Source organism: Trachurus japonicus, chromosome 15 (assembly GCF_045865225.1).
Source record: "Trachurus japonicus isolate A0001 chromosome 15, Traja_1.0".
Lineage (NCBI taxonomy): Eukaryota > Metazoa > Chordata > Actinopteri > Carangiformes > Carangidae > Trachurus > Trachurus japonicus.
Genome location: NC_140921.1, coordinates 21,587,732 through 21,731,910, shown reverse-complemented (window position 1 = coordinate 21,731,910; position 144,179 = coordinate 21,587,732). Strand labels below are relative to the sequence as shown.

At 41.8% G+C, this 144,179-nt stretch overlaps 5 protein-coding genes across 11 annotated transcripts; 3 read left to right on the top strand and 2 right to left on the bottom strand.

The window, feature by feature from the left end:
- Positions 1–34,018: 34,018 nt before the first annotated feature.
- On the bottom strand, positions 34,019–51,378 carry fam204a (family with sequence similarity 204 member A). Of its 2 annotated transcripts, none has more exons than XM_085800473.1 (7): positions 51,010–51,378; positions 50,540–50,624; positions 50,207–50,237; positions 49,539–49,644; positions 47,844–47,933; positions 34,580–34,689; positions 34,019–34,419 (listed from the first exon to the last, which is right to left on the bottom strand). In XM_085800473.1, exons 1-7 carry the CDS (start codon positions 51,244–51,246, stop codon positions 34,368–34,370), a joined length of 711 nt encoding a protein of 236 aa, XP_085656599.1. In that variant the 5' UTR covers positions 51,247–51,378; the 3' UTR covers positions 34,019–34,367. The 2 variants fall into 2 exon arrangements, with proteins under 2 accessions (XP_085656599.1, XP_085656600.1); XM_085800474.1 differs by having other exon boundaries at positions 49,539–49,641.
- Positions 51,379–72,050: 20,672 nt separating this feature from the next.
- Positions 72,051–84,707, top strand: pik3ap1 (phosphoinositide-3-kinase adaptor protein 1). The gene is made up of 17 exons (XM_085800464.1): positions 72,051–72,180; positions 73,076–73,480; positions 74,028–74,257; positions 74,486–74,630; positions 74,734–74,876; positions 74,977–75,109; positions 75,279–75,475; positions 75,792–75,966; positions 76,058–76,120; positions 76,222–76,476; positions 76,585–76,641; positions 78,090–78,283; positions 78,382–78,454; positions 78,627–78,794; positions 80,811–80,881; positions 82,016–82,131; positions 83,939–84,707. Exons 1-17 carry the CDS (start codon positions 72,150–72,152, stop codon positions 84,054–84,056), a joined length of 2,574 nt encoding a protein of 857 aa, XP_085656590.1. The 5' UTR covers positions 72,051–72,149; the 3' UTR covers positions 84,057–84,707.
- Positions 84,708–85,719: 1,012 nt separating this feature from the next.
- On the top strand, positions 85,720–131,160 carry sorbs1 (sorbin and SH3 domain containing 1). 6 transcript variants are annotated; one of them, XM_085800468.1, is made up of 28 exons: positions 85,720–85,831; positions 96,575–96,617; positions 97,354–97,440; positions 97,869–97,985; positions 98,723–98,829; positions 98,971–99,112; positions 99,370–99,399; positions 102,324–102,466; positions 102,921–102,981; positions 103,128–103,202; positions 104,775–104,810; positions 104,905–105,007; positions 106,077–106,191; positions 108,799–108,882; positions 113,112–113,161; positions 115,137–115,318; positions 117,352–118,899; positions 120,141–120,205; positions 120,410–120,580; positions 121,163–121,209; positions 121,675–121,789; positions 122,263–122,388; positions 122,498–122,692; positions 122,903–123,424; positions 124,080–124,175; positions 126,425–126,477; positions 126,603–126,709; positions 127,628–131,160. In XM_085800468.1, exons 3-28 carry the CDS (start codon positions 97,407–97,409, stop codon positions 127,693–127,695), a joined length of 4,392 nt encoding a protein of 1,463 aa, XP_085656594.1. In that variant the 5' UTR covers positions 85,720–85,831; positions 96,575–96,617; positions 97,354–97,406; the 3' UTR covers positions 127,696–131,160. The 6 variants fall into 6 exon arrangements, with proteins under 6 accessions (XP_085656594.1, XP_085656592.1, XP_085656595.1 ...); XM_085800466.1 differs by having other exon boundaries at positions 126,290–126,477; XM_085800469.1 differs by lacking the exon at positions 122,903–123,424.
- A 1,605-nt stretch (positions 131,161–132,765) lies between these two features.
- pdlim1 (PDZ and LIM domain 1 (elfin)) lies at positions 132,766–140,436 on the top strand. The gene is made up of 7 exons (XM_085800465.1): positions 132,766–132,975; positions 134,237–134,388; positions 134,971–135,055; positions 136,150–136,334; positions 138,105–138,253; positions 138,462–138,579; positions 139,759–140,436. Exons 1-7 carry the CDS (start codon positions 132,883–132,885, stop codon positions 139,943–139,945), a joined length of 969 nt encoding a protein of 322 aa, XP_085656591.1. The 5' UTR covers positions 132,766–132,882; the 3' UTR covers positions 139,946–140,436.
- A 328-nt stretch (positions 140,437–140,764) lies between these two features.
- Positions 140,765–141,337, bottom strand: neurog3 (neurogenin 3). Its single transcript, XM_085799095.1, has one exon. It carries the CDS (start codon positions 141,335–141,337, stop codon positions 140,765–140,767), a length of 573 nt encoding a protein of 190 aa, XP_085655221.1.
- Between the last annotated feature and the right edge of the window lie 2,842 nt (positions 141,338–144,179).

Here is a 144,179-nt window from a genome sequence, read left to right as displayed (position 1 = left end):
TCTCCATGCAGCTTCATGCACTCCAGACCACATTTCTGTTCAAAATCAGGACTTGAGAGAAAACAGATGATGTGCATTTAAATAAGGTAAACATTTCATAAGAAAACACTTACCTTCAAGGAGATTTGCAAACACTGTCACTCTGCTCGCTCATTTTATTTTGAAAGACGTCCAGCAGCATTATCAGCCCACTCTAACACTACATACTCCTGTTTGTTTTCTTTGCAATTGTAATTTGTCCATAACACTATTCATATTTAAACTAAATACTTGAGTCAACCTATGGTATTACTTGTAATTGCGACTATTTCCAAGCTACAGTCCTCCTCCATTAAGTTTATATTTTAAGGGTCGCCTGTGTTAATAAAGACGCGGTCCAGGTTGCTTTTGCTGGTGCCGGATAATTAGAAGCAGTTATTGAAAATATCTTTAAATGTAAGTGAAACATATTCACATGGAAGGAAACTATTAAAGGGATTTGAGGGAGCGGGAAATTTAGCCTCAGAAGGAGGCAAAGGAAGAGGAGGATTTGGGAAAAAGGACAGAGGAAAATAGGTGGCAGTGGGGAGAGGGAGAGAGTAATTACTCCATGTAAAGGCCACAAACAGAGCTCCTGCTGTCGCTGAAAAATCAAATCTGTCAGCAATTAGAAGGAGGCCAAGCAGCACTTGTCTGCAGACAATGGGGCAAGAGGAGAGGGGGTTAGCAATTATTAGAGCTGATAGAGTACCTTTATTTATCTAAACAGCAGGTTAGTTGCCCAATCTCCTCCTTTGTCACTTGTTGCTGATGTGAAAGGGGCACCACTTAATCCGAACAGTGTTCCTTGTGGCAACCAATGGGTATTATACCCCGGGCCAATTGCTGGAGAGGGCTGCTTTTCAGTGTAGGGCAGAATAATCCAGGGGTTGATCTCATGCTCTTGCAATGCTTCCTTTGCTCAAAGCGCTGATCACCATCCCTAACGTTTGAAGCTATTTATTAGAAGTTTAGGGAGAGGAGTGGGAGGGGGGCACTCGTCTAAAACATGTAGTCGCTATCAAAGACTTCTGCTCCTTGAAGGGGCAAAAGCCTGCAGAGACTCAGGGAAGGGATTTGAGACGTGTGAGGCTTATTATCTTTTAGAGCCAACTGCAAATACAGGCCACAGTATAAACTCAGTGGTTCTCACAGAAATATACCAGCATCATGTAAACCAGGGACGTCTGTCCTTTTGTTTAGTTAATGAAAGACTTGGAGAAATGTTATTAAGTGGCGGCTCAGGAGGGATTATTTTGGAAGCAAAGGGCTCTTATTAGTGGTTGGTTCAAATGTAAACTTCTCAATTAGTGTGAGATCAGTGTTTAATACTTTATAGTGTGAGAGGGGAAAAAAAATCACAGGTTTTCACCTGAGGACCTGACACTGTTGGAAAATGTGTGAAAGCAGTTTAATAACGAAATATAATGATGCAGATATCAAAGATTGCTTTTCTTAGCTGCTTCATCTTTGACAGCACACATTATATTTCACTTTATGGCACGCATATGTTCATATTTATTTATTATTCATCAGTTATTGCTGTTAATTCTCTAATGCATCATCCTGAGGGGAAAAGTTCCTGTCACTTTGTGAAGTTTAATGATCGCACAGCAGTTTGATGAGTGTTAATGAAAGCGGTGTTGCAATTATGCCAAATTAAATTCATGATGTTTTCTCATTGCGTCTATTATAAGGTAAAAACTTTTTCATGCAGTTAATCTCTCAGGTGCTAAATGTAATGTAAAGCGTTACTGCAGTTCCACATCAAGCAGCAGGAATAATGTAATGTAATGTTTGACAAAGTCAGCAATAAAACAAGGAGGAGGGTGAAGTGGCTATAAATTATTTGATATATAGTTACATTTATGGTTCTTAAAAAAAAAGAACTTGTGTTTATAATTGAGACCAAACTGAGAATTAAACTATGTAATTTGCTGATGATGTGAATTCATCCCATTAATGACGTGTGTGTGTGTGTGTGTGCATTTGTAATATTTCCCACTTGAAGTTACGGGCTGAGAAGCATCAGCTCAAATGCGCAGTATCTTATAATGTGCTTGGGTGATAACTCTTGTGCTGACACAGGCTAATTCGCTCAAACATCCTCCAAACTGGAGAATAAAATTAACATCAGCGTCACTCTCAAGTGCTGTGTTGTTCAATTAAAATTCAAATTGAAAATTGTTTTAATATGTTTTAACTGACTTTAGGAATAACAGGAATTGGCAAAGTTTATTTGAAGAAGAGGTTATATCATCCGGATAAAAGTCTAAAGTGGCTTTCTAATATTGAATATAAATGTTTTTCATATAGAAATTGCCTGAAGAGCTGAGAGTCATTTCCAGTGTGTTTGGGCTGAATTACATTAAGTTCTTACAGCGTGTTGGTGATAGTTGCCTCCTCAGCAGCGGCCCGGCCTCAGCCATCAGCCCGCTCTCAACTTCCTCCTGAGTCGTAAAGAGGAGGAACTTTGTGGCGCTGCAGTGCGATTGTCAATAAAGTATGCAGAGCGTAGTAAAGTGGTGCTTTAAATATTTTTATATATATGAAATCCAGATGTGAAAAATATGAAATCCCATAAATCACCTGAGGCTGATGAGCTCTTTACATTTGGTCGGTGAAAAAATGCATAAGTACATCACTCACGGCTCAAAGCAGATTTCTGAAGATTACAGAGTTGCATATTTTCTAAACAGTGACAGGTCTGAATGTGGTTCACAGAGCGCTCAGGTGGGAGACCGAGCGAGGGAGATTCATAAAGCAGAGACACTGCCGGCTGATTCTTTAAGTCGACATTTAGGTATTTGCCTGTTTCTCGCACATATAAACATGTGCTGCTGCTGAGATACATCACTGACACGGGACGCAGCATGTGAAGAACTCATTTGTGTGAACTGTGTTTCCCGCACAGTCATATCTATTTATCAGTTTTTCAAGCTTGGAAAAAGAAAGAATCTATTCATGTGGACTCGGGTTCAGTTAGTTGATGGATTCGCTCTCTTTTCTTTTTAGTGGAAAAAATAAATCTAATCCTCTTTCCACCTTAATTTGAAGAAAAATTTGTCTGATTGGAAACTTTGCGAGGGAGAAAATTGGTGGTCATGAAGAACACATGAAGAACACTGTTGTCTTTTCTCCAAAATGCTTTCACAGCTTAAACAAATTTAATAAGACTTCTCTTGATTGACAGGAGAGCGCTCTCCCACAATGTCTTCTTTTTGCTCTCACATTCCTCGTCAGCAGCTGTGCGCCGTTTTTGAATGAGATGAAGGCTGAAAAATCTGCGCCGCACACACACACACACACACACACATACACACACACAGTATCAACTCTGAACAAGTGGGACTTTTATATAAGTCTCCTCAGCACTGAATGTGCTACTCATGACACATTTCAGAAGTGTTATTTCGTGTCATTGAGAATTCAGCCGCTGAGCAGCGCGCACTACAGCCACGTCAGTGTCAGCCGACGTGTGTTTGAGTCCGACGTGCTGCAAATATTTAAATCAATCAGTGACACATTCGTTTAAAATCCACCTGGGCTTTTTGAAGGAGAGCGTCGCACAGGAAGTGATGCGAGATACACGTTTCCTGCAGCTGCATCGTGTTCCCACATGCGTCAGACAACGGCGAGGACTTGTTAGCATTAGCGGCGACAGCTAAAGGAAAACAATACCACCTGTTGAACGTCACAAAAACGCAGCAAAATCTCACAAATAAAACCCAGATTACCAGATTGTGGTTTTTTTTATCGTCAGCGGGGGGAGATTTAGGCTATTTGCTGTAACTTCTCCGGGTCTGTCCGGCGTCTGCGTCTTGAGCGGTAGTTATGTTTGTCAGGTTTTCTCAGCGCTCAGTGAGTCAGAGTGCAACAGTGGAGGCCTGTGCAGGTGGCACGGCTGTAGAGCCCGGCGGGGGTTTTCTGCTCCCTCTCTCCTCCACCACCACACCCCCCCCCCCCCTTCTCCACAGGTGCTTATTAGCACATATGAGCTGCCACATGTTCCCAGCCCAGCCACCGCCCGAGGGGGCAAAATCAGTCTTCACCCATAATCTTCACAGCCTGACCAGGACCCTCGCTCCCACTAACAGGGGCACATGGCGTAGCGTTTATGAAGCACAGCGGAGCTATTACCCCAGCGTTCACTCTCTCTCTCTCTTTTCCTCACTCCTCCCTGAACTGCAGGATAACCTTTGTGAGCATCCCCCCCCCCCATCCCACCATCCCACCCCCCCTTTATTTCCATATTCCACTGTTTAAGGTCAAGATGAAAAGTGATATGGATGCACATAATATACACATACATGTAAGAGATATCTATTCTCAAAAGGGAAGAGTAATTCAGATGCAGACTTCTGGTTGCAAATGTTCTTTTTTTTTTTTTTAGCAGAAATCAAACAGCTTAGATTTGGGCAGCAGTTGAAATGTTTTGCACCTGGACGGCATGACAGAAACCCATTGTCATCTTAACAGCCCCCCACTCTGTTAGACATGTGAATGGTTCCGCTGTGTGTGTGTGTGTGTGTGTGTGTGTGTGTGAGAGAGAGAGAGAGAGAGGGCAAGAGGGGGAGCGCGGCTGGATGGGAGCTGTCCGTGTTTGAAGTGGGCATATGGTCGTCGCATTTGCATTTAATGTCCTTCAGATTACTTGTTTTAACTCGTGCTAAACACCTCACTCGGTTGGGGCTAATTTGATGAGGTCATGGTGTGACCCCGTGACCCCCTCTCTCCATGTTCTCTAAGTGAAACCAGCTGAGTCACAGAGCGGGAGAGAGGGATGGAGGTGGAGTGGGAAAGAGGGGTGGGGTGGGGTGGGGGGGGGTCTCTGTGTTTGGGCTGGAATCGACCTGACAATCGCCGAGCTTCACACGCCCATCAATCCGCTGCCCGGTGGACACGGCTGCTCGGTGTGAAGCCGTCAAAACCGCCCGGCGTCTCAGCAGCTCGGCGGCCCGGCGGCTCTGCAGCTCCCCTCCCAAACAAAGCATCTAGTCAAAACACATTCAATAGACCTGGAAAGAATAACAAATGCCCCGGCTTCTTATCGCTCTGCTCTCCACTTTGAAGATGTTTGCAAGAGAGGATTGCACCAATATACATTCAGCTGAAGATGTGTGTGTGTGTGTGTGACCTGCCAGACCCCTATTAAGACATTTATTTTCCTTTGCATGGCTCTACTTTCTTGTGTTTCAAAACTCTAAGCAAGAGGTCTTTTCCAACACAAGCAATCTTAAAATTCAAGTTTTGAAATTGTTCATAGTTTTCAAATTAGGGCATTTGCCATGTCATTTATTATAATTTTGAAATAATATTAGCATGTTAAGAACAACACGGCCATAAGCATCCATAGATATGCATATGTAAACACATGCAGGCACACAGGCACTGCTCTCAACATGAAAGGCCGTCCATAGGAATAGTAAAAGCCCTCTCGTGGAATGTTAGTGAGGCCCATTGAAGCACTGATCCACAGCGGCAACCCGGCTCTCCTCTGTTGCTGCAGACTCAAGTGTTGTCCAGACTCCAGAGAATAGTCCCGTATGGTCTGAGAGGCTACATTTTCCTAACCTCCAAGGCCACCGCCGCGAAGGCGCCTCAAGAGAGCCTCTTTCGTGTCAAAGGGGGAAAGCCATTCAACTCGAGAACGGCCTCTGGCTTTTGATCAGTTCACAAGTTACAGTTTTGCAGAGGCCTTTTTTAATGCAAATGGGAAATCTTCAAACACTGCGCGGAAATACATCTCTTTCGGATGTACCTTAATAGGTAGTGCTTTTAACATGGGAACTTTCACAGCCAAGGACTTGCTTGAAAGCCTCCTCAGAGAAGTGAAAAGCAACGCTCAGCGCCCAGGTGTAGATGGTCCCCTTTAAGGGCTTCTTTCTGTCCCGCATTCCCTCCAGCCGGCGGCTTTGTACGTTCGCTGGAGACCACATTGACTCCCAATTAAGGGATTAGGATAAAGATTATCAGAACCATTTTCAAAACACATAACATTTACTGGCTTTCCCACAGCACTTTGGATCAGCGCTCTTGTTTTGGCACACTTTAACTTTATTGTTACAGATGGAACAGCTGTTTCTGAGCACAAAGTGTTATTAAAATTGTTGCTCTAATGCTGGTAGCATCCAGGATAAACTGTTTTCATTCCATTTTGACAGAATTTAGTTTTTTATGAGCTTGTGTGCATGCATAAATTATATCTTCCTTTTTACTCTGCTCAAATCCACACATAATCCTAATTTGCGGAGCTATTTGCAGCGCGGGGTTGCGTAAGTATAGCGCGAACCCTGTTCCGAGAGGTCTTTCCCAAGTGGCTTCAATTTCAAAGGTGTTGGAATGTCAGGTTTTATTTGGGGGTGTCGCTGTGTTTCACGTGTTTCTCTTGGCACCCTGAAACTGCCCATTATGCTCCTATTAAAGTTCATGTTGCTGGAATATTGGGAAGAAGAAGGAGGGGGGGGGGGGTGAACCAAACTCTTGTCAAGGTCATGTTCCATTGGAAAGAGCCAACAATGCCAGTGCTAATCCCTCCCCCTCCACCGCGCTCTGACCCCATCCCATGGCTTGTAGGACTCTGTGGTGGGAGAGGACAAGAGGCCCGGCTTGTTCCTATACTCAGCCCGGCATTAGGCAGCCCAGAGCTCCTGGATTATCTGCCAATTAGCACCAATTGTGCCGGACGGCATTAATGTAATGTTCCATATTTTTTAATACCGTTTAATTTTTGCTCCTCTTCTCTCCCCTCCTTCTCTTTGACCTAATCAAGATTGTCAGCGCTCTCTTTTGCTTTTTCTCATTTAAAATAAAAGAGTTGGGGTTTAATTTGGCATTAAGGAGCGTAGAATATGCCTTGCCAGCAGAGCGTTTGTTGGAGGGAGACTGTTAGCAGGGAAAAAGGGGGGAGAGAGAGAAAGACGGGAGAAAATCATTTTATGGGAGATACTGTGAAGGACTTGTTTGAACAGGCCGGAAGCCTCAGTGTCCTGCTATATTAGCGGGGAAGTCGGCTTTGTGCCGGAATAACGTGTTGCCTCACTATTGTGCCCCCTACAGTGGAAGGGTTTGGTGGGTTTGGATTAGGAGACTCCATTACATTACCCTAATAACTGGATAAAGCCGCCTCATCCAGTGCAACTGATCCTCAAGTATTAGCTCTCATGGCTCGTTACAGCATTTCAGCAGCTGATCTGCAGACAGTTGATTTCTCATTATAGCAGACTGATAGAAACACACAGCTGCAGCAGACGGTGCCTGAGCATGCCACGATGTGCAACTTTCATCTCCCAGCAAATGTGTTATTTATAAGGGAATTCCAAAAGTCTATTACAGTCATTTCTCACTGATTTAGATTGGCGTGACAATAAACAGAGTCAACAAACCTCCCCCCCAATTTAAGAGGCTAAATGATAATCTTTAGTCTGCTATGAGGGAAATTCCACCGACGTGGGTATAAAAAAGTTTTATACTTTACACATAATTGAGTCTGTACGAGCTATAAAAGTAGTTCTTCATTATGAAGTATGGCAGTTTCTCACAGTTTAATTACATATCTGGTGCAGGTGTTAGGGCATGTCAGAGGCTGCGTTATGAGACTCGCAGCATATTTTTATTGTGATCTATTTTTCAAAATCGTCTCATTTACCCTGTATAAGCTGCGCGAGTTGTTTTCACCCACAGTGGGAGGGGAAAATAAAGAGCGGAAGAAACAGGGAGGAAAAAAGAGTGAAAAGTGAAGGACGGAGCACGTGAGACGACAGCGAGCCGGGCGCTGAGGAAAATTTTTATTAAAATGCTAAATTTTTGTCATTTTAGATCAAAGTGAATTGATGGAGAATGACCTTCATTACAATGTTTGAACATATAAAAACGCGCTGGCATGAGAATGTGGCAGAGGAGCGAGCAGATTACATATAAAGCCCAGCTTCTTTGATGTTAACTGTCCAGACCAATTAGGCCCGAGGACATGTGTGAATCCTGACGCTTTCATGGATGGATTCAGGTTGACTCTCTGTGTGCTTCATCCACACGCCAGCCTGTCCCCGAAATTTAGTTAGAAAATTAGAAATAAAATCATTTTTTACCTCGATTTTTAAAACATGAAATTATTCTTATTAGTAGAATTAGTAGCAGAAGTATTAAAACGAGTAATAGCACTTTCTAGATTGAAGTCCAGGGAGTTAGTGAATCATCAAAATAAACATATGTGAGGAAAATTCCTACACTTAAAGAGTTCTATCTCTAGTTTATAAATACAGGCCTGGTGCATTAAATCAACAGAGTTAAATCTGGCTGCATGCACTCACAGTCCGTCCAGAGGTTTGGCTGCTGTATGGGTGGAGCCCAGGTGAGGCCAGAGGCCACTGGTCATTAGCGATCCAGCTTCCCTTCATAGTGTTAATATGGGGTCAGGCTGTGGACTAGAAATCCACAACCACAGCTGGCACATTCGGCATCTCCACGGTTGCTGTTTTCACTAGTGGAGTGAAAACAATCCGCCTGCTGTTCCCCCCCGGTCTGCGGGGCTGACCTTGCCCTTGGGCCACACCACCGTACACCGCCCCAGCTGTTGTCACTCTGCAGCCGGGGGAGGAAAAAAAGCCCCGCCGCCTCGCCTGCCCCTCTTGCTGGGACCTTTTCCTTTGCTGTGGGCCCTTCCTGCAGGTGTGCTAAGGTCCTAGCTCCCCCTGTTTGATTGCAGGGCAGGCCAAACACCGAGGCTCCCCTCCGCCCGGTCCTGCGGGTTTGATTCAGGGCCTCCAAATGCCTTTTAGATCCCTAATCCTAAACACTTAAGCCCTTCCTGATGGGTTCAGCTCCAGGTCCCAGCGATTTAACCAATCCAAATAGTGAGAGCACTGAGGGGTCGAGTTCGACCGAGTTGCCTTTTGCCCTTTTTTTCTTTTAATTCAGCGTATTAACCCTTCCTCAATGATTGAAGATCTATAGATGCAGTTGTAAAAACACAGGTTTCATTTAACTTTAATTTATCTAATGCCTCGTGCTCCTTATAACTCTGCTAGTGGCCGTCGTACCCTCACAGTTACATCTTCATTTTCGAAGTGAATCCTCCAGATGAAACCTCGTCCTGTGGAAAGTTAGAAAAAAACATGAAGAGTTTCTGAGAGTGTGAAGTGATGATGTTGATGAATCCAGAAAAGAATCCGTATCAGCGTCAGGTTTGGCCTTACATGTACGTGACCAGAAAAAGCCTCAGGAAAAAAAAGTGTTGGCGTTACAGTTGGTCTCAGTGAGAATAGATGTTGGTTTAATCTTTCCCATTTTCCCTCTGCTGTTTCAGTAAACAGGGCCGTCCGGGCCTCCACCTGTTTCAGGGTGTTTGAGAAATGGACTTTTCCTGAAAAGTCTGTGACCTCTGACCCCGGTGAGCAGGAAGGGGCTGCCGGCAGGCAAATGCCCTCCTGTGTGGCCAACTGCCATTTAACCCCATAATTGTTACAAGGCAGCTCCTGCCCCGTCCGAAACTTGGTTTCCGGAAATCGCTCTTAAACAATCAAATAAACGCACATGCGGGGAATTTGCCATGCCCACGGCACCGAGATGGTGGAGCAGTGATAACAGATTCACTGCTTGGACTTGACACCTTTGAAAACATATGAAACACTGAGGAAATATATCTCAGAGTTAATTATGAAGGTTATAGAGATTTTTGTTAAAAAAGAAAAAAGAAAAAAAAAAAGTCTTTTTTTGAAGTTATTTCAACAACAACAAATATTCTGTCAAACAAATGTAATATTTTTTTGTGATTCTGAGTTGTACAAACCAGTGTAGTAATATAGTTTGTAATTGAAATAAGTGTGGGAATAATTCTCTTCTCTTAGCCAATATTTCAGCAGTTAAGATTGTTCCATTTTTGTGTGGTGTTGAATCACAGCTGGCCTCAGGCTGTGTTGTAGATACAGTATCCACTTTACCTTTATCATGCAGCGCTCTGGCCCATCAGGCTTTCTATGTGGTTGGCTGCACTTGGTTATTTTTTCCATCCCTGCACATTTGCTTTTTGCTCGGCGCTCACCTCCAGACTCGGGCTTAGAGTGTTCCCCCAGCAGCCTTTCTGATAGCAGTGCGCTTGGTGATTGCTTCCCAGGATCAGAGCGGCATGCAGCACGAGCAGGCGGCTCAGCATACCACACATGCTGCGAGATCAAAGGTCATTCTTGGAAGCCCGGGATTATGGGGGAGGTAAAATTATATTTTTTATCCTTCTGCTTTGTTTTTGATCACCTTATCTGACCCAACCTCAACCTGCACTCCCACGCCACCTCTCACTACATCCCCTCACACTCAGGTGTTAGTTTTCCAGAGGGGCTCTGGGGTGAAGGAGGGCTGAGGTTCGCTAATGTAGAAAAACAACAGACAGATTGGATGCAACCTTGAACAGCGGGTTTGGAAAGAGCTCTAAAGAGACTCCCAAGGTCAGTGGATGTGGGAACTGCTGCTGTCTCCTGGGTCTGACGGAAATAGTGACCAAATCAAAGACGGCTCATGAGTGATACGTTCACTGAGGTCACATCTATTTATTACGGCGAGGGGTGGTGGGGGGTGGGGGGTGGAGGGGGGGGGGGGGTCCCATACACAGCAGGTCTAGAATGGAAGAGACAGTAATGACGCTTGATGTATGTCATCAGCAGGTGTGAATGACTTGTCATCATGTGCGTTATTATCCAAGTGACTACATCTTAAACAACCGGCTTAAATCTGCGTGTATTAATTCTGCAGCACCTTCCCATCACTCTGTATGTGTGTGTGTGTGTGTGAGAGAGAGAGAGAGAGTCATACTTGTGTTATTTCAGTGTGAGTAAACAGGACAGCAGAAGACGCCTCCTCTAACTTTTTAACTACAGAGAGCTCGGGCTCATTTTAAAGCCGCAGAGTGTGAAATTAGCACAGAAAGCATTGCATTGTATTAATGTCAAAATTGTTCAAATTTGTAAACAAATAAAGCAAATACACAGTGAGAGAGTGTCATTGACTTAGTCTTGTAATTTCAAGGCTATTGTAATAAATGTCATGGTGTTTTCCACCATTGTAAGTTCACCCAACATCAAACACTTGCAAAAAAAAAAGAAAGAAAGAAAGAAGAAGTGTGCATTGTAATTATTAATTCACGAAAATATTACCCTATGTGTCACATTATGTCTCCGGGGCATATTTGTTTTGTAAATATTTTTTAAATGTGTCTGCCGTCCTGCGTGTTTTCATTCAACTGACAGAATTAATTATGATGTTTAGTAAATGCTGGATTTTAATGTTTACATTCAGAGAGTTGGAATTTATTTATTTATAGGTGCATTTATTCTGTTTAAACAACAAATAGAAAAGTACAGTGGAAAAACAAGAAGTGATAAAAGTACTTTTATTTAGTTTTCACCAGTGGGCTGCACATTTAGATGAATAAAATGAATTATAGAAAATGTGGAGAAGAAAAAGCCATACATGCTAAATGTGTTTTAAACACTGACACTAAAATGTTTTGTGACTTAATTATTGCAGATTCTAATTTATTGATAAAAATATACAACCATAAAAAGGGGTAAAAAAAAAGTAAAAAGTTCATTTAGGATTTTTTGTTACATGTAAATTACTTATGCAATAGTTTCATGTTAAAAACAGTTTGTTTTATTTTGTTTATATCTTACAATTCAATATTATGCTCTTGTGCGATAAAGGATAAAAGGTGAGGGGAGAGAAGATAAAAAGAGAGAAAGATGAAACTATTAGAGGAAATTACAACTGGCATTTAATTTTCACATTAGAAGAGAAAAGAAACATATTTCACCACCACCATAAGAAATACATAAACTCTCTGAACATCTTGTAAAATAAATGTAAACTCACAAAGTCATGGTGTTTTTATATATACATGAAAAAAAAACTATCCAGTCTCGTAGCTGTTGATCTAATATGCTGTGGATGAAAGAGGCGAGTCGGATGAATAGTGGATGACGAGACCCTGTGGAGGGCGGAGAGGAAGATGCTGCCCTCCATGTGAATCAGAGTGGGAGAGGACCATTAAGTGGTGTGTTATTTACACATCATAAGCCAGTCTATTATATTGACATCCAGACGACCCAGTCCACCGCTGCTCTGTGCGTGCTGCGGACTCGCTCTCTGTTTGCTCTCAACACCAGCATGCTGATTGGGTGATTTTCTGATATGACATTCCAATGCTCTGGACTATGTGCAAGATCTTTTCGTCTGAAATAGTCTGAAAGCATTCATTACCCACCGAGAAATGAGACAAAAGGTCAAGGAAGCGGTGTGACGGGGTGGAGCCATGTGAAGTGGAGGTGGGGTTTACAATCCAATTGGGGATTAAGTTATCTCTTATATCTCTTACTTACAATAAATCCACACGTCTCCATCAGAAATGTCTTGTTTAAACTGTGGAGGAGCATGAAGCAAATGTTTGACTTTATTTAAAATTCATTGTTCAGTATTACATTGCCAGCTGGGGCGAGCCCTGAGATTGCAAAAGGTGAGCAGACAGGCTGTATATTTTTTATTCTGATCCAGGAATTGCAGAATTGCCATCCAGTTGTTGTCCTCTGCACCATTCTGCCATTTACCAATGGCATCAAAATATTTGACATCCTATAATGGGATCGCATCCAGAGTAATTCCTGTAACTACTGTTGACATAGGTGCCCCAAGTAAAATAAATATATTTTGGCCATTGATGTGAATGAACTCTGTGTGAACCATTTAAAGCATTAATGCAGATAAAGGAGAATACCTTCCCTTTACCCCGATCATTAGAATATGAGCAGCAGAGTTATTACTGTGGGCTCCACTGCGAATACTCTTCAATTTCAATAACATCTCAATAAAACTGAGGGAACGTGAAACAATTATCTGCTCAGGAGGATCCATACGGTTCAGGGCTACGTCTCCAGGAAGACGTAAAAAGGTGATTTAAAGAGCCTCCTGCAGAATATGAGACATAGAACAAGAGTTTTGCGTCCAGCAGCTCAGTGACGGGACGAGACACACGACTCTTTCAATTTGTCTGGATGATTTACCGAGCTCAAGAAAATCAAGCAGATGTTTGTATTTTCATATTTTTCTAAAAATCTTTCTCTGTCTCACACACACACACATACACAGACACACACACACACACACACCAGTACAGTAACCTTTGAAAACAGTCTTCACAAACAGGAACTAAATGCAATTATAAGAGGTCATTTTTTTACCCCAAAATATTTGTTCAACCATTTCAAGGACTGCAGGCACAAGAACAGTACGTGTTGTGAATTCAGACTGATTTCAGCCAATCACACGCACTTCTACACAAAAGCTGAGGGAGAGAGAGAGAAAGAGAGAGAGAGACTGTCTTTATGAAAACATTCATGGTTTCAATTTATGATCACAAGTAATTCGGCTGTGTTTTCTAAATGAAATTAAGTCAGTTGACGAAATGAATACTTCTCAATCTGCAGCTTTTGTTTGATTTTTTTCTCTTTTTCTGTACCAATTTGTTATTGTTTTGTTTGTCGGCTTGGTGTTGGACGTACAGCCCCCGCTGAGAGTCCCTCAGCCCCGCTCTGGACACCGCTACAACAGTAGACACATTAGATCTCAGTAGAGCCCTGCTCAGCTTTAGTGGAGTCAAAGAGCAAATCAATAAGCAATACATCTCTTTTTACAACCAGTCGTTCACCTATTCTTTAAGAAGAGGAAGAAGGAGAAAAAAGTATATAAATAGATAAAATTTAGTCAACACTTACTTTGAATCTGTTGAAAGACATTACACATTAGACCTGAGACACTCGGAGGTGACGGTTCAAACAGTGAAGACCAGTTTCATGTTTATTTCCCTGCTCCACAGTTCAGTGTACACGAGTCAGGTCATGATCCGAGCACGGAGAGGAGTCACGGCAGCACACCGTCCTGCTGTAAGACGAGCGTCTGTGTGTTTGTACAGTAGTTCAACTCAATGTGGGAACTGACTGAAGCAAAGCAAATTTAAATTAAACTGTGGGTAGAACGGAGCCATAAATTCAAGTTAAATCAGACAACTTTATTAGTTTCCTTTTCTTCCACAAAAAACATCATGTTTCTGCCCTTTAAACTATTTAACAGTAGATCAACTATTAATACTAATGTTTATCTTCATCCGGTGAGGTAAAAGAAGCTGTTTCATGAGATCAAACCGTTTTGAGATGAGTCACTTTCCGTCCTAATTTAACTGGATTACACAGTTTACAATTGTTTAAGTTTCACTACTGAAATTACAGGTTTGTTTCCTTCTTCAAAAATATCTAAAAGAAAACTTTCAGACACTTGTTACATCAGTTGTTCTTCCAGGGAGTGAAGTATTCCATAAAAAATTGTAAAAATCTACAGCTCTAATTTGCAAACTATTAGATTCATTAAATTAATAAGCATTTTTATACTGATTCAAATCTGATAGCTGATACCATCCAAGAAAACTGCATCAGCAACAACAGCACCAGTGGAGTGTTTTTCCCCCTCCTGCTCCTGTCCATGTGTAATAAATACTTTATCACAGGAGTGTACCAGTAAATTAGTTGGAGAATTATTTGAACAATAAAGAGCAAATGAGAGGCTGATAGGGATCTGTGGTGAACTTGGCAGACAATTTCCTCTCCTCACCTCTCTCCCAGGAGCAGCAGCAGCACCCACCAGGCTGCAGGCGTCCCACGGGGAGAAAGCCTCTCTGTGGTTATCATACCCCATCTAGTGGCTGCAGTGGGTTAAAGGACAGAGGAGGAAGAGGGGGAGGAGGAGGAGGAGAAGGAGGAGGAGGACAGTGACAGCTGCACCTCACACAGCAACACACAGCTGCTATTCCAGTCACGATAGATAGATAGATAGATAGATAGATAGATAGATAGATAGATAGATAGATAGATAGATAGATAGATAGATAGATAGATAGATAGATAGATAGATAGATAGATAGATAGATAGATAGATAGATAGATAGATAGATAGATAGATAGACGTCCTGCTTTGCTTTGATAGAAATGTAATAGAGACTTTGATGTAAATGGCTGTAAAATTAAAAGAAAACAGAGACGTGATTTGATTGAATTTGATTAAATGTTTGAATATCTCATTAAGGTCTGACAGTGCAGTAGTCTAAGACGTAACAGTCCTGTAGGTGCAAATTTGATTTTGATTTAGGGGGGAAAGGCTTATGGAAGTGTTGAGACTGAAGTGTACACGGTTCGTGTTACAGAGACATGAAGCCATAAGAATGTGTGAAAGCAATGCCCTCTAGATCCCCTCTTTTCACAACCCTATTATCCAATTGAAAACTGATCTTCAGCAAACTCCCATTGTGTGCCTCTCTCAGAGAATAAATGCACCAAAATTGATCTCAAGTCTCTGAAGTGGGCCTGCAGAGCTGGAGTTTACAGATGGGACCATTTTATTCACTTCTGGTGGCAATTTACAAACATGCAAAACTGAGAGCTCTCCACCACAACCTGCGAGCCAAATGCAGGAGTTCCACCTGTCTCATAACCTCGCCGGAGCGCAATTTTCCTGCCTACAGAGGGGAAAAAAATGTAGCTGTGACAGTGTCAAACAATGTGTGTTAACAATTCGACTCTGTACAGTGGGAATGTCATGCAGAGAGAGCAGCCAGCTGGAGGATCTGCTAATGCATTGTGACTCCTGCTGTCAGCAGTTCAGCTCTACACTCTCTTCCTGTAATTTTCAGCCATCTCCACTGCACTGATACCGTTTCAAAAGCCTGCTCACTATCACTCAGGCTGAAGCTGTGGGGGCCATTAACTGTTTGCTCTGGTTTTAATGTTTTACATTGTACAAGAGCAGAAGAAAGGTGCTTTCACAACACCCGTGTGGCCCAGCTGAATTAAAGATGTTCCCGTTGAAAGGATGATCACACTGTTTTGTGACGCGTTTAAGGACTCCTTGTGAGATTTGGCTGCTGTCGCAAAATTTGAAGAGAAAACCAGGTAGTATTGAGAAATGCATTCAGTAACAGTTGCAGTCCGCAGATTTTATTTGAGGAACCAAGTGTCACTTTGCTGCTTTTTTTTATTATAGTGCAGTAATGTTGTATGTTTCTTATTGGGAAAATTTATTTTTCTTGGGTTATTTGTTCGGAAAATATAATAGGATATTTGGAATATAAAAAGCTCACAGCACAAATTAAAGGCAACAAATGTAAAGTAAACAAAGATCAATACTATTTCCAATAGTATACAAGATGTAGCCTAGTTGTAAGCAGTGATATATAAGCATATACAGATGAAGATCATATAAAATGCCTCTGCTGAAATCTATGTTCCTATTTATCTATCTGTTTATATATTTAGTATTTTACATTTATTTAGCATATACAAAAGTATAAAAATACTACAGACAGATTAGTACATCTTGTCAAGAAAGTTATGAAATTTACAATATATTAATAATATTTTTTTTTGTGCCAAATAAAAAATATTGTTTTCCATAGCTAATACAGAAGAGTATTCTTCTGACAACAGAACCAGTCCATAGAACAAGGTGTACCACAAGGATCTATTTTAGGACCCTTCACATACTTCATATCTGCAGATACATCAACGATTTTTCATCTTTCTATATTTGGTTTGCTGATGGTAACAACATGATTTTGTAAAATACAGATTCCCAACTGCTTATAAAAATACTAATGAGAAAATAATGCAGATTATGCTAAAGTAATGAATTAAGTAGAATTCTTCTAATTTTTAAATTGGTTTCATGGCCATTTTGGTTGAAACATATAACTTGATTTGACTTTGTAAATCTGGTTTGATTGACATGTTTTGTTTATGAGCTACATTATGTCAAGAATTAATAATAATATGATTTGTGATAATATTGTTTGGTCCCTTTCAAATTCAATCTTATATGTAAATGCATATAAATGTACAGTATGTATATATAAATATATATAAATTTGAACAAAGACACTAATTACAGACATATTACCTGGGGATCCTCAATAAACAATAAACTAGTGTTATTGATGATTCAGAAACAGTTTATGCAAGGTACCGATGCTTCATACTGTGCTAAAAAGTGTGCTAAAAAAAAAAGTAATTGTTGAAGACAATTGTGTTTCTTTCATTCTTGACAAATACATGAATAAACACTGGAATTAGTAGTTGTTATTACACCATCGCTTACAAATACATCCTAATAATAGACAATTAATTAAATATTAGGGGGCTGAATGAAAGTAATTGGGGGAGGAGTCTGAATATCTTGTTTTATAAACTATCACGCCCATTCCAGCATTACTGTTATGTTTTTTGGGTCTCTAAAAAAGTCTAAAAGAAAACTTTCAAAACTCATTCATAACAAATAAAGAGAAGAAATATATCTTGGCGCAAAGTGTAACATTTTAACCACTTCATTTATATCTGTAGTAATTTTCATACAGTCCCTAGACAGAGGGAGTTCTGGTAAAACTTTACCACAATTCTTCACCATTACAATACCATTACCACTATGTGGGGTTGTTTGTGTGCTCTCAGCTTGGCATTCCTACATCTGTGACAGCACTTGAAGTAACCATCAGTGCTAGTCAGAGGCTGGTTGAGAATAAACAGACAGGAGCCTGGTGAATGAGCTGTAAAGTTGCACTGATAGGTAGGAAGCTGTCACAAGCCCTATTATATGGTTTATAATTATAGAGCCCTCAGCTGTTTAAACCTATTTCCTGAGCATCCTTTTAATCAGGCCATAACCACCATTTCATTTGTTCATCCAATGGGTGATGCAATCCCTGAAGCCAAAGCTCTCTATTCATTAGATTGTTTTAATGTGCCTGAAAGCAGTTGTGCAAATAAACAAGCAGTTACAGTGAAAAGAGAGGAATCCCTGAGTCTGCGCATTAACCCAGGAGGGACTACAATTCCAACTTGTGCCTTTTATTTTATTAATCCCACGCAACGTCATTCTGCAGGTCCCCGAAAAGGACTTATAAATTGCGTCTAATAGGCTTCAAATCAAGCACTAATTAAAACTGCATTAACCTTAATGAATCAGAAAAATTGAGACCCCAATTTATTGGAGTTGTGTTTATACAAGGGCTGGTTTCAATAATACATGACGCAACCGGCTGTGTGGGATGAGCCCATCTTCCTAATGCGAACCTCCTGTGAGTGTGTATGCATACTACTATACTGTACGTGTGAGTGTGTGAGTGTGTGTGTGTGTGTGTGTGTGTGTGTGTGTGTGTGTGTGCTTGTGCGTGTGTGTGTGCATCAGCGTGGTGTGTTTTGGCCCTCGTCGTCATTACAGGCCTTGTTAGAGGTTAACTTTAGCAACAATTCAGGCGTCTTTAGCGCCGCGGAAAGAGATGGAGCCGCACGGTGCCAATCAGCGTCACAGGTGTTCATAATTGTCTGTCTAATTGCTTCATTACTGGTGAGGAGGCCTGAGCCCCGTCTGCGCTTCCACCACATCTGGATTTTGGGAAGCCCTCTCCAGCTCAAATGAGGAACCTCTCCTGAGTTTTAACATGTATCTGCTTGTTGCCGTGATTTCCCAGGAGCACATCATTTATTTGTACGCCGATTCTGACTCAAACCGCCTTTAATGGAAATTCCCATGGCTGGTGGGGGTGGAGCGCTCATGGCAATTTGTTGACGGGGAGAGCTCATTTGTTTTGCCGTGAATGAATGTGAAAAGACGTAAAAAGGACAAAAAAAAAGAAAACATGCAAATGATGTCAGTGTAGGCCTGTGCAGTGCAGGGAGGTTTTTTCCTTCCTGTCTCCAGTGTTTCTGTGTGTTATCCCAGTGACTTGTATGGTTGGAAGACCCTTGAGATTTCCCTCAAGAGACCCGCTGTCCTAATGAATCAAGCCTCTCCACTGTGTAAAGCACCTGAGGGGAAAAACTGTGATTCTTTATTACTGAGGCTTCAGCAAACCTGACAAACTCACAGACATCCCTCCTCACTCTTGCGTTATTTGACCGAAATGACAAAATGACGCATCAAAAACCAACATGAGAAGACCTTTAAATCTTCAGACTCACTTCATGTCTTTCTGATTAGTCACTGTCTAATGGCCGCAGTGCCTCTCCCTGTGAGGAAATGGCTGATATTAAGCTGAGGTCACCGGCATTAATGAGACGTTTAACATGCCATTTGCAGGAAGTGCCGCAAGATCTCCTCTCTCTCTCTCTCTCAGATAAGCTCCAGGACGCCTGTGTGAAACGGCACAAGAGGGGGGCCGAGGCTCGACCTCAAACCTCCAGCCACCTCTGCCCACCCACGCAGGCTGTTATGTATCCATGATCACGTCAAGCCCGGGCCTGTGCGCGCGCCAATTAACTCCTAGCCATATGGATTTTGACTGTGGCAGATGTTTGTTCAACCCATCCCTCAATTTGTCGCACGAGGGATTTGGTGTCACCTTTTGGGAGTTTAGGAGATTTCTGTCAGATTTTGATTATCACTTTTCATCAGGTGGATCTGTGTTTTTTCCCAAAGGTGAAATTATGGCCCGGTGCGGCTGTTATTAATACATGAAAGCGATCTCAGGCGCCTGCAGTGCCACGTCGTCACTCGTGGGAATCTCCACCAGTGTTCACCTGTAAAAAATCTCTGCTCAAACTGAATGAACATTGTGGATGATTTTCAAGTCCAATGATGAGAAGATTTTGGAGGTATGTTTCCTGTCTGCAGGCTGTCAGATGCAGAGGGGCATGTCTTGACTTGATTCTCCCTGACAACAGAGCTTCAGTCAGGCATGTTGAAGTCCTCTGAGGGCCGCACTGGTGTCCCATGTAATGTCAACACCTAAACACAACATGCTCGGCTTTGTTTGTATCACAGCTCAGATACTGAGCACACAGGAATCCATCTGTTAGGAAGTAATTACTATGACATAATTGCCAATAATGAGCATATTGATTGTCTATCAGCCTCCTGTGATGCTGTCCACCCTCTCTCTCACTACTAACTGGAGTCAACATTTCCCACCACTGTCGTCTCCAAATCCAGTTTATAGTGGTGACATCCAAATAGGTCTATGTATATATGAAGGTTTATGTTATTGGGAATATATTATATGCATACATCTTAATTCCTTAAAATGTATGAAAAAATATCTGTTGAATAAAAGTATGTTGTGTTATTAAATTACATGTACTATATTTTTTATTCTTAACATATACGGTTGCAACATCTTATACCATGTTGAAATATTCATAGCTGTTATGATGTGATTGGCCATGACATAATGGGCAACAATCATAAACCTTATGCATAACTATTGTCTATCCTCCCGTGATGCTTACAATTCTCCACTGAAACATGTCTCAGTTTGTGCTGCATGCCGTCTACCCTCTCGCTCACCACAAACTGGAGTCAACATTTCCCGCCATTGTCTGCCCCAAATTGACTTGATGGTGGGTATTTGAAATACAAGTGGTGAAATATTTCATGTTCTTTGCAGCTTATGTGCAATAGACTTGGCAGCAACACAATAGCTGTGGGAAGTGATTTGTTTTCTTAAAGTAATTAAATGCCTACTTGATCATTTTTTTCTGGGAAAATGTGAGAATGTGGCAAACAAATTAAAAGAGCACTCCATGACTAAACCTATCCCTAGGATTGGTGGAAACATCACAAGTGAAACAGAAGCCAAACCTTCTTAATCTACGTGGCTACATTTGGGAGTTTCTGGAGAAACAATTCGGAAACATGCGTGCTATTTCTGTTTGTGCCCGATTATTAATTTCAATTTATGTAACCCCACTTACTCCTACAGTTTAATTAATGATGCTTGTTATCAGCTGTGTTTAAGAGGTAATGGACAATGCTGAATTTTGAGTGTTTACAGCGCTGGAGAAAAATCCCGCTTTACCCCTTTGTAATGGACTGCCAGTAAACAAGAGATTAACAGTGTTTGTCACTCTTCCTGCAGCTGTGTTATAATGCAAAGCAAGGGGGGAGGGGTGGGGGGAGGAGGCATTAAGCACATAACTTTGAAACGGTGACTTGAAATAGCTACCATGGTCAGAAGAACTGGCATGGCCCTCCATCACCTAATCCATACCATAATTCCTGATCTAATTAGAGGGAGGCTCAGCGCTAGGCCTGCCATAAAAGAAGAACACACAGACAGTGTGTGCCCAGAGGAAGGAGGGAGGAGGGAGTCAGTGAAATAGAAAGAGAGAAAAGTCGGAGAAGAAAGGAGAGGAAGGAGGAGAAAGTGAACCGAACAGGTAAACAAAGCATCGTACACTCAGGATTAATCTGAAAATGTGAAACTTTGTAAGCTCGAGAATGAAACATATTTTGGAACAAATTATAATCAGCAATAAAATGACAGAAATGCAAAAGCAAACAAGATAACTGGATGGTAGAGCGAATGGCTTTAAGGAGCTTTTCATAAGCTTTGCTACAAAGCTAACATTAGCAGTGACTGATATTTTCTTACCAGTCTGGAAGTTCATCAAACTCAGTTTTTCTTCTACTGCTGTTAGCATGCTAACCAGCTAGCACCAGTGAGTAGTAGTGCTCAGATGTCATATCATAACCTCTGGTCTTGTAAACACAACAATGGCTAAAGCTCTTGTCAAGCAACAATCACCACAGCTCGCTCCCGGCAAGAAATAGCTCCCTTAAGATGCTAATCTCTATATGGCAGATATACATGCTGTTTAATAGCTAACAGCCCACACAACCAACACAAAATCACATTTTGAAACAATTTCAAAAATGGACTCCCAGGAGAAGAACAACACAAAAAAATAACACAATCTCTGAAGCTGGAGAAGCTCTTTAGAAAAAAAAAAAGACTGATGAAATGACAACAGGCCCGGAGTTTAGTGAGAATCACAGGCAACTTCTGGGGGAGCACAGGTGGTTTTAACATTTTGACTCAGGACAATTACCAGATAGAGTAACGTCAGCAACAACACAACAATGATCTGAAAACTATAGGGACCACCTCCATGAATACAAGGCCTTCTGCCTACAAAATAAAGACATAACTGCAATAGACATAGAAAAATGTAAATGCAGACACAGGACACCACCAGCAGTGTCTCTGAAATAAAGGAGTCAGATTTCCATGAGGAAATCAACAGCCCTAAAAACTACAAGTCCCTGAGCCTCAACAACCAAGTCCTCAGCCACAAAAACACTGTCCCTCACACAAATGACGAAATCTTTGAAGACAGAGAGGCTCTTAAGTAGAACGAATGAACAGAGGGATGCCATCGCCACAGAGGAAAAGATGAATGTTGGGGCCTGGAACAAAGAGAGAGACCTTTTGCCAGAAGATCAAGATCCTGACTAAACAGAATTTGGAAGACGAACCAGAAGCCACAGGACCAGGAGAGAGAGACTTACAGGGAGAGAGAGAGAGAGAGATTGGGACCCTGAAAAACAGAAATATGAGGTCGAAGAGGAAGAAAAAGAGGTGATGCAAGTCACCGTACAGCAGAGAAAAGTCCTGGAGCTGCAGAAGGAAAAACACCTGACTGACATTAATGAGACAAAGGTGCCGGTTCACACCGTGGAAAAGTCTGTCGCCTATGTGAGCGTTAGCAAATTCTGCATCACACTATTATTCCAAGTCAGTTCCTCCACAGGATCAATAAATTGATCAGTAGCTTGCAAGTTGTTTGCCTTCAGTCATGTACCGGTGCACAGTGAAGTTTATAACCAAGTTTTTAAAAGTGGGTCGTACAGTAGTTTCAACCTGCTCTACTGAGCAATGAAAGACAGTCCAGTGTAGTTGAGTTGATAATGACCTGGTAATATTACCATGAAGGCATAAACTCCATTTGTAACTCCACTGTCCTGCTGCTAACAGTTTCTAACTATACTGTTACAGTAACATGACAGTAATTAAGAGCACAAATTCCTAATTCATTCACAAAATAGTAATTCAAGAGTACACATTTCTAATTTCTGCACACAGGACATAATTATTCCTCTTCCTGACACCTGCTGACACCTGCAGGGCTCCGCAGACTATTACTCACACAGCAATAACTCACAATAAAAGACGGAACTGTTGCCGGGGAAGGGGGGAAATGTCACACACGTCCCCGGTCTTTGTTTGTGATGCGGGAACTGAACATTTTCCCTTTCATCTGAACAAGATGAAGTCATTTAAAGCGCCCGACCCTCCGCTCGGCTTCAAAGTGTCTGTTTGAGGTCTCGGACCGGACACTCGCTGCAGGTGCAGTGTTGGAAACACTGATGCAACACCAGAAATGGTCGACACCCTCTTCATATAGGGGGTGGGGGACTTGGAGGAGGAGGGGGGCTGAAGTCACCTCATGTGTCTACCTGGTCAGACATGCAGCCTAAATTCAAATTTCCAACATTTGAAGACCTTTCAGAACCAAACTGCATAAAAACCAAGTGGGGGAGATAAGCCACCTCCCCTGGGTGCCCAGGTGAAAGTAATAAAAGTCACACTGCTGCCTCTCCAGATACAGTAGAGCTACAATAAGTTAGCCGAGGATTACGCTGTTAAATAGCTCGAGGCTGTGCGTGTATCATCAGCCCTGGATAACCGCACTATTGCATACTATACAATCGCGCATTGCCAGTAATGTAGTCCGCACTCTGAATTACATTCATGGGGATGTCAGCAAACTCCCCTGTGATGTATCTTTGTGGTTTAAGAAATGAAATACACTGATCCACAAGTAAGATAGATAGTGCTTACCAAGGTCAGAGAGGCTCCCCAGCGTAATTACCGACTACCAAACACAAAGGGCATTGTTATTGGACAAGTATAATGCCACACATTACCAGAGCAACACAGCTGTTTCTATCAGCGAACACTAGCTTGGGAAGACATAGGGCGGGCATCAATTTAGCCTACTTATCTAAAGTCTCTAATTACTTGGTTTATTTGATAAACAGAACAAGGAGAATCCTTAAATGATTCTGCAAGATCCAAAGGGGATTAATTTCTCACTCCTTGAAAAAAAAACAAATCACTGGTAGAATCCCTTATTTCACTCTTTAATCACGCATTAATTAGGAGCAATCGGGGCACCAGTTACACTTGGCATTTGGTGAGATTGCAGAGGAGGAAGAAAAAAAAGGGGGCCTGCATTAGCCTCTCCAGAGGAGGAGGCGAGCACATCAGGCTAAGACAAAGACGACACAATCAGACAGAACAGCAGGAAGTGTGAGTCGGGAGAATGAGGATCTGAGCTGCTCAAGCCTCGTCCCCCACACAATGCACAGACTGGATGTTCATGCTCGCTCTGCCCTGGTCTGTCTGGACACTCAGGGTTCATTATTTTACAGCTGTTTTATATGAATGCAACTTTTTTTTAATAATGTGACTGATACACACATCCATCATCCCATTCACACTAACACATCACTTCTTTGTCCTCACAATCTCAAACAGCCCTGCTGGCAATAAGTGGATAAAATTAGTCATTCAGATGTTTCTTACTTAGGCTAAATGCTTTTCAGGGAGACAAATAAAGTTGACTTTGACTTTGACTTTAAGGTGTATAAAGATGTATAAGGGTCACACACACATACACATATCAGTAGAAAGGGACACACATGTGAACCACCAGTATTATGCAATTTAAACTGTTAAGTAAACCAGTAAAAACAAAACAACATGTGACAAAAACATGTGACACTGACACCAGAGGTGGGAAACCAACCTGTTTGTGTGCATATGTGTATGTGTATGTGTATGTGTATGTGTATGTGTGTGTGTGTGTGTGTGTGTGTGTGTGTAATGGCAGCAGAAGAGTCCAGTTCAGAGTGTGTGGAGGAAATGTGCCGTGGAAACAGGAGGAGGAGGCTTGAACTCTGGGAGATTTAGCAGTTAAAGAAAAACAGTGCAGGAGAAAATAGTGAATGAACGGAGCAGAGCCGGAGGGCTAAACACCCTGACTGTGTTTACATGCATGGACCGACTCCACTGACGTCCAATTAAGGGCTTGTTTGAGTTATGCTATTAACAAACAGCTGGCAAAAACACCAGCAAAGCCACTGTGTACCTGTTAAATGGAGAGAAGAAACAATGTGTTGTTTCCCAGTGTTTGCCTGTTAATAATTAATTAGTTAATTGATTATTGAAGTTAAAACAATAGCTAATTGTTCTCTGCGGTGAGGATTTCCTTCTGTTTGTCTCATAGCAGAGATTTGTAGGTGTCTCAAATGTTCGGCACTAAACTACTCACAGTTAATTCCATAGTAGTGATTCAACAGTGTTTTTGTAAACTGGTCCTTCAGATCCTCTAATGTGGTGCAATCAGGACAAATGAGCTACACTGAAGGAGTGTGAGCAGGGTGAGATCAGAGAGTTTCAACTTTTCATAATAATCTTCAGATGTTGGCTGGTTTGGCATAGAAAATACTGACCTCAGAAAAGTCTCAATGGAAGTGTAGTAAAGAACACACACATGCTCAAGACTGACTGATATGCGCCTAATGCTTGAACCACTAAATGTCTCTCAGAACCAGAGCCTATAAACCAGGAGTCAGATGAGAACCAGGCTGTTTGAACCCAGATGTGACGTCCACATGTGTCTCCCTCTGAGGTGACCTGAGCTCCTGGTTTAACAGCAGCAGCCACTCTGCACGTCCACCTGCTTTCTACCAAAGCAAATGAAATGTTTAACATTAAGGTGACAGCACCTGAACCAAACTGCTACTAAACACCTCGCACTTCTTTGCCTTTAACATTTTTTTTTTGGTTGTTGTTGTTTTTTGGTCACCTCCTTATCTAAGATGAAAACCGTATCCAACACAATGAACAAAATGGCCTGTAAAATGTGTTTTGAAACCATTATGCTCTCAGTCTGTTTTCTTATTTCGCGAGCTTGAATAAAGAGGTAGCTTCTCAAGCAATCTCGGCCTTGTTTGTTTAAGGTAATTACTACTTGTCCTCCCATCCTGCCGGCCCAGATGATGCATGAAAATTACCATTCCCCTACTTCAATCAAAGCAGGAAAAAGAAAAGGGAGAAAGGGGGGAGCAGAGGCGAGCAGATGGGAGGGGGAGGCGGTGAGAGAGGAACTCTGTGAGACACACAGAGCTCCCTCCCTGCATGACAAGAAAGGGCACTGTCTCTGATTAATTAGCTGGAGTTGGTAATCAGTTTAATAAGACTGAAGTTGATGGTGAGAGGTCCCCTTTGGCAGAGCCACGCTAAGCTTAGCACTCTGTTCAGGGCCCTCGCTTTCTTCCACCAAGTAAACACGCAGTGTCTATTTACATAAACAGTTGTTTCTTTTTTGTGGGGGGCTATTTTCTCTTCCAAACCGCCTGAAAGCCTAACACCACCGCTTAAGTCACTCCCAACAATGGCAGCGGGAATTGCAGACAAATTCATGAATTTTTCAACATATGAGAACTAATTAAATTGAGGCCTTTTTGAAATGAATATAGTGTGAGGTACTCAGCAGCCCTATGCACACAAAGAGGCTGTAATTCAGCGATTGAATTCTGGCTTGATAGCATTCAGCCTTTTACCATGGTGAGCTATACAGATGGCCGGGTCCTTTTCATTCTTTTCTTTCTTAATGGCAAATCTCATTATGGCAGTTATCAGTGTATGGAGAACAAGACGGGAACGATGGGCCACAAAGCTACACGCTGCAGGAATTTGGTACCTGTCTGCAGGGAAACATGATACTTACTGATGGGTCAGATCGTGAGGAGAATTTAGAGCTGGGTTTTGTTTAGATGATGAACATAAAGACGTCTCTGAGCGCGCTCCGTTTCAACAGCGGTAAACAACGCGAAAGATCAAATGCATTGTAACGTGTAAAGCAGCGGTTCTCTAAGTTGTTCACTTCAAGGACCCTGAGTGACATAAATGAGTCCACTGACGATCATCTGATGAGATATTTACTGAAAGATGTTTTATGACCAACATAGTCAGATATTCTGTCATTGTGTTTTATTTATAAATGGCACTAAATGAATGTCCTTTTTCTGGGGGCCTTCAGGAACAACCTCAAAGACCCCTGGGGGTCCCAACAAGAGGTCTGAAAAGTTTGACATTTTGGGTAAAACCAGCTCAGAATAAAAGCTGCAGCCAGAGACACAAACACCCTTAAAACTGTGATTTGTTATTTCTAAACTTTGGTTTATGGTCATTATTTAAATAATATAATGTGATGTAAAATGTTAGTTAATGAGCTTAAAGATTTTAAAACCATCAAACAGGGCCAGGTTAGTCATTCCCCCTTTCCAGTCCAGAAAAGACTCCCAGCTTCTTATTCATTGGCTGAAATCAGTGTTGTTGTTCTCATCTAACACGCAGGAAGAAGATAAATCAGATTCCCAAAAAGAAAATGAGTCAGAGCTGCGGAGAAATGTGAGTTCAATTATTCACCTTGTATCTCAGTTTAAATCACAACTGAGACCTGGGACAATATAGCACTGATCAACCTGAAAACTGTTTTCTTGGTTTGTGTGGATCATAAAACATCATCGTCAACCGTTTCTTGTCTTCACATGTTGTTTAGTATGACACACAATTCAAACATTTAAACATGTGATCAATCACAAACACACCTGCTGATAAATTTCCTGTCAATCAGCTGATCAACTTATCCACCAATTGTTTTCACATCCGCTTTGTCACCGACCTTCACATCACAAAACGCAGAGCAAGCCTTCACATATTAAAAATTCACTGATGTTCCCAGAGAAGAAAGCAAAAATCATTTTCACCCACACTCAACATAAACCATACAAACATAGCATATAGGTATGAAAAGGTGTGCAGGATACACCTGAAATCTTCATTGAGTGTTGCACCTTCTGTTTAATTTTTCCTATAAGCCTCTGTCACAAGTAACTATGTCGTCTCTAGAGCATGAACATGGATCTATATCTATGGATCTATATGTTCAAGTCTTATGAACACAGATTTCCATCCTTTGATAAAGTTTAGAGAGGAAACACATTGACTTCCTGCTACAGTTTATCAGCTCATCAACATTGTTAACTAAGCACCAACATCTAAACTATTATTTGATGTCCAGCTCCTCCATTAAAGGACAGTAAGATGTCACTGACCTGGGCCCTGTCAGATATATGCATTATATTCCTGTATCAATACTTTAAAACAGACATTATGTCCACATTGGCTCAGCCTGATGATCCCCTCCTCACTTTCTCTCTCACTCTCCTGACCACTGTAATAACAATAATATTAGAACAAATGTGACGCCTCTCACATGACAAAACCTCCATTAAACTTTACTTTCTTCATTGCTCACTTGCTTTTGTATCTAATAAGTCATGACTTAGACCGGCCTCGGAGCAAAAGAAACAAGTTGTTGCTGTCATGGCCGAGCAGTTTCCATCTTAGTAAACTCTGAGGACCCAGCCCAAGATAAGAGCGCACCACATCACCCCGTGGCGTTAATGATCGCCCGCTGTTACAACACAAAGCCAGTCAAGTAGCAGATAGAGCACAGAAATAATTTAAGCAGTGCTAAGTGGCCCATTGTCATTCAAATGATAAATTATGCTTGGCAGAGGTTTTAGAGTCACTTTTACAAAGCGTTGCTATTGTTTGTGTTGAGACAAGGTTTTAAGGAGTCGGAATAGAGGGAATTACTTGGGAGAGTTTGGAGTTCCTTGGGGTTTGGACACAAATTGGTTCCCTGCTCATTGGGCCTGCTCCGACTGTTAGACAAGCCCGCAACATGGCAGCTCTACTGCCGACAAAGGTCTGCGCTGTGTCGACAACAATGAAGAACTGGAGTCAACACAGCAGCCTGTATGAGTGGTGGAGATGGAGGGACGTGATTATTAGATCAAAATATCACAGTCATTATAAGGCACCAAAGACACAAATGTCTAAGGCTGTTTAGGCTCAGGTACATATTCTTTTTCAAAAATGACATACAATATGTTGATCTTATTTTACATTCCCCACTAGATCTGACCTGTTTTTCATTTTACAAAAAGTTAAGTGTTTGTATCACTGACCACTTTTTATCCATATCAGTGATTTGTCAGGCACAGTATTTATGAATGAATGAATGACTTTTATTATTGTGTCATGCATACTCTGTATGCCCTGGCCACATGGGCTTATAAGACACCAAGAAAACAAACCGGGACCAGAGCGCATCATCAACACATCAAAGAAATAAGAAAACAAACAGGGGTTCAAAACCATTATTTATGTTATCTTATATAACAAGAGGAGCTGACAGCCGGAACAAAAACAGTGAAGGAAGAAAAAAGCAGTAGCTCAACTCATAGCCTTGATGTAGAAAAAATATATAATTTATTAAAAAGGACCAACGTTTTGACCTCACGCAGGTCTTCCTCAGGGTGTCATCTTATATAACATGATCATTTTACATTTGATACATGTCAGAAATATCTGTATTTTTGCTGTCAGTGTCAAATTAATAATGGATACTATCACATACATGTTAGCCTTCTTTAGCTAGCTAAAATGACTGTACTGTAACGGTTGTAAATGCAGCTCTGTAGCTTAGAAGCTTTGCTCGGTTTTTCTTTTTCCACTTTTCTATTATTGAGTATCGGGTAAGTTTCTTATCTCCCCTGCTGTTGCTTTCTGTCCTTTACCCTGCAAACCAGTTTGTGTGCTTTCCTTCATACACCTGATGTTCCTCCCTAAACATCAACGCCCTCAGATCTTCCCTCATCCACTTTCTTTGGCCCTCAACAGTTACATACTGATGATGCGCCACAACATTGCCTTGATTTTGTATTTATTTGTGTGTGTCACAGCTGAAAATGGTTTCAAAGGTGCTGGACAAAGTTGGATATTCAAATAACTTTGTATGGTACTAGTGTGTATTTATTATAAAAAGGTGCAGGTTCACATTACACTGTTCAAATGACCTTTAAATGTAAGGGTTAATTCGACAGACACTGTGACCTGCTGCCGTCCTGCTGCCGTCCTGCTGCTCTCTAACTCCAGTATTACCAGTATTAATTGATCAATAACAAGTCTGGAGCGGCTTCTTCCCCCTGCTAATCAAGCCTGTGTTTGTAATTACCTGCTCTACAGTAGGTGAGTGTTCTTCATATAGGAACTGAGCAATAAATTACCACACAGGCCGGACTCACTGAGGTCTTTCCTGGGACAAATCAAGGTAATGTTAATTACACCATTAAATTCATTTGCTCAGTGTAAATCCCCCCCGGCTGCTCTGGATCATGCTGTGTCCATTCTTAAGATACAAAGGGAGTCGCGAGGTGAGGTCAGTGTGTGTGGAAACACAACTAAGACAGTGAAGTGAGTTATATACACTAAAGGTGTGTTTATACACTGTGCCGAGAGAGGAGGAGGTGGGGTGGGGGTCAACACATGCTGATTGTTAAATATAGACTCCAATAAAAGCTTTAACATCTCGATACATTTATATGCTGCACAACATAACCTGGCTGTGAATGATCCTCTGTCTTTAAGGTCCTTGCTGCTGCTCAAGATGTCATTACCTCTGTTGGGACTGTTAAATGCTTCCATAAAGAAAAATGAAATATTCATTAACTTGGTTAATAATTCATTCAGATAAAATGCAGTATGTGGTTTGCAGAGTGGAGATGACTGTGTAATGAGTGCATGCTCAGCATATTTGTGCACTGGAATGTTTTTATTTCATGATAGCAAAAGGAAGAAAATTAATTGAAAGTTCATGTTCGTTTTTTTGTTCTATAAGTTATGCTAAATGATAAAATAGATGCTTTCCAAGCAGTTTCCAACTAAGAAACAATTAAGAGGGTGTATATGTAACCCACATATGACAGTGTGGTTTTTAATTATGGAGGAAGTGCATTTAAACAGACTTTATCAAATTGTAAATGTTAGCTTGACCTAATTCCCACAGTTTGAGGAAACTATTTAAAGCACTTTGTACTTTGCTGCCTGAAAATTGGAACCATAACCTCCACTTATGATTTGACACAAGCCGGCAGAATGAAACATTATAGTCAAAATATCATATGAAGTTTTGTCATTACGGAAAATATCCAGTTGCTGCTCCAGATGTCACATCAAAAGTCTCCCGGCTCTGGCGTCCAGAAACAGCAGTGTGTGCAAGTTGCCTCAGTTAACAGTGGAGTGGTAAAGTGTTCCCACACCGCCACACTGCAGTGTAAACACCGCCATCCAAACACTGTCAAACTAATTTCCTCACACCACAGAGGTTCATTTTGGCTTTCAGACGAATCAATTCTTTCTCTAATTATCAATTGCGACACCCATAATCACTCTAAGACTGTAGCGCTGAATAAATGGCATGTCTTTTGTGTTATAATTCTGTGCATCTTGACAAACATGACCCATTAAACAACCCTGTGGCCTTTTTCAAGAGTGATGATTATACTAATTAAAACTACAAAACATCTGAGAGGGCTGCAGACGTGCCAGAATTAAGCAGGTCATTAAATCAGCCAAGGAATCCACACTGCCTGTCGCTCCTGCACTGTTACTGCGAGCTGGAGGCAGAAAATATACCTCATCTGTGCAGGAATGTGCTCCTAATTTACATGATATCCTATCACGCTATGGTGGCCCTGAGGTGCCAAAAACAACAACATGAAAAAGAAGAAAAAATAAAGAAGCAAATAAACAAAAAAATAAAACTTAACTTTACTGATTTGATGACACTGGTCATTGAGAAGAACATTACAGTAAGTAGCCTATTATTTATTATAGGATAATGTGATTGCTGAAATGTGGTTTTGTTTTCTAAAAGATTATGTCGTTTTTCAAAATTTTGCATTGTTTGAGTTGTTCCTGAAATGTAATCATTATATTTCTAAGATAATGTCATATTTGCTCAAAAAGTTGCTATTTTTTATATATTCTTTTGAATATTTTTAGATTTTCTATTTTGTTACTGTAATATGCTTTGTATTAAGTTGTTTTGTCCCTCAAGGCCACCATACTTTTAGTTTTCCAATATAAAACAACACGTCCCCTTTAAAATCTACAATCCCCCTATGATGCTAATGTCCTCATCAGTTAAATCAACCTTTACTCACACAGGGAGAGTTCAGAAACAGCTCTGGGTGTGTAACACGTTGTAGTTACATGAGGAACGACACTGCAGCTAAATGTTTTATCTCAGAACTCGAGGACAAACAAATGCACGTTTTGTGCGAGCTGCTCTCGGTGTGAGGTGTTTTGAACATCGCTGCAACTTTATCTGCTGCATCTCGGAGATCTCTGCTCCGAGTTAATCCTCTTCTTCTGGTGATAGCAGCATGTGATAGTGCTGATGTCTTGTTACCAGCGACACATGCTCCCTTTTCATACAATAGCAGCTCTCCAACCATTTAATGGGATTGTTGTTGTTTTTTTTGTTTTTTTCTCTCTTCCCCCCCTTGCTCCCCTACACAACAAACACTTTTCCTAGAAGTGGTTCGACATGTGCCCAAGGAATTTGTCTCCGCGTCGCACAACAAATCAGCCTAGGTCAGGGGCTAAGATTGGCCTGCAGTAAGAGACTACTGAAAACAGCTCCTCGACATGTCGAGAGGGGAAAGTGGATTTTCCAGTTTAAAAGCAGAATCATCTCTGCTCAAGGCATTATCCTGTGTTCAAAGAGATTAATTAAGTGAGATGCTATTGATACGGTGCCGCGCTGCTCTTGGATCAGCACTGGTCATGTTCCTTGACAACTCCTGGCTTTAAGGAAATGCCTACATGGCGTTTACATGTGGAAAACACACACACTCACTAGTTCTTTTTTGAGTTTTCAGTCTTACAAGCTGTTCCACTGAGATGATAAATGTAATCCAAGAACATAATTAAACTCTGGCACCTGCCTCCACCAAGTGTCTGTAAATAAAACAGACTGTTACATCATGACACTGTCCTTGAGGAGTTTTCCAAAACTTTCAAAGACCCCTAAAATCCTGCTTCTTTTTTGTCCCATTAATGAAGCATCTCTGATGTTTCCTCACTCCTCAGTCAAGATATATTTTTCATAGCATTCATCAAAGTGAAGAAATCCCATGTTGTACTTTGATGTGCTTAACACAGTTTTAACTCGCGTCTCATTACAGAGATAATTAATAGTTTAATTAGCACCAATTCTCACCAACTGACAGCTTCTCAGACACACAGTTGTGTGGTTGACTTTTATGTGAAATGATACGAGAAGCTTGATTTTTTTTTCCTAAACGTGTGTTTTTGGTGCTCATGTCATATCTGGGTTTCCTCCGCTCAGGTGTTTTGTATCATAATTGCCCACAAACTTTTATTGCTGATGTTTTGTTCATTTTCCTTTCCGCACTGATTCAGCCGACACAGCACAGCCAGAACACCGCTCCTCACCAGGGGGACAAAGTGCCCAAATATGTGCAATGCAAACAACTTAGGTGGATTAATTTTAATTCTCATTACCTGGAAGCAAAGCAATCATTTCCTATGATTGAAAAAAATATAAGCAAGCATTATGAATAAAAGTAATTATCATTTTTGTGCTTTTTCCCCCCCATTTTTTATTTTATTTTTGCATGCTGTTTGCAATTAACACTTGCTGGAATCTGGACGAGCATTGCAGAAGTGTTGAGCGGCGGCGGAGGCAAAAACGCTGCAGATCAAAGGAGATCAAAGTGACGGCGAGAGGAATTGACGGGTTTTTTTTAAGACGAGTTTACAGATGCTGAGGAGAAGCTCATCACACAATGAGCGGCGAGTGGAGGCTTCGGAGAAACAGCGCGTGCCTCTTGTTCGGGCAGAGAAACAATAGCATGTCTCCCAGCATGGGATAGAGCCAACATAAAGCCTCTGTTTCATGTCTCACAGCCCCCTCCCTCCCTCCCCTCAAACTGTTCACTCAACTTCCAGTTTACGACTGCTCACAACAGTTTACAGCAGCCAAATTTCATTTTCTACTCCCAAATCCTATCGCACATTATCCTGTACATTGCATTAGGGCCCTAATCTTCCCTTTCTCTTCCTCAGAAGAAGAAAGGAGCGCCTTCATGATTAACCCACTTTACAGCAATAAATAAACGCATCATCCAGTAATGTACACCAGATTTAATTTGAAGGGGGGAAAAAGGGCCAGAACGCTCAAATCACTGAAATGTAATGAAAAATAACACAATGCAGACACCAATGGGCGCCTTAGGAATTAATTTGAATGCTCCATAATTTTTTTTTCTCCTCTTGTGCTCTCTGGATTGGTTTTTCCTCAGCCAACTGTGTGACTTTTCCCCCCTCACACTCTGCTGGTGTGAAGTCTTCAAAATATACAAAGAGGATAAAAAAGAAACAGGATCAGTCCGCTTTAAAAAAAAAACATCACTTTTATCAAATTAACTTAAAAAAAGAAGAAAAAAAAGAAGGCTTGCAGTCTTTCCCTCCATGTTTGTCACATGAAGCCCATGTTGCTTTTGGTTTCCCATCGTCTCTTCGCTTCAAACCTGCAACACAGTCAAAGAAGAACTGAGTTAATACGTATGTGAGCCGGTGCCCAGAGAGCAGCTGATGCTGAGGCTTCAGCATCTCTCGCTGTGCTTGAACTCAGAGCGAGAGAGATATGATGGCAAAACATAAACACGAGGACAGAGAGAGGCGACGTACCCCCACACTATCTCCTTCTTCCTTTTCTGGGCTGCCCTCAAAGCTTCCTCTTCCTGTTTGCGTTGCACAAAGTCACGGCAATCAGAGGCTTGAGCGATTTTCACAGCCAGCTATTTAGAGGCAGACAGAGGAGAGAGGCCCATTAGAGAATGGAAATCAGTCTGTTGCAAGCACAAGCACGAGCACGAGCTCTCTGACTGATGTGTCAGGGTGGCTTCTCGTCAGGGTCTGTGCTGCCTCCTCCACTTCACAGCCAGACCGGCGTGGAGCTGAACAACACATGAGCACTGGGAACATTTTTCTTTTTTTTTTTTTACATGACTCTGAGGCTGGTGGTCAGGTGTAACATGCAGAATATGACAGAAATGAACATGATGCAACAGGATGGACAAAAATATGAAAATATAAACTAACATGGAGCATATGTTTGAAGAGCAGCATCAGAAGATTTTGCATAATAAATGACAAACATACAAAAATACCCATAATTCTTCAGACTGCCTGTGCTTTTATTACAGGTTCAGTGTAATTGTTATTAGAGAATGATTATACTGTTTAGTCAAAATCAAATTTTCTGTTTCAGAAACAGAGGTTAAAGCTGAAACAATGACTCAACTCATCACTTAATTCATTTTCAAAATTAGTCATGAAGCCTGAAAATTGCAAAAAGTCCATTTTCTTAAATGCGATACCCGCCGTTCCCTCAGGCTGCTTCACTATTTTCTGACCTTTGAATCAATCAAACAGTTACTCAGGAAAATAATTGGCAGATTAATGGCCGATGAAGACGATCTTTCCTTGCAGCTGTAGTTGCTCTGTTGATCTTTAAATATCCTACAACCGGCGTGTTGGAAACCTGTCAGCCAATGGAAAATAGAGGTAAAGAGACACAGTAGATGTTGGTGTGAGGGGCCCCATAGCTCTATAAATAACAGCAGCACGTCTCTATTAAAATCAATTCACGTGTATTTTGTCTTTGTTTTCTGATGTTTTTTACATTGCACATTGTCTCCTTTAATGTGCAAATGAAATAACCAAATAAATAAATGAGAGGAAAACAATGTTAAGCGTTTTTCCTCTCCGTCTCTGAGACATTGCGGCGGTGTGTGTGCATGTGTGTGTGTTTTTTTTTCGCTCATCATCACCAGTGTAAAAAAGTGTTTGGAGTTCTGCAGGCAGTCCCTGAAATCAGAAGTGAAGAGAATGACCGTGACTGCAAGAGGCAAACATTCAAATCCCAGGGAAGACATGTGTGTATTGTGAAGCAGAATAATCCCAATAACCCCAGTCACACAGAGGCACGGGAAACAAAGGGAAAAATCCTGCCTCCTCTGTCACTCCTGAGATAGGTTTATTATTCAAGCAAAGGCAAACTTTGATAAACAACTTGGAACAATTTCACCAAACCTTTGGGTAATTCTCTGTAATATTCAGAGTACAATCAGGGGGGGAAAGGAAGTCTTAAGGTAATGAAGAAATGTGCCACCACTGCGCCACTTGAAAAAAAAAAAAGGACCTGCTGGAAAAAAAAATGTTTCAATTATAATTAAGTGGGATAAACTTTATTAGAAAGACTGAAACTAAAATATCTCCTAATGCATGCTGGGATTAAGCAGGTCAGAGCGAGCAGGCAGGAAAAATTAAACTCTAAAGGCTTTTTATCACCATATTTCAGGAACCAAGGGTGTAAAATGTTCTAATTTGGGATACATTAAAAGCCATAAAGGTCTTTCAAAAAGATTAATGGTACTTTGCTTGGATTTAAGATAAGGGCTTCGGCTGGCTGCAAGTACTGGGCTCCGGCAGGGCCCTCAAGGCATTCATCTATACAGTCACTGGGAAGATTTGTGAAAGCGTCTGCATAACCTGGAGCGTGCATACTATGACAGTTCTCCAGTTTCTTTTGCCATTTTATAGGTTTTAAATTCCTCAAATCATGTTTTCTCCTCTTAAAGAGAGTTAGAGCAGGTGATTGCTCTCACACTGGCAGCAGATTTGCGAGGCAGATAAAATCACAGTGGGGGTGTTCCCTGCTCCTTGTTGGAGTGGTGTAGGTGCTAAATGCTTTTTGAGTGGCTGCGATGCACGCTGAGATTATAAACCAGACGTTTATTCAATTGTTGACAAATCCGAGAGCGGCTCCTGCTCTCTGTGTTTGCTGTGAAGTGGGGGGAGAGAGAGAAAAAAACACTTTGGCTCATTTTGGGAGCAAATCAAATGAAACTGCATGATGCTAAATGGTTTCATTTGGAGATTTACGGCCAGAGATTTTTCCTTTTTTTTTTTTCCTACACGAGGATTACCCACATTAACCTGCTCTCCTGTGGGGTTGCATTTGAAATGCAAAAGGTCTTGAAAACACGCCTTCCTAAACATTCCACGGGCAAAATTAAAACCCACTTCGATGCCCCTCATTTCCCCTTCTCTTTTAAATTCACAACATAGCCTTTACTATATTTAAAACATTAAAGGTCTTTAATTTTTTCTTCTTTTTTTTATCAGTTTAGTCTACAATCCCTGATGGTCTTTACTGGGGCTCAACATTAATGTCAACCAAGTTACCTAGGAGACAGAACAGATCAAAGAGACAAAAAAACCCCTCAAATGTCTGATTAATCAAGCCTGCAAACAGCTTATTTCTTTTAGCCTGCATGCAAGTATGAAAATGAGATTCCGAGAGCAGTACATTGTGCAGATTTGTTCATTCTTATCTGAACAAAGCCAGCGGCAGCTTATTTCATGGATCACTGGCACTGTCAGCGCTGTGGCGCCGAGCAGGTGACGGCTCCTCTTTCTGTGGCGAGAACAAAATTAGCAAAAAGTCGGCACAAATTAGCCTCTCATATTTTCAGTAATATGACATTATTTTTCATTTACTTTTTTGATCCACTTTTCAGGATTTCTCTCTCTCTCCCCCCACCACCTCCTCCTCCCCTCGCGTGCATCTTAGTGCCAAATCCTTTCACATCAGAGGCTGGTGAAAAATAAGAATGAAACTACAAAGCTGGAATAAAGGCAGGAGACAGGAAACCTCCTGCATTCTTTGTTTATGTGGCTCCTAAAAGGCAATTCTTCCCACTCCACCACATATTAACGTACAATTAAGTGTCCATCACAGGCGTGTTTCCGTGCCTCTCTCTTGTGTGGCCTGTGCACAGCCCTGTTAAAAACAAGGTTTATTCAGAGGATTAATACTCTGACCTTTGGAAGATTTGAAGGCAAAAAAAAATTCATGGTGCACAATGTTGGCACCGCAGCAGCAGCAGCTTAAGGCCACTAGGAGGGTTAAGTAAATAGTACCGTTTTCTGTTCATTCGTGTTTGGGTCGTCATGGAGATTCAAGTGGAGTCCCAAACATGGGGCCTCAATACAAAAAAAAAAAAAAAAAAAAAGAGAAAAGGAAAAATGAGCATTGCTGCTGCGTAAGAAGACAAACCTTCTAAGTCCATCTTAACAGTTTCACACACTGTTTTCATTTGTGTGTCTGTTCTCTTGCATCAGTTGTGAGGTGTTTGATAAATGAAAGAAGCATTAGGACGTCTGTCTGAGCAGCCCAGGGTTCACAGAAACACTGTGGCAATTATACAGCGAGTGGAAAAAGACAATAGCTGAATGAAAGATGAGAAAAATGCGTCTCCATGTGGATAAAGTGTTAAAGCTCCTATTAACAATATGAAATAAATGATGGCTTTAAGGAAAAAATGGCCTTAAACCCATTCATAAATTTCCTATCCAGGAAGCCTCTTCCAATTAAAACCTGTGAGAGGTGGATTAACAAGGGCTATATGGCTTTGCCTCGCTAAATCACCTCCCCAAGCTGCTCTGCTGCATTTGACGTGTAAACGATTAATGACCAGCCTAATTCCCTTATCACACCACCTTAATGCCTAAATAATGTGGCCTTAGTCAACTTTGGAAAAGCAGGGCTATATAAGAAAGGAATGAATATCAGATTAGGCAGCTCGTGTGTTATTTCAGCATAATTTCTCAGAACTGAGGCAGAGGGGGAAGAGAAATGTGTTTCAGCAACACAGGGAAGGTCAAGAGATCAAGAGGTCAATCAATACCACCCGGATCGCATTAACAAGGAAGAAGTACAACGTTTCATTGAGTTAGTCTGTTTCCAAATCTCTGAAGGGGAGTAATAGACTGGAGGAAACACAAAGGATGTAAATCAGAGCTTCAAGTCTTGACCTGGTCAGATCTACACCTCAGAATGTGTCTTGTGATTATTATTTTAAAATTGATTAATCTATCTTTTATTAACTTGATTTACCATTAAGTCCAACAAGTTCTCATGTGTCCAAGGAAAGGTCTGAAAATGTCATGTACCCAAACCAGCAGAGAAGAGAAGCAGGGACTGTAAATATTTTTCAATTTTTCGATTGATAAACCTCTTTGACAATCAGAATTACTGTTACTCTCTGCATGTAAGCCGTAAATTAAGCTTTTTTTTTAGTTCTTGTTTTGTCCAACTTGAAGCAATAAAACTAGACTGTAAAAATACTATATATATATATATATATATATATATATATATATATATATGTATAGAAAAGGAATGTTTGAAATGTATAACAGGGAGGAGGAGAAAAATGATGTAAACTGATGAGATGATTGTGGGGAGGAGGGGTTTCGGAGAGTGACCTTGTATTTTGATTGTCTTAATGTTGTATGTGTGTTGTCTGGGGTTGGAAACATATAAGCTTTGCTTCTTCCATCCCCATTTCAAACCGTGTCTGTTGTTGTTGTTTGTTCCTGTTCGATATATGGTTATATGGTGTCCTGTGGATTTTCTTGTTATGTTGTACGTGAGTTATAATTTTGTTTGGTTTGAAATAAATATGATCTAAATCTAAAATCTAAATGTATATATATATATATATGTGTGTATGTGTATATATATATATATATATATATAGAATATATTAACCATTTGCTAGTGCTGTCTGAATGCATAGTGGATTCATGGTATATCACAATGCATCATTTAAAGGTACAGTATGTAAGAAATCTAAAGCAACTGGCCGTAAAATCCTCCTAATATGTCACAGAGACTCAGGAATAATGTTCATATAACATGAGGAACTCACCAACAACAATAGTACAGCCAGAGTATTCGCATTAAAAATCATTTTTTGCAGACTGCAAATCATGTTTATGTTTTGAATTTACACGTTTACATGTTGCGCCACCTAGCCCTCTCTCCCAGTCACAGCGGCGTCAGTGGCATTTCAGCCTCCGGTCTGGTCCACTGAGCTGCCGCTACGACTGGGAGAAAAAATGAGATCGCTGTGAATTTGACTGCAGTAGCCGTTTTTGGCCACATTCTTACATATTGCACCTTTAAAGTAGTAGTGATTACATGCATTGCGCTGGTGCACATACATACACACACACACATCCACATGTGTATGTATAATTGAAGTATAAAGCGCCATGAAAGTGGAAGTAATGAAGTAAAATGGAAATACGTGAAACTTGTGTACAGTACTTTGATTCCAGGATTTGTCCCTGCAGCATTAAAAAGTTGATTAGGTCTTTGATGGTATCAACAATTCATCTCTCAGTTACTTCAACAACTGCCTCACCGCTAAATTCATCAACAGCAACAGCAACATTACTGTTATATAATTTGTCATGTGAAAGTATAAACAGTTACAATCTACCATTATAATCCCATTACGGGGCTCGGTACAGTGGTATATTCCCACACTGTTCTCACCAAAGTTTATCAGTCTTTCATGGGGCAGCCATAAGAGCATGTTGTAATCTTGCCTGCACTTTGACAAACAGAATTACATGGCGAGCTAAAAAGAAAGTCACTCCGGGGAAGGCGCAGCAGAGCAGCCATGTCTCCATTCTCTCTTCCAGTAATCTGATGCTAGATACACATGACATGTCATCTTTAGGGAGTAGACAAAAAAAAAAAAAAAAATCTCTGAAAGTTCGCCTGCTTTGTGCACATTCCATTATCTCGCCTCTTCTGAGTAGGGTAGGCTTATTAGCAAGCTTTGAACTCACACTTACAATAATATGCCATCAACAGTTTTATAAGCTAATTAGAAAAAACAGTTTAATTAATGAGTGACTGGCAATAAAATGGCAATCATGAAAAAAGAAACCGAGGGTGCTAAGCTTCCACTACCACCAATTAAGGCCTAATTACAAACAAATTATATATGTGTTTTGCTGTGGGCTTTAATTTAAAAAAAATGGCTTTAATTAAAAGAGAAAACATACTAATTAATTAAACAGCACACAAATCTACATTGAAAAGTATGCTTTGTCTATCAAGTAATTAATGAAATACAATAATCCAAATGAGATTCCCAGGCATTTGATAAAAGCTTAGTACCCATTTCAAAATCCATTTCAAAATTAATGGGCGAAAATTTAATGTGAGTCATCCAGAGATACAATAAAAGTTCATTCAGTGATAAATTGCTTACGCTGAAGGAAAAATGAACAAAGAGGAGAGTTTCCCTAAACTCTCTGCGAGGTGGCCCGGGGGGGTTCGCAGGGGAGAGGGAGTCAGCCTCCTCCTCTGATGCGGGGCGGGGAAAGTCAGGATCTGATAAAGCTCACTTTTCACAAAAGAGCCGCTCATGAATTTTTTGATTACAAACACGAGGCATGGCGGGGAGGAAGGTGGCGAGAAGAAAAAGGTGTTAAATAACATAAATATCATGAAACACTCTTAGTTCAGCTCTTTGTTTCAACTAAGCCACCATGTCTCCTCCGACAAAATGCCGCACCACCTTTGTTTCACAGCATTTAAGCGAGGCTTTCCAAAGGGTAGATTTCAAGGACAGTGGGGCTTTTCCTTTCAGCTGCTGCTTCTATTGAAATATGAGCTGGGACATAATGAGGGATATTATAGCCATCCGTATGTTCAAATGCTAAACCATAAATGGCTCCAGTTTAAGCATATTCATGTGGCTAATTATTGCATGTTAAGGGATCTCACTATTGGAAGGGACCACTTTTCAAACAATTTACAATCATGTGGTTAATCGCAAGAGGTCCGAGGTCCGCCACAGAAAGGCCATCCAGAGTTCAGGAAGCCACAGGTCAGACACGGGGCTGGATTAGGGCTCCAGGAAAACAGTTACCAATCTAACACAACACCAGCACTTGAAAGGCCGGTAATGGGGAGAACTTCTCTGTTTCCTTCAGTGGAAAACAGCAGAAACAACTGGGTAAGAGGGATAATATTTCAAGAGAATGAACAAAAATAATTCCTCGGCAGGTTTCCTTGAGTGTATGCTTACTACCTTTATGCAATAGATTAAAAATGATAATGATATAGGCCTGTGCAGTTGCTGCAAAGTGCTGTTTTTGCAGGATATTCATTCATGGACATGAGGTCCAGAAACTGTTGTACTCACTACTACACTGTCCTCAAGGTATATAGTTACTGTACATGAATCACTTAAAATGAGCTGGTTGTTCTTCATTGCATGTAAATACAACAACTGGTTAAGAAGAAGCTTCTAATCTTTCATAAGTTTGACAACAGTAGCCTATCTGTTTTTGTGTAGCTTATAGCATCATAAAATTTTACAACTTTAAAGGGACAACGAGGAGTTTCTCCATCGGCAGAACCCAAAATTCCGCGACAATAAAAAAGTCTCATATTAATGCGGATGAATCTACGTTACCCACACTTGTTAATGGGTCCATTTATGATAAATATATGATTTTGTCTCTATCGTTATTTTGTTACAGGTGTAGTGTTCACAGCTGGAACTAGATAAGGCAGCGATCTGAACCTTACTGACCGTCCCTGGTGCTCAGCTCTTCCTGAAGGACTGAAGAGAAAAATCGCTTTCTGCTACATATGCTTCTTTGTGCATGGTTCAGGAGAGACCAGCAGCCATACGAACACTTTTCATGTTTCATACTCCTCAGCTCCTGGAAGTTGTGAGACGGACTTGACACCAGCTATTGTGACGGACTACAGAGAGTTTCTGTTTTGAAGTGGTAATGCCACTCTAATAGCTGTGATGAGTGCTATAAGGGAACTGTGAGCTCTAATATGGTGTGACGGTCTTTTGTGGTGAAATATACCCACTTACTGTATATAAAGTACAGCTTCTGACTATTTCAAAAGACCTCAGTGCCTCTGTTTTATATGGAGAAAGAAAGCAAAGGAGTAATTATTTATTGTAAGGCTGATGTTGAATGAAATACGAGAGGGTGGATTAGTGTGACAAAGAAAGCACTGTACAGTAGCTGAGCGTCAAGTACACAAAGCAGCTTTTGCCTTCCCAAGTTGATTTTTATCATTCTGAGTTATGGTTCAATACTGAATGAAGACACTAATAACAGTTCTGTCTCAAAATGCCATACAAAGCACCACTTTATTCATCACTAGACTGTATTTACAATACCAGTCTGGTGTCATGAAATTATCTGGTTGTAACCGACCTTCTCTCTTTAGATATAGTAAATCCTTTTATCTGATATAGTGAGTTATAGGTGATAATAGTTACATAAGGTATTCAGCAGCTCATCTCCATCCAGAGGTTGTCACATGTGGAGTTCCTCAGAGATCAATCATAGGTCCCTTATCTTTCCCACTGCTTGGAAGATTGTGAGCTCGTTGTTGAGCTTCTGGTTTAAAATGCACCTCTGTCAGTTCAGAGTTCATTTCACTACATTTGGCTAAGATTTGAACTAATGCATTAGCCTCCAACAATAAACCTGCTCGAACTACATGTGTTAATGTCAGCTGCAATGAAGTCAAGATAAAAGGACACATCTTACACATTATTTAATATATTAATATTTTAACATTAGTTGGCTGAAATATAAAAAGGTCTGTTTACAAAACAAAGTGAGTTTCACTGTTAATTACGATTACAGAAACCCATATACTGTAAGTACAGGTGTTAAATCGGAGCTAATACAGCTAAGCTTTATTTTATTTATTATTTTTTTGAGAAGACTCAGGTCCTTTGTCATCTGTAATGTCAGTCCGTCATGGCAAGTGTTACATTCTTTGCCATTGTCTGCTGGGGTAACAACACCGGGGTCAGGGACAGGAACAGACTAGAGAAGCTCATCAAGAAATGTAGCTGTGTGATGGGAGAGGGAGTGGAGCTGGTGGAGGCTGTGGTTAAGTGGAGGAGGGGGTGTAAGCTGAAGGCCATCCTGGGTGACCCCCAACACCCTCTACACAGGACTCTCACAGGTCAGAGGAGCAGCCACAGTAACAGGCTCATCTCCCTGACCTGCAGAACAGAAAGATTCAGGAAATCCTTCATTCCTGCTGCCATCAAAATGCACAATGCCTTTTGTTATACATGTTTACTTTTTATATCATTCTATATCATTTATATCATATCGTAAGATGCTGGACGATGTGAATTTCCCTCCTAGGGATTAATAAAGTATCTTCTATTCTATTCTATTCTATTCTATTCTAAGCAGCAAGAGATGTGCACAGTTAGGCTTAAATGGCCAGACATCATAGTATTGACATGTGTTTGCAGCACAGCACTAATGTCTGTCATTGCTAAAATTCTGTTCTTTCAAAGTGTGGGGCAGAAACTAATCTACGTATACTCAATTTTCTTCCAATACCACAGAACTCTTGTTTGAGTAAAACAAAGATGAGATTTATACCCCTGTCTGAATGTGCTGTTCAGGACAGGATAAAAACCAATCCAGCACATTACAAATCTCCCTGTAGGTCACATCCTCATTAGAGGACACAGGACGCCCCCACATGCTTTGTAGCACTGAGGAGTCTTCAGCTTTTGCACTGGCTCATTTTCCAGGAGTGGCTGCAAAAATCAATCTGTCAAATATGAGCTGCTGGATGTTATCAAGGTTCCTGACAGCCTTTGAGCCATTTAAACAGTATGTGTGAGTCAATTAATGTTATGCTAATTACAGAATTAATTACCCCGTATGCAACTTGCAGCGGTGTAAAAGGATGTGGAGTAATCAAAGGACGGAGACCCAGCCTTCTCAACTAGAGCACTTCCACTGTCTTATCCACTGAACTCCGAGGACTACCAGCAGGCGACGAGCTTCTTACACTATTTGTGTCTTCTGTCTTGTGAAAGAAATCTAAACATGCTCAGGAGGATCAACAGACATCTTTATGAGAAAAGAAACCCTATCTGCTCAGTTTAAAGGAATACATTAGGGAGCTTTGGCTAAGCAGTGTAATAATATTTTGTTACCTAAAAGGGGATGTGATTTCTTTGCGCCATCTTCGGGGGCGTTGTTACTTTCAATCAAAAAAAAAAAGGAGGATGTCTTCGTGAATTCATCTAAAACAAAGACTCACAGCCTTGGGAAATATTTAAAAACTGTAATGAGAATAAAAAAAAACACAACCTGCAATATCCGAGCCGCGGGTCTCAGAAGTTTGACAGATGAAAGAGCACATATCTCAGAAATTGTAAGGAGCCTTCAAAACAGGTTTTTACCAAATTGTTTTAATGTTCAGATTAAAAAGAAGAAAGTAGAGCAAATGGAAATCATTAATTGATTTGGGGAAGCTCTAAACAGCAGAAACAAACATTTTGGTCTTATAAAAAGGAGGATTCTGACAGCAAGCACTCTATCTTCCTTCCACTTGCCTTTGCTTGGAGGAGATAAGTGGGAAACCGTTAGATTGAGGATGAAAATACACTGAAACATTGTCATCCAACATATACCAGCGTTTTCCTTACAAAACAATGCCTAGAGGGACAAACAGGCCTCTTTAGTTCTTCACAGCTGTCGGAATGCTTTTGCATTTTTTGCAAGGAAAACCTGTTCCTATTCTTCCGTTGAAAAGCCTGCCACAATCATGTCTTGGTGTTATGACCGTAAACAAATTAAACATCTAAGCCATTCCGTACCAAATGAGCCACTCAATTATAACCTTGAAATTGATTCTGGCCACAGCGGGGATTATTGATCCTCTAAATGTTTGTCACCCTGCTCCTGTCAAAAGTGAACAGGAGTGCTGTAAACAAACACGTTGGTCTTAATGCTATCTGCCGTACAGACGGCGCCATTTAAGATATATCATAATCCTTTTCTGATTCGCGGTCCTTCAAACTTTGTAGCTTTTAGCTGCCACTTCATATTTTCCATACGTTCAGCGCCGCTTTCCTTTGTATCGGAAAGTTAACGCTGTGCAACTTTATGTCACCTCTGGGTTCAGATTTTTCAAAAATGGTCAATTCACTACCCTCGTGAAATGAAGTTATCGCTGCTAAACAATGAGACGCGGCTGCCAGACCGCTGTCACGTCCCATCACGGTTCTGGCAAGACGCGAGGCAGGTGCCAGGGAGGCGAGAACCTCGGCTCAGGCTAAAACCAATCCACCAGCGCTCTAAGAGGCTTTATGAAAGTACAGCGCAGGTGCCACTCACAAGAGCTTTCATTTAACTCCCTCATATTTGACCACTTTGCTAGCAAGGTGGGAATATGGAGGGGCTGTGATGCTGCACACTAATGTCTATTACACACTGGAGGTACCAGGGAGACACATGTAATGCCAGTTCAATGAATGGTACCACAGATTTTTTTTTTTTTTTCATTTTTAAACACAAAACCTTGTCTCTGGAGGCCGAGTGTTATAAAAATCATGTACATATAATCTCTATATAGATTGTGTGTGTATCATATATATATAAAGAGGGAGAAAGAGGTTAAATATAATGAAGATTATATATAAATACATAAACATACAAATTTTTAAACAAAGGACGCATTTTGTCTAAAATCGGTGTTTCCTCTGATTTTCCAGCAATAAAAGTGACATCATATTCGCCGCTGCCATGGTGACGTGTCTCACAGTCTCCAGTGCAAAAGACAAAAAACTGTCAGAAATACCTGGTTCTCTGATAAAGAGTCAAATGTCAAACGTACCTGCGGAGAACCTGGCTACAGCTCCTCAGGTAAATTTCTGTGAGAAACATCCAATCATAGCTCTTAAAATTCTAGAATATGGCCCGGAGCAGTTGCCAGGCAACCAGTGGAAACTCCAGAAACTTAGTGGTCCCCACCAGGAAAGAGTCTGGCATAAAGCCCCCGTGTTAAAACGCAATTATGACATTTTTACACTTTGGTTTTTGTACAGCTAAAACAAACAAGATATACGGTGTTAGTTAGGAGCTGTTGTGTGGATTTTGTTCCCTCCCCACAGAGCCAGACCAGCTGTCTCACCTTGTTTCCTTGGTTTCACTCGTTTCATTTCTAAGGTGCAGACACAAAGGTGGAATCAGCCTTCTCATTTGACTCCCTGGCAGAAGGAGAGCAGGTGCTATTTCTCAAAATCATGAACTATTGCTTTAAATCTGTTCACTTTTAGATTCTGGGTCGGTTTTTGGGGAAAAATGCACTAACTGTAATGCTGTGTTTACTTCACAATAGAGACGACGAGGCATTTTGAATTGACTACAGCTCTGATTCACACCTTTGTTTGGCAAACACAGCTTGTAGGTATTGTAGTGTACAGACTAGAGCTGTGTACTGTGCCAAAATGACAACAAAGCTTCTTCCTTGAAAACTAATTTTAAATCATTAATGGTGGCCAATAATAAAGTGGTGGAAGATTGTGGCATTATATGAGAGACTGTCATGTTGAGGATATCGTTGAAAGAAAATATTGAAATTCAGAGTAGAGGAAAATATTTCCTCAACCTTCTTTGCAACTCTTTCGCAATCCACGACCAACAATGAAATCTGAGCCCACAGTATGTTACATGTTTGTGCTGCTCCTATTATTAAATGAAAAAGCTTATGGGACGCTGTAAGCAACATGCATCATGAAACAAAGAAGTTTAACTTTGATGCTCAAAGTACGGCAATTCCCCCAGTGGAGAAGTAACACCGCAGCTGTATGTCTTTTTAACCACAATTATATGTGTGTGTGGGCTACATTTTATGCTAAATTAGTTTCAAACCACTGCCAAGGCGGTTAGTTACAAAACTTCAGGCACTGCATTTAGGGACATGTACACTTCAAAGGTATGAAACTCTTACCTGGAGAATGATTTAACAGTTGGCTTGAAAGCAATGTACCCTTCATTAAAAAGCAGAGCCAAAAGTCCTTTAGACACTGCAGCACTTCAAAACTAAGGGGAGGGCTTTCCATTAACTCAATGGAAAAAGGCTGCAGGACTGAATGGTGGGTGTCTGCGTGTGTTTTTGTTCCTCTATGTCTTTGCAGCAGAAATGGCCATGGATCCATTAGCCTGATTTGTCACAGCGGGAGCACCCCAAAGATCTCTTATCAGCACAACGTACCTCTCGAGTGGCGAGTCTGTCGCTCATCTCCTCTGCCTTTGCAATGTCCCCTTCAGCTACGGCCCTCTCTATGCTCTTTTCTAGGCCGGACTGCAGAAGAGGGGAAAAAAAATTCAGATTTTTTTTTTTTTTTGAAATAGGGGTAGAGAGAAAAAAAAAATCAAAGAGTAACTTCAAAAGTCCCCAGGGCCTTATTTTTAATATGATTGCCATTACTACAAATATGTAGATTTCCCTTCACAAATGAAAACCTTTTTGATTGGATATTAGTGGGGAAATCTTAGAAATGCTACAGGAGATTACCAAACATAAATGTGACTCTTTAATTACACATTTCCATTACAGGCCTAAGCAGAGGGGGGTATGGAGAAGCCCCCGGTTACTGATGGCAAGGCAGTTCTGCTGTGATGAGCCTATCTGAGGAAGCGGAGCGCCAGATTTCTTCATCCCCCAAAATTTCATCATGCTAGAAAAAAAAATACACTGGAAAGAGGGTGTAATTATTAATGTGTCTCCTCTGATGTATTGTTTGAGGACCTTAACTCAACTGTAAAAGTGCAAGGACACGACCATCAGGCATAAAAATGCAGAATTAGTAAAACAATTTTCTCTGTAACTCTGCTTGCTTGCTCTTGATTTTGCTTAATATAGTTTATTATTCTGCTGATAATTTGAAGCTGACAGTGATACAGCCTGACTAGTGATCCCAATTATCACCTATTGTATCTCATAAACAAAACTCAAACTGACAGACCATCATCCTTTTCTATCATGAAATGTGTTTTAAGGTCAGTGGAGGAACGCTGTTAGCAGATGAATTAATTACATCTGACTGCTATAACAGCTTTTTCCCTCAAATGACTGTGTGAAAGACTTGGCAGAAATGAAAAAAAAGACATATTAATTACAAGGAACTGCATTTGAGGGATGAAGGAGCTCCTCATTATGTTGATGTGACAAGTTCTGTTTCATTCAGCTTGTTAATCATTTCTTTTATCCTTTCATAGTTGCCCTATTCAGAATGAGACTAAAATCAGCAAAAACTCAATTTTATGCTGCTCTGAGATAAATTAAGCACAAAATACTCCAAAATAATCATTAAAAGGATTTCAAATTGAAATGAGAATAGTTTCCATTCACTGGGTCAGCTATAATGTTCATCAGGCTTGCAAATATTTTGCTTCATTGGCAATTTACGAGGCTTTGCATTAAATGTTCATTTCAGCTCAGAGATGTACTGTATCTGAATGGTGGAAGGTTTAGTTTTATTCCCTCAGTTATGAAATCTACAGAAGTTGTAGCACCTGATAAACTATTATCCACCCATTCATTTAAATGTCCTACAGTAGCAGCAATCACAGAGACGCTGTCAGGTACTCTGACACCCACTTCTTTAGATTTTCATTATTTTTGTGCAGAGTTAAAACCTACATCTCATTCTAATCTCAACCCTACAAGAGAGGAGATTCATCCTAATCTTATCACTAAATGTAGCCAAACATAATCCTTATTATTCTCCTCAGTGTCAGGCTAAGTTGCCATAAGGATCGTTCTAATCCATATGTCATATCACATAAAACAATGAGAGCCTACGGTGGCACAGAAACATAAAGGATGTGAAGGTGTTACTAACAGCTACGACAGACACAGTATTAAACCTTAGCAGATAAGTTGGAAGGCAGAAGTCTTTGTTACCTTGGGAGGGGGTTTGGAACATGCAGGGGGATCAAATCGATCATTTACACCAAAATACTGCTTAAGCTCATCCCAGCGCTTCCCCCGTTCCTCTTGACACTCTCTGCTGACAGAGGAAATGTGTGTTAATGTTCGTTACATGTAGACCAGCAATGTGATAAGTCAAACTGTGTTCACTAGTTCTACTCTGCTTTTTACTGGACTCTGTTTCTGTCCTCATGCTGACATCAGATCTGTGTATGTCTCACACCTCTTACTGTAGAAATGTCTTGTGGAACAGCTTGCTGTACAATTCAGTCTCAACACAACATAACTCTAATTCTCTTGCATGTTTAATACAAATTACAAATACTCTGCACCATAAGTTGGACACTGGTTTCTATTCAGGTTAATATGGTATGGAAATAAACTTTTCTTTTGTTTTGTTGTTGTGGTTGAAGATTTGTACAATAAGTTTTAGACACATATAAACAATAACAATGGGATAGCTGAGTTGGAAATCAAGATCCACATGTGTTGATGTGAAGATGTGACCTTGGAGATCTGAGAGCTGGCTGCTAAAAGGTGTTGCATTCACAACCTCTGGCATTACACTTTGCTTATTTACATGTATACCGTGCTGTTATGTTGTCTCAACTTCCCTGATGGAGCACAGTAACAACTGGTACCTTGTCTCTGCAGGTTCCTCACTTCCTGTTCCTGCTGAATGACATTAGAGAGACACAGCAGTTAAAGGTTTTTAGTACGGTTTCATACATATAAATATATATACAGACAATATTACATTAACAACAATATATATAAATATAAGTTTAACATATAGCAGGTGTAAAAATAAGGTGCTTGTATGCAATGTGATGGTTGACAGTTATAATCTGGCGCAGGGTGACTATTTTTTTCCTCCCATTTGTCATGAATATTACTACCCACTGGACAAGGTGGAATACACACTAACAGGGGAAGCCAATGAAGCATGAAATTCATTGTATTGTCACTGACACCTTTCTTGTGTCGTCGTCTTTTTCTTCTTCTGGGGATCTTCATTGTCTTCATGTCCTCATTCTTCTTTCGCAGATCCTGGAATTTCTTTAACACACACACACACACACACACACACACACACACACACACACACACACACACACACACACACACACACACACACACACACACACACACACACACACACACACACACACACACACACACACACACAAAATGAATCCCCAAAAGCATAACCCTAACACTTGCTCTTTTTTTTTTTTTTACACACATTATATTATAATACAGACCAATAGTTTTCATAGGCGTCAAAACCTTTTATTAATCATTTTGTTAGCATGTTCTTGCATGGCTGGGGAATTTGACATGACAACTATTTATTATTCAACACAGCAGGTACACCACAGGTAGCATGTGTTGCTCTGACTCAGTGTTAAGCAGCTCATTACACACCACCACAAGAACATACCTGCCACATTTCCTGGGATATACCAGGCATACTGCACGTCGAGTCACTGTCTGCATCCCCGGCAGTGTGTGTGGACTGTGCCTCCACCACTGAGCTGGGCTCTCTCAGAGCAGAGCTGTCAAACTTCTCCTCGTCCTCCGTCCTCTGCTCCTCAACATCACCCGCCTGCTCATCCTCCTCGTCACTGAGACTCAGGTCGTCTTCTGTCAAACCTTTCGGCAGAAGTCCGCTGTACATTCCCAGCCGGTAATTTTTCAGTTAGACAGTGCGGTTATTTGTGAATTACTAAATAAAAACGGTGGGAATTCGGTAAATTGGAGATGTTAGCTGGTGTTGGTAGTGCTGGCTGTCATTTCCGGGTAAACACAATGACGATTCATGTGAGAACGCGCCGATTGGCTGAGCGCTGGGCGCGAGGATCAGATCGTCCAATCAGAACTTGGTTTACGAATGATCAGCGCGAGGTTGAACCAAACGCTCCTATTGGCTGGTTTTTGGAAGGGACACATTCGACAGTAGCAGTTAACTTTATTTTGGCTAGCAGAGCGGCGGTTTTTGTGCAAACTTTCCGGTTTTAGGGACAGTTAAAGCTCCGAATAAACGTGTGGAACAAATGTAATGAGTTACAGCAGTCTTTGCCAGTCCTTGCAGTGAAGTAAAGTCAAGAGCAAGCTGTGGAGCATTTCTAATTGAGGTGAGCCAGGCTACTGACAGGTCCGTGAATTACCAAGAATCATTCAAATGTTAACCTATATTTGTGGCGAGATAAGCTTCCTTCTATGACCAATGGTTCGCAATTTGCTCAAAGTGCTTTGGGCATTACATTATTATCAGAATGATTAGCATGCAAATCTTGTATAGCCCTTGGCACTGGCACAGGCACATCTACCCTTAAATTGCTCTTTCACACTCATTCACATTAGGCTTTCATTTGGTTGCATCTTATTGCAAAGCCAATAATCTACATAAATTATAGCCTGTATTTTGTGTGCCATTTGGATGTAGAGTGAGACCTGTAACATCAATATATATATATAATGTGTATAAAAAAGACCAATAGCCAGGTTCAGACAGAATGGACAATGTATGTGAAAAGGAAAGGTGTACCATTGTGCTGGGAATTGTGTGCAATGCCTAGCCAGACACAGAGAAATACTTTCTATCTAACTTTCTATTGTTTAAATAACTTCCTATTCTAACACAAATAAACTGCGTCTCTGTGAAATATACTTTGAAATGATAATTTAGAGTAGATAGCCCTTATTCAACATTACAATTAACTGATTTACCCATGGACAAAACATTTAACAGTAACTGTGATAAATGAAAAATCATTTCAATGAGACCATCAATTAAAATGTGAGTAGTTTGTTGCAGTCATCAATTCATTTTAAACTAAATCTATTTGAGTTTTTGACAATACAACATATTTTACAGAAATATGCGTGCAGGGACCAATTAATTAACACATACCACATTTGTAGACATTTTTGAAGAAGCAAAATTACAAAAATAGACCATACAGTTGATCCTAACTTTGGACACTGACTGCTGCAGACATTGTGGTCACTAACAAGAATGTATTGAGGTTCGATACCCGACTCTGTCTTGTGGCACGCATGTAGAATAAATAAAACCTGGAGACCTTGTACTCCCCTTGACCTTCCTGTAGACTAAGATGAGAGATTTACTTAGTTGAGCTTTGCTAAATGCAGTGCATATTAAACTGGGCTGATAGGGCTTATGCTATATTGAATGTCATCTGGAACATGTAAAATCTCTATCTCATCCTCTAAAATATGCAACCATTAACTGGTATCACTCACTCAGCATTATCGTGACTTTAATTACATGTGTGACAAGTTGATGAGCACGGCAGCGTCTGAAGGTAAATGAGAGTCACAAAGTCCTGTTAATACTAAACAATTTTGGCATTACAGGTCTGAATCATTTCCTTATTGATTACCAGACTTTGTGTTCTATTTCACACTTGAATTAATGTCTCTCAGCTTTCCCACCATCCATCTCTCTGTCTCTCCCTCTCTCCCTGTGTCTCTCTCCCTGGCATGCGCTCCAGTTCATTATTTCCGTCATTTCTTGGTAATTTGGAGTTGGCTGTTTAAAACTTAGAGCCTCTTATTAAGTTTTGGCCATGGTGGATAAGAGGCAGGACTGTAAGAGCACAGAGATAAACTAATCATCTTAAAACCCTAATTATTAGTATCTTACTGTGACAGACTGTTTTTGCGAGCCAGCCAAATTGAGCCTCAAATGAGGAAAGGCATATCTGTGGAAGTGGTAATAATTTTAAGTCATCTCGATCTGGCTTGGTGTGGCAGAATTCATTAGTGCAGATTAGCAGTGTGTGTACAAAGTAAATGAGATATCTAATAGCAAACGTGGAGGTCCGGGGACGCTTAATTTCCTCCCCAATATGAGGGATGATGTTAAGAGGTGATTATATATATTTTAACATTGTGACTTCTGCTGTGTAGATTTGTCTATTCCTTTACCAAGCACTTACATTAAACAGTGTCACTAAATTGTTGACCTCTCACCTTCCTCTGTATTCCAGCTGCAAAAAGGTGACGAGACTGAACCAACCAACCCAAATCAGATTGAACTGCATGCAGAGGCAAGCTGTGTTTTCTTTTTTCTCCTTCTTCTTTCTTTTTTTGGTGAGGATATGAGGGAAGTTAATTATGTGTGTAAGGAGAAGGTTGAGGAAAAAATAATAAGATTACAAAGAATAATTTGCTGATATAATTACACCAAAATTGGGTACACACAATCGTAAAATACATGTATTGCTTGACCTGGGTTAGCCAGTGAAATAAATCCTCCTTCTATAGCCTTTGTTAATTTGTTTTTATCATCTCCAAGTGGTGTTTGTGCAGGCAGTTCAATTTGCATGTGTAATTCCACTGTGCAAATTGACAACAAGTAGATAATTCGAGGAAATAGGCTGGTTGCAGGCCCCTGCTATCTTCCCAAGCCTATTCATTTTGAGGAACCGCTGAGGCATGAAACTCATACATCAACTATTTCCTGACAACGCTTAGGCTTATTGTCCCCTAAAATGTCATTACAGCCATTATTTATGAAGCTAATTCATTTATTAAACTATATTTACTCTGACAGAATTTGTCACATTCTATCCATATCCCGAGCATTGCTTTTGAACAATATCTTTCAATGAGTATGTGTGAACACGTACAGCCTCACAAAGTTTTGAATCAACCCTATTTGTCACTCATAATAGCTGGAATATTGCGAAAAAGCGGCTGCAGTTCTCTGTTTTATTGACTTTATTCATGGAAACTTTTCATAGCAAAAAGCCTAAACCCTGTATGGCAGACGTCCACTTTAAATAGTTTGGTAATAACCTGCACCCTCTATTTTTTTTTTTTGTCCTGACACAGCAGAGTTAACACGACCGTAATCAGATGAATTGCAGCTATTTTCGGAGCGCTGATAAATTCCCGCCCTGACAGCCCCCTTTCCAAATGAGTGTGTATTAGTCACCTTTAACGCATTGCAGTCAAACATCTAAAGCTAAAGAGTTCTCGCTTCTCGCCTCCTGGCCTGTTGCTGCTGACTTATGGATCTGTCAGTTTAGCAGCACACTTCATGACAGTGTGGATAATTTGCAATTGTGAGCGATGAAGTAACACATAGGAGGGGGGTCATAAATTTTAATGTTACATGTTCTCTCTGGATAATTCCGTCATACCATTCTCCTGCATCTCTTTCTTTGGACTTACCTGTCACCCAAAAGCACTTATCACAGCAGTGGCGATGAGTTGTGTTTGAACTGTTTTACAATATTGATTTGGAGGCATGACATTTTAATTAATACTGGGTGTTAGCTGTCATATAGGCAGCCAGCCTCATTGGTTAGAATATGAGACAGGCGAGGTGGGGGCAGCAGAGATAAGACTGAAGCACTTACTGTGAAAAGGCTGTAAAAAGGGATCAATGTGGAGGGAGACAGACAGTCATGGGCTGAATTTAAGGTGGAAAAAAAACAGTAATATCTGTTCTCACTGTATTTGTGTCAAGGTCTTTTCTCTGCTCGATAACACAAATTATTGAGACACAGCGTGCCTTCTGGCTTCCACAGGTTGCAGAGTACATCATGTTATTGGGAGTCTGCGTTGCCAGCAGACCCGGGGAGAGGCTGCGTGTTGAGAGACGACCAGGGGGGAAATTAGGTAACTTTGTAGCACTCCATTGAACAGCAATAAGCTTTTAGGGCTTAGCAAGCATAAACACATTAAACTGATGAGATTCATCAGCACTCTTGTGTCAAATCTGTTGTGCCCACGGGTAGAGCTCAGCAGCAGCAAACCGCAGAGTGGAGGGAAGAGCTGGAGACAAACCAGCGCTGTGTCTTCTGGATGATTCCTGGTCTACCCAGGTGAGAATATGAACTGTGCTGTTTTACCTGAAGATCAGCCATACCTTAAAGAATGAAAACATTATTGATTGATCTCCTTTATTTTTGATTAGTGAATATTTGATGGATTCAGTAGCACTTTACAAAGTTGAATTTGCATCATTAGCCAAGTCTGCTGTTGACACAAGCAAGACTTGATACAGCAGACAGTTAAGAACAAAACAAATACAATAAGCTAAACAATTATAAACAAACGTATTTATTTTCCATGGAGCTGGACAATAAACTAATCTATACAATCTACTAAATCTATGTGCAGACTGCAGTCATGAGCTACAGTATACCGTCAATACTGGAAGATGTACTGTATTTTATAAGTTACTTATCACTTTTTATATATTATGGGCATGGTTTGAGTCTATACATGGACAGTATAGTTGTAGTACAGTGTTAAGAATATAATAATCACCTGACCAGACTGAGATTGTTTTAGTTGACTGTCTTATCCATTCATTAACCTATCATGACTGCATATTGTGTTTATTGCCTGTATTATATCTATATGCAGCAGATTTAGCTAACGGTATTGTAACTGCCGGTTTCTGTACAGCGGCTGAATGCCTGCCTTTAAAGAGGGCAGATGAGGCATTTGTTCATTTGCAGTTAGTTCATCGTATTTGATGTTTAATTGGTGTAATCTCAGCGCTGCAAAGCTGGAGGACCTTACCCCGATAAAGTAATACATTTAAATTGAAATATTTCTTCTCAAAGGTAAGAAGGCCCTTCAACTTCATTTCACCATTTATCTGTTGTCTCTCCCTTTCCAAATCATTACAGCCTCTCTTGCCTTTTGGATAGTTTCACTGGAGGCAAACAGATCAGCATGAAATTAGCTCAGTTTGAATCTTTATATGGTCCAATCAGATGAGCTGAGATTTAATCTTGGCCGGCCTGCCCTACCAGAGTCCGACCCCTCAGATGAAATGGACTACATATTCATAGGTTCACTTGCATGGTTGATTATACCAGCGTAGATGGAAGGTACAACCTTTCCTCTGTTTATCTTTATTCCAATTTCCCTGTGTGAGAATGAAGATTGGATATTGAATATAACCCCACCACCACCACCACCCCACAATGATTGAGTCAAAACCTAAGACCACATGGCGCTCATAATTCACCAGTCCAAGTGAAACTCTAAATAAATCACATGTGCTTTTTACACAAGTCATTTTAAATGCTACCTTTCTGTCATTTACAGATTTACTTTGAATTGCTGTTACCTATAATGCGTCTGATTTTGTAGCTAAATAGTGTGCATGCCCTTGTAGCTATTCATTACCTAGCCTGACATAAAATAATACCTTGGAATAATGAGAAATATTACCTGATGAATTAATTACGATGATAGCATCTGGGGTAGGAGGCTTAAATGCCATCTTAAATTACATGCATAAACTTTCAACTTGTTTTCATTTGCATAAAAGGAGCAGAAGTGAGCATGAATACCAAGAACATTTTGAGAAAGAGACAGCATGTATGTGCACATGTCCATACGTTTATGCACATATACTTGTGAAGGGTTGGAGAGACTTTAACCTTCGATACACATATAAATCAAAGGTTAAACCTTATGAACAAAATCTTGTGATAGAGTTCATTGTTTATATGAATTATTGTTCATTGTTTCCACATTGAACCTGTGAACCTCCAGCAATGTTCCCATTATTTTATTTGAATGTCAGAAGTGATTGTCACTCGCTTCAGTTCAGCATTTTTAATTGACTTAATGCACAAAATGTCAATTTAGAAACAGAAAATGAAAGTGGTCAGTGGTAACCTGATAACAAAGGCTCAGCTGTGCTGAATCAAAAATACTAATATAATTCAATGTATTGTTTAATTATGTACACAAGGCACCAGAGAGTATTGATGCAGAGGTTTTGTAGTGGAGATTTTGAACTGGACGTGTATGTTTCACTAAAGCCTGTTGATGGATGCTACATTGTTGTGATGAAGATATAAGATTGTAACTTGGTGAACTAAACTACAGGGCAACAGTGTTATTATTGCTCTTTTCTTGGTTAAAAAGAAGCAATAAGCTAAAAACAATGGAAACCCACCCATCTTGTCTTGGTTAAAGAAAGATCAAACATGCAGTATGACTACAGGCCATGCTGGGCTTGAAGTGCACCCTCCTGACCTCCATTTATCATAGCAGCTGGATGGCTGTGTTAGCATTGGCAACTTGATCCCTTTTTGCCATCAGTTTCTGAGTCGCACACTTGTATGTAGATCATAATAATATTGAAATGTTTCCCCATGTGCTGCATTGTCAGTATTTTTTGTGAGGCGTGAATTTATTTGCAGTGCTTTGGGAAAAAAAAAATCTATTTTTCCTCGTTTCACAAAAGAGCCCACCGCTAATTAAGCTCATGTGCACCTGCAGTACAGCAGGTTCACAGGTAAGCTCTCCATCACGGCATCATGGCACGGGAGGAGGGGGGAAAAAAAGCCCCCATATATTGTGGAAATCTCCTTTCCCTTAGAGAAAGAGAGGGGGAGAGAAAGTGGAAGAAGGAATGCCTTCCCTTCCTCATTACACTGCTGTCATTTACTCTTCATCCCCCGTACTCTTTAGTGGCATTAAGACGGGATGTAAATTTGACAGTTAACGCTGTTAGAAAATGGCTAGTTCAAGAAGGGCAGGAATTAGAGATGGGCATTAGGCGCTGATAAGCTCCTTTCCTCTGCCGCGGCGGCTGCTTAACATTCATGGGAAAGTCATCATCAAACAACGTTATCACAGCTCTGTTGACGGCTGAGGAACATCATCACTATGATAATTTTTTTTATAGCTGTGAGCCAAAAAAGCACTCTTTTATTTCAGCGGTTTGTTAATGAGATAGGAGCTTGTTGGTATGGGCAAATGCAAACTTGCCACTCTCCAGCATTTGTTTGAGTCCCCCTCAGCCCCCCACGCTTCCCTGCTGCACCCCCACACACTGTTTAATGTTGCAGGGGAGGAGGGAGGGGGTGGGGGTGGGGGGGCCCATTTATGTACTCCTTTTTCGAAGTGCTGTGTGTACATTGTTGAAGGAGGGCCTTTATGTGTACCTTTGCAGATCAGTCGCTCAAAGAGAGGGAAACACGGTTATATCAACAAACGCTCTCTCCTAACAGCCCTGTAGCTGGCACCTGCCACTCACCTGGGATTTAGCCATAGATCTGAATAGACGGAGAATGTTGATGATTATTGAGGCTGAGTAAACTCCCACCAGCTATAGCATGTGATCAACTCTGCTCTTAATGATGAAAAGGCCACTTAAACTGTCGGATCATGAGGCCTTCAGTAAATTATTTGCATTGTTTTTTTTTCTCCCCTCCCTCTATTTAATCACAGCTCGGTTCAGAGGTTCCTTGCACTCTGCTACCACTGGATCAATTCACATGTGTGCTAGCTGCCAAGGCTAAGCAGCTTTCTTATGGATAGGGATGCAAACTGTGGGCTGTAGATACCAAAATCTGATTTTGGCTTTGTCACTGTTTGTGTTTGTGGAGTGGGTTAAGAGAGATTTAATCTTGGTAAATCCTTACCAGGGGAGAAGACAAACCGTCTCTAACTTGTTCTAATTACTTCTAAAACTTTTTGTTTGCACTACAGTCAGCAAGCAGAGGTGAGATAACATGTAATGTAGTCATTTTACATTTCATATCAAGTTTCTTTTGGCGGTGTAATGGAAAACTTCATAGCTGGACACACGCCCAGCAGTTGTTGCCATGCCAGCTGTATGTCTATACCTGAATGTAAGAACAGTTTAAGTCCAGCTGACAATCAGATTGCATGTGATGTAAAACTAAAAATATCTGTGTCATGCTGGGAGTTGAGTAGCATATACCAACTTTGCTACTGTTTATTTCTAATGTCTTTAGGACCAGCAGTTGACACATTTTCAGTTTCAATTTCATAATCCTGTTTTAGAATATAGTATTTGTACAGTACATAAATTGTTTACATTCAGAAGCACATGTTATTATTGCAGTTCATTGCTGTGGAAGCATTGTTAAGAATAATCTCCCACCTGCACACCGCCTTCGCCCAGAGGAGCTCTAAACATTATTTGAGGGTATTTCAAGCTGTGGGCAGAGCCACCTTGGCTTACAATATGGAACAAGTCACCAAATCAGAGCATGAACTGAAACACCAAAAAGAAAACGTGAAACCACCGGGTTGTACTTCATAGGAGTTTAAGTATTCACTGAATTTGTAATTCACTTCTGTGATTTGGTGTCAGAGATGGCACCGTCAGTTTTTTTATTTCCACATGGCACCCAGTCGTCTCAAAACGTCTCAAACCCAGGTAGAAGGACTCACGGCAGCCTGTCTCCACAATGCACCGAGGCTCTTGGTAATTACTGTGGCAGTTGTAAAAGCAGCAGAAGTCAACACTTTCTGGCATAGGACTGTACGAGACATAGAGTCATGCATAAAATTTCACCATGTCAATTAAAATTCTGTGCTCTCAGGTTCTGTAGTGTTAGGAAGTGTTTTTCACAGCTTTGTGACACAGAATTAATTAATAATTAATGATAATTGTATGCTGCCTCAGAGCCACAATATTGTTGTATATTATTCCTGACAAACCAAGGCGTGTTGCCACATTAAGAGCAAAAGAAATGTCCCTTTAATAATATGTCACTATTTGGGGCATGTTTTCAGATTATTATACCAAGTGCTTTTACATTATCAGTGACTTATTTTGCCATTAAGTCAGTGAGATTGGTGCTATTAGGACAAATATGCAAATGGTAATGTCAACAAGAAACAACACAAACCAGGTAAATACCAACAAGCACTGCTCTTCAGTTTTTTTTTCTCTCCAACTCTTGAATTTACAAACAAACAGCAAAGTATGAAACCTCAATGAAAAACATAAAAATGAACATTTCCAGTGTTTTTCAGCCCCTAGCTGCGTGCAACGTCCAACACAATCAAAACTACACTGATGTTATAATTCACAGTCCAATTTGGAAAAAAACATAATTTTGATGTTGAAACACTGTTTATTCATTACTGGCTTTGTTTTACAAATTGATTGGATTGAAGACATTTTTCTAGCCTAATGTTTTCATTGAGTTATTGATGTGAGGAGCGTGTTGTCAGCTTGTTATACAAGTTAGGAGGGTTAGTTTCATTCCTTGGAAAAACCAGTGCAATGCAAATGAATTACAGATGTGCTGTAACCCTGTTGGATCCACAGCATTTCTGTCTTTTGGAGTCGATCCCACGGCATTATCTCCACTGTAGTGGTCTCTGAGCCCTTTGTCATGTTAGCTCAATAGTCCTCTGCACTGTAGACCTCCATTGCTCTGTGTGTAGCCCTGTTATTTAGTGGAGTGTGATGTGTGTTTCTGAGTTTCTTGGCAGGTTTGATTACTGTGAAAAACAAAAATAGATTTGATTATTTAACGAGGGGAGAGGGATTTTTTTCATGTTTTGAAAAAAACTCTTCTCAGTCTTGATTCATGACTACACATTTAATTAACCCAAAAGTGATTTCATATGTTTAAATGTTTGTTATTGTGAAACTATTCAGTGCGACTGACCAAAATCCTTCGAACTCGGCCAAGAAAAGAAAGTGCAGGGGAAACGTTTAGAGCTGCGTTGGAGGATCTGGGGTCGTGTATTTGGCTCACCAGTTTGTAAACTCCTCATAACTAAGCCACAGTTTGGTTTTCCTTATTTATGATAATGAAATGTAATGCCGCCCTTCATTGACATGCAGTGCTCTTACACTCGAGTAAATTATTCTCGTTTTGCCATTGCTTCCATATTTTTAAGACCATTACTTAATCACATTGTCAAAATCCCCATTTCCTCTCATCAATCCCACATTGAGCTTTATTTGTGATCCTCTCTTTCTTTTGCCTTCACCAATTTTATTCACTCCATTTCTCTCGTTCAATTTCGCTCCACATTGGTGTTTACTTTATTTATTTATTTGTGAGGATGACTGGATTACCCCTACTGAAATAGCTGTTACTCAGATTTTAGGTTATCTACCAAATCCATTAGGGGGAAATATACAAATAACCCCACTTTTCCCTGCCATTCACAGTGGTCTGCTGTTTCTCATCTTGTGGCTGCAGAGGCTTACAGAGCTATTAATAGTAGGTAATCTGCAACAATTTTGTCTCCTAATATATTTATGCTTATTGTGTTATGGAAAATAAACACTTCATGTGGATCAGGGCTATGGTAGAACTGCCTACCAGTCAGTGACCAGCCTCACCACTTCCTCTCTGTTCCCTGATAGATAGTAAACACCACTGTGTCACATTACTATTAATAACAGAACGGCAGTATGAGAGTCAGCTGTAGCAGGTCTCATAATTCATAATGTATTAATTTATAATTAGCGGTTTAATGAAACTGATACTGCAATATTAGTTATTAGGTGTACAGTTTCAGCAGAAACAAATCCACTCATTCAGTACAATAAAAGTGGCCACATGAAAGAAATAAAGTGAAGAAGCAAAGAGCATTGAAGCTAACGAAGTGTATTACACACTTATTAAAGTAATTTTCGCTTTGCCTCCCAGACCTGGCCAAAAACACTTTCAAATTCTCATTGTACTCCAAGGTAGGCTATGTGGAGTTTTTTTTTTTCCTTGTTAACTTTGAAGTAAGCTGAAAATGTATAGGTAGACAGGGGTGGCATCAAATAATCAGCAACTTCAAAAAGCATGCTGCCACTTAGCACTCCTAAAGCTAATGTCCCCAAGACATTCAGAATGGAAATTATTCAAACTCATTTAGTGGCAGCAAATTGGTCTAAGTTCAATCAGAAAACAGACTGACACTGAACAAGAAGTGCAGCCTAATTATACTTGTTTGTCAAATGAAAATTTCATTTGGGCAGAAATGAAACCTTCGAGCAACTTCTTTTAAGGTGAGCTCCTAGTTGTATTATCAGCTAAATGCAGTAAAATCCATAATCATATGATGATAATGAAAATGGAGCCAATGTTAACATTCAGGCTTCCATTGCCCCGGGCACATGGCGATAAAAATTAAGTACCATAGTCCTCTGCCAGGCACGCTGACACCCGGGCTGGTCTTTAGCCTCTTAGATGCGTTTTTGCATTTTAAAAACTTTATCAAAGCACTGTTGCAATGTGGAAAATGTCAACGTGAAATGCACTGAAGGCAAATTGGAATTTCATTAATAGTAAAATTATTGCTTTTGACTGATGTATTACTATGCTTGTTAAGAGCTGGAGAGTGGAACGCTCGTCTGTCTGGTCGGCAGTCTTGCCTCCTCTTGTCCCATGCCATTTGCTGAAAGTTAGAGATCTCTTTTCCAACTGAAAATGGAAATATGAAGTTGCTAAAGTTGCAGGAAGTAAAGAATATCTGACGTTCATTTTATAGGGTAGCATGACCAGTCTTAACGTTAAACATGTAAAGATACTGAGCAGGTTATGGATAAAAACAGAAAGGATGTGTTAGATAACATTGACATGAATGTGCTGGTAGTCTCATACTTGCTGTATGTCTCCTCTGCTTTACCATGGAGCTGACGATTGACCAACACAATGTGGATTTGTGCTGCAGAGCAGTGAGGTGTCTTCTTATTGTTAGGCATGGTGACATCTAATCTTAACTATAGAGAACGGGCCCTCGAGATCCCACTGTGGATTGGTATCACAGGTAAATAGACCTAACCCGCTGAAGGTATCAGTTCACTGAGACTTGTGTTCATTCATGAAGCCGGTGATGTTTATTGATTTACCTTGTAATCCTCTCAGTGTCAATGTCGTCAGTGATGGAGGAGAAAATGGGAATGGCGTGTCAGATGGAGGACATTTTCTGACGGCAAAACGAGCCAACAGATAAGCTTTAATGGGACACTGGTATTCATGTTCTCCTTTGGACCCATATTATTTGCGTGAAAGCTGTTTTAAAAATGATGGAGGGCTAGCTGGCATGATGGAGAAGCAAGTCAATGTACAACATAAATACTGATACAGCATAATAAACAGCATAATGATTCAATAATAAGAAATTAGCTTACAAAATGGTATATGTATAACTGATTTCAGCAAAATCATTTGTGTGCTAACATGATAGAATTATCAAACTTTTCAGTATAAATAAATCAGATCTGTTGAGTTGATCTGGCTAACGTCTATTAGCTTACAAGCTTGTGTTTTCAGACTGAAGCAGCTCTAGATGCTCATTAAAGAAATATGTGTTTTGGTCGGCCATACAAAAACCTGCTTAACTAGCTTCAATTAGCTTAGTGTTGTTTGTTTGATTTTGGTTTAAGTTTTCCTGATACAAGAACTGCAATTAATGATTTGGCTCAACACTTTCTCAGACTAGCTTACATGTTTGCTTTGTTTTTTCTTTGTAACTTCACATACACAGATGTATTTGTTTTTTTAATTTTAATTCAAATTTGGTGCTTTTCAGTTAAGTCATGTGCTGTTACTTAAAACATATATAAAAGAACAATTTATTATTACGTTCTCCTTAGGGCTACCATAAATTAGCTACATAAAACATGGCTAACGCAAAAAAGACAAATGAAGAATTAGCCTTTTCTAATTAAATAATAATTCTACATTTTCTTTCTTACAGTCTCCTGTTCAACCTGAGCATTTCTCCAGTGTTAAATACCAACTTTGACAAGACTGAGGACACAGACGAGGTCTCATTCTCTGACCAGCTTACTGACAGGTAATTGTTTTATTATGTTTACATTATTTTTCTTTTTTTCTAACAAAGACACAATTACAGCAATTTGCTGCCATATACAATATAAAGACATATAAAGTAAATTAACTAAAAACTGCATACAACAAAATATCACCACTGATTTTCATCCAAAATTTATCAGTATATTAGCTAAATGCTTGTACATTAAACTCTGTGTTTAGCAGAGGTGTTGAACTGTAAGTCAGTATCTTCATTTTACTGAACTCCACCTAGAGAAACACTAACAAGAGCCTTTTACAAACAAGATTGATTTGACTGATCTGCTGGTAAATTTCATTAAGCCTGTTAGTTTGGCGCTGCTTATCCTCTCATGGCATGAATGACGCTATGTTATCTTAGTGTGCTGGAAGTGGACTGTTACAGATGGACCTGGTCACATACACAGGACACGTCATGGACTGCAGACAAAGGTTTTCATTAAAAATGACATTGATAAAGATCAACATCCTAAAATTTTAAAATGCAATGTTTGTATCAGATTTTAAAAATACATGCAGTAGAATTACTATGGTAAAGAATATGGACATACTCCCCAGCTAATCATATTAAAAACTCTCTTTTTATAATTGTTTTTTTTAATTTCAATCAGTCTGATAATTACAATAAACATAACAAAACAGCGCAGCTCTTGCCAGTCAGTAAAACTTGTAGCAGTACCTTCCTCAGTAAAGCCTCACATCACTGATAATTTAGATTGCTACCTGGTCTGCAGCTCTAGGCTTTCTGTAATACAAAAGAATTTCAGATTACACAATGTTGTCATTCTTTTCTATCTAGTTTAATGACACTATTAATTGGATTTGTAATGATGTTTTAAGCAAACTTATTTCAACAGACATCTTTCAGGCATTGGCCTTAATGATAACGATGAATAGTGCATGTCTGGCATACGCTAGCTCTGGATCAGATGCCAAGGTATTTCATAGCATTCGCAGTGGAGCTCTGACCTCTTGTGCCTCTTTGTGGAAGTGCAAAATCCTCATGCTCCACCGACAGTGCTGGTAATAACAAGCTCTGTAATACAATATCTTTGTAAGTGTGGCCTTTAATTTTAAACATTAAATCGTCTTGGAAGCCTCCTTTCACAGTTCCTCCATATTCAGTACTTTACTGCACTTTATGAACCCCTCAGGTGACTTTCCAGAAAACCGTCATAAAAGTCCCTGTTGGAGCAGGTTTGGTGAAAAATTTTAAAAAGCGCAATGAAATGTTCCACACGGATCCATTTATGTGCTGTTCACGTTGGGACTGTGAAGGAACCCTCTGAAAGGATAAATACCAGACTATACTGTAGCATGTTGTAATAAATAAATTGGAGTCAGTGTCATCTTTAGATCTGCTCCTGCTGTAATTAATGTGCGTCTAGTTTTGCTTGGATATAAATCTAATGATGCCCAATAGTTCTATTATTTCACACGGTTCATGACCTTTTCTGTCGAACATCCCTGACTCGGTCTTGTCGTTCCCGTCACCCTCCGTTGCTCGCAGCTAAAGCAGCAATGCCATTAAATATTCCTTAATCCTTAAACACTGCTTTAACCTCTGTCATATGTAATGAAGCAGCAGGATAAGTGACCCTTTGCTCCACTTCTCTGTGGTACTGCTGCTAACTTGGACAAACAATCCCTCCTGGCATCACGCCGACATGCGGAACAATGGGAGTCTGTCACCGATGGTCTCTCAGAAGCCAGAGATAACTTTTGGAAACACTGGTAACATCATGCTTCGAGATGTCAAATGTAGCCGAGGACAAGCTGAAGCAGCGCTGCACAGTGGTCTTACCCCCAGACCTAAACAAAGACTGTCAGGTGCTCCTACATCTGTTGTTAGCAAGTAACTCAAGAAATCAGTTTGCAGCTAGTACTTAACGTCACATCACCAACTACATCCGACTGCAAGGCAGCTGCAGTTATGCTCTTTATGTGTCTTTTGAATTTCATAGCTTGCTGCCATAAATTGCAAATGACACAGTAAAGTAGAAAACACATAAAAACTAAATGGAGAATATGATTTGACACATGTTTCTGATTATTACAAAGTAGCAAATATTCAGTCTAATGTCTGCTACATCAGAATTGATTAAAAGATGTAAAAGCTTATTTAAGTTGACTCTAAAGACGCTCGTAATAGATATGAATAGTAACAAATATACATACACACAGATATATAAACACACATATAATTAAATTACCATGAAAACTATTTGGACACGTTCTGTTATCCACCAGATGAATGACTACTTCAGTATACCAGTACCACCACTTTTCTTTTTGTTTACTGTGAAGACAGAATACAAGCACATGTGCTTCCTCTGTGGTTCATTTTGATGTGTTGTCGTTTTTCCTTAGAGCATACAAGCATTCATCTTAAGTCTCCAGTTGTCACCTGTGATTGTAAATCTCAAGCTTTAAAGCACGTCTCTTTAGCCAGCACTAGGAAAGTAAAGAGATTCATGGAATCCGACATATTGCTTTGCTATTGTTGATTCATCTCATGAATCCATCTTTGTCAGCCCGATGAATCCTAATGAAGCAGAAATCTGTCACATTTACTCCACAATGAGGGTAGCTGGCAAACTTTCTCGTGGAAAATGAAACTATTATCTTCAACTAGACACGCACAGGGCTCAATATAAATAAATAAAGTCACACTTATCTAGTGGCCAGCATGATTACTGTAGCCAAAGCTGACATCCAAATTGACTGTCTTATCATGTCGAAGTGATTTCAGCTGAGTGAAGACTGTAGATGAAAGCAAAACGATCTTTAAATAGTAGTTAAAGATGGTTGCTTGATAAGTTGTTCCACAACAGTTTTGATCAATGAAGCATGCATTCAATATACTGCCTATTTAGATATGTGAGATAAACTTAACTGGTCTTCTAAATGGTTCATAAATTATATTTCCTTCAGTGCAAGGTAATGACTTTATGGCCTTGTTGAATTCCTAATCCCAGGACATATTGTAGATGCTTCATGAAAATTATGCTAAGCTGAGGCGCACACATTTCCAACACATATTGCCATATTTACCTTGTATTTGGTTCAGTTTTCAATGCACGATAAAATGTAAATTTTTAAAATCTTTTCTGTATATCTATTTGTATTTATCTGAGTTGTTTCATCGGGAAAGGAAAGATTCATTGCTTATAAATATAATCAATTATCACACAATAAGTATCCGTCCTTGAACCACACACAGAAATGTTGACCACAGGTGGAATAATTGAAATGGGCCTTTAAAGCAATATGTCAGGAGCATGCTTTGACTACCTCATGTCTAAAAGCCCATGAATTGAATTTGCCGAGCTCTCACACGACAAAGCCTGTCAGGTGGGAGCTCCGGCAGTGGAAAATGTCAAAGCTATTTTCCTCTTTACTAGTCAATGCAATGCTTGTTTAATAGTAATTGGAATCTTATCCTGCTGTTTGCTCATCATTTCCTCTGCCTAGTTATTCCACGCCTAAACTCCATTTAAGTTTTTAATAACATTTTAGAATAGTTCCCATTCAGGTAAACAGAATCTGATTACCTTGATGGATTGAAAATGTATGTCTGACGGTAGTTTATTTGATTTATTTATTCAAGGGGCCTCAAATGGAGGCACTTTAACTGAGGCAAACAAATGGTTGCCATAGCCTTTTTCCTAGCAGCACAGTGGTTTCCAGAAAGGGTGAGATTTTATATTTTGTTAGCCTCTGCACTTCTCTGTTCTACCCCGGAGAGACACTGGGAATGAAAATAACGTTAGTCAGTCTTCATTTGTTTGTTCAAGCAAATTTTATGTGTCAGCGTATTATTATTGCTACACATAATGAGGGTTCGTACCGTGTCTCCACCATCCACCTGCTCCAGAGAAAAATACCATCCACCGGAGTCATTTGTTGTAAGATATTTCTAAAAACAGAATACATGCACACTGACTGCCAGGAGCCAATGAGCAGGAGTCTAAAACTATTCTGTGATAGTTTTGGATTTCCCTCTCTCCATAAGCCTTTCATTGTGTTAGAGGACCTGCTTTGTACAACTGCTTGCCAGCTGCTTACCAAATGAGGTTATAGTGTTTCCCTATCAACTGTAAATTTCAATAATTTGTTGGAGGGGCCTCTCACTGTCAGTTTTTATCATATTATCAATGACGACTCAATTTTCCTCTGCCACTCCATCTCAAGCACTGACCCCCGGCCCTATTACAGTCCTGTAATGAAGTGCAATGGAGTGGTAATTGGTCCACATTATACCAGATCAGGTAACATTAGACTTATTTTCTTATCACAATGAGCCCTGCTGGTGACTCTCAATGAGAAACCAAACACAGTTCCTTTCTTATGCAGGCTATCATCCAAATAACATTTCAGCTAGAGACCCTTTCCCCATTTCAGTTTTCCATTTCAAGATTGCACTCCATGTCCTCGGACTGCGCTTTGTTTCTAGTTTCCTCTGCTTTAAAAGTCTCCAAAAACAGCCTCAGAGGCAGTGCAGATATGAGATAGAGCTTTCCTGGGATGGGGAAGTACAGTAAATGAGACGGTAACATGACCGATACGTCGGCGATGTTAGATGTACAGTACTCTGCTCCACCACCAATAAAGCCTCCCACCTTAAAGTGCTTCACTTAAGTAACTACAGTTTTGATGTTTTGCTTTAGTTTTTTTCATCTTTTTTCGACATTGTAAAATTACACATTTCACTATGAATTGAGCAAATTTCAGGAGCTCAACGCTGCAAAAAAAAGAAGAAAAAAGAGGCCATTGCCATCAGTTTTAAAATACGGCTGCGTTTCTTCCATTTCCTTAAAAATTAGCTTTGCGAAATTAGAAAGTTTTCACCTGGAGGCACATTATGTGGACGAATGTAGTTCCCATTACAGTAATCACATGTCTGTCTGCTACAAAAGAGATTTTGTGACTCTGAGTAACGATGAGTTAACTTTCAAAATAATTTTTGCAAAGGTTTTTAAATAATTATAAAAAACATTAAATATGCATTTAAAAGAAAGAATACCTCAACAGTAGTTAAATAACCTCATGTTGAGTCCCATATTAAGCAGCCCAGGGAACATCTGCTCAGGTAGAATAAAACTACAAATACGGGTCTGGTCAGTCAGTATACTGTAGTAAAATGTTAAAGTTTCCGTATGTAACGTTGACTAATCTTGTGCCAGTGCAGCAGACTATCACAGTGCTGTTGGTCTGTGCGTGAACTTTTGTGCTCCGAGAGGCAGGATGTCAGATCTCTGCTGTGAACTGACGCACACTCTGCAGCAGAGTGGCTCTGTGTGCTGAAAACACACTGAGGACTAAAAAGACAGGATATTGGATAACAAGGTTAAAATATAGGAGCAAAAATATTCTCTTATTAAACTCAGGCTGCAGGGATTTGATTTGAGCCACCTAATAGATAGTGGTTTCAAGGGAGCCCAAACAAAAGGTAACGGGCCGGTCATGCTTATGGTAGCTAATGGCAGAGTTAGAAGAAATTAGGGGATTCTTTTTCTACAGGAAATTGTACTTAAAGGCGGGTCATGGATCACCCTGCTCTTCACAGGCAGTTTCAGAAGGCAGAGAGTGAACTTTTGCTGCGGCCATTAAAAGGTCCACATTGAAGAAAGAGGTCAGAGCAGAAACAAAACTAATTGTATTATTGGAGAAAAGCAGGGCTGTGCAAATTGATTTTGTGGCTGAAATTCACGGTTAGACAAGTGAATAAACTCTTGTCTTGTGATTCTCTAACTATGATTAGAGAAAATGAAGACCGAAGGCCGTGCAAAACCTACGCGTTCTTGCCAAAATCAACCGAAACCCCCGACAAAAAGTTGTAAACCTTTTTTGGCTTTGGTTACACAAGTGTCTGGAGGGTTGTGGAGGTAATTCTCCCAACGTGTGATGGTTTGTATTGATGGCAGTGGAAACAGTTGTTGCAGATGCTGCCACAGAAACCTCTGTGAGAGCCGCGCCGGGCCGCCATCAGGCTCATCAATTCCTCGTACAACGGCCGTGATCACTCATGATTGCTTTGTGTATATTGGCGTTTACCTCACCGTCTAATTGGTGCAGTGGGCCTAAGCCATGCCAGGAAAATGTACCTCAAACGTAGCCTTCGACACTTTTTGCGAGCAGCATAAGTATGCGTGAAAATGGGTTTAAGCTCTCCAGCTCCTCTGTAGTTTGTGGCCGCAACCCTGCTCACATTTTTGACTGAGCCCTCAGTCGGTTGATTTAGATTTCGATCCACTGCGAGATCTCAGAGAGAGCACCATATAAGGCATAAACACACATAAAAAGACATACAGTAAACATATCGTACTATATAGAAAAGTAGAGGGTGCTTAGACGCTGCCATGCTGAATCCAAAAGTTCTATATAAAGACTTCATCGCTACATAATTCAATCTCTCCAAAGCAAGACAGGCTACATCCACATTACCACAGATCATACAGTAGGTCAGTGTGTTTTTCAGAAGAGCGCCGTCATCCCTCTGGTCTGCAGAAGTCCAAACAGTTTTCCTCTGTTGATGTGGCCTGGTGGTGTTTTCTCTGGTCATGTTTTTTTTTTTCTCCAGTAGTTTTCTTGCCAAGTTAAGATGCACAAACCAACTCCCTGTAATTAGTTCAACTGCAGTATGTTGTTGTCCTTCCAGCCAAAAAGTGCATTTTAATAACACCCATGTTAACATTAATGCTTAAGTATCTTCTTGTCTCACCTGCACACACACACAGTCACTGGATTCCTCATCTGTACAGTACAGTTTGCCTTGGCTTGTACTGTAGTGACTGGTTTCCTCTGGTTGCACAGTGACCAGTAAAGCGTGCTGACCTGACCTGTGTTGTCCGTCAGTGTGGCTGATTGTCTGCTGCCCTCTAGTGGAGATTCGAGTGTGGTGCCTCACGCTGAGTTTGTGTATGTGTTAGAGTAGCGGAAAAGTTTTTGAGGAATCTAGAAGTTCACATACCAAGAAAAAATTACAACATACAGATGATTCATTCAGTTCTTTGACTCATTCATGCAGTCGTTCGCTTGCTCTACCAAAGAATTAGTTTGTGTATCGTCACTGACATACTGACCGAAAGTGAAAGGTTACACATGAACAGATGTGACAGTTTTTCAGCACTGAAGTGATAATGAATATTAATAATAATGAAAGAACTTGGGGCTAAAAACACACTCATTAAAGTTAAGTGAAGCAGTTTATTAATACGTTTCACATTCTATGAAGTCATCATGGTTGTTTTATATTCAACTTAACAGTGACCCATAAACAGGGTATGCATACATCAGCTACATCTGCCTATAGTTTACATTTCTGAGATAATAAAGTTTCATGTTCAGACAACAACACCATTGTGTTGCTGTATTGAGGTTTTTGTGATACAGTATCGCACTCACTGTGAAACACCTTGTTAAGGAAGTGAAAAAACGGAAGAAGCGTGTGACTCAAACAACAGGTGAATTGGCGTATGCATGGATTTGTGTGTCTCTATGTGTGTGTGTGTGTGTGTGTGTGTGTGCGTGTAGAGCATTTTTGAGAACAGAGAGCAAAAGAATCAAAACTATTTCCAACACTAAAACGAGGCTCATGATGTTAATCAGTTTTCTGTGCCAGCACCGTATCAAGAACGCCCCCATGACTTTGTCATTTGGTTTATTTCATGTATTTTTTTTGTCCTGAACAATCAACAAATGAAAACACCAGAGGGCTGGTTGCACACTCTCTGACACGACACACTGGTGCATTTTCTCACTTCTTCAACTGTTTCAGGAAGTGGGGCCGTGTCACCAGAATCAGGAAACTAAGTGTTGCTATTAATACAACTGAGCAAAAAGGCTATAGCTGATGACAGCTAATGTAGTTTCAGTTGAGGAGGAGAGAAGTTGCAGCAAACACGAGAAACTAAAAAATTTCGGCGAACGATGCTCCATCTGAGGTGATTTTGGGAACTTTTGAGTCTTCACAACTATGGAGGAACCTGTCTCAAGTATTCAATCAGGTGAGTACGACCTAGTTTCCGTAACGTTCAAGTTAGTTTCATGTATGTGCATAGCCAGGAGATACGTATATATTTACTTAAAAGCTGCTTTTCGCTGTTGGTCAGCAGCATGAACAGCCTTTTAATAATGTTTTATTTCTTTTTAAATATGATGCATTTCTTCAGTTGAGCTGATTTTAAACAGAACTTTCACTCACCGATCTTTACTGAGCTTATATACTGTATTTAAAAAAAAAAGAGGAAGCAAGCATCTTAGCTTTCCTGTGCCATTATATTAATAGGTCACTTATATTATGATTTACCACATGTCTAAATTTAAGTCAGTTATGTTAGTGGTTCATTAACAAACAGATGGCAAGTCTCTCCGGCCTGCCTGCCGTCAGTGGGAACTGTGATGAAGGTGAATATTCGTGTTGGATTTCTTTCCCAGTTAGCGTGTACAGAGGTGAACTTGACCTGATTAAACACTGTAATGAGTCAAACAAAATTACTCTGACCAGTGTTGACACAGTGCAATGTTTGCCCAACACCTTGTTGACTCTGCGCTGAAATATCAAACAAATCAGACATTGATTCTCTAACCACAGTCACCTTGACATTCCACAGCCGGACAGCTGGTATGTTGTGGAGCATTTCCACGACAAACACTACCTGCTGCAACATGGAAACCAACACATAATATGGCCAGTGTCGAATCATTAGCGTAATGTTCGAGCTGATTACAAGATTGTGATTCATGTCTCATGCCGAGGCTGGATCAGTGAGGTTTAAGAGGAACTAATTACTAATATTTTCCAGTATATACTTTGGTAAGGTGGTCATGACACAGTTTGAATGCATGTACTGTACATACTAATCATACTGTAATATGTTCTGTTTTCCAAATCCCTCTCAGGACATGAGCTGTTAATCCTGCACACGGCCGAGGCGCAGGAGTGGGCCACGTATCTGCAGCAGATCTTGAAAAGTAGCAAAAAATTCCGCAAAAGGTCGATCTTGCTGTACACGGTCGGCCCGGCCGATCAGCTCCACGGGTACAACTTTGACAACTTCCACAGTAGCAAATGCATCGTGGTGCTCCTCACAACAGCGTTTCTGGACATCCTCTATGAGCCTGAACTGCATGGAGCAATGCATAGACTCCTTTACCCACCACACAGGGTGGTAGTGCTACTGTGCGGCATCTCAGAGGATGACGTACCCAGAGAGATTTTTGAAGACTGGCAGAGCTGGAGACAAATCAGCGCTGATGACGAGCCCGCTGTCTATGTCTCCACCATTTTGGATTCCATCGCTGACAGTATGCAACATTTCACCTCACACTTCACACTTATGTGTGTCTTTAAATATATAACAGCCATTTGATAATCAGCTTTGAGATTATATTATAGTTATTATTATAGTATAACTGATTATAAGGTCAATTCATCCATAATACAAGAGACAATAGACATTTTGACAGTTTTAAAGGTGTATATGGTAAAGATTTGACATAAAAATAGACTTTTTGCCCTTTACAGAGGCAACATTCTCATTAATCAGAATCATAAAGGGATGTGAGAGATAGAACGGGGAATAAACAGTGGATTCTTAAATGTTTTGAAAAATACCAGTGAAATCGTGTCTCTGCTGCGGTGTGGGAGGTGGTTTCAGAGTTGGATACTTCTACTTTAAGCAAATGAAACCAAAGTATCTTCAGAAGTAAAACCAGGGGGTTTGTTTTGTGCACGAACCGAGACTCTCACCTTTTAGGGTAAACAAAAACATCTGTAGTCTTTGTAGAATGATAAGTGCCCATCAAAGCAGTTCATTTTCTGATAATCATGTCCTTGCCTTTGTATGCATAGGTAAACGAGCAGAAGCTGAAGATCTGAACGACGTGTACATCTTACCAGCCCTAGATGAAAATCCCACCATTGATACAATAGAGGAAGTGGTGCCACAAGAGCAGGAAGAAACTGTCCCACAGATTGAAGAGGTGCCTGTGCCCACGGAGACTTCAGCAAGGCAGGAAATTAGCACACCTCCGCACACTCTCACCTGCCTCACCGTTCAACCAAACAGAGTTCTCTGTGGGGTAAGGCTGAAGGAATTACATCAAAGTAAATTTTAGCGAGAACAGAGCTGCATCCAAGTAGATACTCTGTGTCATAAGTTTGTTATTTAACATTAATTTACGCTTTTTCTTAATTTAATAAAGACACCAATATATTTAGGATTTGCATTGTGTCACTGTTGTTGAGTGAAACAAAAATAAATAATTACCAAGAAACTATGTTAATTCTGTTTTACTTCTCTGTTAAAGGAGCAGGAGACACTGTTTATCATTCTCACTCAGAAAGTAGACAGTGAGTCGGTACCAGAGGTGGAGTTTTCATCTGGAGGAAGAGCTTCAAAACGGGTCCCAGGCACTGTGGAGAATGAATACACTATCAGTGTTACTGCACCTGGCAAGTATCTCCAGAGGGTCATGTGACTTTCAACTGTTACCTGAACTGTTAGCTGAGTGCAAGATATTGAAAGCGTTTCTGTATTTTTCTTGTTCTCATGTAGACATGCCTGCTGGAGTGGTGTCACTCACCATGCATACTGACCATGACTCCTTCAGCTTGACACCTGTTACCTACTATACCAATATGAGTGAAGTCAGTCGGTGTCTTGAGAATGCTACCGATCCTGTTAACTTCATCTGCCAGGTGAGACATGATGAGTGTGTTGTTGCATTGTTGGCTGTTTTTGCTTGTTTAGCCACAGCTTCTCTAATTGTGTGACTTTTTCTTTTTTTTTTACTTCCAGGCCTTCAACTTGTCATCCAATGCAACAGAATCGGTGGACAGCATGCTGTCTGAGTCGTTAAAAGAGAAGATGCCTGCAACCAGTCTTCAGCTGTTTGGAATCAAGCAAATTGAAGAAGAAAATATGGCAGCATGTGAGTTCAGTCTGATTTCTGATTGCAGATGTATTACAAGAACAGCATTAGTGCCTGTTTGACCTTTTACAATAAAATTACAGAAAGTAAAAGCATCTTTTAAGAGGGTCAGGATCAACATACAGTCATTTGAATATTTGTATCTGATTGCTTTTCATGCTTCGTACAGATCAGCGTAATGAGGAGCTTCCCACGCTGCTCCACTTTGCTGCTAAATACGGACTGAAGAAGCTGACTACCATTCTCCTAAAGTGTCCCGGAGCCCTACAGGCTTACAGTGTAATGAATAAATACGGAGACTACCCAAACACGCTGGCAGAGAAGAGTGGCTTCTCTGATCTAAGACAGTTCATTGATGAATTTGTTGTAAGTCAACTGATAAAAACCTTTTCTTATTTTATTTTGTGGTAACCTACAAAGTGTTGGATATTTTCCTCTGGCAGTGAGGCTGTGCACCCTCCTTTTGTTCTACCAACACTGATGTCCACTGATGTCACCATGTCAAGCCTGTGGGGTTACGAGCCTCTGTATCTCAACTCAAAGTACTGTATTTCTCTGATGATGTGTGTCGTACCACATGGCATCAGGATGTGCAGTAAAATCTTGAGGTGCCACATGCAATATTTGCATCCCTCTTGGGAACACATGACTCATTGTTTGTTTCCTGTTCAAACAAATCTAGGAGACAGCCGACATGCTCAAGTCTCACATCGACACTGTCAGCACAGAGGAGACTGCCGAGGTGTATGAACGCATGTCGGCTACATCTGAAGATATCATGATGAAGTTCTCAGGTTGTTCAGAGGACATCTATGAGTCCATGCTGGGGATCGACCCTGATTGTGAAGAGGACCTATGTAAGATTAGTTCATATGATTTAATGTATTGGATTTAACAATGATGGTGGTGGTTAGGATTTTACTGATGACCACTGTGGTGTTTTATCAGATGAGGCGATGAGTGCAGTGGATGAGAACCCTGAGGAGGCCATGCTTCGGAGGTTTTTCCAAGGTAGACATCTGAACAACTTCAAAATGAATCACCTTAAACTGAAACACTGTGTATGTAAAGTGTATTACAGTAATAATATGTGATTATGCTTTATCCTCTAGCAAAACCTCACGACAATGTAGTCCTGGACAACGATAGGTACCACAGAAATGAAGAAGAGGAAAGGAACGATCAGAATGACTTAGATCAAATTGAAGAAGAAGAGGATCCATACAACATCTGTCCAGAGGACATCTATGATACTGTGGATCCGAACACTAGCTACGACCCAGTGATTATTAACCGTCCACCGGCCCCTATCCCCAGATCTGAGGTTGAGTCTGAGTCTGAAAGGCCAATGACCTACATTTCTAGAGGTATTCTGCAATTTCTTTTTATTTTACCTAAAATATTTTCTTCACACATGTTTTTTTTCTTTTTCATAAAACTCCTGGCAAAAATAGATAACTTGATGTTTTTGACAGTATTTTCAGATAAAGATACATCCCAGAGTAAAATGATGGACATGGGATATCCTGCAGGTAAAAATGAATCTTGCTAATAATCTACTGTAGTCTGTGTGAATGCATGAACCAAATATTTTTGGATTTAGCCTGCCTATAACTTTATCATATTGAAAAGCAAGTGATTGAGGACAGTAGCTTCACAGTCTTATTTGACATTATCTCTTGATATTTAGGTATGCTTATTCACCAGTGTGTGATAACAGTCATCACTATGCATAGCATCAACCTTTAAAACATGACTCTTGTCAAATTACCCATACATGACCAATGCTTCCTTTGTGCTATTATTGCTGTCATATACATGCATGCACATCAAGCAGGTCGAATAAAGAGGTTAGAGCTAATTGTGCGTTGAGGCATTTTTAGCCTAGTCTCTGAGAGAAAAGCATTTTCACTTGTCACAGCAGAAGAAGTGCAGTCAGGGACAACACAGACAACTGTGCCAGTGGTATAGTCACGACAGTGAAAGCATCTGCCCAGTGCCAGAACCTGGGAACTGGCTCACTTAAATGGGATAAAGCCATTATAAATGTTGTACCTTCTCTGCCTTGACAAGATGTTTGTTGTCAGTAGAAATGTTTTATGAGTCTCTAATATCATCTTCATGCTCTTACAAACCCTCTACAGTGAATTAGCTGATCCCTAAGTCTAAAGTAGCAGTCAAATTAACTTAATCACAGTGTACATGATGCAGCGCAGGTCAGGGGCAGGCAACTTGAATTTTAAGGAATTTATCAGAGAACAAATGACAATATGTGGGGTGTGGGGTGAATCTTCCTCTTCCTCTGCTGGCTGAGAGGGTGAAACCTTGCTGAAGTGCCAAAATAAATAAATAAATAAATCATGTCAGCGGATGATGGTTCTACAGAGTCTCCTGACAGAGGGAAATAGAAGGAGGCGGTGGATTAATAGCCACTTATTGGTGAAGTTTGACTATTATGATCTTCCTGAAACAATCAATAGAGGCCAGATTCACACAACATAAAAACAGGACAGGACATAAAAACCATGCAACCATTTACCATAACAAAGATAAAATAGTTCCTCTGCAGAGTTTCTATGGTTGAAATAAAGATTCTGGGTACTTCCATTTTTAGGGTTATGTTAAAATGAAATTGACATGTTGTCCTGCTCTTATGATGCCATGACTGGCTTCCACGGTGCCAAAGTGACCGGTTTTAAAATTATTTTTGTGTTCCAACATGTTTTATTCATGTCCTGAGATTATTCTGTGAAGTCTACATATTAACGTCCTTCCTTCATCAGTGTTTTTTAATCAGTTAGTTTGACTCAACCAGTGAACTTAGTTCTTCCTCTGCATCTGCTTTCCCTATAAAACTGGGTGTACATCTTGAAGGTTTTGTATTAACCGCTCCCAAAAAGGTTTTTTATGTTTTCACTTGGTACGGAACAATGGATTGTGGAGGATTTCACTAAGTTTGACATGTTTTTCTCTCCTCCAGCTCGGCCTGTGGTGGAGGCACCAACACCTGTCCATGACCCCTATGCTGGGATGAAGACCCCTGGGCAGAGGCAGCTCATATCTCTGCAGGAGAGAGTGAAAGTGGGGGAGATTACTGTGGATGAGGCCGTCCAGGAGTTCAAGGCCTGGCAGTTTGACCATGAACGGAGGTCAAGTTCCATACGCTATCAGCAGGTATAGGTCAATTACAGGAACTTACATAACTTAAATTTTTGGTTTATTACATGGTGAATGAATACATCTGATGTGACGTGCTGTTTTTTTTCCTGCAGGAAAATCTGAAGAAATTACGAGACAGCATCACCAGGCGTCACAAAGAGAGAGAGAAGACAGGAAAGGATCTCGGTAGAATAATTTGACTCATCATTTGAATATTTATTTGAAACTTGTGCGTCTCCAGGAGACATGCTGATGATAAACATGTCTTACTGTGATAAAATGATTTATTTATGAGCATTTAATCACATCCTGTTGATTTCAAAAATGCTAATATTTGATGTCGTCCATCCCTTCCTAGAATATGAGATAAGTGCCCCAATGCAGAGGAACTTATACTGGGGCTCCACTATGACGTTAGAGTGCGCTGTGTACGAGCCGTCACCCAGAGTGATGGCCCCGCCCCCTCCTGTGGCCCAGGTGATCCAGAGAGGCAGCTGGAAGACAGGGAGCACCTCCAGTACATCAAGTGAGTCCTGATGCTTTATTTCTTTCTTTCTTTTATTCCTTTTCTCCAACACAGGTGTCAGAACTGTGGCTGAACAGAGGGACCAGTACAACTTTTCAGTCACTACCCTTTCTGTCGATGATTTAATGTCTGACCCACAACTGCTTGCTATGTCACTTCCTGTCTGCACATGACTCATGTAAAAATGGTTTGCAAAACTGTTAAATATAACTAGGATTACAGTACAGTGATGCTATATGCTGTGTGTGTTACTGGTTTGTGTGAGCGCGGACTACTACAGTACAACCATGCTCAGGCAAACTGATCAGTCTTTTCTGTGCATCGCTTTCAGGTTGAGGTTAGAAGAAAGTGACAAAAAAAACGATTCAGGGGAGAAAGGTAATACTCAGGTGTTAGTATTGAGGCAGTGGTGATACTAGAAGCAGGCAGACGTGGAACTGGTCGTAAACTCAACTTCTGAGTTGTTGTAACTTGAGTAGCGTTGGCCATGTGTTGTCATTGTTGGTGCTGTTTCCCCTGTGGACACCGCTGCAGTGGGAGGTAGAAAAAACTGGAAGTTAAATCCAGAGGAATCATTTAAAACTAGATAGACTAAAGTGGTGATTAGAGTGGACTCGACTGAAGGATGTGACTTTTTCCGTGTACCAGCTGGAGGGATATTTGTCAGGATTACATTTCCCCTCACTTAATAGTCATAATAAATGGTGGCCAACTCATTACCTGTGGGACATTATATCTTTTTCTTGTAACTTTCCAATAACACAAAAAGTTAAAGCTTTTAAAAAAATAAATAAATAAATCAGATGGCAGCAGATTGAGGTTTGCTGCCGGACAGAGACATTGTTGTTCCGTCTGTGAATGCCATTATTTCCACCAACCAGATTGCCCAGTGTTTCCTCACAGTACGTGATGTGCCATCAGTCACATATATCTGAGAGAGTTGGCCTTTTGCTCATGGATTTCCTATTAATCACCCACCCACACCCACATACTGTAAAGCTATTTAAAAAAAAAAAAAAAGTTGCACCCTCTGACCTTGATAATGTCTCAACTTCTGTTATGACAGTGTCCATTTCTGTTGTGTATTTCAGTCAGTTAACACTGCCTCTATAAACCAAATGAGATCAAATTGGAGAAGGAAAGGGGAAAACAAATCGCTCAGGGAGCTCTTGGTATTTGGTCTTGAGGAGATTCATACTTGTTTATTCTCAACATTGTCTCAAATTAAAGTCATGCACACACTCAGCTATTCAAAGACAGAATTACACAAGAGATTTCCTTATGTGGGCAAAACTGCTTCAATGCTTTGCCCAGAGAAAACCAGCCTGAAATATTAAAATGTGTCTGAAATACTTCCTCCTTAACAGTTTAGCTAAAAAAAAAAACACACTCACACACTTGTTTACCAGAAGAAACAGGAATTTCCCACAGTCAAAGTAGAGTTTGATGAATGGGGCTTCTTCTAGATCTCATCAGAGATTTAGCAAATAGATTAACCCCTAACAGTCAAAGTTTGTTTAAGTTATATTGTTTGTTTAAGTTTTTTTCACTACATCATTAATGTTTATTTTGCGAGTTGGCTTGTACAGTAGCACTGGCAAAAATGAACTGTCAAATGAACATAAAATATGAATTTTTGGTTGTTTGCATGTGAGCGGGAACTGTCACTTTCAATCCCTCAGCTTTGTACCTTATTTTTCACACAAGCTTGCTTAGAAGAGAATAAAAATATTTAGGACAAACAGTGGTTTCAGATGTGTTTACATGTTGTTAGGTTTTGAGGAATTAATATTAACATCCTCAGGACTTTAGTCTGTGTGTTCTTTGCAGGCTTCTCCTCTGTTTAATCTCACTCTAATGCCTCGTGCAGACATGTTGACATGTGTTGTTCAGCCTAATCGTGCTGTGGGACCCGAAAAGATATTTTTGTTGAAGTGCTCTTACAGCATAATTCACCACAAGCACAAGAAATCACGTGTCTTCTTGCCACATTAACCTGTTTGTTCTTTACGGCAGGCACTGAAAGCAACAGACTCAGTACACACAGCGCTCTTAGTTTCAGCAGCGGGACTGAACCTGAGTTTGAGGTAAGTCCTAATTAACAACAGAAGCATTTTCATCTTCAGTGCTTTTGGCAACAAGGCTACACATGGACCTGCCACCTTCTGCATCAGAAACTGCAGTACCGGGCAGAACCTGTCCGACCTTTTATTCTGCACTTGTTACATGCAGCAGAGAAGTAAACTGAAACTCTAAAGTTCAGTTTTATACAGTGGACTGGACACAGGCTACTTCAGCTTTTCAGATCCTGTGTATGTTCAGGTCTACCTGTGCATTAGAGTTGCACTGGCAAAAGACTCAAACCACAGGACCCATGCTTTCCTCTCTGCTGAAATCTTTGAATCTTGGCTCACGTTGCTCAATAGTTTCTCAGAAGTAACTTGTCAGAGTGTAATCAGAACTGTGATAAGTTTTCCTGTAGACCTCCGTTCGAACACTAAACTCCCTCTCATATCACACAGACCCTATGTAGATCAGAAGAGGGTAGTAAAATCAACTATTACTACTACTACTACATCACTATACGGTAACACTTTAGTTAGCATTAGTTAAGCATTAAATACTGAATTCATCATTTATAACACATGAATACTCATTAGTATGTAGTTTATAAACACAGTTAAAAATGTTTTACTCCTCATTGATAAGCACTAACTGTATTTATAAACTACATACTAATGAGCATTTATGCGTTATGAAGAATTCAGTATTTATTAATGCTTAACTAATGCTTAATAGTGTGTACTTATTATAAAGTGTTACCCAACTGACAACATATAACACAACATAAATGTAGTGATATAACACTTTTTGGCGTAATTTATCATCTTCACCATTAAAATCTGTTATAAATATCATCAGCTCATTCAGGAGAGTCATACTAGTACTTGTATTTATTATGTGCTTATAAATAATTAAAATAAAAAAATAAAATGAATAATAGATATTAGTTTTGCTTAAATTATTAAGCAATTATCAAGAAAGTATTGGTTTATATTCCTGTGGATCCACTCCATTGTTTCTGTACTTCAAACTGTAGGTGTCAGGTGGAAGTCAGTTTCAATATGGCTCCTCCCAATTCCCATTTTTTAGTTTTTTTCCTCCCACTTTTATAGCTGTGGTAATGACATATGTAATTTTTTTTGTTTTGTTTTTTCAAGGACGCAGTAGAGAGTCTCCCTCCTCCACCGCGACCTCCACGGCCGTCTAACGGCGCACCCGACGTTCCTCCACCCAACATTCCTCCACCTAGGATTCCTCCACGGATCCCAGAAAGGTCAGTCTGGAGCCTCTGATCTGACTCTTGAGGGAATGTGATGCAATACAATTACATAACTAAAAACTACAGTGCAGCAATTACGTTCATTGTATGATGCAAAGAGTGTGTGTATGTGTGTGTGTTTTAATGAACTGCAGCATAGATAACAGTAAATATAGCAGAGATGTAGATAAGAGATTATTGTTGCATGACGGAGACAAACTGAGTGATGAAGAATCTACAGGCGGCGTTGTGAGAGACAGTAGGTGGAGAAAGAGGAAATGTTCACCCACCAGTAATTCACAGCTGCACTTTTGGGAGGAAGCCAAAGTCAGAAAGTGATGAAGCTGTCAGTGTACCGTACTGAGAACATTTAAAAATAAAAGCCAAAGACTAGGTGACTTAAAAAGGGGTTTGTTCTGAGTGGCTTTGATCAATTCTTGTAACAACAGTCTGATAACTATAAATGATAGAAGTCTCATCTCTAAAAAAGAAGAAGAAAAAAAGCACTGCATGTACAAACTCTGCTACTGTAGATAAATAAACTCTGGTGCAGCCTTACTGTACCTTGTTCAGCTGGGAACATGTCATATCATTATATTGTATTGCACTTTACATATGGGTGTGTACTGTACACTGGATCTATATTTGTTCTGATTTAATATTATCTTTGTGAACTGTTTCTTTATTCATTATAACTACAAGCTAATTCTGTCTCTGTGGCAGGTGTTTACTTACCAAGTAGACACAGGAGGAACAGGAAAATATGGTTCAGAAAGCAGCTCACAATATTGTCATAAGTTGTATGTACTAAAAGACATTTCCTAGATACATTCAAGTGTGATAATAACAGAAAACTTAAACAAGCCCACCCTTCTCCACTGCATGAATGTTTAAAGCTGCTAACAGTGTGGTGAAGTCTTTCCGTGTGGGTTTCATTCTGTGTGAAACTGTACCAAGAAGTGTTAGCTTTGCGCACAAAGTGTGTTTAATGTCTGCTGAGACACTTTGTGTGAACATGTGAGTTAAAACTGAAAATCATAACTTCTGCTAAAACAGTATTTTACATTTTGACTTACTTCAAAACAAAACTGAGAGCCAAACTACAGTAAGTGTGGGTTGTGGTAATCAGTGGGAGGAACTACAGTATCATGTGAAAGTTGGAGTTAGCAGCTTTTGTCTGTATTTGGTAATGAGAAACGTTTTTGATAGTGGACATCTTGTGCATTCAGTTCATTTCCCCTTACACCTAACTGAAGCTGTAGCTAAAAAGTAAATCTTAAATCTTAAATCCTACTGAAGCTAACTATCTTAACAGGAGCACTGACCAAGACCTGAGCTTTTCTTTTTCTTTTACTAATTATATTATAGCTGTAGTAAAGCTGCCTTTCTCTGCTTATCACACATTTAAATGTATAGATCATAATTTAGACTTATTAAGAGAATGGATGGATGGATGGATATTGATATCTGTACAAATTTGAAATTTGTCCAAACAAGAAAGGAAAGTTTAGTTTGTAGAAACAGAAACAACATTTCTGACTATATAGCAACCAATTTATATACTTGTTTAGCCAGTGACTAATCTCTTACCAAGTGAAGGTTGAAGGTGAAGGTGGTCAAGCTGTAATTTCTGTAGTAAATAAATGGTTAAGTATATTGTTTGATATATTAATTTCAATCTATGTTTATATGTTATTGCTGCTGCCTTTTTCTTTACCTTTTTGTTTTTATCACAAGTCTGAGGTTACACCCAGTCTTTACTGTATATTTTCTGCATCAGTGGCTGACTTTACGGCATTGTGTGTTTGTGTGTGTGTTGCAGAGTGCCGGAGAAGATGCTAAATGAGCGCTACATATCGTGTCCTACCCGTGCACTTCCTCAAAGACCTGCTCACAGACAAACAGCCATAGCACCTCCCGTACCTCGACGCCTGCGGTGATCCACGCATGTCCACTCCACCCAGAGTTATTGGATATTTAATTTTTATATGTAAAAGTGAAGGACGTGTTGGATATTATTCAGTGTGTGTGTGGTCCTGTGAACAACCACCAGGATTCAACATGCTGAAGACACATGGAGAGATCGTTGTTCTGTTTGTTTATGCTTTTACTGATTTTTATGTATCACTTTACTCAGGAGAATAATTCAGCCCCATAATATTGTGTTTGTTTGAGTGAGAGGGTTTGTCTTTGTGTATGTGTTTGGTGTGTGACTGAGTGAGTAATATTTAGTTTATATGGCACCCTATTGTTTTTGAATGTAAAAAGTGTACCTGTAATAATTAAATAAATAAATTCTGTGATATGATAACAAAGGGTGTTATAGGTTGTGTTTAGGTGTTTAGTTTAATCACTGTTTGTTGTTGATGTCCTGTTAAATGAACTGAGCCAGTACCATTAATTATGTTCACTTCACCAGAGGAATATGTATATACCACCCCAACCCGACCCCCCACCCACAATATCACACTATATCTCTCTATATGCATGGATGATAAAATAAACTTTTGAGGGGGGTGGGGGTATTTTTTTGTACATCAGTCTCTGTGTTACCTCATTAAGAATAAGTTGTATATTCATTTTATTGCGTGAATTCATCCATTTGAGTAGGCTCCTTGACGACCACCGTTGGTTTATTCCTTGTGCAGTGTGAGGTTTGGCCACTGGGTGGGGCTCTTTATTCTCTCTTTATCTCTTTAGAGATGGAAACATTTTTCACACGCACTCTGTGTGAACTTTGTAGGTTGATTCTGTCTCTTTAAGAGTTCAACCAAAATAACGAATGCCTTAATTGGTATTTATATTAAATAACTCTGACTGCAACACTGAAGTCCTATAATGAGACATATGCACAAAGTCTGAGTGATATTAGCCAGGTAGGACTTCCGGCCAAAACTTTCAAAGTAAAATTTACTGTAGCTAATATTTACTACGAAACTTTGATCACAGTTAAAAAATAAGATTAGCCTACATTTCTCAAGACATGTGATAAGATAACAGTGATGCTTGTTTTTTTTATTGAGTCTATTTATGTATTTTTACATTTATTAATTGTTTAACATGTAAACTTTTCTGCAGAAAAAAACCTGACAATTACAGTGGTTAAAAAACAAAACAAACAAAGATATAAAGATTTGATATAGTGGAAGTAAAGTAGTAAAAAAAACTAACTGAACCTGAACTGTCAGTCAGTGAAGGATGTGTAAAATTGTGTGGATCTAGTGAATAGCCTACATCGTGCATCATGAGATATTACACAGACACATTAGTCAGGATTATTTGCAATGTACCTTTTCTCTATTTTTCGTGTTAATAATGGTGACTATGGATTGTGTATAAAGTTCATAACTGATCCCAAGAACAGAACTTGAACTTCGCCTCTCTACTGTTTACCATCGCAGTAGTTGTTAACCAAAACGCCTCACTGTAGGTCACTGCTACAATCAATATAATTGAGCAATTTGATTGCTAAACAGCGAGGTTTGTTTTTCAGCCCATCGGCAGCTGATGGAGCCCTACACGGCTTTTATTGTGAAGGCGCAGCGGCCCGGCCCCCCCGGTGCTCGGTGGATGAGTAGTGCGGCGCCGCTGACGCAGCCGGGACCGGTGAGTGCAGCGCTGTCAGGACGCTGCTGGGAGAAGCCGTCGGTCGCGCAGAGCTCAGTGAAGTGTGTCTGCAGCAGCGACTACAACACTGGATTACCATCACACAGAGGTAAGCAGGCGTCTGTCTGTGGCTCCATCTGAGGCTCTTCACTGCCTTGTATTCATTTCTTTATCATTATCCATGCTCACCTTTTTCTTATTTTGTCTTTTTCTACCTTGGCACCGTAACAGCTGACTTTGTGTTATTATCCCATGATGCAGAACCAGCACCACTTATGTATCTCTCACTAATCAGCCAGTCCTGTCAGTACCAACACCAGCAGTCTCCATCAAATAGAAGTGTTGCTCTGAGTCATTTCATTTTATATTATTTGGCATCTCAGCAGATGGGCGCTCTGGCTTTGGGACAGTTACTGCAGTAAAGACAGATCCATACAGTGGAAATGCGACCCGCCATGGGTGCCGCACTCTGAAGCTCAATGCCCTGGAGAAATCCCCAAATACTCAAGTCAGGGAGTGAAACCCTCCCTGCTGAAATTCTGCCTGCTGTCATTTTTTATTATTATGAATGACTAATAAATCCTCTCTGGTGCGGGTGTTTGTGTAAGTTGGCTGGCCAGCGGTGGAGCCTCACTGTTAGCGGTTGTCATTGTGAGTCATGGGGAGCAGACCGGCCACTCCACATGCATACAATAAGGCTGTGACATCAGGACCATGCTGTTAATGGAATGCATATAATGCGGCACGGAGGTGTTGGGAATAGTTTATTGAACTGTCATTTTTACCACAGCGTCGTCAGGTCAGGCTGCTGCATGTTTGATGAGATCACACTGAAGGTGAAAATGCAGTGGATGTAATACTGTAGTAGTGAAACAGCTGGTGAGGTGCATTAGCAGCGGTTTCACACTGTTTTATTGTCTCCCACTATAGTTTCTATGAGCATGACTGTGTTGTGTAGATGCACACTGGTGATAGTGTGAGTTTTCCCTGCAGTTATTGACACAGTGGACCTGAATGGTAAACTTCATGTTCTAGTCTGACAAACAGGTCTGCATGAGGCCTCATAATGAGCAGCATGTGACACGAACAACTGCCTCACAGCACAAGTGTGTGTATCCACACTTGTGCTCCATCAAAGCACAGCCAGGATGGACTTTTTAAAGAAGTAGAAGGTCAGATGTGACACATTCCACACATTTATATGAAATATGAATATGACAAATATGTCTATAAATAGTGATTATTTGGAGCTAATCTGCCACCAAGAAGAAAAAAAACATCATAATAAGAGCTATTATAAAGTTCACGTCAAAGGTTAAGTTTTTGGATGCTGAAGTAGAAAAAGAAAATAAATCACCACCATCTTTGTTAAATTAGTTTGACCACCGTCAGTGAGTTGTGTCATCTTCCTCTGACCCTCAGCGGATGTGTTCGTCTCTGCTCGTGTTTTCATTCATAATATCACTACAGTACAATGATTCCCTCTTTTTTCACTCCAGCGGATCTGCGTAACATGATTCTACACGAGCTTGATAAAATATTAACCCCTCCACAAATAATTAATCAAACGGCCTCGCACACAGAGGCAAAGCAGTCAGACTGATTTCCCCCCAAAACTACCGTCAAAGTCGAAGTGTTTTGTAATGTGAACATCTCATTTCAGAATATCACACTCTTATCTCATGTAGTTGCACTGGACTGGAGAAATTGTATGTGGACACTGTTTACCCAGAGAGAACAAGACATCCATTAGCTGTGTGTCTGTATGTGTGAGACAAAGCTGAGTTATTATTATTATATTTAACTTAAGTGTGTTGTCACGGAGTGAAACAGCACAGGTCCACGCTCCGCTCACTGCTGGATAACAAGTTTTTCAGGCTCTCAGGAATATTGACTCAGTAGTGGTCTGAGCATCGTGTGAAGCAGGCTCCTGGTTTACAGCCTGCGAGCACAGGAGTTGTAGATGTTTGCACAGAGATAGTGACAGGTTTGTGTGTGCAAACGGAGCATACAGTACATCAGTCATGTGTGTGGTACCCGGGGGCTCAGCTAGAAGCCATTTTTTCCTCTCAAGTCAGTCAAATATCAGGCAAGCCCCTATGACCTTTTGCACATATTGTTGTGTAAAGCAAGTCACATATGAGCTAGCATTTTTTTTGCTAAGCATAAGTATGTGCCCAGGTTACAGTAATGCATCTATCCAGAGTTGGTTGTTGGTTTAACCAGCCTTGGTGCCAAATATCAATGACTCAGGCTTAGGATTTGTTTATTCCAAAAAGATTTTCTTTCTAAATTTCCATAACAATTATGTTTTGCAGCATTAATACATCCTGGCAGAATTTCAGGGTGCAACAAACCACTGCACAAAAAATAAATAAATAAATAAATAAAAACCGAATGTGAAGTTGGCGCTTGCCTTTATAAGATAGAAACATCTAGTTCCCGCTTTTCAAAGTCAGAATAAATCAAGGTCAAAGTGTTGTATTTCAGTCTTTTGAGCTGGACATGACAGCAGAAACCTGTAGAGTGAGGACTGCATGTGTTGGTATGAACTCAGCATAGTTGTTAATGTTTTATGAAGCTTGTTCAGAGTCACATTACACAGATCCCCTAGATTTGAGAGGAGCGACCCTCAGAGACATAAATCTCTAAACTGAATTTCAAAGATTCACCAAAGCCAGCTGGCCTCCAGATTGCCAGCACTGTTTTTCTAAGTTGATCTCTGTTTGGTTTGGGAATCTAACACACAGTATTGTGAATTATGAGCTAGTCGCAATATGTGGATTCAAGTGAAACTGACCCACAGATTAGTAGAATTCACTTTGCCAAACAAGTTTATCTCTGACCTTTTACTTTGACCCATGTGGCGAAGGTCTGCTGTACCCATGAGTTCAGAACAGGGTTAAAGGTCCATATTTTACACTTTTATAGTCTTTTATTTGAACTGTTGACCTCTAGTAACAACAGGTCAGTGCACCAATCACAAGAGAAGAGGCTCTGATCCTCTCTGATTAGCTGACTCTTTACTGAACTTTACTGAACGACCAAATAACAGTACAGCAGGTTTCACTCAAACACTCCTAGAAACCAAGTTGTCCAAGTAGGTGGGCGGGGCTTGGTGACTGCTTTGTTGTGACATCACAATGTTACAGAAGTCCTGGCGGCTGGTTTTAAGGCTCAATTCCTTGAATGGTGGCTTTAATACCTTCACAGTATTAATAGCCTACAGAAACTAGACCTGCTTTATAGTAACACTACACATGGATGCCTACCTTTATATAATATTGAACTAATTATTAGACTATAATTTATTGTATGTTTGAAGGTAATTCAAAGTTAATTGGACAATACCAAATTCATTTAATGATCTTCTTTTTAGTCAGTATATATGTCTTAAAATGAGCCTAAACCATTAGTCCGAGTTCGTGGTACCTGTGTGGTGAAGCTGGATATTAACCTGACGTGCACCCATATGGACCATTGTAGTGACAGTACATATAGGCTTGAAAGCAGCCTCGTCTTTACAGTGAATAACGGATCACTTTGGATCATGCCGGATGTTTCAGCCAGACACCAGGTTTCTGTTTTCACTCTATGTTAATGTTACAACAAGTTGCTTAGCAACCCCCCTCCTCCCACCCACCCACCCCTGTCGTCTTTCTCTTTCCGCTGCCATTGGCTGAAGTGGATGGTGAAGTGAAGTGTTATGCTTCAGCTTTTCAAGGTCCGTGGCACAAAGAAGCCCCCTGATCATAGACGCATGTAAACGAGGCAGAGAAAGGACAATTTATGCTCCGGTGATGGATGTAAACAGCACATCCTCTCCGCCTCCATACGCACCTCCACCAACACCGCACCTCCACCCTCTCCCCTGTGTTGCATGTCAACAACTGATGGAAAACAATAGCATCATGGCAGTTGTCGGCGGATGTCTCATTGAGAACCAGCAGATGTCCTTACTCATCCCCACGCAGACTAAACCAGAATTATGAGGTGACACTGATGCAGCACAGGTTTATAAATCACTCAACACAACATGTAATAAACAGCCACAATTATCTGATATCTGTGCTGCCACCTATGGAGCCAGGGTGTTATTGATGGAGCTGCCTGTTGTGTTTGTGTCTGGGTGTGACGGGACGAGTCAGAGCCCGGCATTCCTGAAATAGACAGATGATGGGGACCCGCTGGAGTCCCGCTGCACGCTCATTTCACACGAGGATACCTTCATAGCACTTAAAATTGCTGGATTATCACATCGCTGTTTATATTCACGTTTAGCCGCCATATCCTATGACTCAATTATCAAGTAGTCCTGTCACATAGGCGCTCAGAGAGTTATATTAAGGAACACACTCACAGCTTCCACTCCACGCCGGAGTCAAAATATCCAGCGGAGACGAGGAAACACTTTCAGCACCCTCTAAGACAATGATTTGAGTTGTCATTGCAGCTCACCTAATGTGCAGTTCAGCCTATTATCTAAGCCAGGAGGAATGTCCTGTGCACAGCTGAGCTCATTAACTAGTGATGACATTAAAATGAACATCATCTGTGCCTCTCATTCATATTCCCAAATTAAAGCTTCAGTTGGTAACAATTATTCCGTCATATTTGCTGGAACTGTCACTATATTCTGATAGTCGGACATTAAATGGGTAATTTAGGACAAAATCCAACTCCTCTGGCTCCAACTACAGCCTGTGATCGTATTTGCCGAAATCCACCGCGACCGAAGATTCTCCACCGGTCAGGTAGAGGGAGCAGGAGGAGCGGCCAATCGCAGCTCGTACACGGTGTAGTAAGCTGACGAAAGTAAAGGTAAAGTCCGCGACTTGGTCGGAAATTTCAAGACGATACACCGTCAGCTACGTCTTTTGTCTTGAAATTTCCGACAAAGTCGCAGAGTTTACTTTCACTTTCGTCAACTTGCAAACTGTAGCTTTAAGCGCCACCACCATATCATCTCGAAAACTTATCATTAGGTTGTTGCTTTTCCACTTGTGTCGCTGACTTTTTCTCCTTATTTGCTCATAAGCTTCTCTTATTTTCAACTTTTCACTCAGCACCTACAAAAGTAAACTCTCTAAGAGTCCCCTGAAGAGATGCTGCAAAGCTACTAGAATATTCAGTTTAATGTTTACCCTCACTCAGGCCCAGTGATCCAAGCTTTCTCGCTCTTGGAGTGTAGCCTGGAGCCCTTGCTGTGAAGATGTATCACCCTGGGTAAACTGTCAGCTCGCAGACATTCTTATTACACTGGCTCTAAAAGCCTAGCAGACCCGTTAGAAGCAGCCTGGCTCTCTAACACAGTGTCTCTAACAGGCGGTTTGGTCTGCGCAGCCAGCTCCAGTCCTTCCTCAGGACCTTCACACGTGCCAGCCAAGTGTTCCCTGTCCCGGGGATCTGGCCATGGTCACGTCCAGTAACTGTCAGGACTTCACATGGACACGCTGACAAGCTGCAGGCCTCGCAGAGGGACACAGCTTTCATTGGCTCGCTGTGATGGCTGCTTTAGTTCTCTCCTCGAGAAAAAAGGACTTTTTATTCCTAAGACCACAAAAGATCCTCAGAATCAGCCTCAAACATGACAGTGATACCGTGAGATAACTATAAAGTTAAGTCTCTGCGTTAATGTCATATTTCATTAGGTGAGGTTCAGAGAACAGAGGGATAAAGGCAGTGTCTCGTCTTAAGCTCCGTCCATTATCAACATGGATGTATGATCCCGCTCTGAGGCCTGTAACGACCGCTCTGTGTAAGTTACATACATTTCCTTTTATGCTGCAGTTGTTTGAAATGAACTTCAAATAGCTGGGTTGAGGAATGTGTAGAATCCCAGGCTGCTGTCCAGCGTGGAAGCTGTTTATGGAAGAGAGTTGGGAGGGTGGAGGGCGGTAGGTGGGGGTCTCTTCTCAATTAAGGGGAAGGGGGGGTGGTAAGCTTCTGCTCCGGAGAGGCCCGTTCGAGCCATGTTTGGAGCTGTTTGGTGGGATCCACGCACAGCGCTGGATAGCTTCTCCCCTCTCTGCCATTTGTTGACAAAGCAGAAGTCAAACGGTGTTACGTAACGGCCCCTTTCTCTCCCACCGCAGCACAGCTGAGCGTGTGATGAGAGCTCTTTTGTGTGAACATAGCATAGACCCCCTGCGTGAAATACATCATGGTTCAGCTCGGTACCACCACGCCTTTGTTTTGTGCTCAGACAGAATCTGGAGCCTGATAAAGTGAGTGCTGCTGCCAGTAGACAGTATAATTATAAAACTATTCAGCAAAAAGGGAAAAAAAGAAATCAATTTTCATGGAAATTTATTCTATCTACTGGAATTAGATAAGTTTGTTGGATACCATCCAGTTTATTTTCCCCACAGATGAAGATGGAAATTTCTCTGTGATCAAAGACTCATAACAGGAATCTTCCTTTGAACATTTAATTTATTACTGTGATTTAATTGCTCAGTAATGTTTCTAATAAATGTTTGTTTTTGATTAACAGGAAAATCTGTGGGAAAAATATATTTGGAATGAAATCTGACTTTTAGCTTTGATGTTAAAGCCTGTATAGAGTGTATTTCAGAGCTGAGGTTAATGTCTCACAATCTTTTAAAGAGTGGTTTGGGAAATACAGATATTTACTTTTTTTCTCCTAGAGTTGGAGGATTGATACCAGTCTAACCACTGACCTCTGGCAGCTTGTGTCATAATAATATACTCTACAGACAATAACACATTTTGTCTTGTTTGTTTAATTTGAACGCAAACTGAAGTCAGCCGGTCTTTGTGTGTGTCGTCCTGCTTGGTTCCAGTTAATACACAGACTAATAACTAGATAATTTTATAATTACATAATTGTTACATTAATTTTTTCAGGAAAAACATTCACAGAAACATTCAAGATTTTCTGTCTCTTTGATGTCGTAGATAATTGAACATCTTTGGGTCGTAAACTGATCAAATATTATGAAGGGAATTATCAGTTTTCTGTTGTCCATCAGTTCTCATCACTTTTTAGAGATATCTGTATCATAGGTTCCATCACACATTAACTGAGGTATTAAGGTTGAGTCATCCAGTAGCAGATTCCAGCCGTCCCCCCGCGGTCAGTCTGTCCCCCCCCGTCTCTCTGTCTGTCTCTCGTCCGCTGGTGGACGAGGATTTCATATGGTAGCCTGCACAGCTGTTGAGTGGGTGCCACATTCCCAGGTGGCATGTGGTGACAGCTCCATCTGGGCACGCCTGTTCTCAAAAACAAACAGGCCCCCTACATAGCGAGGGTCAAGGTCAAAGCTGGGACCGTCCCCCCTGGATGGGACCCTCATAGCTCAGCCAGACGTCTCAGGGGGGGCTTCAGAGGGACCTGATGCATGAGGACGAAGGAAGGACTCACATCATCGGGTAGGTAATGTATCTCTAGATCAACACAGATGCTGGCGGATGATCGCAGCCTTTTGGAAAAAGTATTTTAGTCATTCTGTGTGTGTGTGTGTCACATAGTTGAGTGGAAGGAAATTGTAAACAAGATGAATCATCTGGTTTGTGTATTCCAGCTTCTTGACAGTCACACTGGTCTGAGCCGAGAGTAGTGATGTGCGATGCCACTGATTTTCATTCCGATCCGATACCAAATATAACCAAAGGTGGTGTTGCCGATATCGATATAGCTACATTTTACAAAAGCTTCATGTATGAAGAGAGAACAAAAAAACAGACAGTTTCAAATTGTAGTTTTGCAATGACACTAAAACACAGACTACCTTTCTTTGGTTTAGTTTTATTGTCAGTGGCAATAAAACACTGAGAAATAGACATGAAATGCATGTGGGAAAGTGCATTTCCTACAATTATATGGCATAAATATAGGAACATTTGTTAATTTAGGGCGTACTTTTGAGGACTACTTTGAATTCACATTTAAAGGAATATTCTGAAATTTTTCTGAGGTAGCAGCAAATAAATCACAGGTTATCTTTCTTATTCTTTCATTATCAACACTTTTTCTCAAGAATAACATCCAAACTTTAATCCTGCTCTCATTAGGTCTATGAGGTGAGACGCGTGTGTGGCTGTGTGTGCGGATTAATTTACACAATCATAGTTCGCCTCAGAGGTGAAAGCAGATGTAGTCCCTTCCAACCGGCGGGGAATATGTCCTGTAAGTAGCAAAATAACGGTCTACTGTGATAAAAATAGTTGTTAACCCCGGATTAGTGTAGACTGGATATAGTATTGATACTTTCTTATGAGTATTGATCCTAAAACGGACACGTTTGGTATTGGAAGTATCGATACACACATCACTAACTGAGAGGACGTTTGTCTGGCTGTGATTTTTTTTTATTTTTATGATCGTTCTGTGACATGAACATCACCTGCTCTGTTCTGGGTTTTTCACTTTTGAGAAGTTACGGCTTCTACATACGATCAGACGCACTGTCAGTCACACCTCTCAGAGTTCACAGATCTAGTCTAACGACACCAGATCAATTAAACACACGTGACCTTTGATCTTCTCAGTTTATCTCACTATCTGCTGAACTTTGAGCCCCCCGCTTTGACTTCATATCCATCTGTTTTTGGGCCAAATTGACTGTTTTTGTGAGGCGAGACTTCTAAGGGTTTCTCTGATTATATGGGATGATGGTGTGTTTAGGTAAACTGCAGTTTTACAAGAGTTTGGCCGATAAAGCCTCTACTTTATTTTCCTGTTTGTCTTGGCCCCCGGGCGCTGCAGGCTGGTCCAGAGCTCCTGCGCTGCTCTCCTCTCTGCACGGAGGCATCTATTCCTAAAAAGGCCAAGGGTAATCTCTGCTCTCCTGTGTTTATACAGCCAACCGAACGGTGCGAGCTGTCATCGTCCCATTATCTATTATAAGTGAGAGGTTCATATACTCCCACGTTTCTCTTTCCACTGGGCAGTATATTCGCTAATACTGGGGGTTCATCCGAGGATACGATGGAAGAAGGGCTGAGATCAGTGTAGAGCTCCTCGAAGGAATGTCTGTTAATGGTTTTTGGAAGTGAGATCATGGATGCATCGCCTCTCTGGGATGCAGGGGGTCAGGAAGCCAGTTGGTTTTTACTAAAAAAGCGAGGAAATAAATACACAAAGTTTTTGATGCTGTGGGACGGCTCCGCTCCGGCTCTGGAAGATGTTTTAAAAGGTTTTTGCCTCATGGCCCCATGGGGTTTGTTTGGAATTCCTCCCATTTTCCCTCATCCATTTAGGCCTATTTGTGGAGGTTTCCAGCTGGAACATCAGTCCCCTGCGTGTTCTGCAGGTTGGCTTATTTACTGCCATGTATAAACAGAGTGCACACTCATGCACACAAACAAACACACGCACACAAGCAAAGCAATAACAAGAAGCAGGTTAAAAAATTATATCAGAATAGATACCAGATGGATTAAAAATACTGTTTAAGTGTGTTTGTATTCATGCATGAGTGTCCATGTGTGTGTGTGTTTGACTCAATCAGCCCTTTCCACTGCATTTTAAATGGGGATGTCTCCTAAATTAGACGTGCTGGCCGAGCACAATGGGAGGCCCGGCCGAGTGATGGGAAGTGTTTCACAGCTACTTTTCTGGTGGCCTTGGTGTTGCCTCTGCGTCGCTCTACTGATGCAGCTCAGATTAACATTTTGTTTGTTCTCTCTCTCACGCCCTCCCTGCTCGTCCTTAAAGGGGAACGCAGATTACATTTTGACTTCATATGTGAGGTCCGATGCAGGCCGCAAACCTCCTCCTCGCAAAATGTGAAAGAGCTGCAAGCGTCACGCAAAGGGAGACGTCACCAGAATTAAAGTCTCAGTGACTGAGAGGACCACCCACTGAGTTAACGGAGTCTTAACTGAGCTTTAACTAATTACTGTCGCCATCCTCAGCATGTGTTTGAATTCACTTTGCACGTAGGGATCTTTCTGTTTTTGGCCTCATATTTATAGGCATCACTGTCATATTATTGCATTGGAGTGTTATTACTGGAGTTTTATTATTATTCTTCAGCAGTGATCTGATCTGTGCCACTGTTTCCTCCCTTTGCTTCGACTTTTAATATTGGTGAGATGAGTTTTAGATGGAAGAAAATATCTTTAAAGATATTAGTTTGTTGTATCAAACAGTAGAGGTTATTGCTTTTTTTTATTATTATTTGAAAGATTTTTCTTATTTCTTATTAATGATATATCTCCAGCTCTTACTGTATTTTGTCAGGTCAGTTTTCAATTACAAACAAATAATATGTGGAGTTTCTGTGTGATGTAGACTGGATTTTAACAGATGACTTGAAGTTCACAGCCTTCCTGTCTGACTGTGTTGTATCTCATTTCATTGTGTAACCCAACCAGAGTTCCACCACAATTTCATTAGCCGCTCGTGGGCCCTGACTACATCTGACGATGCACTGACTCCACAGTGGAAGTTACAGTCGAGACATCTCTATATGGGGAAGTTTTTCTCTATGTGTAATACTGCAACTCGATAAACAACAGTGTATGCTGCAAGCCAACACTGCAGCAAAGCACCGGTCTGGAGATCTCACACATCAGTGAATGTAGGCTACTCTATCTGCAGGGGGTGACACCTGCTGGGGATTTCCATTAGTTTCTCAATAAATGTTCATAGTGAAGTGAAACAGAAAATCTTAAGACAACGATGAGTCACTACACTTCTCTGCCTTCGGCCCTGCGGTGGGAGAAACAAACCAAATGTGATCATCTTTGATTGATTGTGTTGCTTCTTGTTTATCTGCTGGGTCATTTTAAATTACGTAACCCACAGTGATTTATGTACCCTCTCCAGATACCCACTCCTTGACTTCACTTTTCAAGTCTCTGTGTTGTGTGTCTTTTTCAGAGCTCTCCAGCAGAGGGCGGTCTAAGACCGAGAGCATCCCCCAGTAAGTTCAGCTCTCAGCCTAACTACATCACATACCTCACTGAACCTCACTGATGTTATGTTATGATTATGTAACTGTGTCTTCCAGGCCAAAGAGATGTTAAACACCTGCTTAAGGTTAAATGTGCTGGCCACTGCATATTGTACTTGTTATACGATGAACAGTTTTACTATTTACTTAAATGAATAGGTGATGATGAGTAGTAAATAATGCATGTTAGATATACAGTATGAATAAGCACTTAAAGGGATGGTTCAACATTTTGGCAAATTGGCCCATTGCCATAATCCCTATAGTCATAGCAGTAGGTTCATTACCTTTAATTGTCGGTGCAAGCTATTTTTAGAACGGCGGAGCAGAGCCGCAAGCTGCTCAGAGCTATGCTACGGAGACTCATGGAATTTCTTGGTTTCCCTCATCAAACTCAGCAATCCAACAACTCCAAAACATTCTTGTGGACAAGTTGTGACCTGCACATTGGCCACGCTACTGTATGAGATAATAACGAAAGTTGTTACCTCGAGTTGTTTTCGAGGTAAATTAATGCAAAACCACCTCTCTGCATTTGCCTTGAAAACAACTCTGTCTCGTAACGTTCCGTTATTATCTCATAGCGTGGTGAATCTCTCTTGTAATATGTTTTACTTTGTTCTTTACCTTAACTGATATTTGTATAACATTTTAAACACACATAAAAATGTCTTCCTGTTTCTGTATCTGTGTGTGTATCTTTCAGTCCCTTCACGTCCTCGAGCAGCCTGCGAGGTCAAGATCACGCCCCTGAAAACCATGAAGGGTTCTCCTGACCTGATTCCTGCCTCAGGTGACGTATCCCTCCGCCCTCATCAATCTTTCAGCGCCTGCAACTGTGGGACACCTCATACCCGCAAAGTAAACTTAGACGGATGCTTTTAAAAACCCATTTGTCAATAACGAGGTGTCACTTTAATAACCTGAAAAAACAACAACAAAAAAAAACAACATAGCGGTTGGTTAGGTTCCAGCCGCTCTAATTCCAGCGCTGATGGTGTGATCACGGCAATTAGTTTTATGGCACTACAGGATATTAAATTAGTGACCTGCTTTTGATGTTACAGTTCTATTTTGGTGATTTGGGCCGTGAGGTAGTGATAACTTGGATTCCCTGCAGCTCTGAGGCAGGCGAGCACTGACGGTACAGAAAAATGACACTGCTCTGCCTTGAACAATGAAGAGCTGTGGAAGTGAGACTCTTCTTTTGAATGTGTGCAGATCTGGACCCCAGCAGAGTGTGCAAAGGCAAAGGAGTCGTGACCCTGAGGGCCACCCTGGTCCACATAGACGACGAGGGCTGCATCAGCGAAGAGCCGAACGTCATCACAGCGCCGAGTGAGTCACAGCTGTTTCCTAACATCCTCTCCATATGATGAGAAAAGTATTTAGAGGCAGGAGCAGCTGCAGAATGTGGACGGAGGATGTGAATGTTGCTGCCATTTAGAAAACATTTCATCATAAGGATTCCTCACGTGCCTTCCACAGCTCTGTTTTGATGTCAGGATTATATAACTCGCCACGTTTTGAAATCTGTGCTAAGTCACTGGGCACACTCAGAGTGGTGATAAAGGGCGATTGCTCATATTTTCAGGAGAGCATCAAAGGGCTCTTTTGTTGTGGCCTGCCCACACTGCACTTTGGAGCAGGGGGCCTTGACTGTGGGCTTGTTTGTTGCGTAGAGCACAGTGGAACCGGACTGGAGGCCGGCCAAGGCTTTTGGGGAGATGCTTTAATTGTTGTAGAGACTGAATATAAAGGCCATTGGAACAAACGGCCTATGCAGCGGAGTGAATGGGCGCTTTGTCCTGATGACAAAGTTCAGAGATTGTGGGAGAATCTTTTTTTCTTTTTTTTCTTCCTTTTTCAGGGGATATTAACAACTCTGTGCATGAAAACCACCAAAAGAAATCATTCACACCCAACGGACACAAATGGAGATTTATTTGATCAGCAATTAGCTCTTATGGCTTTCTGGTTTTGGTGTGATAAGTTCACGGAAATGCTGTACTTTTCAGTATCATCCTCAGTGCTTTTTATTCTGCCAAACTGAGAGAGCTCTGGACTCTTTTCAGGCGGCTGGACGAGTCAGATTAATGGAGACAGCTCTAAAGCAGGACTGGCAGAGGGAGGCAGCAGCATCACAGCTGATTTACCTCCTGTAAACAACATTCAGTGCCAGGTACGTTCACTTCCAGCCCATTTAACTCCGGATCTTTGCTCAGCTCTTTGCGGTTTAACAATTATGAGGACTGTGTGGTCTCCTCCTTTTAAGGTCTTTAATTAAGGATTTTAAAGTTTTTACATTTTCTGTCCCTTTCAGGCCAATTCGCCAGAAAGCATAAAAGAAAACCAGGCTCCATCCTTCACTGACCTTCACAACTGTATGACAGTGTCGCCCGGCTCTGCGTATCCCTGCACGAGCACAGTTAACCCCACCTTAGTCCTGCTGCAGCACAACAGAGGTGAGCGCACCAGTCTGTGACATAACACACATGAACATACGGTATTAATATGTCTGTCTGTCTGTCTGTCTGTCTGTCTGTCTGTCTGTCTGTCTGTCTGTCTGTCTGTCTGTCTGTCTGTCTGTCTGTCTGTCTGTCTGTCTGTCTGTCTGTCTGTCTTACTGTCTGTGATCCTTTAACCTTGTCTTTCTCTCTGTGCTTCACTTTTTAGTCACATTTCACTGTCTTGTCTGTGTCTTGTCTTTTTCTCACAACAGTGCAGCAAAAGCATCTTTCTCATTTGAAAGGTATGCACCAGGGGCTTGTTGAAGATATCAAATAGATATTTGTAATGATGCGTGCGTATTTGTTTATTTGGATCCCCATTAGCTGTTACTCCTGCAACAGCTACTCTTCCTGGGGTCCATGTTAAAACATGCATAGAAATCCAAATTACAATAATATTTTACGTACATACATGCATGAATACAATTTCATCACTAATTTCCCCCCTACACACGCTCACACACTCACACACTCACACACAAGTACACACAAGTACACACACCTGCCAACAATCAAATTTATAACAAGTTACCAAATACATTGAGATAACAATTTCATAAAACAAATTCAGCAAAAACAGGTCACATATTCGTCAGGCCTTTACCCAAGAATAACCTTTTTAGCTGTTTGTTTTTTTTACTTTCTTTACTTGTTGCTTGGGTTGTGATATGGCAACTTATTCCAACCAGAAATGTCTCTAAACATAACCTTTTTTTTCTTTTTCATGGCATTAGTTCTTGGTCTAGGAATCATAACATGACCCCCTCTCACCTGTCTTGTTTTATGACCATGTCTGTTTTGAAAAAGCGTTATTCTTGAGTGAAGGCAAGTCGGTTGTTTTGATCATGTGATCTGTGTTTGTGTCAGTTTATTAGCATCAGGGCCTGAGCAGTGCTCCCTGTTGTAGTTGCTCTGTTAACACTTTTTTTGAGAAACACACTCAAAAACTTATCACACTCTTACACACACGTCAGACCCTGTGAAAGTGTTTTATGGGTCTTGCATATTGATGTGGCTAATGGCTCCACAGTGCCCCCCCCCCAGACAGTTTCTGTCAGGTACTCCTCATACTTTATACGTGCATGAAATTGTGAAGCAGGAGTGATGCAGTTGTCTCTCAGGTTTGCATGATACAGTAGTTTCACAGCAACAGGCCTTGGCTCCTCAACCAGTGTCATCATCATCACAGCTGCTTCGTGAATCGGCTGTTTTTATGAGCACTGGTTTTGAGAATCAGTCTTGACAAAAATGCAGAATGTGCTTTTGAAGTAAGCTGACTGATTGTGTTGCAGAGTATTGAGCGCAGTAGAAACAGAAGACACCCTCCGAGGAGGGGCAGTAATGGAGACAAGTGTAATCTTTAAAGCATTTCTCCTGCAAAGTTGTGTCACATTTTGGCTGATCCGTTCTCCTCCCCTCCCTCTCCTGCTGCTTCATCTTGGCCTGTCTGCTGCTCTCTCCGTCACTGTCTCCAACTCACTCTCTCTGCTTGTTTGTATTATCTGAAATACACACGAGAAGCCAAAAATACGTCTGTTTAAATTAACATTAGATTCATCGCATTGCACTGTGATGTCATCATTCTTGTCTGTTACCAAAAAAAAAGAAAAGCGCAGCGACGTTCTGTAGTTGAAGTAGCGAGATCGCTGCAGTGTGAAAGTCAGTGGCCCAGTGCTCATGTGGTCATAGATGGAAAACCTGAATGTCCAAATGTCCAGTGGTTACAATGCACCACATCATCCCCCATGTTTAAAGGGAGGATGATCCAATCTTTTAACCTTTTCCTCAGCAGAACAAGGGGAATGATTTACCGCTAGAGGCGAATGATTTACCAGAGGGAGGTCCTGGCAAATCAGACCACTGACAGTTTATTCATTTGCCATGCAGTTTAGTATTTGAGTGGGTGCAGTGGTTGGAGGATGTTGGTTGCAGCTGTGTATGAGTCTTCGCTTGGGGGGAGGGTGGGACTGGGCAGATAACATCACAACAGGATGTTAGAAATGCATGAGATAACACTGTAGATGCTGATAGGTGTTTCCTACCCCGACTTCTGCTGCCTGTGCCTGCGTGCTGTTTGTAGATGACTTAGGTTTTATCAGTTGTATCGATAGCACTGTTGTTTTGAGTTGTTCTTGTTTTTTTCTTTTCTCTGGATGCTGACTGCATTGTCAGCTTCACAAATCACTTGTTGCCATCTCTTGCCAAGTGTCTATTAGATAAAGATGTAATGTCATATCTCAAGTGTTACTATTTGCTTAGTTTTGTGGTGCAAAACAAAGTAGAACAACTCATATATGTGTATAAACTGGTGTTGACACAGGATATGCTGCCCTCAGATACTCTGTGTGGGTTGATAATTAGTATTTCACACACGCACGCACACACACACACACATCACAACAATCCTTTTGTTACAGTTGATATTTTGAATTGTGTTAGCAGGAAAACCACAGGTCGCACCAGTCACGTCGACAATGGTTTCAATTCAGCTCATCAGCAATAAAACACATCCTTACTTCATTACATAGTACATTAGGTGCTACAGTTGTAATGGCTGATGTTAGCTGTTTTTAAATAGCACTGTTAAGAACTTATTACTGACTGACTCAGTAGGTTTTAGCATTTGGCTTTGTGCTATATTTATCAGCTGTGGCCTCAGTTTAAAGTATAACACTACGCTATAGTATGAAATGAGGGTTGCACTTACATAAGAACACAAAGAAACATCAAAGGGAACAGACACACTGTGGAAGAAAGAGGTCACACACACACACACACACACACACACACACACACACACACACACACACACACACACACACACACAGAGGGGCAGTCGCTAACGAGTCACAGGTGCAGCTAATTGCAGTGGGCAGATAATCACAAAATGCAGGAAGCCCACTGGGACAAAGAGGAAATCAACTAAACAGAGTCCAGGCTTTAAGTCCACCTGGGGATGAAAGATGCAGGATTTGTTAATGTTATAATCACACTTGTGTTTTCCTCATGTCAGAATGAATATTTGTGGTAATATGTGGTCCATGACATGTCACCTGCAAGTCTTTTTAACTCTCGCACCAGATCCCTGACTGAACTTGTCCCATGTGTTATGTGTCATTTTAAATTTGCTGTGAACATTTTGTCTGACTTTTTTTTTTTTTAACAGAAACAACCCCAGAGAGAGACAAAAGCCCTGATCCTGGCAGAGACTCAGTGAGTCCTGTCCCTGACATGGATGGGAAGAGGCTGCGACTGTCACTGCACTCCCCTGTCCTCAGTCCTCTCAACAGGCCCATTGTGCCTGTACGGGTGAGCGACAACACCTACCGTCAGATTAAGACTGCAGAGGTTTAATGGCTGTTTTGTTCTCATATTGAACACATGATGTTACAGTGAAGTATATAAAACACATTTCTTGCATTATAATAATGTTGATCTAATTTTTCTAATAGAAAAGCATACATTGTAGGAGATATTAGAATAGAATAGAAAATACTTTATTAATCCCGCCTAGGAGGGGAATTCAGAAATAGAAAATTATTGACGTAACAGAAATCCACATGTATAACTGAACTGCAAAAGTAATCAAAGTTGCTTGGCATAGACAAATACTCTAGCACTGGAACTGACACATGTTAATGAAATGCAGCCAGTGTTAAAGTTAGTAGCTAGACAAAATGTTTGCTCTCCTCCTGCTCGAAGTGGAAAAACTTGTTATTCACTGATTTGTTATTGATTGAAAATGTCCACATTTTAATTTCAGAACACTGAAAAGTCCAAAGACTGGTATAAGACAATGTTCAAACAGATACACAAAATACCTGGTAAGACTTGATCATCATTTCCACTCTGTATGTTTGATCACTTTTTCCTGTCATGTTTCTCTGTTGTGTCCAAGCCTTGTGTATGTTCCTATATGTGTTTGTATGTTATGTCACGTTGTCCTCTGTCTCTCCATCACTGTGCTCAGAGCCTATTGAGGAAAACCCTTACCGCCCCACCTACATTTTCCCTGAGAACTATGACATTCAGATGAAATCAAAAGGTATCCGATGGCAGTAACTCTTGTTAGCTTTACTAACCTGCAGCCATCCCGGGCCCTTTCAAATACTTCAGCTGTGATACTGATCCCATGTGAAGTACAAAACTACATAACCTTGAAGATGTCCTAAGTATTTGAAAGGATTTAAAGGTCCCATATTTTACACTCCCCCAGTGTTTTATTTGAAATGTTGATCCATAAGATATACTTGTGGTTTTAAGAACCATAAGAAAAAGCTCCCACACACTGTCATCACTTGCATAGATTTATTGAACCAAAAACCATCTCGGTGCAGTTTTCCATCTCCTCTGTCTGGAGCTCTAGTGACAACAGGTTGGTGTCAGCCAGCACAGCGCCTCCACGCTCTGAGTGATCCAATAAAAATAGAGCAGATTTCACGCTCTGTGAAACCAAATCCTGCTTCGTTGTGACATCACTAAGACACAGAAATCCTGACGGCTGGTTTTTAAGGCATTTATAATCAAAAAGACACTGAAATATCACTTAATTCGATATGGGACCTTTAAACTAATCTTTTTCCCTCCATTCCTCACAGTAGAGTAACTATTTCTATCAGTTCTAAGTACATTGCAAGTTTCGTGCTGATCCTGATGTTAGAGTTTGATGGTATGAGTGGCACAAATACATTTGATCCCAATCAGTGATTTGGATTTAAATAAAAGTGTCACACAGACTGGAAAACACAGATCGGACAAATTCTCTTCTTTGTCATTGCTCCTGTACTGTATGTGTGTTGATAATTAGGATGCACGAAACCTTGTGGTGTAATTCTACCAAACTATTACTATAGTATCGTAACAACTGAAAACTAGCTGCAGAATAGCTTGACTTCTGTTTTTTTCTATTAATCATCTAATATTATCAGTTTCTTGTTTATATATGCTAATTCATGAACATGATCAGACTGTGACTGGGATGCAGTATAGGGTCACGGCCACTAGGTGCTGCTGCAGTCCTGCGTTGAGGTTGTGGACAATCATGGGCTTAGTGGAGGCCTCAGTGTTTGTTGTTCATAATAAGCTCCACCAATTAGTGATTGGCGTTAAGTTGTGGATGGTTTAGAGTTTGTGTTGTTGGATCTGTTCATCTCAGAGGAGGAGGAGCTGCCAGACGTCCTCTTTGGGTTTCTCAGTCTCAGCTCAACACAAAGGCCCTCCATGTGTCGTTGTGACTGATCTGACTCTGTAAATATTATCTCAAAGATAATAAATAACTTATACGCAGGGCTCACTCTGGCTGTGCCAGCTGTGGCGTTCCTGCTTTACAGTGCATTACTTATTCAGAGCCTTGATGCTCATTGACGCTCACATCCCGTTTTAGATCCCTCAGTAATGCTTCCTGTAAAACGCTTTGATTTGACACACTTTGATTTAATTTGATGCCTAGCCTAATGGAAGGTGTGAGGCAGGAGGACAAACACTGGAAAAAGTGTTTTTAAAGCCTTTGAATAATTTAGCGTTGTGCTGTGTTGATTACCTTTCAAGTAGCTGAGATTGGCACACTTACAAAATGATAATAAACAACTTTTGAATGTTTTCTGCCTCTTTCTTTCAGAGGATGGCCCCACCCCACTTGGCTACTTGGAAGATGGTGAGTTGTAGGTCTGGGTTTATATATATCAATACTGGTTATGTTAATGTGTCTAAGTTTCACCCATTGATTTACTCTATGTATCCGTTTTCAGTGAGATCGGTCCCACGGTCAAAAAGCGACGCAGAGGTGGATTCAAGAGGTCGCTCCATGCCGGTGCCAACTCGCTCCTCTTCCCTCAAACCTTCTGCCAAAAGGTTAGTGACCTTCACCTGCTCCAGCTGTTTACATCCCATCACACTTTCAACAACAAGGTATAGAAATGATACAACCACACGACCAGAAAAAATCCTATTTATGTCTGCTTCTCTGACAGGCAGAGCTCCCATGATATATATGAACCCATGGCCCGTGATGGTAGATGAGTGTTTACAATGAGCATGTTCTCTCACTGTGACTTTAACGTTACAGTACTTCCAGGAAGAAAAAAAAAGTGTCTTGTGACATTTTGTTTTCTTCTTTGTTCACACACACACACACACACACACACACACACACACACACACGCTGCAGATTTATGTAACGAAACATGACCGTGCACAACAGAACAGGAAAGACACTTCCCCTTTCTGGTTGGGCAAATCTGAGCTTCACACACGCACACACGTGTCAGCACTGACACAGGATGATCTCCTCTCAGAGAAATGAGTGATAGCGTGATGAAGGAGGACAGGTGATGGAGGATAAACTGCAGATGACATGTGGAGCCCTGACCTTCCTCCTTCCTCAGTTTTATGTAAGGGTGTAATAAACGCTGCTGCTGCTGCTCCTGGATTTCCTTGAGGATTTCACTCATGCAATGTTTTTGTCGGTGTGTGTGTGTTTGTGTGGTGTGAACAGGTGTAAGATCGATCTGTGTTTTGTTTTTTTATTATTTAAGAGTCAGACTTCAGTGATTTTCTGAACAGTAATTTAAGCGTCGGCTGTGAATTAAGAAATTCTCTCGGGGAAATGAGGCGTTCTGTTTTTTGTCACTGGGACCAATCTGGTTTACCTGATTGAATTACTGATTTGACTCAACCATGAATTGGATTTTCAGTCATATCATCATTAGAGGAAGAGAGAGAGGGAGAGAGAGAGATAGAGAGAGAGAGAGGAGGAGCGGAGGAGAGGGAGAGAGAGAGCAGGGATAATGAGGACAGACGTCATGTTTAAATTAAAAAAAAACATCTTAGCCTATGCCGGTTGCCATGGAGACTACTTGATAAGGATTGGCTCTCTCCCATCCCACATCACCACCCCTCCCTGACACCCGCCTCTCCACAGGAACGAGTGGGAGCCCCCGGATAAAAAGGTAGACACCAGGAAGTACCGCGCCGAGCCCAAGAGCATCTTTGAATACGAGCCGGGGAAATCGTCGGTGCTGAAGCTGGAGCGAACGGTATGCTAGCCGCCTGCCTGTTTGCCTCCCTCTCTCTGTCTCTGTCTCTCTCTTTATGTGTGCATGTTGTGCGAGCTGCCCCCCCCCCCCCCACCCTCAGCACACCATCCGAACCCCCTCCTCCTCCTCCTCTCACCCACCACCTCTGTATCTATGGCAGCTTCCCCCAGCGGCTCAGGAGGCGATGTATGTGTAGCGTGAATCGCCATGTGCACCACATTCCTAAAGGGTGTCCTGTTGCGGCGACAGATGATCCTGGCTGACAGCGAGGGGGGCGGGCGGGTGGGGGGGGTGGTATCACTTACAAGGAGGATAGCCATTGTCTTCCTGTCTTCAATTTAAGGTTATTGGGCTGAATCAGCTCAGAGTGAGAGGATCCCAGCGAATGCAAAAAAAAAAACAAAGCCCTGGATCCTGTGTGTTTTCTGACTTTGGTCTCTAGCCTGAACTCTCTGTGTTGAATCTAAAGCTGCAGCATTTATTCAGTGTCCTTGAGGGCTGTCTTGTCTGGATAAGCTGTGCAACATATAGAAGAGTCCTGGCAGCTGCTGCCTATATGTACAATGTAATTTTTACTAAAGAGAGAGGCTCGTATTCCTCATATGTCCCTATTGCGTAACAGTGGACGTGGGGATGTGCAGTATTGTCATGAAGTAGTTTGCTGATTATGTAATAATTGTTTGTCAAATACTCAATTACATCATGCTAATAGATGTCGTTAGCCAAGATCTGACCTGATCCCAGGGCCAACAAACTCTCAAACTCATTACTGTTGGCTCCAGTTCATCCTGGGACCGCTGTAAAGTAATGGACTGTGGTGGTTTCAGTAATGTCAGGTCAGTGTCCTTGGTGCTGGAGCCGGTCATTTCTCATCATTAGCTCCATTATTTTATTGATTTTTTTTTTACTTTAAGTTGCATTGGTCTAAATATGACACCTAAAAGTGGGGTTGCATGTTTTGTTGGTCATTGTCAGAATATGTCTGTTGATTACATAGAATAAGATGAAATCAATAAATATATAGTTCACATCAACTGCACTTCTTTGTAAGAGTCTCTTAGAGGGTAGATTCATATTTTTCAAGCGTATTTTCCAGCATGTTCCTGTCCATACACGAACAGCCGAGAATAGTTGCATCAGTGCTTTAAGCTGAGGCTAATATTACGGCTTTGCAACCAAATCAGATGTTTATCTGTCAAAAAATCCCTCTCTGTATTTCAAGTACAGTGACCTGTAGCTTTCTTACTGTGCATGTAGGTTTGTGAGTATCATATCAAAGGAATAGTTTCAACATTCAACATTTTCAACATTTAATTTGTTTGTGGGTTTTCTTGTCCAGAGGTCAGTGAGAAGATTGATGCCACCTGCATGAAATATACAGCTAGAGCCAGAAGCCACATAGCTTAGCTTGGCACACAGGCTGGAAACAGCTAGCCTGTTAACAGCATCCACCTGCCAGTGCCTCCAAAGCCTGACAACTGACATGTTTAATTCTGTTTGTTTAAGGAGCTAAGTGCCAGACCACTACTTAGGCGCAGGGACATCCTGGAGTGAGCACGAGGTTTCAGTACACATTATTAAAATGAGGTGATACATGTTAATTAGGGAGCTTTAGAGATGCTTTTAGGCTGATTTCTGTTGGAGGTTGGAGGCTGTTGCTGTTGCTGTTCCACAGAGCCAGGCTGCCTCAGCTGTCCTCTGTCTCCCCTTGTTTCCAGTCTAGGCTTTGGCAATATCCAAGTGTTAATATCTCCATACAGTCCAGCCCACATAAACACAATATACAATATTATGACAGGAGTGGGAGGTCACAATATAATTATACCATTTATCTGGTGTTTTTCAAATCATATATAACTGTATTATATTTTAAACTTAAAGGGATAGTTCAACATTTTGGCAAATTGGCCCATTGCCATAATCCCTATTGTCATAGCAGTAGGTTCGTTACTTTTAATTGTCATTGCAAGCTGTTTTTAGAACGACGGAGCAGAGCCGCGAGCTGTTTAGAGCTACGCTATGGAGGCTAATGGGATTTCTTGGTTTCCCTCATCAACCTCATCAAATACACAATCCAACAACTCCAAAACGCTCTCGAGGACAAGTTGTGACCTGCACATTCACCACGCTATGAGATAATAACAGAACGTTACGAGACAGCGATGGTTTTGAGGAAAATGCAGAGACTGCTTGCAGAAAAACTACCCCTGACGGGAGCGTGCATCAGCTGTTTTGCATGAATTTACCTCTAAAACAACTCTGTCTCGTAATGTAAATGTTGAACTATCCCTTTAAGGCATATAAGAGTATAAATATATGTCACTGAACAGAGGAAATATTATGTAATCATCGTTCCAAGCCTGCTCCAGTGGCATCAATCCACTTCTTAACCTCTGCAAAAAAAAATCTAATTAGCTTTTCCCCAAACATCAAACTATTACAACTTGAAAATGTGAATCTATCCTTTAATCTGCTAAAAGAAACCAACAGGTGTCTTCAGATATCAGGTGTCTGATGTGGCTCATGAGCACAGGTGTGTATTTTCTGTGCTGTCTGAACTGTCTTCTCTTTGTCTTTCTCCTCCTCTTCCTGTTGCCATGCCCCTAGACTCAGGATGTAAGTCCAGAAGATGTAGATTTAGAGAATGAGCCTTGGTATAAATTCTTTTCAGAGATGGAGTTTGACAAAGCGGTAAGTGGTCGCTGTCTTCAAAGTGACAGTATATTGTATTTCATTGCATGTGATAACATCCATGTTCAAGTAATTGCCTAAACAACCCGTGTCTGTCTGTAAGGACTACTCTCAGTTCTACTCCCACTTTCACCTGCAAATCTTGCCCCAAATCATTTTCGTTTTTAATTGACCGTGCACATAAAAACAAAACTTATGTGACAGCATGCTCAAGAAGAAAATGTATTTCCTCTTGAACTAAATTTACTACCATGTGTCCCAACAATGTGGTTTTATGAAAACAACCTGTTATGAACCTGTTTTTTCATCATTATTGTATTTTTTGTTTAACCCTAAACATTTTTCTGAATGTATATCGGCAGCAAACCTATTGCAAAGTTGTTGCTGCTGTTCCTCCTCATCACCACATAGAATTTAAAAGGATTTTATCCCCCAGCAGTCTCTAAAATAGTCGACTGAGATCTATTTTTGCCTTCTTCAAACGTATCTCTCAGTGGTTTATTTGTATCTGTGAGGCTGAGTGAGCACGATCAGCTCAGACAACAAAAACACTCTGACCCCCCGACGTTAGCTGTGGCTCCTGTCCCTCTGCAGTTGGGATGATTAATGTTTAATAAGGCTGATTATTGATCAGGATTTATTGCGCTCCTATTGCAGCATAGGTGTCTGTGGAAGGACCAATTAAAGGGCTGTTCTGAGTTTATCACACTCATATTTTCTTTACAACAGGATGTTGGGATCTCTTGCCAAACGTGGCTGCAGCTCTGCTCTTCTGATGCCGTTAACTCAACACCCGAGAGTAACACTTTGTTTCCTTCATTTCCATATGCGCCCTGCCAGATAGAATTCATATCGTGAGCCGAAGGCCTTCACAGGGTGATTCATCCAGAAGTCACTCTTCACTTGGAGAGGCTGCAGTCCGCGCGAGTCCTGGGCTCCAGGATAATCCCAGGCCCTTGAAATAATAATTGCTGCCCGTCTGCCATCTAGCAGATTTACCAAAATATCCAAAGTGGTGCAGGCATGTTGAAGCAGTATACGGTGTCATGACAAATCCATGCCTCAGGTCTTAGATGGCACCAGACAACTGTGGCATTGGCTGCCCACAAACAGATGTTGCGTCTCCTCGCTCTCTGTCAGTCGGAGCCACACCACCACCACCACACCCTGGATCACATGAGGTGGCACCGCTAGCTACAACATGAGGTCATGTCCGAGCATCAGCCAGACGCAGGGCCAGCCTCCTCCCGTTTCCAGGTTAGTGTATATGCGGAGGAGGTTTAGCCGTGGAGGCGGCCGACTCCTGTCTCATGGCAGCCTGGATGTTTGCCAGATGAGCTGGGCTTGATGACTGGCTCCTGTTTAATGTCAAAGTCACTTCTAAAGCTGCACCTGGTATGTGCAGCATTTGACCTTAAGGCTCAGCCAGACACACTGGCTCATTGGGGTTTGATTGACATATCAGTAGTCACTCTCTCTGTGTTACTGGAGGAGAGATATGACTGGAAGTCCCACAAAAACGACAGTGCTCAGGAGTTAAATGAGGAGCGGGGCCTTTCTGGCTCTGCTCCACTTAGCTCTTGTTCTTATTAATAACCTCTGAAGTGCTGAGAAAAAACACTTTGACTAATGAAGTAATATTATAATAACGGGAAACTTCTTCCATCTTATACCTTTGAACTTCATTTTTTATAACTTCTTGTGGTTTCACACCACTAATTACCCAGTTGTCAACAAAGTGCCTCTATAAAGAGCAGCTTCACTGCACTGTTTCTGCACCTCCTCCTGTCAAATCATCATTACTGGTCCACTCACAGCCTCTTATAGTCACCTAATAGCCACTGAGTAGGAGTGACACCTGTGTATAATCACAGTAATGGTCCTCTTGATTAATATTAACAAGCTCCGGGTTCAACAGGAGCCTGGAGACACCTCCAGCGACAGCCACAGCTATACGGTCAAACTCAGACTCACGGATGCTGCAGCTGAAGCTGGAATTCCACACATAGCTCCGGTCAGGAAGAGCGTTTCGGCCCCCTATAACCGACAGAGTGACTCCATCTGTCGAGCATATGCTGACGAGGGGGCCGCTGCCACAGTGTCTCAGCGCCGAGTTACACAGAGCCTCCCCCTACCACCTGACATATTCTAAAGGAGGCAACTCCGTAAGCCTGCCAGCTCATTGTGCTTTCATATTTAACCTCTGTTATACACTTAACCTTTACCTTTAAGCATTTAGCAGGAGATGAGACGAGGGGCGCGTGGCTATAACAGGCCCCTCACACTGGGGGAGCTGTTTGTTTTCATGAGAACATATCAACACAAATAAGGTGCTGGAAAGAATGGGATTCATGTTACCATGACCTACTCATGATCGCTATTTTGAATATGAAAGCGGGCGCACAGGAGCCGCAGCCCTGAGCAGCCAGGGGCACCTGTTAGGAAACATGCACATGAAATTCTGCAGAAACGTTGTCATCGGTGTTCCACTGACTCACTGAGGCCGTCCGTCATGTCCGTTCACAGCGCCAGACGCTTCACACTTTGAGTGAGCACTTTCATGCTCTGTGTGTCTACATCTGATAACTCGTTTTAGCATCACTCCGCCCCTACCTTCTGTCTGACCCCTTTACTTCCTAAACTGGATTAAAAAGGGAGTCATGCAACTATGACAGTAATGTGACACTAAGTGATATGAGTGCAGGATTAGTTTGAAATTTAACAGTTTTACCCTTTTGTACAAAGGAAAGTTCACATAAACTGACACTAATCAGGCATCTTGTAAATAACCAGATTAAGATTCCATTCCTTTACTCAGATAAGCCGTCCATGCTTTTTTCCTGTTTACTTTCCACTGTGGGCGTGTGAGTGTGTGTATGTGTATTTGTGCGTGTGTGTGTGTGTAAGCCCAATTACTCAGGGGTGTCAGAGGACACTATCTTCTCCCCCTGATATCAGATTTGAGGGGGCTCACAAGACGTAGCAACACAAGGAAGAGCTGCAGATTATTCAATGACACCCGGTGCGTTCTCCAAGTCAACATGGAACATTTGGCTTTATAAATAGACCCGACTATCAGACCTGCCAGCCTGATGTTCTGTTCTTATAAAGATAGGCATTTATTCTGAAAGGTTATTAATGATAGTTCTGCCCTGGCAACTAAGTGGAAAGGCATGTTGTGGCAAATGAGCTGCGGAGAATGTTCCTTGTCTGGTCATCAGCGTAGGAAGCGGAGGCTTGGCCGCGCCGTGGGGAAGTGGATGTGGCATTAAGAGCGGGGCAGGGCAGGGCAGGGCTGGCTGGGATGAGGGATTGTGCAATCGTATTTGCAAACAACACTTGTGCTCTTATTCATAGTGCCCGTGTCACGTCTGTTATTTTTACCTGCTGTGACGTCCGAGAGGAGGAAAGCAACAGAAACAGTGGGCTAAATTTAGTTGGCCCTAAACCATTCAAAATGCTAGTGGGTGCTGCTGCCACACTGAGTGACCAGCCCTGTGTTTTGAAGATGCTATCTGCACCTCAGTAACACCTACCTCTCCTTTTATACTCCTCTACACTTTGATTTATTTGTTCCGCTTCATGTTTTTGTTCTTTGTCTTTTATAACATTGTTTTAATTATGTTTCTGAAAAATAATTATGTTTCTGAAAATGCTCTACTGTGTTCTATTTGTCAGGAAGCGTTTGTGTCTCTGTAAGTGTGTGAGATAGATTGTCAAGTGTGAGTGTGTGTGTGTGTGTGTGTGAATGTGTGTGTGTGTGTAATTCGGCCTGCTCGCACCACCAGCTGGTTAATTGTCCCTGGTCTGGTCCACTGGTAATGAGAGTGACTCAATACCAGACAAAAGAGACGGCTTCACGGGAACACAGCAGCCCATTGGCTGAGCCTGTGACAGCCCCCTCCCCGCATGGGCGCCCCCCTGACCGATGCACGCCCACTCCCCCCTCCCCTCTCCTCCCCCCTCCCCTCCCCTCCTCTCTCCTCACTGCCGCTTGTTTTCTCCAACTTGCATGCAGGCCAAAACACACGCTTACTCCCTCCATGCCAAGACCAGTCCAGAGAGGCTAAGAACCCCGGGTGCTCGAGGCAGAAACCCAGAGCAGCGAGAGAACAGCAGAGAGGAAGAGAAGAGAGAGTCTGGCCATAGCTAATGCTCCTGCCTCTGTTCTAGCTGGAGGAGACCTTCCTGTGGATCTATCAATGACTTCTTTGTTTGGTTTGTTGCAGAGTGCCCCCTCTTTCAGCCCCCTGGAAACAGCCTCTGACCTGCAGCAGTAGTAAGTCCATGCTTCTTGTGCTTTTTTTAAATCTCCCTTCCCCTTCCTCCAGCATGTAGATGATTATTTGCCATGTTATGAGGATAAATGTCAAAGTGGAGAGATTTCTCCAGCCTGTCGAGCGTGCTCCCGCCTACAGCAGGGGGACTCCGGCTTCCTGAGGAGATCCTGTTAATAAGGCAAAAAGCTAGCAGAACAGTGTGTCCTCTGTGCGTGTGTTTCGTGGTGTTTTTTTGGTGGGGTTGGGTGGTTGTAGCGTGGAGACAGAGCTGCTATGTGGTGATTTATTTAAAGACAGCAACCTGGATGTCACTGGGATAGAGGGAGCTCGCCCAGCTGCTGCATAACTTAAAAACCGTTATCTCCTCCTGAATGGGTGTGTGAATACAACGGCGAGCAGCAGCTGGATTATGAAGGATGATGTTAACTCGTGCTAAAACAAATCTCGCCGAGCTCCTCATCACTCTTGTGTTTGTCTTGTGAGACTGACATTGTCTATTTTTGCTTGCGCAATAAAATGTAAGGAATTTAGGACTGAGCCTCTGTGACTGTCTCCCGCTACAGTCCAGGGAAAATAAACGTTTCTCTTTCCATCTGCTACAACCATTATGTGATGATGGATGATTGTTTAGAGAACGACGTTCCCAATCCAAAGGTTTCAATCAACAGATTTGTTGTTAGTTTTGAAAGGAAGAGGGTTCCTGATGAAGTAGCGATGGAGGTTCACTCACTCCGACTTTTCAAAGGAAAACTCATAAACTGGTCATAAACTGACTTCCTCCAGAGGAACATATGTTTAGGGCAGGATGTTTTTTTGTTTTTTTTTTCTCCCTACGGGGTCCGTTTGAAATCGGAGACATTTGGTTGTCAGGGCAAAATTATAAAATGCAAAACCATATGTGCATGTCTGGTGTCATTAGACGAATGAATGAACCTCTCAGTAGATGTGCCTGTCAAGGGAACACCCACTGTCTGTGCATGGAAGTTATTCTCATCGAGAAAATGGTAGAAAAGGTAAAAAAAAACTAAAAAAAAACAGTGGACATTGTCAAATTATATGGAAGATATTAAGCTTTAGAACAGAAGCTGTGATCCTAATTCAGATGCAGCACTCAGTGAACTCAGAAAGAGCTCCTCATCCTTAACCTGCAATAAGCAGCGTGCCGCCTTCCCTCAGAGACTCGTTTTAAATCTTGCATGGCTCCTGTACTCTATGTTTCCTGTAGAGCATTTATGTGAATTCTTGTACGAAACCTAGTCCCAACATGATTTTAATGACTCTCTGCACTCAGCAGTGCACATGTTGTTGTTTTTTCCTCACAGCTATGAAAGAGCTTCTTGTTGAGGAAGGGGACTATGAGAGTAATGTAGCCATACATTTGTGCAAAGCTTGTAAAACTCTATCTTGGCAGCAGAGCAGATGTAAAACACATTTAGGAAAATGGATTCCTCTTTTCTCCAACAGCAGGGAGAGGAGTTTGTGTGAGTTTTTATATACAGTATTTGCCCTACACTCAAGTGTGTCAGATTAATGACCATGTTTGTGTGCACAGATAGAGGAGCGGTGTGAGTAACACATGAGCAGGGTGACAGGGAGTAAACCTGAGAGTTGTACAGGTGCATGGCAGGGGTTGATGCACCATGCAGGAATGTTCGGAGAATATTTATAGAGATCTGTTCTGCTGGCCTCTCTGCTATGCCAAGATATGTGTGGAAGCCGGTGCCTTCTCTCAACATCAGCCTTCAAATTCTCCAGTTGCTTTCTCAAGTTTGACTTTTTCTGTCTCCGATTATTTTGTCTCCCACAAGTCTGCGAAGACAGGAATTACCTCAAGATATGCTGAATAAGAACCATATGACAGCTCATTACCCAATTTGTGTGCCTCTGTTTATCATAAAAAACATGTAACACAACTCTGCTGAGTGAATTTGACTTGCATTTGATTAGCTGTCTGTTCCTCTCGTTGCTGTCTAGCTCCTCGAGCAAGTCTGGACACAGCGAGGAGGTGGAGAAGGACAGAGGATCATCCCCGAGTGAGCCCGCGGCTCCAGAATGCGACCGCCATGTTTACAAGAGTGTCCTGGAGGGCGGCGACATTCCCTTACAAGGTCTACGGGCCCTAAACAAGCGCCATGGCAGCTCTTCCTCCTCTAAAGGTAGGACGGCAGCCACTTCACTTATGTGACCAGTCAAATGGAAGGTGTGTGTCTGAATGTGAATGTGGATCTGAGCAGTAACAGCGGCCGTTAATGGCCTCTCCTGCTGAGACAGAACCAATGAGTTGCAGACACTCAAGTTGGACGGTCGGACGTGTCAGACAGGGATACATGTGTTTCCGTTTACCTTTCTGTTGGAATCCACCCTTTTTTTTTGCTCCCAGACCTCACAGCATTGGCCAATCACCTCGCAGCATTCATCCCCTCAGCAGCTTTTTGATTTATTATTGATGCCATAGATGTTTTCATCAAACGTGTACTGGCCATCTGCTTTGGAAAACTCATGGAGGGAGTGAGGTTGTCTTGCTAAGTCGATGGAAGCTAACCTTGGGGATTTCCCCCCACCCCCTCCCCACCTTCCTCTCCTACTCTTGCTCCAGTTGTGAGCCGCCAGTCGCTAGGCAGGCTTAGGGCAAGTCTCCAGAGCGTTCCAGCGCCAGGGAGCGGAGGGCCAGAGCGGGGATGGATGAGGAGGGACGATAAACAGAGCTCTTGCTTTTCACAACCCGGGCCAGACATGGGTGAGATAAACAGGAGGGACGCAGAGGGTGGGCAGGCATGAGGAAGTCAGCTGTCAGTGTGAGGTCAGGGGCTGGAATGCCTGCGCACATGGAGAGAAACGCCAGAGGAGGAGATGTAAGGAAGAGAGAGGAAGGGACAGTGTGACCCGATACGTCATCACATTATATCTGGAAAGACACACAGCAGATGTGACTTTAGAGACTCTTCCCACAATAATAGCTACCACATTGACCGAATATGAATATTTTACAATCAGAGCACTCCTCCGCGTCAGAGCCGTCCCGAGACACGGATACAGTACATCAAGGTGGCTTTTGTTTCAGTTGGAACAGTGGAAAAGTGCAGTAAATGGATTTGGCACTCCAGTCAACTGACTAGCACGCTCTTTCATTAGCGTGCTGCCAGAGGCACCACCTTGATCATTAGAGTGGCGAACAGTTCGCCACACACAAGGTAAAGTGTAGACGAGACCAGGGAAATGACCAAGCGCTGGAAACCCAAACACTTTGTCATGAGTTTTCTTGTCTTGTGCTCGTGAAATAAAAATATCTGTGTAAATCTCTGTGTCTTTAAAGCACTGGAGCTGCCGTAGGGCTTTTTTAGTGGCTGCGTTGGTTGGTAACTCTTTGCTCGCCGCACGGCCGTGGATAAATTATCTAGTCGACTTCCTCAGCGTGTGTGTTTTTTCTGGCAGATATGACTGTGACAGATGGGTCACTCATGCTACAGAAGCGTTTCTCAGCATGTGAAAGTGTTGTGTCATTTCCCGGCTCCATCTGCAGCCTAATATCACGGGTCTGTTACTACAACTACAGCCCAGGACCTGACAGACAGTATTTACGAGGTTTTTTTTTTGACAGATGTATTTTACTGGTCAGGTTGAATCAGGATACGCTGTGTAGCGGAGGGATGTATGTATCAACAGTGGTGCCAGAGGCCGTTTATCAAGGCAGCTGCCTGTGTAATTGCTAAAAGTAGAGGAGGAGACTGGTCTGTGTGTAGCAGGGCAGAAGGGGACGTCCAGCAGGGAGTTTGGCCTTGACTTGACAATAGAAATGAGAAAAAATGAGGTTCGGGGTGAGACGTCCAACATTACATAACATTTCATGACATATTGCTGTTTTAACACTTTAAGTTTCACTTGTTATGTTGCTGTTTACACTGATAACAATAATACTAATCTTTCAGATTGTGAATTGTTGTAGTAAAATGTTCCATTTTGTTTTTACAACACCTAACTCTTCACCGCAGTACCATGATGTTAGTATAACAGTCAACTGTTACTTGATGTTTACTGCATCAAGGCTGCTTCTTCCTCTCATCTACTTCTGATAGAACCTGGTCTTTACTGTAGAAAATGTGCCTGACACTGTTTTAGTGTGTATGTGTGTGAACCTGTGACCATTGTAATCTAATATGTTGTTTATTCTGTTGTCCTGCATGCTTGCCAGTGGATTATAAAGGTGGGAATGGCTATATAATTTCACCCTGCTCCTCTGTAAATAGTCGATCGGTTCTTGCCAGTAATGCAATAGGTAACCAGTGTAAGAGTAAGAAGCCTCTTTCCGCTGCCAAAGCCTGCATACCCCAAATCCTGCCTTCTAAGTTCAAGCCCAAGCTGCTGCCACCCAGTGGTGACAGCCAGGAGAGCAGGACTAGAGCTGTCAGGCACCCAAAGGCCCACAGCTGCGAGGACCTGTACACCGGGCCGTGCGACGCAGAGGACAGGGAGAGCGGGCCGTACTCGGACTCTAAGTCCAGCTGTGGCAGCGACTGCGCCGACGGCCTCCGGAATGTTTCTCCCGCGATCAGGAGGAGCGCCTCCGAGTTTTCCAGCCTGTACAGGACCATGCACCACATCCAGAGGCCCAGCTCGGCCGGCTGCAGCCCCAACGGCAGCGTCCGGAGCCTGGCCTCCCTGTTTGAGAAGTCAAAGGCCGAGGGGGGCGAGAGGTCAGAGGGGGACGAAGGGGGCAACATTCCACGGGACGCGGTGTCGTCACGGGTCAACGAGTTTGAAATGATCATCCAGCGGTCCGGCTCCGCGCCCAGCCGCTCCTCCTCCCTGCCCACCCTGCACTCCGGCCACGGCCACAGCCCCGACCACGCGCCGGCCCTCCTCTACATGGCCACCGCGGTGTCGGTGGAGTCTGTCCTGGTGACCGACGGCTCCCAGAAAGACGACTGCTCCCGGGCAGAGGAGGAGGAGGAGGAGGAGGAGAAGAGCTCCATGGAGGAGGAGGAGGAGGCGTTGTCACCGAGCAGCGTGGCGGCGGTGGCGGCGGAGGAGGAGGAGGAGGAGGAGGAGGCAGCTTCCTCCTCAGAGGACGGACACATCGTTGGGACGGAGTCTCCCTCCAACACCGAGGCGGAGTTGGAGCAGATCTTCTGTAGACGTTCCCCTGAACTGATCCACCAAAACGTGGGCGCGCCCAAGAGTCCCGTGATCCTGGTCACAGCGTCTCCTCCTCAACACAACCACCACCTCCACCAGCACCTCCACCACCACCAGCACCAGCACCTCCTGCACCACCTCAACCACCAGCTCCTTCTCAAGCCCAGCAAATGCAAAGGCTCCTGCCCGGCCTCCTACACGCGCTTCACCACCATCCTCAGGCACGAGAGGCAGCAGGCCACCACCACCCAGCAGGACAGGACGCCGCCGCCGCCCGCCGAGAAGAAGACCACGCTGCCGGGGAACCTCTTCCTCATGGGCCCGGCCCCCTTCAGGCCTCGGAGGAACCTGCAGTCCCACCAGGCCCGGAGAACCCTGTTGGCCACCAAGGTGACGACGACGGCGACGCTGAGCGCCCGGAGGCCCGGCAGCCTGTCCCCCGAGCCCCGGCCTCTGATCCCCCAGCGCCTGTCCTCTCTGGAGGTGCTGGAGAGGCTGGGCAACGGAGACGCCGCCGCCGCCGCCGCCGACCGCCTGAGTAACGGACAACAAGGCTTGGACGCCAACGGGAACCTACTGCAGCCGCTGGCAGCTCACCGGAGAGGTGGCTATCTCCATCCCCTTCACCACTTGTCACCCTCCTCTTCTCCTCATCTACCTCGACTCTCCTTTCACCTCGTGTCACTTTTTTTTTTTTTTTCCTTCCACAAAAAGCGACGCCGCCACCCTCCATCTCTAGTCTGTGTGCTGTGTCTGTTTTTACAAAGTGACAGGGAAGCCTCCATCTCATTCTGAGTGTGCTGTTTGGTGCTCTTCCATTTCACTGTGAATGAATATGGTCCCTCAAACGCATCAAAACACCTCACTGTAGGAGGTTCAGGTAGTCTTTGGTAATGTATAAAACGTTACTCCTTGTGACATCAGATTTGAGTTGTATGCAAGAGTGCGAGAGCCTGCATAAGCATTACACTGATTCCGACAGCTCCCTGTGTTTCAGATCAAATTATTTACTTTGAAACCACCACGCCCTTACTACAAACTACAATCCCAGCATTCATCTGTAATGTTTAAGCAGGATATTATGATACAACGTTGCATACGCGCTCTCAAACTGATGCCTCACCATGTCTGTATTTCTGTTTTTGTTTTATTTTCTCTCTGCTTTGTGGGGACTGTTCACATCTGCCATCTGTCATCCTTTCACCATGAAAGGTTTTGTTTTAAGCCAGACGGGATGTTTCCTGTTTTGATGTCCTTTTACGTAACCAGCCAGAACTCGGGAGCATCAGACACGCAAACCTGAAACATTGATACCGTAGCTGTTTCTCATGGCCCTCGCTGGGACACAGAAGGAAACATTTATGCTGATATAGGAAGAAAACTAAATAATAAGTCAATAAGGTGACACTTGAGTCAAACTAATGGATGCTGGTTGGTTGATCAGTAAAAACCATGACATGATGTTTCTTTTCTTCTGGCCAAGAGACAGTAGATTTCATATTTTTCTGTCCTGCATTGTTTTTCTTTGTTTCATGAACACACATTGAGGTCATTCTGTGTTCATACCTATTTGCATGCAGGATTTACATTTGGCTTTTTTTGATATGTGTGTGTGCGTGCGTGTGCGTGCATTTTGTTTTAGTGTTGCAGAGGTTATCGTGTTCATTTAAAGCATGCGTGGTTGTACAGTAGTTATTGTATATTTTTTTATGATTCTGTTTACTTGAAGGAGGAGAAATATCATCATCCTTTTTTTATTGAATATTTTGGTCTTTATTGTGATCTGACATAAGTTTGACGACGACGTTGCTTCACAGCGTAATCCTCTTTCTGTCTCTGTTCCAGACTCGTCCCCAGCTCACGGGGAGAGCCCGGATGAAGTGTTGCGAAGGCGTCACGGAGACAAAGAGGTGAATTTCCTCAACAATTGAGCCAGACTTCCATTAATTACACCTTCACTGACAATATTTATGTAAAGAGAGCTGTGTTATGAATGAGGAAATCATATATTATCCTCACTAAGACTGTGTGGCATGAATTTAAAAAAAAAAAAAGGGTAGAGGAGAGTCATATCTGGAGCGGACGCACAGCTCAGTTTGGTTTCCTGGTTGCAGAAAATCTTGGAGGAGCAGCGGCGGCTGAAGCGGGAACAGGAAGAGGCCGACACGGCGTCGAGGAGACACACAGGCATTGTCCCGACGCACCACCAGTTCATCACCAACGAGCGTTTCGGAGACCTGCTCAACATCACAGATAACTCAGAGAAGAGGAAATCGGGCGTGGAGGTACAATGCATGGCTGTGTCTTATCCTTCTGTAAGCAGGAAGAGAAGATGACAGATGCTGTGTCAGGCTGTGTGTGACTCAGGCTGAGGGGTGAGGCAGGAGAGAGAGAGGAAGGGGGGGTGACAGGCTTGTCAGCAGGGTTTCTGTAGACACAGATGGCTTTCTCCTCTGGGTTAAAAATGGAGCAGTTGGGTAGACTTCACAGTGCACAACACACACACACACAAACTATAGAAACACACGTAAACCTGCCGTAGTTGCTACCCCTGTGTTTACCAAGGTGTGTCTGCTCTGCTGGAGAGCTGGTCTCTCTGTCAACAAGCCACAGCAGCCTCCAGAGGACAAGTAACCCAGTCTGTCACAAGCACATCATTCCTGTCATTGCTTGAATGTTTATGTACAGAGGGGGCACAGAAAGGACAGAAGTCAGTCCACAACAAGCACCAGAGGATCTCCTCCTTATATGCATCAATGACAAAGCACAGAGAGAGTGTAATTAGTGAGATTTAGATACACAATGTATTGGAAAACTCAACAAACGTAACATAAGAGTGACTCCAGTGTGTTTTTGTATCTCCACAGAGAACTCCAGCCATGGCTCGCTTTGACTTCAGAGCTGAAACTCTAAAGTAAGTGGAAATGTTTAGAGTTTGTATAGAAATGTGTTTGGAGAAACACCTCACAGTTTATTGCAATCCAGTAGAAACATTGATGCTGTAACACTGCCTCCAGCGAGCAGGGTAGTGATGAATGAAGTGACTTTAAGTGGCCTTTAAGAGGAGAATCTCATGAGTGGGATGCTGAAGACGCAGAGTCTGAAAACCTGACAATGAGAAAATAAAAGATGAATAATGATAAAAGATGAAGAGCTTCACTGTGTTTATGTTTATTAAAAACTCCCATTAGCTGCTGGGCTTTCCAGCAGCTACTCTCCCTGGGGTCTTGATCACTGAAATTATAATACAATACACATTTTCACCAGCAGATAAGTTATTCAGACTGTCTGCTGCACAGACAGTCTGTGTGAAGTCACACTTCAATGGTTGATTTCTTTCTTGTCTTTTGAGTTTCTGATCTCTTTGGAACATTTGCAGGGAGTTACCGTTTCAGAAGGGAGACATCGTGTACATCATTCGACAGGTGGATCAGAACTGGTACGAAGGAGAACACCATGGACGAGTCGGTATTTTCCCCCGAAGTTATGTTGAGGTGAGCAGCTTCTCCCTGTCTCTCTGTACTCACAGCCACTCACAGCAATAGCTATAATATATAATATATAATATTTTCTTTGACCTGAATTCATTTTTTCAACATATTTCGCACCTTAAAGGCCCATTGCCATAATTCCTATAGTCTTAGGAGTAGGTTTGTTACCATTATTTGTCGGTGCAAGCTATTTTTAGAACGGCAGAGCAGAGCCGCAAGCTGCTCAGAGCTACGCTACAGAGGCTAATGGGATTTCTTGGTTTCCCTCATCAAACTCATCAAATAGCTCTAAGCAGCTTGCGGCTCTGCTCCGCCGTTCTAAAAGCAGCTTGCACCAACAATTAAAGGTAACGAACCTACTCCTAAAACTATAGGGATTATGACAATGGGTCAATTTGCCAAAATGTTGAACTATCCCTTTAATATGCTTCTATTTTTCCTGCTGAGTCAGTTTTGTTATCCCTCCTCTTGTGCAGCTCCTTCCCCCCACAGAAAAAGCCCAACCAAAGAAAAGTGCCCCGGTACAGGTCCTGGAGTACGGAGAAGCTCTCGCTCGCTTCAACTTCAACGGGGACACGGTGGTGGAGATGTCCTTCAGGAAGGTGTGCAGTGGGAATTAATGAGGACAAACCTTTTTCTAAATACTGACATTAATTAGTTGTTTATTCAAAGGGACTTAATTAATATCTATTTTGATGTGACCTTGCGCAGGGAGAGAGGATCACACTAATCCGTAGAGTCGATGAGAACTGGTATGAAGGAAAAATCCCCGGCACCAACCGCCAGGGCATCTTCCCCGTCACCTACGTCGACGTGTACAAACGACCCCGCGTCAAAAACGGGGTGGAGTATCCTGACCCCCCCGTCAGCCAGTCACCGCAGCGCAGCACCAACGCCTCTCCACAGGTGAGGACTCCGGGCCGGGGGCCGGTGGGTCAGCGTTGGGGGAGAGCTGACCCAGATTGGTTCCTTCACACTGAATCCAGCACCTTTTTTTTTAATTTAAAAGTTTTTGTCTGCAGAATTTGTTTCATCCTTCATTTTCATTTTCCTTCCTCTCATCCTTTTCTTCCTCCCTCTGTTTTTATCTCCTTCATCCTCTTGCTCTCTGTAAAGCTGTACCGTAACCGCCTGACCACCTCCCCACTGCCCCTCCCTCGCTCCCCCCGCCGCTCCGTGTCCCCCGAGGTCCACGCCATCTCCTCCGAGTGGATCTCCCTGACCGTGGGAGGAGGGAGCCCCCCCGCCGCCCCCACCCCTCCCCTCCCCCCGCTGCCCACCGTGTCCTACCGCTGCGGCGAGTACCTGCCCCCGCCCTACTCCGCCAGCCCCGTGCCTCCCATCAGCGGCAGCCCGTACTGCGTCTCCCCCATGGCCTCTCCGTCCGCCTCCCCTCTACCCCCGCCGTACCCGCCCAGGCCCAGCTCCGCCACGCCCTTCCTCACGTTCACCCCGCCTCAGGGAGAGGACTTCCTGCTCTCCCCTCCCTCCCCACATCTGTCCCGCAGCGTGAGCCCCTGCGGCGGGCCGGTGCTGGAGGGCTGGCTGAGGGGGGAGAAGGAGTTGACAGAGGGGGAAGGCACGGAGGGGGAGAGGGGCCGCGCAGCCCCGGGCAGCAGGCGAAATAGCCCTGCAGAGGTATCTTCTGCATGGTGTGTGGTGTTGCATCTCAGGCTCACTCTGGATCTTGGGCTTCTGGCCACAGTTTGATTCCCTAAACAAAAGAGTTTGATGCAGACGTGACTAACGAGCTGAAGTTGATTTTTCCGGCCTGTGGAGTTTGAGTCTACTGGTTTTTAAGGAAAGGCAGAGTTAAGTTAGTCACACTGCTCGAGGCTGCAAGTCTGCATGTTGTTTTTGTGTGCGTTACTAACACGCAAATGATTTACAGTGTGTCTGTTTTATATAGTTCTGTGTCAGATTTCCTACGTGTGCAGAGACTGTAAGAGGAGACATCCTGCTCACATTTCCTGGATTTATTTGAGAGCTCAAGTGACTTTGTCTTCATAAAGTTCAGCACATGGTTGCATGTTGTTGTTGTTCCCTTCAGGGGTGTCATAACATGGATGACATTGGAGGTTGGAGGTTTATTTAGGACAGTGACATATTTATTAGTCAGTATTTATAGCTTTCACATGTTTGCTTCTGTTTCGAAACTATGGAAAGGAAGTGCAACCCGAGTGTCTCTGCAGTATGGCAACACTTTGCAGCAGGTGGACGCAGGGCGGTCGCCGGAGAAGGGCTTTTAATTTTGAAAGGTCCAGTCCAGTGATGTGACGTTTCTGTGTTGCAGTTTGTGAGGAACGAGGCCGACCACCACGGGCGGAGCTCCAGAAGCCCTGTGATGCTGTTTGACATCCAGGACAACAACAACGTCAACTCGTTTGCGGTAAGGTGCTGCAGAGTTTCCCTGGATCTCCGCTGATGATTTACAGAAAAATTCTGATTTTGTAACTTCTTCATTGTGTGTTTACCTTTATAACCCATCACCCTCAACAATACATCTGACTCTCATCATCTTTAACTTCCATTATGTCTTCTATATTTCTTCTACATGTTAGACATGTGAGCTATTGGAGGACTATCTTTTCCTGTTGAAGGAATAGTTTGATATTTTGGGGAAATAGAATTAGCAGATGGTTTTTGAACCCAGGAAGGATAGAGCCAATATGGCTATTTATGCTCAGGTGTATGTAACATGGCAGAGACAAGCAGCCAGGTGTCAAGTCATCAATGGTGTTTGCACTCAGGGAGTGGACAGCCAGTGTGGATATTTACACCCAGGTCGAGGCTGTGAGTCATATTAGAGAAGTTCTTGCAGACAATCAGACTTGCAAGTTTTCTAATACATGGTTTATGTTGTAAAACCTAGACCTTCATCTTACTTACAAGGACATTTTGTTGCATAAACCTAAACAAACTGTAACTGAATTTAAAACATAATATAATGTTAAGAAAAAAATAACCATCTGAAACTACAAAAAAAACTTTATTGCCAGACTTCCTTAAACCTCTCTGCTGTAGTGTTGTTTAATAAGTGACTGACAGCAGCACCTGACCTCTGCACCTTTGTCTAAGCAACAAGGGGCTCACTGTACTGTATGTTCCAGTGGTTGTAAACAGCCCAGTAGCTGCCATGTGACTTTTTTCACCTGTGTACAAAGAGAGACTGTGGAGAAAATTAGCTTTTTCTTGCTGAAAGGCAAATGAGAAGATTATTACCACTGTCAGGTCTGTCTGTTGAACTTGAGCATGAACCTGGAGGCAGCAGCTAGCCTCAGCCTTGTATAGCAGTAGCATAGCATAGCTCATCTGAAGCTCAATAAATGGCATCCTGTTTGATTAATCCATAAAACAGGATTTGATAGGTTATGTGCCATGTCACTTCTTGGATGTCCCAGTGATTTCATGGAGTCCTGTCATCACCAGTGTTTTCATCTATTTTGAAACGGAAATAGATCAAGCCTCCTGAAAAACATTCACAATATTATGTTAGATTATGTCATGTACTGATTTGCATATCCACGATGTCATAAGGTATCTGCTTAGACACATAAAAGTCAAATTTACTACTCCAGTGAGCTTCATATTTATTTTAATGCTGCTATCATCTCATCAGTGTTTAACTAGATCTACATCTACTTTACTACATTTAATGGAGGCTGTTGAACTGTGACTGTGGAGCTGAAGTGTCTCTATAAACAGAGAGTATTCAGACACAGTCAACTCAACCTTGTAACTGTGTACTCACAGTTAAATGTATACAGTCAATTTCAATTATATTACAACTGGATAAAAGAAGGAGTTCCCCCAGACAAACAGCTCCTTCATATTTCTGTGTGGCTGATAATTGGTCACATAGAGCCACAGCTACATTTACTGAGAAATGTTGGTGAGGAGTTAAAGAGCCTACAAGCTGACAAAAATTTAAATGAGTCTCTAAAATCACCACATCCATCAAGTAGCTCTGGCCATGACCACTGCACTGTCACTGCATTGGTTTCCCTTTTTTTCAGTATATGCTAAGCTGCTGGCTCCAGCTTCATATAAAACAGACAGATATGAGAGTGGAATCAATTTTCTCCTTTAATTCTCTGCAAGAGATATCACCCAAAATGTCTAAGTATTCCTTAAAGCTGCACCTGTCAGCTTCCCTGTAATACTGCATGTTCATACTGAATATTTTCCTCTACACTGTGAACTAATCTTTCATGTTTCCTGTCTACATGCTCTCACTCTGGTGTCTTGCCTCTCCATGCGTCTCCTCCCGGGCTCCACCAACATCTCCTCCGCTTTTTCCTCCTGGCTTTTAACGGATCACCTCCTTTCCTTCCTTTCTACTTACTGGACCTACCCACCTGTCTCGTCCTCCGCCCACCTCCCCCCTTTACCCCTCTCTAACTCCTCACCTCACCCCCACTCGACTTCACCTCGGCGTCTTCCGGGACACTCGCTGTGGGCCCGCTGTCTGTCTTTTCTCTTGACGACTCCATCTGCTACTAGGAGGCAGTGTGTAATGAGATCTTGAATATAGCTGAGACCTCGGTGAGGTACTGCAGCACCCTGTCCCACTACCCTCATGACTCTGTCCATAGACTGCACCCCCACCCCAGTAAACAATCTTTCATCATTTCCCAGCAACCCCAGTCCCACAGCAGCAGTCCGGAGCCAAGCCGTCTTCACTGTGGAATGTGAGTAGGATCTGCGTTTTTTTAAGTTCCACACCCACGCTTTAAACTTTCCTGACGTCCTACGGTGCGACCTCTCGGCCTTTGTGAGTTGACCGGTGTATCTTTGTGACCCCCTCCCACTCCAGTTTCCAGGCTCTGTACAGTTACGTGCCCCAGAACGACGACGAGCTGGAGCTGCAGGAAGGAGATCTCGTCAGCGTCATGGAGAAGTGCGATGACGGCTGGTTTGTCGGTATGTGCCCCTAGGATAGATTCTTCAGACGTGCAGTCACACTCCCTGTGTCACATTAATCCATATAGGGTTTCGGCAGCATGACAGCAAAGGACTGCACGCGTGCAATGTGCATGCGCAGGCCTCCTGGAGAAGTAGAGTCGTCTTCACTGTGTCACATTCGTCCATATAGGGTTCCTAGAGAACGACAGTGCATGATTGAGTGCAATGGACAATTTCAAATATAGCACAGATGTCTTAATTGTCCAAAATTCATGGTCATTTAAAAGGATAGTTCAACATTTTGGCAAATTGGCCCATTGTCATAATCCCTATACTTTTAGGAGTAGGTTCGTTACCTTAATTGTCGGTGCAAGTTGTTTTTAGAACGGCGGAGCAGAGCCGCGAGCTGCTCCGAGCTACGCTATGGAGGCTCATGGTGGTGGTTGGTGTCCCTCATCAAATTCATCAAATACACAACTCCAAAACACTCTCGTGGACAAGTTGTGACCTGCACATTCACCACACTATGAGATGATAACAGAATGTTACGAGACAGAGTTGTTTTCGAGTTTTTCGGCAACTCCGTCTTGTTCCGTTCTGTTATTATCACATAGCGTGGTGAATGTGCAGGTCACAACTTGTCCAAAGCGTTTTGGAGTTGTTGGATTGTGTATTTGATGAGTTTGATGAGGGAAACAAAGAAATTCCATTAGCCTCCGTACTGTAGCTCTGAGCAGCTTGCGGCTCTGCTCCGCCGTTCTAAAAATAGCTTGCACCGACAACTAAAAGTAATGAACCTACTCCTAAAACTGAAAGGGATTATGGCAATGGGCCAATTTGCCAAAATGTTGAACTATCCCTTTAAGCTTCAAACTGAGACAGAGTCCTTTTACTTTCTTCCTCACAATCGGTGTTTCTCTTTCTGTTTCTCCACAGGTACCTCAAAGAGGACAAAACTGTTTGGGACTTTCCCCGGGAATTACGTGAAGGAGGTGAAACTGTAAAGATGTCTAGTCTGGCTGTAACACACGGTTGCCTGTCAAGCTTGGGAAGTCATTACTATCGCGCATGGCTGTTGGTTAGGATAGTCATTTAGCCGGGCGAATCCGTTTCGTCCCGGGGGAAAGTGATCGGTTCGGCCTGAGGTATGTCAAACTGCACGAGGCGAGGACGGAGACGGCTCACTGCCCAAACCCTCAGCATGGTGTACACCTTCATCATCACACTTCACACGCTCTCCCTCACAAGAATACGTCCATCTCCACATGTGGAATCTCCCTCTGAAACCGACCACAAACTTTAGCTTTCATTGATTGTACAGATAATAACTTCCACTTTGTCCGCGTGAATTTTACAGTACACAAGTGTTTTATGTAGCAGGCCGGCAGCAGAGCAGCGTTGATGGATCATGGAGAGGATCTTATTGAACTGGACTATGAAGGAGTCTGAATGTATTTTTTGTTTTGTTTGGGGTGTGGGGTTGGAGCTGTTTGTCATGAGCTACCTTTCAGGATCAGAGGTGTTTAACACGATTGGCTATCGATGATCAAATCTGTAAAACCACTTCCTTTTCGTTTAACTTCCAAAAGAGAACCAGTGTTTAGTGAATATTTGTGGAGTGCAATGTGCTTCACTCTGCTCCTACAATTTTCTTCATTTGAGAGTGAAGACAACGACATGAATCCAGTGCCCTCTGGAGTTGAAATTCTTGAAGCCTTATACAAAGACCTTTTAGAAAATGGTCAGTTGGACCTCTTTTCACTTTTCAAACAGTGTTGGCTGCTTTTCAAGAACAGTGCAGCGCTCACAGCTCAGTGTAAACCAAAAGCTTTAGATACCGGTTCAGTATTATCTTTGTTTTCTATCCAAAGGTTGTTAACACAGCAGTTATTACAGGCATATGTGTGTGAGAGAAACACTAAAAAGGTTGAAGTGTGCTGTGAGCTTCTCTTTCTCCCAGTTACCACATCAAGCACAGAACGCGTGGACGGCTGCGCTGATTGTCTCATAACACTGAAGATAAACTGTGTGTATCCAAGTAGAAACTATTCACTTTCACCTTTTTATACCTGCTCTGTTGAAACACAGCAGAAGTCAACTGTGCGTGCAGATGCCTGTAAGGTAGTTGGTGGTAAACGTGTGGCTCCACCTCACCACTACAGGACAGGCGTGGTAGCACTCAACTTCCTGTTTGGTTATTTTAGGGAGATCCCACCTAGAAAGATAATAGAAGATTAAACAGTGATGACAGAAGAAGCTATTTAAGGTTTCGAATGAAAGCCAACGAGGTGTCTTAGAGGATAATCGTACTGATTTTTAAAAGCATATTGAGATTTTAACCATGCCCTTACTGACAAGATTGTATGTTTTAGCCATGTAAATGTGTACAGAAAACTTTCAGAGGCCTTCCAGATATGGCTACATATTTTCCTATGTAATAACTTCAACTTAGGTAACACAGTTAGTGGAATGATATGAATTATAGCCTATGTAGATCGGACAGCATGCACTGTAACACCAATAGGAGATTGACAAATCAATTTGGTGCATGAAACACTATAAGCTAACGTCTCCGTATTTGCATTCAGCTTAAAGAAAACAGAAGCGACATTAGGGCTGACACTCCAGTCGCTCCCACATCTCCTGCACCCTCAGATCCTGTAACACACACCATCAGAGCAGCTCCTCCAGATGCACACATGAAAGCCATTGTTTTTCTTTTCTTTGTGTTCCCGTCAAATTCCTTGACGTCATCAACCGCTGTGATGTGTGTGCTCATCAGTCCTTAGCGGAGCTGTCAGATAGTACTTGCAAATAACTCTTAGTGCTTGTTATGACCTGCTCGGAGCAGGAGATGGGTGTAGTTTGTAGAGCAATTTGTTACAAAAGTATTTTGAAGTCTGTTTAGTTGATAGCAGGAGGGGACGGTGTTGTGATCTATCCAAAGGAAGCTGAAGTCAGATCCACACATTTTTCAATCCAACGGTGCCAGACTATCCTGTTAGTAGAGCTCTTTATAACTGCCTGGGTGCACACAATCTGAAACGTAATGTGAAGTAACACCCACTAAATCTCAAAGCGTTTGTTTACCATGTCTTTGTGGGTTTGTTTGCATCTGATCTGACTGTGCGACAGTTGTGCAGTGACGATAAACGATGACCTGATTGCAACATGTTTGAATGTTCTGTATGTGGCTAGCACATATGCGATATACTGTATGTATAAGTTAAATAATCAATGAAGTGCATTAATTTAAGAAAATATAGTAGCAATCAGTGTTTTTTCGTCCTCACTGACATTTGATGTTGAGACAGAGTCAGAGAGTGTTTCTTCCTGTGCACATCACCACTGACAATTCAGCCAACGCGGACGAAGGGGGGTATTGTCTCAGCAAGACAAAACACATAATATAATACACTGCATTATTGTGTGTTTGCTTGTATAGCACTGATATGATGTTCAGGTATTTTGTTACACCACAAAAGCATTTTTTTTCTCCCTCCACTGCTGGCTAAACATTTTTTTTCCTGTGTGACTCCAGCTCCTCATGAATGTGTTGATTGGCTGTCGACCTGTAGGCTTGTTCAAATATCCCTGACAAAAACAACAGCAGTGTCTCAAAAACACTAGACTGGATGGTGGACAAATACAGTCTCTTATTTAGTCACATCACAACTCACTATAGATTGTTCTCTGTGATATAACGCTCCATAAAAACATCACAGGATGTATGAATGTATGAATATATGAATGTGGCGCAGACAGCGTTCACATGATTTGTAAAAAAAGAAAAGAAAAAAAGTAAAAGAAAACGTCTGAATGTCTTTTCATCATGAATGAACATGCAGACTAACAAGCAACGCGGCACAAGAAGGACTGTAAATATGTAAAATAAGAAAAAGATAGACTGTGAGTGACAGGAGCGTCAGACTGAGCTCTCAGTCACTTGCAGCAGTTTATTTACCTGAAGGATTTTTTGGCAAAGCACAGAGTGGAGCGTTACTGAGCACAGGAAGTTTAATGCATATGAACATTACGCTGCCATTTGTGAGGATCATAATGCCTTATGTTAGATGCAAAATTAAATTGTGCCTCATTTTCATTTAATGTTTTTTTTTTCTTTTTTTCCTTCTTTTTTTTTTGGAGTATCACTGAAATGTATCCATGACATATTTAATGTAACCACCATGGTTTTCCCATTAGTCCCCAGTCTCTGTGACGGGGAGAAATATTTACCAAGAACTTGTCAGTTACTGTGCAAGTACCTAAAAGTGTGACACAATGCTTCAACTTAATGATTAATACCCATGAGAATGGATTAGTTTAATGGGACACACAGCCCTCAACAGGTTTGGTTTGTTTGCTTCAATTTGCAGTGCTGTTACATTGACAATATTAAAAAAAAAAAAATACTATACACTGCTGTGACTTCGGTATTATGCAATATTTAATAAACCATTTAAACCATTTACTGTTGTTCTGGTTTTGTTTCCTAAGATGTGGCTATAATGAGCTTGTAAAGAATGTTAGAGGTCAGCCAGGTTACATGGTAGACTTATTTTGACAGCTCCTATGTCAAATGGATGAAATCCCATTAGGGTGAGGAAGGTGATAGATATGTTTTTACAGCCCTGACAGTCAGAAGCTGATTTACTTTACACTTCAGAATATCTTGTATATCAGAAAAGCTTCACTTGGAAACAAAGAGTTTGAATGACTTCACCGGTGTGAGCCTGAAGGCCTTGTGTGGGTGCTTGTAACCCCACAAGAAAGGACGTGTTTCATCCAGCCTGTCTGGACTTTTTCTCTCCACTTTCAGCTGAGCTCCTCTGGCAGGAATTCAAGGTTTGGGAGCGGCACATTCCACATCCTGGGATTTAGCTCTACCATAAATGGTAAGCTCGCATATAACACGGTGACGTACCGGCAGGCAGACATCCCTAAAACAAACACTGGAGCTCATCTGAGAGGAGAAGGAAAACGAAGACGGTTCACTCTGCTCTCCTTTCAAAGTATTTTCATTGCATGTAAAGTCAAAGGCCACCAGATGAGAGGAAGCCTATTGTTCTTCATAATAACTTAGGACAAAAGTTAAATTAGGTTCTTATAATGGGGATTTACCAGCTTACTGTTAAATCATCAGGAGTTTCATCTACATCATGGTTTACAATGTCCAGGCTGTGACAAAGGAAATACATTAGGCCTAGTGGTTGATACAAAAAGAAAGTATACAAAGATTCCTTTGTTACCCCTGTTGCTTGTTTTTTTATACTAACATAGAGCCTGGCCACCAAAATCATGAATCAACACTGAATCATCACAATGTCAAGGCCCAGGGACTTTGAACAATACTACATAAACAAAGATTTGTGGTTGGAGTTGGTGTGCCAGTTTTACTCTGATTATAAATGTTTTTTTAAGCAGTGGCATGTATGCAAATGATGGTGTATACAGCAAAGACGGTGATTATGTCTGTTACAGTTGTATCATTTTCTGTCATCAGAAAACAAGCAACAAAAAAGTTGAAAGTAAAAGTTTTTATTATGTGTGTAGTGTGTAGATGCCAAGTCTGACATCTACATTTTCTCTCAAGAAAAAACTAATGACAGACTGTTATAACTTTCAAACAATGACCTCATATTTTCACACTGAAAACATAAATCTATATAAACCAGAGGTATTAGTATTGGGTATTTCACATTTTAAATAGCCTAATCAATTTCCTAAAACAGCTGGGCACAATGACTTTTATTATACATCATTCACACCTAGTTAAATAATACAGGCCCCTTGTTAATCCTATTGGGGTCAGCGGTCGCTGGTGGCTGGAGCTCTTGGAACAACATCGGGTTTTGGTCACGCAGACAACAATGGGATAAGTTCAGTGTGCTGAATTCAGCCGCTGTTTTCTTCTTGGTCCACTTCCGCACTCACTCTGAGGAGTGATCCATCTTCTCGTTCACGATCTTTGGTCTCTCACTTATCAGCGAGGAAACTTCAAAATCTATTCGCCTGACTGTAACCGGAGGGTCCGCCCCCTCCTCTAATGCTGCTGGAGCCTGGCTCAGACCGCTGAGGATCGATCACTGCACATGTTGCTGGGGAGGCGGACTGCTGCTCTGACATACTGACATACAAGCTAACTTACACTCGGCTCTTTTTGAACAACCCAACAAACTTTTTGTACCGAGATGCCTGTCCGGGTGGTGATGCAGGGACCTGGGCCGTGGGGGTTCAGGCTCGTCGGGGGAAAGGACTTCGAGCAGCCGCTGGCTATTTCCCGGGTAAGTTAAGTTGACTTACTTTTACTGTTGGTCTGCTGCTGCATTGTTACCGAGCGGAGTAACGTAACCACCGCACCTGGCTGGGCTTGTCCCGGGCTAACCTCCACCTCTCTTCGCGTGTGTCCTGTCCCGGTTCCACCGACAACTGACCGAACGTTAACACGAGTTTTAAACAATGGGACCGTTAAGACGACCGTTACTCCAACACAAGTGAAACCGGCGTCACCGTTAACGAGGCTAACGTTAGCTGCCGTTCCAGAACCCTTCTCACCTGCACAGTGTTCCAGTTCGACACCTCCACGCGCACTGTGTCGGGTTGTTACTGTTATTAGCTGCAGCTGTGTTGTTGTTCAGCTGTATGTTTTTAGTGTAACTTAACTTTGACGGAACAAAGAACTGTGAGAAATGTACGCCCAGACTTTCACATGAACCAGGGCTCTCACATCCTATAACTTTCAAGTCCTAATTTCAAAAACTTCAAAACAAAAAAGCACACTTTCAATGCCCTCCTCTAGAATATGCTTTTTAAGTGTCTTTTATTTTGACAGCCCTCAGTGTTCACACTTCCTTACGCCCTTGTTCCCTCTCGGTTTCTGTTACCTCACCACAGTGTTGTACACATCAGTACAAAACTTTATGAGACAATATTACGCAGGTTTTACAGTGCGACACTCCCGTGGCAGTGGTGATAAACTAGAGCATGACTCTCCAGTGTGTACCTTTGCTGCTCCTGCTTTGAATGTTGTTACAGTGGTCAGTCCTCACTCCACCCATGGAAAAGTGATTAGGAATTCCTGGACTGTGCCACGGCCGTCCCCTGCTTCCAGCCCAGGAGCCTTATCTTCAGCAGTAGGCCGCTGCTCAGCCAGAGCCACTGACAGAAAACAACTCAGTGGCTGCCAGTGTTTACTGTAATCAAAGAAATGTGTGGAAGGGTCGTCCGGGGTCAGAGTTAAATCGAATTAGATGCCAGTAGGTTGAGACTCGATGAGAAGCTTTCAGAAGGTCGGCGTGGGGATGAGAGGACAGAAAATCAAAAGTGTGTTTCACATCTGCAAAACATTTTCTTGTACGTTTTTAATGTCTGTGTGTGGTGTGGTGGACTCTCTCAAGACAAAATATTTGAAAAGGGTGTGAAAGCACATATTTAACAGGCTCCTGAGAATCCTTCTCAAAGACAAAAGCATATTTTGAGCTCATACAACCCCCAAAAGTTGTTGCTTTTTATTAATGAACCCCCACTCTTCTTGTGTTGTTGTAGGTCACCCCTGGGAGTAAAGCAGCCCAGGCCAACCTGTGTATCGGAGACTTGCTCTTGGCCATCGACGGAGAGCCGACAGACGGCATGACTCACCTGGAAGCGCAGAACAAGATCAAGGGCTGCGGAGATGAGATGGTGCTCTCCATAGACAGGTAGGTGGCAACATGTGCCAGTCTGATGTGCGTAGCCGCAGGCCTGCAAAACACAGTAATACGAGACAGCTCAGCCTCAGTCCAGGTGTTCAGGAAGTAATGTTATGCTTATTCATGCTTCTTAACAGGGCGAGTCTGTCTTTGGTTTTACTGAAATCTTTAGTTTGTGGAGTGTCTCTGTGTTTAGGGTTTGTCATACTGTGACATGTCGGCGTGTTACATCATAACTCTCTGGCAGCGGACGATTTCAAGCTGCAGGGATGTTGAAATTGATTAGACAGGCAGGTCGGAGCAAATGTGTCTGCTTACATTAAGTGAAAGTCAGTTGACTGCGAGGCGTGGCAAACTGTCGAGGACACCAAGCAGAAGAGCATACCTTCATACCAGCCGCTCAGTTGCGTTCAAAAACACCATCTTATTGTCATGTTAGAGTGTGTGTGTGCATCTACGCAAAAAAAAAAAAACGCCCAGAAACAGGAAGGAGAAATCTTGGCAAGCTGCATTTAAACGGGCTGTGTGTGTAATTATTGTGTGATTATAGCATCTTTCATTCCCTTTTTTTCCTCTTCCTCTGTTCCTCAGGTCAGAAACTAAACTGTGGTCGCCGCTTTCATCGGAGGAAGGGAAGACGCATCCGTACAAGATGAATCTTGCATCAGAGCCACGGGTGTGTTTCACCATCAAAGCTTGAATGTAGGACCTGAGCTTTTAAAAAAATTAGTCGCCCAGCTCCGTCACTGAAATGAATAATTGGGGGAAATCCCACGCACAGGTAGCCGTATCTTTTCTGGAAGCCTGCACATTCCTTTCCCACCACGCCCGCAAAGGCTTGTGGGTTGTTGCTTTTTTTTTTTTTTTTTTATTGTGCCAATGATGAAGTCATTGTTTACTCCCCAACAGGAGGTTTCCTAGGAGACGGTAGTTTATCAGCCAAGTCCTGACGCAAGCCTCAGTTCCTGTCCGCTGAGTGGAAAGTTGAGGCCTGAAGTGTGAATTCATGTAGGAAACGGTGTGACGTGTCGCCGTGTGTGTGTTTCACAAGTCGCACAGTAACATGTGTTTCAATCACTTGTCTGGAGTCTGTCACTGTGATGCCAAACTTTTAATGCATTTAAACCACTATATCATTAATTTTAAGGTGTTCTGACTTGTTGTTCGATGCAAGTATTGTCGGTTTCTTGTTGTGCGTGTTCACCCGCTCACAGAGACTCTGGGGTGTTCTGTAATTTAGATGTCAGACGCTTGAAGCATGAGCTGTATTTGGAGGCATTTCTGTGTTTCCACTCTGGAGCATGCACTACATTTGCTGGTATTTATGTGCCCACTTTGATGGCATGCCAATGTCATGATGTGTTTGTCTTTAAGACCAGTCACTGCTGAGCTGTAATTCAGGCCACAGTCCACAGTCCTCTATTATGATAAATGATGTGTCTAATTATTCAAACGAGAAGCAGCAGTGTAAGAAGAAAACGACATTTTTAAGCCGAGTAGCTTTTCCAAAATGCTTTTTAAGCAAGCTGTTACATTATTGAATTTCACTGAAAGAGCTGAAAGCAACCAGTTGTTGTTGAGCAATGCTCCTAACCCACTAGATATCAACTGCACGTTTGTACATGTGCAAAATTTATGACCAACGCTGCAGCGAGTGCGCACACAGTGTGTTGCATGTGTCAGACGGTGCAAGTCACTGTCTTCACAGACCTTGGCTCACCACCACATGACACGTCACAAAGAGTTTTAACCAAACACTCATTTTCGCAGGAAGTGAAACACATCGGCTCGACCCACAACAGGAGTGCGCTGCCGTTCGCTGGGTTCGGCTCCAAAGTCGTGACCAACCAGTACAACAGCCCCTCGGGTCTGTACTCCTCAGAGAACATCAAGGACTTCAACTCGGCCGTGGACGAAGTGAAGACCATGGGCACCCCCAGTGAGCCCAGCAACAAGTAAGATGATCCTGAAATTATCAGATCAGTCCATTCCATGTAGACTGGAGCCCCCCCCCCCATCCTAGTGGTTTAGTCAAGCCAGACCACTGAGCCATTTGAATCATGACTTCAAATGAGAAGTAATTTGTGGTGATTTATGTATTTCTGAAGTTGATTACAACAATTAACTATATGTGAATTTCCCTCAAACTCCCGGCTGAACCATGTAATGTGATATTACATATACATATTGTGTGACACACTGTGTATAATGCATGGTTTCTCACTAGGGGTGTGAGAAAAGATTTAAACACTAAAATATCGCAATATTTCGTTTTAATACTGTATCAATATTCAAAAGCACTTTTTTTACCAACAGCTTACTGTACATGCAAACATTCTCAGCAGTGATTAATTTTGTCTCTGGCTGTTAGTTGGCAGCAGTTGTTCAATCGAACATTGAGATCTCTTGAGAGTTCAAGTCTGTCGCTCTTCTTAGCACCGTCAAAAAAGGAAGAGAAAAAAAAGACCTATAGTCTTGCTTATAGTATGGCGATTATATTGTATGGTTGCCCCTTTATCCTCATGCGTATTGTATCACCAGATTCTTGCCAATACTCACCCTGAGTTCTTACCCAGCTCCCTCACTCTGTAAAATATAGTAGTGTCCCCATACATCACCTTTAAACTAGACGAGCAGGTCAAGTTTAAAGGGATTGTAAGTTCAACATTAATGATATACATTGAGATATACATACATATGAGATAATAATGGGCGTTACGAGACAGAGTTGTTTTCGAGGTAAATTCATGCAAAACCGCTGATGCACGTTCCTGTTGAGGGCAGTTTTTCAGCAAGCAGTCTCTGCATTTGCCTCGAAAACATCGTAACGTTCTGGTATTATCTCATAGCGTGGTGAATGTGCAGGTCACAATTTGACAAAATGTTGGACTATCCCTTTAAAGTTGAGGTTGTTTCCATGTTGTAACTGAATGTCATATGGAACATTTGTTATTTTTGTGTATTACTTTATATTTATTTCACAGTCTAATCTTCATTAGGGTGTAGTTACTATTGCCCAACATCATTGTACCTTATTTAGTACCTTACCTTACTTTATTGTTCGAACTGGACTTTAAAAGCTCTTTCTTTCATCATTTGTTTTATTTATTTATTGAAAAGGGACAGTTCATATTAATGAACATCAGTATATACATTCGCAAATATTCCAGAATTAGCATGACTGCTAATTTGCATCCGTAGTCCTTTTGTATCATTGAGTTGCTGTTTTTAACGATACAAGAAGAGAGAAAACAGTGCATCCAAGAATCATTTATTTTATTGGTTGAAAACCTTCCCCCATAGGTCACTGATTGATCGGCTTTTTATTGCTGGATTAAAGTAGATTCTCATCCATTTTTGATTAGACTGCACAGCAAAAGTTAAGCTTGAAAGATTCAACTCCCAGATGGCTGGATGATAAATGTCTTCACAAATCATTAGTAATGAGGATATGATGCTGACGTAAGTAGACTCACATTAAATTTCAGAAAAATATCATTGAATATGCTTTGAGACCAGGGAAAAACAACAATATGAGAGACTGAAATAAACTATGACATTCAGGTTTTCCGGGTTTTATCATTTCTCATATTTCAATAGCCTTAATGTATAAACAGAAGAGATAATGATGTTTGCTGTTAGTTGTTTGCTGAAGACTGTTGTGACAGGTTTTTTCCCTCCTGGGACTCTGCAGACAGCTGAACTGAAACCACTTTTCTCTGTAGAGCTCCATCAGATCCCTCAAAGGCAGCCGTGCGGCCGTCGGTGGCAGAGGACTCGGAGGTCTACAAGATGCTGCAGGAGAACCAGGAGTCTGACGAGCCTCCCCGACAGTCGGCTTCATTCAAGGTGCTTCAGGAGATTCTAGAGACAGGTACAGATCCCACTCATCACTCACACCTTCCTCCTTCAGAGAGGAGGCTAATCAGAGAGCCTGGCTGTGGGGGAACAAATGATCTGATCCGTCTGTTTGAATTAGAGAACAGATTTCTTAGGGTTTTCTGGTGACGCACTGAATAAACCTGAGTGTTCAACGTCAAAAAGTTTGTCAGCTGAGACTTTTCTGTGTGTGGCGTTTGCAGGAGACTCTGATAAACCATCAGGCTTCAGGAGTGTGAAGGCTCCCACAACAAAGATGGGCTCATCGGTGGGGAATGCAGACAAGCTGCCCGTCTGTGACAAGTGTGGATCTGGGATTGTGTGAGTATTTTATGATTCTTCAGTACTGCTCTTTTATAGACGGTGTGTTTGATATCCTCTGCACACAGGAAGTAGATTAGAGTCATTTATGGCTTCACTTGAACTCAGAGACTGATCTCATTGGCCCTGATCAGTGTTGACCTCCACCTTAGTGACACTGTTTATTTTCTCGTGTTCTTTCACTTGGAAATTTCAACATTGTGACTAAATGTTGTGATGCAACACAAATGGGTCTCCAGAGTGTAGTTGTCTCTGTTGGAGTTTGTCTCCTCCCTGTGGCTGAATTAGGTAAAACCCACCAGATGGACCTCAGTCTGCAGCTGCTGTCCTGCTGCCGAGTTGTTGATGTTGTTGTTTTTTTCCCTCTCACCTTGAAAATAACTTTAATTAGTTCAATTTTCCTCCCCTGTAAATATTTCCATTATTACTTTTCCTTCCTTACTTAACGTGACGTTATGAGAGACAGATGTTTTTCAGCAGACTCCCCACTCTAGTTGAGATACATTTTCTGACTTAAGAGGATAGCTATGCACCAAAGCTCCTAACGTGCAGTGATGTGATCGAACATACATGAGTTGTTTAAAGTTTAAAATCTAAAAATACATTAGAATAAAATATCACGAATGTTGTTTTCTTGTTGCTGATTCAGCCATTTATCCTTATAAATGTTGACTTGTATAATAACATTGTTTCTTTATATATAATGTCTGTAGCAGAAGGAGCCTCTGGTTCAGTTTGTACAGACACACAAGTGATTATTTCAACAGTATATAAGAATCATATTTAATACTATAGTGTATATGTCTTCATGTTAGGCTGCCGTATCTTAAGAGCCATGAACAACAGTGTCTCCGGTTAGAGGGGGTGTGTTCTGCATCTCTCTGTTCTGTCAGTCTGTAGTAAAAACATGAACCTGCTCCTTGTTTTCATCACAACATGACAACAACACAACTCCGTGCCCAAAGTCTGATCTATTAACAAATGTTCTCAGTAAGTGAAGCACCCACTCAGAGCCAGGCTTCTCCACCCAACATAAACATGTGACCTTACTCGTGCTCTAGTGGCTGGAAGGGAGTGAGGCTGTTCACATGCAGCAGCAGATGAATGTGAACCTTTTACAGTGTGCACATGAAAAACAAAGTCTTGTCAATAACACGATTGTTAACGTCTGCTCCTCAGGGGGATGGTGGTGAAGCTGAGGGACAAGTTCCGTCACCCCGAGTGCTACACCTGCACAGACTGCGACGTCAACCTCAAACAGAAGGGACATTTCTTTGTGGAGGACCAGATTTATTGCGAGAAGCACGCACGGGAGCGAGTGACTCCGCCCGAGGGCTACGACGTGGTCACGGTCTTCCCCAAGTAGAGCGCTCGCTGAGCTCAGCCTCAGGACTGCACGCCGCTGTAGGACACCACCACCACGCCACCACATTTAGCCCATGCTACTCCTGAGACTATAATGGTCTTCTTTCTCCCCCTCCTCCTTCTTCTTCAGTGTAGCCACTGGTAGGCAGGGCAGTAAAGAACTCCATGTTTTAAAATGTTGATTTGCACATTAACTTTGGCCTCTACAAAAGGAAAATTCATGACCATGAGATGATGACTTTTTGTTTTTTCTTTCTCTAAGGAACTGTTTTCTATTTCAATGACAGCAGCTGTGTTTCAGTAGTAATGTTTGTCTGTACGTGTGTCTCCTGCTCTTCTTCTGAATCATGGAAACAATGGAAAGCCAGACCACATGTCACCCCCAACAGACCACATGTTTTCTACAGTTTTTATTAAGTAAATAAATAAACCTACTTTTACTCAGCAAAATAGTTCGAAAACCACATTTGACAAATAAATATTTTTAGCTTACACCAGTCTCCTGTGTTCCTAAATCCCTGGCTGTGACAGAGTTCGGTGTCATTGTCTGTGGTTGTAAAACAAAAAAAAAAAAGGATATAAAGTGAAGACAACATGATGACGGAAGCACTTAGCAATACAAACATGTCCAACTGTTACTTATGGCTTATAGAAAACGCTGCTGCGCTGCTTTGTGCTGCTTTCTGTCCAACTGGACACGTCACTGACGTCACGGCCCAGCCACAAACGTCCTCCACCTCTAGAGGAGCAGCGCAGCGCAGCAGCACTCGTTTTGTTTTCTTCTATGTGTGGACATTTCTACATGAATCACAGTGAAACATCAATAGTGCCACGTGTGAGGGAGGTGGACGTCCCCACGCGCAGACCGGAAGTAGAAGCAGACAGGTGCAGAGGTGCACTCTGCACACGTCCTGGCTTCACTACTCAGGTCATGAACCGATGAGTTGCAGTTAACTGGGTCGAGGTCGGGTGACGTCAGGTAACCAGACTCTGTAGAGGAGACGCTCGCGGGGCTCCTCAGGTGCGACGCCACCGGCAGGTAGTCCGCCGCGTGCCCGCGCTGGTCGGCCATGCGCAGCGTCTCGGTCAGGGCCCAGATGTAGTTGTGGGCGAAGCGCAGAGTTTCTATCTTGGTGAGTTTGTTGTCGTCGGGCAGCGCCGGCAGGATGCCGCGCAGCGCGTCCAGCGCAGAGTTCAGGTTGTGCATCCGGTGACGCTCCCGGTCGTTGGCCTTCACCCTGCGGCGGCCGCGCTGTCCGGGGCGCTCGCACCTGGCCCGCAGCCTGGACGGGAGTTTACAGAGAAACGTCTCCTCCGGGGCGTCGCCGGCGTCTTTGGCGGAGGTTCTGCACGTGCGCACGTCCCCGGGGGCGCTCCGGACTGTGGGAGACATCCTGTGGAGGAGAGAGTTCAAGTTCAATCAAAACTCAAGTCCACGGCCACTGATATGAGCTCAAGATTGTTTTTTAATTGTCTTTCTCCTCGTTTCTTCTTTCTTACAAAAAAAAACTGTAAGAAGTTAGGAGTTAGGAGTAAATCACCGCACTCAGGACCAGCGTGTGCCAAGGAGAGTATCTGAACACTTGGATTAGATGCAATTTCCAGCATAAATAGACCAATAGGCTGAAGGCTGATCAAGATCTTTTGACCGAAAGCTTGGTATATTAAAGATACTGATACTTGCATCTGATCCAAGTGTGCACTACTTTTTTTTACACTTTAAAAAAAGGGGTAAAATTTCAACATTTAAAATAATTCCATGCACCAGTTTAATCTCTCACCAGTCTTTTTTGAAAATTCCATAATGGATAATGAAATAAGTGATGAAAGGAACAAACGTGCTACTAGTGTTTAGAAAAGGTTAAAGAATCAGATAAAAACCCAGAGATGGATATATAGTATTTGCACTTACTTCAGTGTTGGTGCCAGGTGAAGCTCAGGTGAAGAGACAGCGCGTCGTCCTTGTTAATCCTCCGCTGCAGCTGACAGTGAGGGACGGATGCGCATCTCCGTCATTTTATATGGCCTTTATCTTATCTTTCTGCCCGGTGTAAGCCTGAATCAACAGCGCCTGTCAAGTGGCCAATCAGCTTCCAGGCAGCGCGTCCTTCTCCCTCTCTCATTCTCCTCACTACTGTCTGTCTTTGTATATTCTTTGTAATGCTGACTTGAATACACGTGTAGTAAAAAAAGAGGGGAAAAAAAAGAAAGTTTATGTTTTACAGCCTTAGAGGGATCTACCTTACTTTTTGCAGAATTAAAGAAATATCTGACACCAATTCCCATAAATCTGAAAAAATTCTTAATTTGTAAAATATGGAAAATTTTAGGGTCAGTTTTAAAACCATTACTCTCACTGTGAGTGTGTGTTTTCTTTTCTTTTTCTTTCTTCTTTTTTAAATCCATTTATGTATCATAGATATTTGTGATTATTCTTACCATAATTGCTAATAGCATCTTATTAGTCATGCAGCCTCCTCTCCACCTCACAGTGGAGTTAGTAGTGTGTGTGTCATTACAGTTAGTAAAAACACAACACATATTCAGTTATTCTAATTCACAACACAGAAAATACAAATACACGATTTTTTACGCACAAAAACTACTTAATCCAAACTAGACACTATAAACACTATATACTGTGTACATGGGTGTAGATGGTGATGGTGCAGCTCCAGTGGAAGCTGCGGAGTCGCAGCACTTCGTCGTGATCCTTATAAAGTCTCAGTTTTAATAATAATGATAATAATAATTGAAAAATTTAAATACAGGGCGTTAGTTGGTTTTTATAGTTTTTCTTCATGTACACACCTATGGAATTAGAGATTATTGTGGTGAGTTAACTGGTGATTTTTGTTTAATGTGATTTTTTGTTGTCAGGCACGAGGTTCGAGTTTGCCTTTGCAGGTGTTATCAGATCTGTGTGCTTGAGTTGAAGGCTCGTTGTCACGCCACATTTTACGCACTCAGAATACTGGCACGTCCCGTGCGTGGCAAACGGTGGTTATGGTTACCTGGACAACAGTTGGCATCTGAAATCAGCTCCTTGTGCATCACTGGGTCGAAACCTGTTGTGGAAATAACAGCACACCCATGCTTATTTGCCAATAAACTGTTTATCATTAAAAACACTGCTGCGTATTTTTTGATTGTGCGCCCATAACATGAGCTGGAGAGGTTGAAATGTCAGGACTTTAAACTGTTGTTGAACGGTTCTTACTCGAGAGTTACAGCAAGTTCTTTGAAGAACGACTCGTCTCTGTGTCAGATCCAAAAAATATAACTCATATAAAACATATTATATATTTTTTAAGCCAAATCCATTCGGACAAACGTTTGCTTACTGCGTTAGAGCGCAAAGCTCCGGCATTTGGACAAAGACAATTACGCATGGGGCCTCTCAAAAGAGAGGGTCAGACAGGGTGAAACCTGTTGTGTGAACTGGTAGTACAAAGGCTCCTGTTGTGTGTCAGCACAATAAAAACTCGATTACTTCTGTGGTGCGAGCCTGTGTCTGTGCGCCATGACATCTCCAAAAACATGTCCACTATCGCCACACCTCAGTGGCGCATTACAATTTTATAATAAAGCATAACTTTTAGGATCTTACAGAGGAGTGAACCGTGTCGGCAACACGCAGACACGCTTGGGCTGTGGTGAGGGGGAGCGGGGGAGTGTGCCAGAGCTCAAACATGATTTACAATTGCCAACAAAGGACCACAAAAAGCTCTCCTTAACTTTCTGTCTAAATATGTGTTTTGGGAACAATCTGATAACCATATGCTTTCAATAAACTGGACAAATACACTAGTGAGATAGGAGATGGTGCCTTGCTGTTATAAAAGGCACGAAAAGTCTAAAGTAAACTAAATATTACCACTTTACAAATAATCATTGATGCCAAATCCATATTGGGATATCATGGACAGGTGTGGGTTTGAAGTTGTCAGTCCCTCTCCTTGATTTTTTATCAGTGTGCTGTAGTGTCCTGCTTGTTATGCAAAGTATAGGCAAACATAAGCGCCCAGTTGCTGTGGAAATAGCAGATATCGGAGCAGACTTGGTACGAAAAGTGATTTAACAATATTTAACAATAAACTGAGTAAGCTTTGGAGCAGGTGATACCTGCCTGGCCCTCCTGATTAATACTTCCTCTACTACTTCACTTTACAGTCTCCTTTGCTTATTTATTAAACGAAATCTATTTATTATTATTTTAGCAAACAGAGGTACCA

Excerpts from the sequence above, each read along its gene's own strand:
- sorbs1 (XM_085800466.1), top strand. The coding sequence starts at position 97,407 with ATGAAGGGTTCTCCTGACCTGATTCCTGCCTCAG. Across the intron at positions 97,441-97,868 it reads TGACCTGATTCCTGCCTCAG|ATCTGGACCCCAGCAGAGTG; the intron begins GTGACGTATCCC and ends GAATGTGTGCAG. Across the intron at positions 115,319-117,351 it reads CAGCTCTTCCTCCTCTAAAG|TGGATTATAAAGGTGGGAAT; the intron begins GTAGGACGGCAG and ends CATGCTTGCCAG.
- fam204a (XM_085800473.1), bottom strand. The coding sequence starts at position 51,246 with ATGTACAGCGGACTTCTGCCGAAAGGTTTGACAGAAGACGACCTGAGT. Across the intron at positions 49,645-50,206 it reads GAGGAACCTGCAGAGACAAG|CAGAGAGTGTCAAGAGGAAC; the intron begins GTACCAGTTGTT and ends TTCCTCTGTCAG. Across the intron at positions 47,934-49,538 it reads GTTCCAAACCCCCTCCCAAG|TCCGGCCTAGAAAAGAGCAT; the intron begins GTAACAAAGACT and ends CCTCTTCTGCAG.
- neurog3 (XM_085799095.1), bottom strand. The coding sequence starts at position 141,337 with ATGTCTCCCACAGTCCGGAGCGCCCCCGGGGACGTGCGCACGTGCAGA.
- pik3ap1 (XM_085800464.1), top strand. The coding sequence starts at position 72,150 with ATGGAGGAACCTGTCTCAAGTATTCAATCAG. Across the intron at positions 74,258-74,485 it reads CAAACAGAGTTCTCTGTGGG|GAGCAGGAGACACTGTTTAT; the intron begins GTAAGGCTGAAG and ends TCTCTGTTAAAG. Across the intron at positions 78,284-78,381 it reads GTTCCATACGCTATCAGCAG|GAAAATCTGAAGAAATTACG; the intron begins GTATAGGTCAAT and ends TTTTTCCTGCAG.
- pdlim1 (XM_085800465.1), top strand. The coding sequence starts at position 132,883 with ATGCCTGTCCGGGTGGTGATGCAGGGACCTGGGCCGTGGGGGTTCAGG. Across the intron at positions 135,056-136,149 it reads ATCTTGCATCAGAGCCACGG|GAAGTGAAACACATCGGCTC; the intron begins GTGTGTTTCACC and ends TCATTTTCGCAG. Across the intron at positions 136,335-138,104 it reads CCCAGTGAGCCCAGCAACAA|AGCTCCATCAGATCCCTCAA; the intron begins GTAAGATGATCC and ends TTTTCTCTGTAG.